The 144,179-nt window shown below is 40.7% G+C and overlaps 1 protein-coding gene across 1 annotated transcript; it reads left to right on the top strand.

The window, feature by feature from the left end:
* The first annotated feature begins 63,396 nt into the window (after window positions 1–63,396).
* Window positions 63,397–112,269, top strand: SH3GL2 (SH3 domain containing GRB2 like 2, endophilin A1). The gene is made up of 8 exons (XM_064290910.1): window positions 63,397–63,420; window positions 75,761–75,833; window positions 101,491–101,634; window positions 102,590–102,723; window positions 105,049–105,207; window positions 107,429–107,532; window positions 109,346–109,401; window positions 111,897–112,269. Exons 1-8 carry the CDS (start codon window positions 63,412–63,414, stop codon window positions 112,157–112,159), a joined length of 942 nt encoding a protein of 313 aa, XP_064146980.1. The 5' UTR covers window positions 63,397–63,411; the 3' UTR covers window positions 112,160–112,269.
* The last annotated feature ends 31,910 nt before the right edge of the window (window positions 112,270–144,179 follow it).

Genomic DNA, 144,179 nt, shown 5'->3' with positions numbered 1-144,179 from the left:
TACATGGCCAAGAAAAGGGAAAGTAACATTGACCATATGAGAGGACCCAAATATATAATTGTATAGAAAATTCCTGGTGGCATAGTGGTTAAGTGCTATGGCTGCTAACTGAAAGGTTGGCAGTTTGAAGCCACCAGGTGCTCCTTGGAAACTCTATTGGGCAGTTATACTCTGTCCTGTAGGGTTGCTATGAGCTGGAATCGACTTCATGGCAACGGGTTTGGTTTTTGGTTTTTATAGAAAATTCAGAAGTACTTTTTGGAAGGAGTCAGGAAATATTTTCCAGCCATTTCCATATGTAATCTTTCCCAGTCCTTCTTCTTTCTCCTTTAATTTCTTCAGCTGTCTAGAGAACAGTGACATTTCAGGGGATGATTCTTTGAGAACACAGGGCAAGATTTAAGAAAACCTGCTTTGCTCTATTATATTGCTTCAGTTCTATTTTAGAGAAACTGACACTTTTTTGACTTTTTATTTTGAAATGATTTCTAACTTACAAAAAGTTTCAAACATAGAATAACAAACTCCCAATTGTATGCTTTACCCAGATTGACCAAGGTTTAACTGTTTGCTTCATGGGTTTTATCATTTGTGCTTTCCCTCTTATATGTGTATTATTATGTTTTTCTGAACCATTTGACAGTTAGTTGTAGAATAAACCTTAAATATTTCAACGAGTATCTCCCAGTGACAAGGACATTTCCTTACATAATCTCAGTACACTGATAAAAATCAATTAATTTTACGTGCAGTCCACGAACTGAATTGAAATCTGTCAGTTGTCCCAATAATAGCTTTTTAAAGTGTTTTGTCTTCACTGAGTGAGTCCAGGATCTCCTTATAGGCATCATATTTAATTGTCGTGTCTCTTTAGTTTCCTTTTATCTGAGACCACTTCTCACCCTTACCTTTTCTTTTATGACTTTGCCATTTTCAAATAGTGCAGACTGATTGTTTTGCCGGCTGTACTTTAACTTAGGTTTGTCTGGTGTTTCTTCATAATTACATTTAGGATCTCTATTCTGTTTGTTTATTTACTTTTATTTTTTATGGACTCATGGATTCTTCCTCAGTAGAATTGTTCACATCAGTAGTTGTCTTGTTGCTCAGGTTGTTCCCAAATTGGCCAGCGGGAGTACCTTCAAGCAGGCTCATTACGCTTTTGAAGTACCCACATTATTCTTTAAATATTTACTTACTTCCCAGTACAACACGACACCATAATGTTCCCTGGCTCATCTTCTACTTTCTCTGCCCTAGCCATTGAATTAGCCATTTCTCCAAGGAACCCTGGTTCCTTTTAGTGGGAAATGGTATTTAGATCTTGGTGTTACATGTGCTCATTGGTACAAGGGTGTTAGAAATTTTAGGCCTCGTTGAAGGTCAACACGTAGTGTATATAATAATATATATACACAGATATGGGTTACCGTTGAGTTGATTCCAACTCCTAGGGACCATATAGGACAGGATAGAACTGCCCTGTAAGATTTCCAAGGCTATAAATCTTTGCGGAAGCAGACTGCCACATCCTTGTCCCACACAGTGGCTGGTAGGTTTGAACCGTCTGCCTTTTGTTTAGCAGCCAAGCACTTAACCACTGTGCCATCAGGGCTCCTTATAGATACGTATACATGTATAAATATTTATAAAGACATTTATCAGTGTATCCATTTGAAAACCGTGACTTCATGCTGATACCTTCAGTTTCAATCCAGTACCACAGGGTTGTCCATTCTGTCTTTCCCTCTTTTCCATATTTGTGACTCATCACCGTCAGTGAGAAACTCATGTCTCTTTTAGTACTTGTTTTTTATCTTTTCAAAATGCCTGTTAAATGGTTCCAGCAGCGTTTACTAAAAGCCCATTTTGCCTAGTCATTTAAGATGCCACCTTCATCACATATTAAATTTCCATATGTATGTGTGTCTATTTCTGGACTTTCTAGTCTATTCTACTGCTCTATTTATGTATCCAAAGCTTATATTTTTAATTAAACTTTTTTTTATCTGGGGATAATTGTGAGTTCACATGCTATTATAAGGAGCAATATAGAGAGATTTCCTGTATCATCTATTCAGTTTCCCCTAATAGTAACATCTTGCAAAATTCTAGTTCAGTATGACAGTCAAGATATTGACATTGATAGGACTCACAGATTTTACTCAGATTTCTCCAGTTTTACTTTTACGCATTTGTGTTTGTGTGTGTGTTTAGCTCAGTGCAGTTTTTCACATGTGTAGGTTTTTGTATCTGCCACCACAGTCAAGATACAGAAGAGTTCCATCACCACAAGGATCAGTTATGTTGCTCTTTTATAACCATATCTGCCTTTTCCCCCTGCCCTGTGCCTAGTCTCTGGTAACCACTAAACTTTTCTCCGTTTCTATAATTTGGTCATTTCAAGAATGTTGTAAAAGTGGATCAAACAGTATATAACATTTTGGGATTGACTTATTTTTTACTCAGCATAATTCCATGGAAATGCATCCGAGTCATTGTGTATAGCAGTAGTTTTTCCCATTTTATTGCTGAGTGATATTCCATGGTGTGGATAGAATACAGTTTGCTGAACCATTCACCTCTCAAAGGACACCAGGGTTGTTTCCAGTTTTTTGTTTACAGGTAAAGTTTCTGTGAACATTCATGTATGAGTTTTTGAGCAGACATGTTTTATTTTTTGTGCAATTGCTAGATTGTATAGTAATGCCCACCACCTATCAGTCTGTTGTAGTGTGATAGCTTGCATGTTGCTATGATGTTGGAAGTTATGCTTCCAGTTATTTCAAATACCAACAGAGTCACATGGTGGACAGATTTCAGCAGAGCTTCCAAACTAAGATAGACTAAGAAGAAGGCCTAGCCAACTAATTTCCGAAAATTAGCCAATGATAACCCTATGGATTACAACAGAATATTGTCAAACAATATCATTAATATCACATGTAAATAAAATTATGCTGAAGAAAATTGAAAAATGCTTGCAGCAGTACATTGATAGGGAACTGCCAGAAATTCAAGCCAGATTCAGAAAAGGATGTGGAATGAGAGGTATCATTGCTGATGTCAGATGGATCTTGACAGAAAGCAGAGAATACTGGAAGGATATTTACCTGTGTTTTATTGACTGTGCAAAGGCATTCAACTGTGTCGATCATAGCACATTATGGGTAACATCGCAAAGAATGAAAATTCCAGACACTTAATTGTGCTCATACGGAACCTGTATGTAGATCAAGAAGCAGTTGTTCAAACAGAACAAGGGATACTGCATGGTTTAAAATCAGGAAAGTTGTGCGTCAGGGTTGTATTCTTTCACCATACTTACTCGATCTGTATGCTGAGTAAATAATCCAAGAAGCTGGACTGTATGAAGAAGAACGTGGCATCGAAACCAGAGGATGACTCAGTAACAACCTGTAATATGCAGATGTCACAACCTTGCTTGCCAAAAGCTGAGAGGACTTGAAGCACTTACTGATGGAGACTGAAGGCTATAGCCTAAAAAAAACTAAGATCCCCGCAACTGGACCAATAAGCAACATCACGATAAACAAAGGAAAGGTTGAAGTTGTCAAGAATATCATTTTACTTGAATCCACAGCCAGTGCCCATGGAAGCAGCTGTCAGGAAATAAAACAATATATTGTATTGGGTAAATCTGCTTCAAAAGAACTCTTTAAAGTTATAAACAGCAAAGATGTCACCTTGAGGACTAAGGTGTGCCTGACCCAAGCCATGGTATTTTCCATTTTTGCATATGCATGTGAAATCTGGACAATGAAAAAGGAAGACCGAGGAATTGATGCACCTGAATTATGGTGTTGGCAAAGAAAATTGAATATACCATGGACTGCCAGAAGAACGAACAAGTCTGTCTTGGAAGAAGTACATCCAGAGTGCTCCTTGGAAGCAAGGATGGTGAAACTTCGTCTCACATACTTTGGGCATGTTATCAGGAGGGACAGCCCCTGGAGAAGGACATCATGCTTGGTAAAGTAGAGGGTCAGAGTAAAAGAGGAAGACCTTCAAGATGGGTTGACACAGTGGCTGCAGCAATGGGCTCAAACATAGGAATGATTGTGACAAAGGTGCAGTATTTTGTTCCGTTAGACATAGGGTCACTGTGTGTCCGACCTGACTTGACAGCGCCTAACAACAGAAACAAAATAGCGGGAAGGTGAGCCCCATAGGTTAGATGGCACGCAATACATAGTGACCACAATCATGAAGATGGTACAGGACCAGACAATGTTTTGTTCTCTTGAACATGAGGCCACCATGAGTCAGCGCCATCTTAACAGCAGCTAACAACAACAATAATAATTGCATGTTCAGTTTTATGAGAAACTGCCAGTTTTTCTTATAGAAGCTTTTTGTTATATTTTAATATCTGGTGGGATTAACACCCCCGGTAACTTTTGCAGCATTTTTTCTAGCTGGAATAGGGAGAAACAATTGTATGTCAATGATATGTTTTCTTTTAACCCCTAATTTACCCTACTTATTGAATTGCGAATGAGCCACCAAGTAGCATTTCCTTTGTTTTCTCAACCTCAAATTTGGCTACCTTTGGTCCAGTGTACCTAGGTAAATTGTTATTTTAGTATGTTATATTTTTTTGTATCATTTCTGAATTTCTGAATGATGATTTAAGAAAATAAAATTATACAACTAGTTTTATTCTTCTTATTTCTCTCATCTACCTGAAACAGTAGGACTCTGATACACATCAGTGATTCTCAAACTTTAGTGTGTATTAGAATTTTCTGGAAGTCTTGTTAAAAGACAGAATGCTGGACTCCATCCTCAGAGATTCTGATTCAGTAGGTCTGGGGTAGGGCCTGATAATTTACATTTCCAAGACCTCAGGTGTTGCCGAGACTGTTGGTCAGAGGACCAAGTTTTGAGAGACACTGCTGTATGTTAATGGCACAGCTTTTGGTGTATCTTAGGGAAGTTTGCTAGATCTTATGATTGACATTAAATATTAAGTGATTGTAGAGGGCAGATGTCATGATGCCTGGACTGCTGAAGAGAGCAGATAAATAATACTGATATCTAACAACTTCAAATCCTAATACTGAAAAGGAGATAAAGTCTATCCTCAAGTCATCCATTTATTGAATTGTTCATTTATTCATCAGATTTCTTGAGTTCCAGGGCGTTTATTTTATATATTGAGGGATTTTATTTAAGATATGTTCAATATATTTTCCAAAGTTGAACATTTGCAAAACGAAAGCTCTTGACTTCAGGACCTTGGCAGATCTCTACCTCTTTTCTGCATGTAATTGACTTTCACTGAAGTGGAGCTGAGAGTTAAAGCTAAAATTTGATTTCACAAACTTGATAATCGCCTTTGTAACTGATAATGGCATCTTGGTTGCCTTGACTTCACAGGTCTTTGGTTGAAACAGTATTTCTTTTTTTTTTTATAATTTTTATTGTACTTCAAGTGGAAGTTTACAAATCAAGTCAGTCTCTCACACAAAAACCTATATACACCTTGTTATACACTCCCAATTACTCTCTCCCGAATGAGACAGCCCGCTCTCTCCCTCCACTCTCTCTTTTTGTGTCCATTTCGCCAGCTTCTAACCCCCTCCACCCTCTCATCTCCCCTCCAGGCAGGAGATGCCAACATAGTCTCAAGTGTCCACCTGACCCAAGAACCTCACTCCTCAACAGCATCCCTCTCCAACCCATTGTCCAATCCAATCCATGTCTGAGGAGTTGGCTTCAGGAATGGTTCCTGTCCTGGGCCAACAGAAGGTCTGGGGGCCATGACCACTGGGGCCCTTCTAGTCTCAGTCAGACCATTAAATCTGGTCTTATGAGAATTTGGGGGTCTGCATCCCACTGCTCTCCTTGCTCCCTCAGGGGTTCTCTGTTGTGCTCCCTGTCAGGGCAGTAGTCAGGCACCATCTAGTTGTTCTGGTCTCAGGATGATGTAGTCACTGGTTCATGTGCCCCTTCCTGAAACAGTATTTCTTTAGGTATTTATCTTGCCTCGTAACAACTGTGTTACCTCATCAAAGATTGTACCCATAGCTTGACTGAAATGAAACCACTCTGATAAGTTATTCCCAGTTAAGTCAGTATGGAATTGGCCCACTGTACCCACTGACTAACTCCAGAGCCTAGGGTGTCATAAGAGACTAAACTGGAACTGACCTCAGCAACCTGATGTTTTATTTTTGACTTAAATCTACTTTAGCATGTGAACAGTTATTTAAAGATCCTGAAAATGTGCATGTTGAATTTGGTTATTTTGCTTATAAGGTGGTACATCCAGATATGAAAGTTTGTGGTTTGGCAATAGTTAAAATTGGGAGTACAGAAGGAAAATTTGAGAAATCTTGGTTTCCAAGCAACTGGAAGCATAATATCACGTGTGCACCACTTGCCTAGTGTTAAGATGCCTGAGGTGTAAATAATTAATCGAACAGAGACTAAAGCAGCCATTACTGTACAGTCAGCTGAATTCTAAGGCTCCTTGACCTGAGCCCATTATGGTCAGGTTAGTGAATTGATCGCTAATATTCTCAGAAAAGGAGCCCTGATACAGACTCTGGCATGCATATGGCCCTTAAAAATTAGTTACACTTAAATAAGCATCTTGTTTTCAAACTTTGGGTTAGTAAATGTAGGGCTCCTGACCTGTACCTGGTCAGGAAGTGAATGGGCTACAGCTGAGCCTTGGATTCTTGCCTTCCTCCTGACAGCCTCCGCCCCACTTCCCTTACAGTGATGGACTCATGATTGGGCTGGGCTCAACTGGGTGTTTCTTTTGGTTTCATCTGAGGTCACTCATGTGCCTTCAGTCATATGGAGGCTGGGTGGTCTAGAATGACCTCACTCACCTGTCTGGTGTTGGTGTCAGCTCTGCCTCTCTCTCTCATCCTTCAGAGAGCTGGCCCCAGCTGGTTTTTACATGGTGGTCTCAGGACAGCAAGAGCCTGAGAGCAGAAGTGAACAGGCCTCTGTCACACTCTCCAAGTCACAGGCCAGCACAAATTCAAGGCAGTGGAGAAACAGACTCCACCTTTTGATGGGAGAAGCAGCAAAGTCACACTGGAAGAAGGCTGCATACAGGGATGGGAGAATTTGTGACATTTTTTTGCCATCCAGCACAGTATTACTGTTAGAAGCGGATTGGTGTCTCTAGGTTTCCCCACATTGTTCTAATTACTTCTCTGGTGGTCATCTTACATGCTTTAAATTTTATATGTCTTCCTTTCTTCGTAAGTCATCTTCCTTCTTTAGTAGGTAACCTTTTTCTTGAATTCTAGAACACTGTAATAACATTAGAGTCCCTGGGTGGTGTAAACAGTTAATGCACTCAACTGCTAATGAATAGGTTGGAGGTTCGAGTCTACCCAGAGTCACCTCAGAACAAAGGCCTGGCAACCTGTTTCTGAAAAATCAGTCATTAAAAGCCCCATGGAGCACAGGGTCACCAGGAGTCAGAATTGGCTTGGTGGCAACTTTTTTTGTTATTGTTAAAATAACAGTATAATAAACAGTGTAGCAAACCATAAGGAGCCCTGGTGATGCAGTGGCAAGTGCTTGGCTGCTAATCAATAGGTTGGCGGTTTGAACCCACCAGCCACTCTGTGAGAGACAGATGTGGCTGTCTATTCCCATAAAGATTACAGCCTTGGAAACCCTATGCAATGGGTCGAAATTGACTCAACAACTTTTTTAAAAATATAAAACAGCATAATAAACATTTATTTCCCATAGCACATACCAGATTTTTTAATGGGCCAGCTTTTCATTCAGTATGGAGAGAATTGTCTTTTGTAAATTAAGAAATATTCGAAGTATACAGAAAAGAATGAAAATAATAGCCATCTACCTGCTATGCTGAACAACTCTCTTGAAACAGAAACAGTGCTGTGAACCTATAACCAAAGTAACATTACGTGTTCAGTTACATTGTGAGTTATAAGAAGCTGCTGACTTGACCTTCTAACAACCACTTATGACCTTGCTCAGTGGGAGAATGAATTCTAAATTTTTAGTACTCTGCTTTGCAAATTTAGCTGAGTCACAATTTGCGGACTGCCTTTAAACCTTCATGTGAGTATCGGAAGCATCTGGGTAGTATCAGTATCTATCTAAAAAGAATACGTTAATTACAGAATTATTTAAGTTGTATAGAGGACTTTTTTCCCCTAGAACTTCAATTTTTTTTTTTTTTTTTTGATATGAGAGAAGGGAACCTGAAATACAGATAAAGGTCCTGTAAGGATGTGGACTTGCTTTGTGTAGTTCTGTTATTTGTTACCAGTAAAACCCTGGTCTTGGAAGAAAGATGGGGCAGTCTGCTTCCGTAAAGATTTATAGCCCTAGAAACCCTATGGGGCAGTTCTACTCTGTCCTGTATGCGCGCTATGAGTCAGAATCAAGTAAGTGGTAGTGGGTTTGTTTGTTTTTGTTTTATTTTAAAACCCTGGTGAAAATCTAAAGCTTTTACTTGCATATTGGAAATTGGGTGACCAGTACCCAGCCCAGTGCCGTCGAGTTGATTCCGAGGATGACCAGTAAAACCCAGTAAAAATCCTGAAGCTTTTACTTGCGTTTAGGATTTGCTTCATGAATTACCTTTTGCAGAGTGCTTCGAAAGTGTGTGTATGCCAGAGAGGGCAGGAGAGTAAGAGAATAGTGAGCAGAAGGAAGAGAAATACATTCTGGTTTAGGAACGGTGTACATTGTTGATTTCATTTTGCTCAGTGTAGTATCTAAAAAACATAAATCTCTGCTGTTATCTTAATTACTCTTGATCTTAGTCTCTGGCATGTCTCCTTTTTTTTTTTTTTCTTCTCCCCTCCCCAACTTTATTCTAAAAACATTTAAGCATCTAGAGTGGGTAGAATCTTTTTTTGCCAAAAAATTTAAAAGTAAATCACAGGCATCCTTATATTTTCTTCCTTAATGCATAATCATGCACCTCGGAAAGTGACATTTTCTCACATAGCCTCGATACAGGTTTTACAACTTGGTTTTGTCCTTGTAACACGAGAATGATACCATTTTCATTGATGAAACAAGATGGTGGCCAAGCAAGTCTGAGACATAACAGGTCCTTCTCCATCTTGCTTCCTTAATCTTGCTCTCGTTCCCTTCTTTTTTTAAAAAATGCATTCTTTTCCTCTTTTCCAAATCTGTGCTCATTCTTTTTTATTAGTTCTCCCACTGGCATCCTAACCCTGTGTGCCAAATCTGCCTTAACTCCTCAGTCTTGGTTCCCTTCTGCTGCAGCACTGGGGCTGCTCAGAGGAGACCACAGGCCAGTCCCCAAATGGCACCATTCATAGAGGTCACCCTCCTTCCCCATGTGCTTTCTGTTGTTCCTGCGTACTTAGGAATTTCTGCAGGGAGGAGCAAGATCTTCTATCCTAAAAGAACCCACATTTGTATCTTTTGTGAAGACTTTTTTTTTCCCCCCTGAAAAGATCCAGCTGTGCCCATTGTAAAATCACTGGAATCTGTTCATTGTTTTCTCCTTCTGCTCATCCCCATGTTAACACTCACTGGAGAATCTTGTCTTTGGCTTTTATGTTTGACTTTTACAGAGTTAAAGTTAATAATCTGTCCCAGCAGGTGCCACATACATGATTTTCTGACATCAAACTTCTGTATTTTTTGTTTTCACTTTACTCTGCTAAGGGGTAGTGAATTATTTCTTAAATTTCTTAGGGAAGAGTGGCCAAATCACTGAGATGCACTTACCTCCCCTACTTTGGAATTTTTCAAGGAGCTTCTTTCCAGAGTGTCAGTAACCTTAAACACTGCGTTTTTCGTAATCTCATGACCCAGGATTTTTAGAGAGCAGTTCTTTAAGTAATTCTTTGAACTCTGTAATGAATGTAGCTCCTGTTTTACAAGAGTATTTTTATGACTGGTGTCAAGTTTGGTTCCAAGTATTTTTTGTGATTGTGAAAAGCAGCTTCAGTTGAACAAATCTGCATTTTTTCTAAGTAGGGAATTATCCTTGTGACAGGGCCCTGAAGTCTGTTCAGCTAACTCCTTACTTAGATGATTTCTTTGTTGGAATAATTACTCCCAATTTATAGCCTTAGTTCTTAATTCCCCACGGGCCAGATTCCTTATATAACATACAGAGGTGGCAAATTTTGACTTTTAAAAGAAAGTAATTTCTCCTCTGTTCACACTGTTATCAAAGAAACAAAACTCCATTTCCTTTTGTCACATCTCATATTTCCTCTATTCTCATTTAGTTAATGACTAAATTACGTTCTTCTGGCAACCTACAGTGAAATATATCTGAGGCATAAAGAAGTCTATTTATAGTCTTACCTTCTTTAAGACAAAATTGTAAGCAAGTCAGGATAGGCATTTTCTGTCCCCATACTCCCAGTGTTTTTTCCCAGGCACCTTTGGCATAATGGTTAAGTGCTACAGCTGTTAACCAAAAGGTTGGCAGTTCGAATCCACCAGGCACTCCTTGGAAACCCTGTGGGGCGGTGCTGCTCTGTCCTATAGGGTCACTATGAGTCGGAATTGACTCAACGGCAATAGGTTTTTTTTTGTTTAAGGTTTTTAAATATCAACTTTTGGATTTTCTAAGGTTTATGAATAACCTTAGGAGTCCTTGGGTGGCACAAATGGCTAAGTGCTTGGTTACTAACCCAAAGGCTGGTGGTTCAAATTCACCCAGAGGTGCCTCAGAAGAAAGGCCTGGTGATTGGCATCCAAAAAATCACAGCCATTGAAAACCCTGTGGAGCACGATTCTACCCTGGGAGGCGTGAGGTCACCATACGTTGGAATTGACTCAATGACAACTTTTTTTTTCTTAATGAATAACCTTAGTTGAATAGATAAGACTTTCAACTGCTGGTAGTCATTCACATTTTAGTGTAAATTGATCTGATTTATTGTCTGCATTGATTGGACCCTGATGAGGTGGAAGTTCTGATGAGGAAGAATACAAATGTATAATTTGGGGCTGTGGAATAATGCTGATGGAGACAGACCTGCTCGAGTGTCTGACATTCAAATGAGAGATTTAGCTACTCATTCAGCAGTTATGCCTTGAGCACCTGCTGTGTGGCAGGTACTGTTCTGGCTGCTGAGCTTATGCAGTGAACAAGACATGGAGCCTGACCTCATGGAGCTTATGTACCAGAAAAGGAGACTTTGAGAAGAAGCCGCCTGGGGCTGTGCCTTAGAATTCTTTGTAATGTGGCCTAAGACTCATACTGTTGGCCTTTCTTCTCTAGCGGTTTTGTGCTGGAATTGTTAATTGTTCTGCTGTTCATATTTGATTGAATAGAGCTATGGACTCTTAAGTTCTTTGCTGGTGGAATCATGTCGGGGTATTCTTCCTGTTGTCTTCAGTGTTCCAGTAGTTGCTCTATAGCTTTTTGCCACAGTTCTGGACCAGTCTCTTTGATGCCTTAACATCTCTTTTCAATACCTTCATAACCCTAAATCCACTATATTTTACTTAATCAATCAGAAAACACCACTACTATTGCCAATAAAAATAGTATAACGATGTCTTTTATTGGATTTTTTATTTGTTGGACAGATAATAGAAAATTGGTTAGTAATTCATTGCTTAAAAAATGTGAGTATATAGTAGAGTTTTTGCTAACCTTTATTTTTAGGGAAGTCTATAAAGGAGCCCCTATATTTGGTCAGAGTTTATAACATCTTAAACTGTCATAAACTCATATGACTCTTACATATGAGCCCAAAAATACTTAGTTTATTGAATATATGAAACATGACTGGGATTTTTTAAATCTACCAATAAACTGAATTAATTCCTCCTTAATTTGCTTCCCCTCCCTTTTATTAGATCAAAAAATTGATGAGACTTAACAGTTTTTTTCTTTTTTTTTTTAACAGTTAGAGAATTATATATCACAAACCTATTTGGTATATAATAATGTAATCTGTTGATTTTTTTGTTGTTGTTGATAGGATCTTTTTGTTATTGAACTTGTAGTGGGAATTTATGATGCTGATTAATGATGTTTTGAATTTATATGAAGACATGCCAGACTTTATTTTTCTGCTTTCTTCCATACCTACTAATATTTCTCAAGATTTTCATTGGCGGTGGTCTTCTCTTTTTGCTAGCTTGAAACTTTCATATTAAAAAGGAAAAATCAAGGTAAACAAATTGGAAACAGAAGCAGAATCTGGAATATATCAGCAGTGTGGTATTGTCTTTTTTTTTTTTTTTAATGCCAACAAGAAAATGGTAGCTGTTTTTTTTTCTAGGGGATTTCCCAAACAAGTTTTGCTTTTTTTTTAATACTATAACCACTGGGTTTGCTATTTATTAGGCATGATACGCCTTTAGCAGCTGACAGTATCGACTGTCACTTAGCCTCTAGAATTAAGTTTACAAAATGTCATTTTTCTTCCCGTCAACTGCGATTGCAGAGCGAAGCCAGGAGAGAAGAAAGCAAATATTAAGGGCGTGAGTGTTCTAAGAGAGTGACAGGTGGAAATGAAAATATCCACCTCTAGCTAAAGTGGGAGAAATGTTTATTCTTTCTAGATTTCTGTGTGCAAGGAAAATGGTGATAGTAATTTACCTAACGTGTTGCTTTGGGGGTGTTAAAAAAAAATTGGGTTAAAAACCAACCTTCATATTCATAACAACAACAACAAAAAAAACGAAACTCGTTGCTGTCGAGCCAAACTGTCCCATAGGGTTTCCAAGGAGCAGCTGATAAATTTGAACCAAAGACCTCTTGGTTAGCAGCCAAGCACTTAACAACCATCCTGCCACCAGGGCTCCACAGACTGGGCAAGTCTCCCTTATTTATTTATTTTGGTGAGGAATGGAGGGGGAGGGGGCAGCAAATACTTTCATCATATCTTGCCCAGGAATTACCACAGATAATTTTAAGGAAATCCAATAAAACTATAAAAGGCTGTAAAATGAATAAAGATGAGGAAATATTAGAAAAATAGAGACTGCTTAGAGGGGAAAGAGACACTACAGAGACGACTAGAGGGAGTATAGAGGAAGAAAATAATTAGAAAACAGAGTTCATTAGACACGTCATCCCATTCTGTCCCCTGACTGTTTTTGATGGCTTTGTTCAGCAGTGAAAATTCTGGAGTGTTTAGTAGTATCCCTTCGCTCAACATCTTACTCTGCTTTTTTTCATTTTCTCAAAAGGAAAGGCAGTCTTCCTGCCTCCTTAGGAGTCCAGGCCCGTGATGAGGGAGGGGCAGGAGCTCAGGGGCACCAGGAGCTTTCCCCTGCTTGGTAAGCAGTAGATTAGATGCAGGAGGTGTCAGCAAATATCAGAGACTCGTTTCTGTAAGGCCAGAAACTGTACCTGCTTCCTCGACTCTGCACGCAGAAAGAAGAATTGGATTATTTTCTGAGTCAGTAAGGTTTTTTGGTGTCACATAACCTCAGTGAAACAAATGCGATTGCTTAGGTCTCAAGGTACTCCTGCAGATGGAAAACTTCTGTAACCAGGAGGTATTTGAACACCCCGCGTGCTCACCTGGAGCCTTGTGACCTTCTCTATAAAAAAAGCCCTTTCTGCATTGATGCTCTCTGGCCCTCCTAGTGGGTCAAATGGCAGTTACGTAATCACAGCCCCTTTGCTGCTGGGATGGCCATTATGTAGAGAAATAGGGATGGATTTCTTCTTGGCAGGAATAAGGAAAGAAAAATCTATTCTGATTTGTTTTTTTTCAAGTGGAAACCTGAAAAAAAAAAAAAAGAAATCTCTACAGCTCTGAAATTGGGGAGTGGTATTTTATCTGAGAGAACTGGTAGGTACTGTAAGGATCATTTCTCAGACCTGACCTTAGTAAGTCATAGAGGTCTTTTGTCCTGATGCTACATCTCTAAAAGGCATCTTGACCTACTGGGGAGAAAACACTAGGCCAGAGTAGGCGGGCCTGCGTTCTAGCTGTGCTGTTGACTGAGTTTTGCAAGCTGATACAAATCACATGACTTCCCCAAACCTCTCCTTTCTAATGCTTCCAGTGAAGGCCCTCTAATCCCCATGTCCCCTCCAGTTCCCAAGCCTTGTTGTTCTCATTAGGGGCAGCTGGAGGGCTCAGGGAGCCCTGGAATACCGAAATTAAGAGGCTCTCCTTTTAAAGCTGGCTTTATAACTCAGAGCAGGATATTTTAAATACAAATTGCTTTTGCATTTGTATTTTGCGATGACGGTTTCAGGTTTATACTTTTGCCCTGAAGCTAACTAAATAAATAAAACTACAGAGAAAGTCTGTTTCATGTATAACAGCAGAGAAATCATCATTTTACTCCCAGGGTTGTGGGCCCCCCTCATTTTGTTGATCCTTCTCACCCCACATCTTTCGTGTGCATGTGAAAACTGAAATTGACCTCTGCGTGTCTTTGCTCAGTACCCCCAGGACCCTCTTACCTTCCTTCATTTTCTTGGAATTGTACCCGTTGTCGGGGGATTTTGAGAGACTGAACACACAGATGCCTCGGTGCCTCTTGCAAATTTAACAGCTGGTTTTTTGAGAAGTATGTACAAGAAGGGATGTACTGCTGGGAGGATGTACCAAGTCCATTGCCAGGAACATGATGTCTTCGCAGGCTGACTGCCTCTCCTCAGGGGTCAACTTTTTCACTTAGGTGCCAGAGAGGCCACTGGGACCTGGAAACTGGGCATTCAGGGTTAGGCAGATACATTGGTAACAGCAAAAAAGAAAAAAAAAAAAAAATTTTTTTTTTTTTTTTTTTGTAGCACCAACCTGCTCTCTTCCATGTCTACTGGCTTCACCTTTTCAGCTTGGGCTCACCTTTAAATGAATTTTTGTATAAGGTCCAGTCAGAGTGGTGACCAATCTCAGCCCTTTTATTCATAATATATAATGTTAGAAATTCAAAGCAACATTTGTAGTCATTCGACATAACCAATTCCTCTATTAGGAACTTCATTAGAAAGCCCCTAATGCGTAATTTCTGTTTGTGACATCATCACAGAAACGCCATCATCGCCTACGAAACACTCACCTAGACTGCTAGGCTTGCACTGGACCAAGGGAGCTTTTAAACTATCCTGTAGTTTTGCAGAGGCAGAAACCACTAGATTTCTTGGCCTGGGTCGTTTTTTTATTTGCTTTATTATCATGAGAATAAGGAGTAAAATCAGCTAGGTATTAACTCTCTATGATCTGTAAATAGGCTGTTAGTATTTAGAGGGCTTATTCACTCTCTGCATTGCTCGCTCTTACTCACCCCCAGTCTTGTCCCATAGCTCAACCTCTAGGCTTCTGTTGTCAGTCTTAACATATGTTTGCCCAGGCATTTCCCTAGAGGATCCCACTGCCTCTGGGAGAACTTACAGATGAATATTGTGTGCTTAATAGAAAGAACCCTGGATAGGAAGACTTGAAGTTCTGGATTCAAATCTATTTACAGCTACTCACTATGACTTTGGTCAACACCTTAACCTCTCGAGGCTTGGGTTGTCTTGCCTAAATCATGGTGACTTCTCACTCTGATTTTCTGACTTACAAGATGATCTAAGCCGTATTGGCAATAATGATTGCTCTTAACGTCAGTTTTGGAGATAGGTGGCTTTCCAGACCTTCTCTAAGTTCTGGATTATGTAAATATATGACCTTCGCTGTATCACTGGCCCCGGGAAAGTGAAATGCAGGTGGTGCCAATTTTGAACTTCGTTTAAATTAGCCTCCATATTTGGTCCACATGACTGCAATTGTTTTTCAGGCACATCAGCGTATGTTTCTGTTTCCTGATTTGTGCTTGTTATCTTGAAGATGGGCCCTTCTGTGTAAATGAGGAAGAGCAGAAGTTTGGACCTCATTATTTGGAAGGCCTGTGGTCTTCAACTATTGTCTGTACAAAAAGGAGGCTGCAGGAATGAAATGAAGTCAAGATTTGTGACACTGACATGGTGAATCCATGGCTCCTTCAATCCCATTCCATTTCATCTTTTTGACTTTGTTGATCTCAGCTAACTAAAAGCAGAATACGCCTTTACCCTTTTATGTTGAACAGAAAAATAAAGGCCTTATGGTTGTTGACCCTTAAGTTAGAACGTCTTAACAGTATTTATGAGATAATGTGAGACAATCTGTGTAGAGAAAGTAACGTAGTTGTTAAAGAACATTATGGCTTATAGTTCTAGGAAAATAATAAAAAGAGAAGTTCTCATTCTTTTAATTCTATTTTCTGAGACTGACCTTTTTTTCTAATAAATAAGAATTCTCAGGAGCATGTGTGTGTGAGAAAGACAGAGAGACAAAGAAAGAGAGAAAGAAATACATATTTGGAATGTCTTAGTGAATTTCTTCCCAGAAGAAAGTTCTTGGGAAGTTGTTTTTATTTTAATGTGTGAATATGTTTATATTGTTGTTCTTAGGTGTCAACGAGTCGATTCCGACTGATAGCATCCCTCTGTACAACAGAACGAAACACTGCCTTGTCCTGCACCATCCTCACAATTGTTGTTATGCTTGAGCCCATTGTTGCAGCCACTGTGTCATTCCATCTCGTTGAGGGTCTTCCTCTTTTTTCTGACCCTCTATATGTTTATATTACCCAGTGCCGTCAAGTCAATTTCAACTCCTATGAGATGATGTTTATATTAACAAAAACCCAGCGTTGTTGATTAGGATGGTTAAAATTCCACACTTTAGATAAGCAAATGGGGGTAAAATTTCATCAGCAAAAGTTGCTGAGTAAAAAATAACTGATACAGAAGAAAACAGAATAAAGGATTAAGCTAGGTGGATAAAATGACACTGAGAAACTCTGATTTTGAACTAAATTGTACTTTCAGCTCCTGTTCTATGTGGGTCACAAGTGTAGTGGAAGACGTTTCTGACCTCCGAGGGAAGTTAGATTTTTAGTTATGCTTTTTCCCTTTCACTGTTTGTTCTTTTCATAAAGATGTAATGTACGCAAATTGTAGAAAAGTCAAACAATAGGGAAAGGCATGCAGAAAAGAGCCAAGATTCCCTGAAATATGTTACACATAACCACCATCAATCATTTGGTGAAGATACTATTAGACTTCTTCTGTGCAGTGTGACCCACATGACTGTTTGACAACATTCAACCTGAAAGAAACAAGTGGTCACAGCTCGTATTTCTCCAAACTAAATTAAAACCAACTGAAATACTCACCTGCCAGATTGATGGGAATTTCAATATCACCCCATCCCAGGGGTATCCTCTCCCACACCCTGCTCTCTTCCTCACTCTTACTAAGTTTACAGTCAGAAAGGAATTTCACGGTGATCTGGCCTGATGCAGGAAAGAGCCTTATCATCCACCTGTCTCCTGCTGCTATCTCTGCCTCTTAGCCTTACTGCCATGTGGTACCACTGTTGAACACTGCCCCTCCTCGACTATCTAGCAGTACTTGGCTGTGTTACTGTGAAGCCTCATGAGCTTAAACTCCAGCAGAGACCAGGTGGCTCTTTGTACAAGAGAAGCTTTGCTAGCTCAGTGCCTCATTCATTTAACGTGTTGCATGGTATTGTATCAAGAGGCAGTTGTTTGGACAGAACAAGGGGATACTGATTGGTTTAAAGTCAGGAAAGGTGTGTGTTAGGGTTGTATTCTTTCACCATACCTATTTAATCTGTATGCTGAACAAATAATACTAGAAGCTGGACTATATGAAGAATGGGGCATCAGGATTGGAGGAAGACTTATTAACAACCTGCGTTATGCAGATGACACAGCTTTGCTTGCTGAAAGTGAAGAGGACTTGAAGCACTTACTAATGAAGATCAAAAGACCACAGCCTTCAGTATGGATTACACCTCAACATAAAGAAAACAAAAATCCTCACAATTGGACCAGTGAGCAACATCATGATAAACGGAGAAAAGATTGAAGTTGTCAAGGATTTCATTTTACTTGGATCCACAATCAACAGCCATGGAAGCAGCAGTCAAGAAATAAAAAAAACGCATTGCATTGGGTAAATCTGCTGCAAAGGACCTCTTCAAAGTGTTGAAGAGCAAAGATGTCACCTTGAAGACTAAGGTGCTCCTGACCCAAGCCATGGTATTTTCAATTGCCTCATATGCATGTGAAAGCTGGACAATGAATAAGGAAGACCAAAGAAGAGTTGATGCCCTTGAATTGTGGTGTTGGCGAAGAATATTGAATATACCATGGACTGCCCAAAGAACGAACAAATCTGCCTTGGAAGAAGTGCGGCCTGAATGCTCCTTAGAGGCAAGGATGGCGAGACTGCATCTTACATACTTTGGACATGTTGCCAAGAGGAATCAGTCTCTGGAGAAGGACATCATGCTTGGCAGATTACAGGGTCAGTGGAAAAGAGGAAGACCCTCAACGAGGTGGATTGACACAGTGGCTGCAACAATGAGCTCAAGCATAACAACGATTGTAAGGATGGCACAGGACCGGGCAGTGTTTCGTTCTGTTGTGTATAGGGTCGCTATGAGTCAGAACCGACTTGATGGCACCTAACAACAACAATATGATATTGCATTCATGTCATGTGATGGCATTTATTTAGCCATTCATCTAAGGTTGACTGTCTTAGTTATCTAGTGCTGCCATGACAGAAATACCACAAGTGGGTGGCTTTAACAAAGAGAAATTTATTTTCTCACAGCCTAGTAGGTTACAAGTCCAAATTCAGGATGTCGGCTCCAGGGGAATGCTTTCTCCCTCTGTCGGATCTGGAGGAAGGTCCTTGTCCTCAGTCTTCCCATGGTTGAGTACATTCTCAGGCTCAGGGACCCTGGGCCCAAAGGACACACTGCTCCTGGTGCTGCTTTCTTGGTGGTATGAGGTCCACAATTCTGCTTGCTTCTCTTTTCTTTTCTCTCTTGAGAGATAAGAGGTGGTGCAGGCCACACCCCAGGGAAACTCCCTTTACCTTGGATCAGGGAGGTGACCTGGGTAAGGATAGTGTTACAATCCCACCCTAATCCTCTCAACATAAAATTACAATCACAAAATGGAGGACAACCACACATGGCCTAACCAAGTTGATAAACACATTTTTGGGGGGACATAATTCAATCCATGATGGTGACTATTTAGGTCACATGCAGTATTTGGTGTAAATAATGTCATGATGAACATACTTGCACTTTTATCTTTGAGCGTCTTTTTCATTTGTTTCTTTAAAGTAATACCCAAGAGACATGTGGCTGAATCAAAAGGTGGTGCTTGTTAGATTTTGACTCCTATTGCCAAATGTGCATTCCAGAATAGTTGCGCCAATTTACATTCCCAGCAAAAGTGCATGGAAGTGCCCTCCATTGTCATACTTGCTGGTGATCTCTGTGGAAGAAGAAAATTGTTTAGGCTACCACGATCTCAGAAAAGGAACATATGGCCACACACAGGGGAAAATTATCTCTAGAGAACTTGAGTTCTTCCATGTATTGGATCCATCTGCCAGGGATTTATCATTTTTCTTGGTTTCTTCATGCATTTGTTTGGAATTGGTCATGTTGATCTATTTGAATTCAGTGAATGGCAATTTATTTTTTTTTCCCCCATGTACATATGATTTACCCTGTAGGATAAATTTATATTCATTTTTTTTTTTTTCCAAGCTAAAGTTTCCCAAAGTGGCATTCTAAAACCCAGTTGTGAGCTGAAGATTCAGCGGAATTCCAGAAGAGCTGGAGATCGTTCACTTGGCTCTTTTCCCTGGGTTCCTGATATCCATGGTTAGGTTAAACCCATTGCCGTTGAGTCAATTCTGACCCATAGCCACCCTATAGGGCAGGGTCGAACTGTCCCAAAGGGTTTCCAAGGCCGTAAATCTTTATGGAAGCAGACTGCCTCGTCTTTCTCTTGCACAGTGGCTGGTGGGTTTGAACTAGCAACCTTTCAGTTAGAAGTCGAGAGCTTAACCACTGTACCACCAGTGCTACATGGTTAGGTTACCCTGTGCTAATTTCTGAAAATGTCTTAGTTGTTATTCTGAGGGCAACCACTTATTGTCTACCTTTGTTCTTCAGCCAGATTCACTTGCCATTCTAAATTTTACATCTTTTCCTTGTATCTTACTCTTATTTCTCTAGAAAGTTTCCTTTAGCCTATACTTGTGATTATCCTGAAGGATGTCCTAGAAATTGCAAAGGCCACTGTTAAAATCTTGTTAGCAGTGAGGCCATATGGTTTCCTAGATGTTCTACAGAGTAAAGAAAATATGTATTCTGATATTTCGATTCAAACTCTGAGGACTCAAACATATGGCATAAAGATGCTAGGCAAATTGTTTTTAATATTAGAACCACATCAAACAGAGTGGCAGATGGTCTTGTCTCAAATGCCTGCCTTAAAGACATGGACAAAGCTTTCAGCTGCATCTCATCCTGCTAGTACGGAATATGCCAGCCCTTGGGCAAGCCATTCTCTCTGGACCTCATGGGTAATATGAGCTGTAACCTTTGGTCATCCTGTAACCCTTTAGCTTGAAGTGGGCTCATAAAAGCAGAAAGGGTGGCAGTGAAAATGGAGTCACTGATCAGCAAAGAGTATCGCTCTGGTACCTGAGTGAACATATCAGTACCCAGGGGAGATCAGTACACAGAATCTTCCTGAGGAATAAGACTAGAAACTTGAAAAACTCTTGCTACAGAACACTTAGAAATGCTACGTAAAATATAACAAATACATGTTTTAGTGCATAACAGACCAAACCAGGAAGTAAGGGGAATATCAGGGACCAAAAATGAAGAGGGAACTGAGGGCTTGAACCGTCCTGGGAGAAGTGGGCAGAGACATGGAGGGTGGATGGGGAGTGAGGGTAAAGCTAGAATGTCACCATGGATGATTTCAGGTTCCTTTGAGGGGAGAAGTTGAAAGTGAGTCACCCTCTCATAAAGTCAGGATACAGAGATAAAAAGTTTTCAAATTCTACGTGTCCAGACAATGCAAAGTAAAATAAACTAATGGTGCAAAGGATTCAAAAAGCTCAAAAAGAAAATATGATAGAATTAAGAGCAAACCTATACAGTCAATAAATGTTTCTGGATTTAATTGATTTGTTAGAAATATTTTGCTTTAGATCACAAAGCAAAAACCATTTCTACAGTGTGTGTAAGAATCATAGCCAAAATAGAGCAATGCAGAAAAGTTGAAAATAAATGGGTCAGCAGTGGTCTACCAAATAAGACACAAAGAGAAAGCAGGGTTTTGAAATTACTATCAGGCAAGATGAAAGGGAGGGTAGAAAGCATTAAATGAAGCAAAGAACGGCTTGTTTTTTTGAAGAAAAATGCCACTTTGTAAATATATAAGGAATAATAGCCTTAGAAAATAACCTTACTGGAGTCCCTAGTGGGAGGGAAAAATTGATTCTGGCCAGGACCACTAAAGGATGGTAAAGCCATTAACATATTTGCATAGTACCAACGTGTCATCCCACAAAATTCTTGCTAAATGAAAAAGGTGGGAATGTATTTTTATAATGACGAATTCTGGTGGTCACTACCTTAACCAAGTGATCAAACTGAGCATTAGTAGTGGTAGGACAATCTGACATTGCATGCCTCCTGATGGGATGTGATATGAGGTACACGTGATCACCTATGGTATAGTCTTACAAAAAAATATGTTACTTAAATCTAAACCTTTACATCCAACTTTGAGACGTACTTTAGGAACTATAGGGATAGAGGAACAAGTTAAATGATGCTATTAGGGAACAATTAGATTAATTTAAAGTGTGGAACATTCTATAAGATAGTCGACCTGGCCTCTTTAGAAAGGCAGTGGCATAGGAAAAAAACAGGAATGGGGAGGAAGGGGGTGAATTTCAGGATTGAAAAAGTTAGAAAGATGTAACAACCAAATGTCATGTGTGAACTATGAATTAGATTCTGGTTTGAAAATGAGTTTAAAAGATGGAAATTAGGCACATACTGGATGTTGGCTATTAGGAAATTATTAATTTTTAGATATGGTTTTGGTATATGGTTATTCAAGTCAGGTACTTATTCTTGGGAGATGCTTAGTGAAATGTTTGGAGTGAAGTGTCTTGAAGTCATAACTTGCTTTCAGATGGTTAAGCAAAAAGGCGTATGTGTGTCATTTGTATACACATATATAAAGCAAATATGAAAAATTGTTAATTATTGAATCAAGATGATGGGCATATGGGTAACACTTGTACTGCTCAAGATTTTTTATAACAAAATGCTGAGGGAAAAATCAGGTTGGGCTTCATCACGTTGATCTGTAATGATGGTTGAATAATACGGAAGCTGCTAAAATAATTTACAATATTAGTAGGCCTAAGGAGACATATACAGTTATTGCCATATGTGCTAAAAACATTTGACATAATTCATTGGTGATCATTTCTGATAATAATTCTTAACAGGGATAAACTGATGCTTCCTTACTCTGACTCAACCTTGCAAACTGGCATCATGTCAAAACGTTAAAATATTTTCATTAAAATCATTTAACTTTATTCTGGAGGTACTTTGTTACCAACATAGCTCAAAAAGGAGGAAAAAACTAGGAATATAGAAACTGGAAAAGAGGCAGTAAAATCCTCACTGTTACCAGATGGTATGATTATATATCTAGAAAACTTCAAAGGATCGGTTGTAAAACCGTTACAGCAATAAACAAGTACATTTTAACATGCAGGAGTAATTAACACACAGAAATAACCTACATAGATGCTAACAACCACCAGTTAGAAGATAGAGTGGAAGAAAAGCCCTCATTTACAGTAGCACTAAAGAAAAAAAGATAAAATGCCTGGTAATACAATTTCTTTCTTTTTTTTTTTTTTAGTAGAAGTAAAATTATTCCTAGAAAAAGATGTAAGAAATAAAAAGGCATACTGTGTTCTGTCTTGGATGGGAAAACTCAGTATCGTAAAGGTGTCAGTTTTTCCTGTGTTTAATTGATAAATGCAATGTGATACATGTAAAAGTAAACACGATTTTTTTTTTTTTTTTAACAACATAAGCTTCTCCTAAATTGTATGAGAGCAAGTCAACTAGAGCCAGGGAAAATATAAAGAAAGGTGACGAGGAAAAACTAATCCATGTAGATACTAAAGCATTTAAAAATTGTCAGTATTTACAACAGTGTGTTACTGCTGCATGCATAAATGGATCAATGGAATAAAATAACGAGTCCATAGACCCAAATGCGTATGGAAATTTAAGATACAGGTGGCATTTCAGATTATTGAAGACAGGATAGAAGATTCAATAAATGATATTGGGATAAATAGGTGGTCCTCTTGGAAAAAAGATTGGACTCGTAGCTCACATCTTAACACTAGGATAAATTCCAAATGAAATATCTAAGTGCTAATAAACTATAGAGGCACTAGAAGGGACTATGGAAGAATTAAAAAAATAGTTTTGGTTTGGTGAAATCCTTCCTAATTATGACTCCAAGCCTAGGAAGTATAGTCAACATATGTGTCTGTGTAAGAAGAAATCATGCTTCATGGGGAAAAAAATAAAAAACACCATGGCAGGGTTATAAGACAAGTGACTGCTGGGAAAAAGTATTTGCAACTCATACCACATACAAGTAGCAGATTTCCACAAACAACCCAAAAGGAAATACTTGGTAGAGGGTCAGAGAAAGAGAGGAAGAACCTCAGCGAGATGGATTGACACAGTGACGGCAACAGTGGGCTCAAGCGTAACAGCAATCATGGGGATGCCGCAGGACCAGGCTGCATTTCATTCTGTTGGACACAGGGTTGGTATGAGTTGGAACCGTCTCAACAGCACCTAATAACAACAACACATGAAGAGACAATTCAGAGAAAATTTTCCTTAAACACATTACTACTGAAATGAGCATCTTTTCATAAAAGAAATGCAATTTGGAACTAAGATATCGTATTTTACCAATTAGTAAAGAAAAAGGTTTGAAATTACCAGTTTGGCTAGAATGTGAGCCTGACACAAAAGTAAATTTAATTTGTCTTCTGAGATGGGAAATTTGGCCACAGTTATGAAAATTATAACTGCGTGTATCCTTTGACCCAGCAATTCCATTTCTAGAAATTGATCATACAGCCATACTTGTTATATACTAAATTATACTCCCTGAAAACCCACTGCTGTAGAATTGATTCCAACTCATAGCAACCCTGTGACCCTATGCTGAGTTGTATGTATCTATACATATATTATTTACCACAGAATTGTCTATAATAGTAAAAGGTTGGAAACAGTCTAAATGTTCTTAAGTAGGCAGCAGGTTGAATAAGTAATAGTACATTTGTATAATGGAAAAATGATACAGATAAAAAAGAAAGAAAAGTTGTGTTATATATTGATATGGAAAGATCTCCAAAATATATCAATAAATAAAAAAAGTAAGGTATGGAGCAGTATGTATGGTTTGCTATCATTTATGTAAAAAAAGGAAAATTTATATCCCTCAAGAAAACTCTACAAGGAAGAACATGTCTCAGGGAAGAGACATGATTTCCTGGAGAAAATGAGCCAATGGAAAACTTTTTACTAAATATTTGAATTTACTATTTAAGAAAAACGTGAATGTATTTCCTGTTGAAGAAAAATAAAATTTAATAAACACAAAGTCATTAAGTAAAACATGAAAAATACAGGCATTGGGCAGTTTTATTAGTTTAGAGACAGCTATAAAAGGAATGGAGCCATAGTGACATAGTGGTTAAGAGCTCAGCTGCTAACCACAAGGTTGGCAGTTCAAATTCACCAGCTACTCCTTGGAAACCCTATGGGGCAGTTATACTCTGTCCTATAGGATCATAAAAAATTATGGATAACATTGCGAAGAATGGGAGTTCCAGAACACTTAATTGTGCTCATGAGGAACCTGTACATAGATCAAGAGGCACTTGTTCGGACAGAACAAGGGGATACTGAGTGGTTTAAAGTCAGGAAAGGTATGTGTCAGGGTTGTATCCTTTCACCATACCTATTCAATCTGTATGCTGAGCAAATAATCTGAGAAACTGGACTATATGAAGAACAGGGCATCAGGATTGGCGGAAGACTCATTAACAACCTGAGTTATACAGATGACACAGTGTTGCTTGCTGACAGTGAAGAGGGCTTGAAGCACTCACTGATGAAGATCAAAGACTACAGCCTTCAGTATGGATTACACCTCAACATAAAGAAAACAGAAATCCTCACAACTGGACCAATTAGCAACATCATGATAAACAGAGAAAAGATTGAAGTTGTCAAGGATTTCATTTTACTTGAGTCCACAGTCAATACCCTTGGAAGCAGCGGTCAAGAAATGAAAATACGCGTAGCATCGGGCAAATATGCTGTAAAGGACCTCTTTAAAGTGTTGAAAAGCAAAGGTGTCACCTTGAAGACTAAGGTGCACCTGACCAAAGCCATGGTGTTTTCAGTCACATTATATGCACACAAAAGCTGGACAATGAATGAGGAAGACCGAAGAAGAGTTGATGCCTTTGAATTGTGGTGTTGGGGAAGAATATTGAATATACTGTGGAGTGCCAAAAGAACGAACAACCCGAATTCTCCTTATAAGCAAGGATGACGAGACTGTGTCTTACATACCTTGGACGTGTTGTCAAGAGGGATCAGTCCCTGGAGAAGGACATCATGCTTGGTAAAGTACAGGGTCAGTGGAAAAGAGGAAAACCCTCAACGAGACAGATTGACACAGTGGCAGCAACAATGGGCTCAAGCATAACGATTGTAAGGATGGCACAGGACCAGGCAGTATTTCCTTCTGTTGTACATAGGGTCGCTATCAGTCAACTGACTCGATGGCACCTAACAACAACAACAACGTAGGGTCACTATGAGTCGGAATCTACTTGACAGCACCAAAGAACAATATTAAAAGAGTTGGCAAATTAGAAGACAGGCCTGAGTAGAACATACAGAGATACACTATAGATAAGACATACAGAGATGGAAAATATGAAAGAGGTTAAGAAATGGGGAGAATGGGTAAGAAGGGCCTTTTTGCCATTTTGGCAAAAGAAAGGCTTATTTAATTGATCTCTACTGCCCTTTGCAGCTCTAGAATTTGATGATCTATGCCCACTCATTCACAACCACTCAAAACATTTTGAACAAAAGAAAATTTAAACCAAATGGAAAAGGAGAAAAATAGTTAACCCTCATGTGTCCATCCTCCGTTTCAACTATCATCAACTCATGGCTAATCTTTTTTATTATGAAGAAAATTCTTGCTGTCATATAATTTCATCCAAAAAATGTATCAGTTGTGTGTGTGTGTGTATGTATTCATATATATATATATATAGATATATATATATATATATATATAAAAACCCATTGCCGTCGAGTCAATCACGACGCATAGCAACCCTATAGGATAATGTAGAACTGCCCCATATGGTTTCCAGGAAGTGGCTGGTGGATTCGAATTGCCGACCTTGTGGTTAGCAGCCAAGCTCTCATCCTTTATTTTACACATTAAAATGCCATTATCACAGCTGAAAAATTAACATTGATTCCTTAATATCCATGATCATTTTTAAAGCATGTGAAAAATGAAACACTTCTGGTGAATAATATCCACATCATATATATATAAAAAAAACCAAAAACATCATATATATGTGTACACACAAACATATATATGGCCCATCCTGTGACTTTAGAAAGATTTAGTAATATAAATTGAGACACTAAATTTAGATAATCTTCCCCTTGCGGTTCTCCAAATGCTGTGAATCTGTTAATGCCTTCCTGTCAGCTGGTTACGTCACTCGACTATCCTTTTGTTAATCCTGAATCTTTCATTGACCTGAGTGAAGCCTGTTGCTTTATCCTGCCCTTAGAAATCGCTTGGGACTGCGACAGATGACAGCCTAGCAGTCTCTGATAAATCCCTCAAGGTGTGTATACACCGGACATTGGCAGGAACCTCAAGGTCTTGAAGTAAGATTCTACTCAGATGAAATGTGCAGGTAGTCTGGGTGCCTCCAGAGTGTCCCACAAGAAATGAAATGAAATCAAGTGAAAATGAGCTACATTTTATTATTTGGGAAATATTTGAAGGATTTTATGGCTCAAGGGAAAAAACAATAGAAGTTTCATTTTGTTTTCTTTTCATAACTAGCTGAAGTGATCCTATTTCCATTTGCTTTTGACACCATCTAACTGGGAGATTGATGAAGGCTGGATTTTGATACCAATATCGTAAATTTAACTTTTAAAATGAGTGCAACGGTTTATTTGGAATAGCATGTAGCAGTTTCATCCAGTGTGCTTTATTAATAATAATAAAAAGTTTTTGAGACCTAGAACTATAAAAACTATAAAGACATCAAAATAAAATAAGATCAGATTTTAAATAAAACTTCAAATTGTATCATCTGAGATTTTACCCTTTTATTCCTGAGTGGATAGAGGACTTGGCCAAGGCCATGGAGTAGGGCCCAGATCCCAGTTTTCCCAGTTTCCCATGTCTGTGCCCTTTTCATTGGAACACACTTCTTCCTTTCTTACCTCTAAATTTGCAGCCTTCATTTCCTCAGAGTAAGTGTTGAAATTTTCAGTAAGACTTGATAGGCATGAATGTTTTTATGCTTTGTTAAACTCTTTTTTTCTTCATATTGTCTGTGATGCTAGTGCCTTTTGTGAGCCTTCCTGCCCCCTAAGCTGCACCAGCCTTTTGGTCCTGCCAGATACAACAGGAGTGATTGCTGTTCCTAAAAAAAATACATAGTTCCTTTCATTTTCTCTTAATCTTTTGTTAACCCCAGTAAAATTTCATAGTCATTTATTTCTGTCATGAAAATGAATGAATGCAGTACATTTAATCTCTTCTGTGTTAAATCATAGGGGATACACTGTTTATGACTTCATTCTCTTTCCTTTTGGATAAATGGAAATTTTTGTTGATGAAGGTAGGCATGTATTTTTTTACCTGCAACTGCACACATCTCATTGGTGGTAGCTCAGGACCCTCCTTGTTTGTCCCCCTCTTTCTGATGTCTGAGGCTAAACTCACACTGTTAAAATGAATAATGATATTTAAAAAAAAATAGAATTCTGCTTTCCACATACAAAACCCAAACCAAACCCATCGCCATCAAGTTGATTCTGACTCATAGTGACCCTATAGGACGGAGCAGAACTCCCCCGTAGGGTTTCCAAGGAACACCTGGTAGGTTCGAACTCCAGACCTTTTCGTTAGCCAGCGTAGCTCTTAACCACTACGCCAGAGCCTTAATTAAGTTGAGGAAGACTAGAGGAAGCAGCTGTAGGGTTTTGCCTCAACCTAATGGTAAGTGTTAAAAGTTAAACAGTGTACTTTGGTAACAGAATAGTAGCAACTCAGGGTAAAAACGGATTTTTAGGCAACATCTGTGTACAATGTCTACTTGTGATATGAAGACCCTATGCTGCTAACCAAGGGTCAGCCAACCCTGAAGATCACCTTATGAGAGCAACTGAGAGGGACAGAAAGTACCTGCACTTTTAAGTCAGGCTTGGTCTGCACTGCATGTCCTCTGTGATCTTGGGCAGAACCTTCAACTCTCTGATTTTTTCTTTCTTGTAATCTTGTCAGGGTGTTATAAGAATTAAGTGAGCTAGCAACAGCTATTATTCTTAGCCAGTGCATCACGTAATTCAGTACTCCGAAGCTGAACTGAAGTTTTTCTTTTACATATTACATATGCCTTTTCTGAGTCTACCTCTTGGGACAATACAGAAGAACATGTTTGTAATCTCACTAGCTATTCTCTAAAAAAAAAAAAGAAAAAAAAATTCTCTAGGGGTGTTTAAATTCAGGTCTCAACTCTTTCTCTAGGGCTGTCTGTTGCTCTTTGTGTATTTGAAAGCTGTGCAATCAAAGGATAGGTGTAGATAAAACATGAGTTAGCTGGGGATGTCTTTATAGCATTCTCTGTGATCTATGTGTATTTTTACTATGTTATACTGAGTTTTATGCTATACAGTCACAATTCTGAACTTGGTCTATTTATGAACATAAGTTCAAATTAAATTAAAATGTTTTATTTCAATTATCAATAATTTAGAAAATCCTACACTTTCTGAATGAGAATATACATATATTTCACAAAGGAGAATGAGACTTGTCATTGACACCAAACATTTACTTGACATTTGTTAGAGTCTTCCTTTAATACATTACCCATAAGATACAAAGCACAGTCTGTGTATAAGCCAGTGAAGGCATCGGTGGTTCAGTGGTAGACTTCTCCCCTTCCATGCGGGAGACCCAGGTTCAATTCTCAGCCAGTGTACCTCATGCTCAGATACTACCCATCTGTTAGTGGGGACTAATGTCTTCTTGAATAAACAGATATTTCCATTTACCCAAAAGGAGCTAGAATGAAGACATATAGCCCATATGGTTTAACACAGGAGTGGTTAAATGTCTTTAGGAACAGCAGTCACTCTTACATCTGGCAGAACCAAAAGGCTGGTAGAACTTAGAAGGTAGGAAGACATGATGCTGAGCAAGTAGTAATAAAGTAGTCTATCAATATGCATATTCCATCTCTCAAGTACTCGTCACATGTGCTTACTCTTCACATTCCTCTCTAAAAAACAAGGTTAAGACCTCAAGTCTTCGTCATCTAGTGCTGCTATAACAGAAATAGTACAAGTGGATGGCTTTAACAAAGAGAAGTTTATTTCCTCATGGTAAAGTAGGCTAGAAGTCCAAATTCAGGGCATCAGCTTCAGGGGAAGGCTTGTTCTCTCTTTCAGGTCTGGAGGAAGGTCCTTCTCATCAATCACTTCACTGCACAGGAACCCCAGGTCCAAAGGACACAGTCTGCACCCAGCACTGCTTTCTTAGTGGTATGAGGGCCTCCTGTCCCTCTGGTTGCTTCTCTCTTTTATATCTCAAAAGAGATTGGCTCAAGACACAATCTGATGTTGTAGATTGAGTCCTGCCTCATTAACATAACTGCTGCCTCCCCCACTTCATTAACATGGTAGAGGTAGGATTTACAACAAATAAGACATCAAATCGGATGACAGAGTGCTGTTGGACAATCACACAACACTGGGAATTGTGGCCTAGCCAAATTGATACACATATTTTGGGGGGACACAATTCAATCCATGACACCTGGAGAGACACATTTTCACATTTGTCTTCCTTGGAAGCATGTAGCCGTTATGCATGATGTCCTTATTAAACAGAGCAAACAGAGATAGTTTAGGGACTCTATCTGTCAGGGACTCTGTTATGAATATTCTAGATTCACTGCAGCCCTCAGGGTCTCTGAGATCAGCAGGGAATGGTCTGTGTCCAGATTCTGGGCTCTTCTCTTTGACATGGCTTCTCTCTTCCCTTGGTGGGCCTCTTTGGCCTCCCCAGTTGCTGTGCCTGCTTCTTGGATTCTTATCACCACCTTCACTCGTTTTCATCTTTTGTCTGGTTTTTCTCACTTTTCTACAATTTCACTTGTACTTGAATTCAGCTCATATAGCCAGCGACGCTGATTTTTACTTCAATTCAACGGGATAGTCACATTTCATACATTTTATTTTTTGGAGTTTGACTCTTTTTGCCCCCTTTCATGTCAGATGTTTCTTTCTAAAAAAATTTACCTCGAGTAGTTAAAGGACCCTAGAGTAGAACAATTCCAGTTAAAATATTCTAACTTGAGATTTTAATACATGGAAAATTTGAGGGTGGAATTGCTTGGACTTTCTTAGGAATTTTTCAATACATGTATAGTTAGCAAATATATATGATTGTATTGCATTCTACTCATAATTTTTTTTTTGACATAAGCACACACACATCTTGCTGGTGGCCGTAATAGACCACACCACTCACCCTCATTTGGGTAAGAAAATGTCCTTGTTGTGCTTCAGAATCTGCTATGTGAAAGAGGTCCACTTCTGAGATCAGTTTAAAATGTGCTATTTTAAAGGCTTCTTGCATGGCCCCATTTAAGAAATCAGGTTATGCAAATCCAACCTGATTACGAGATTCAGGTTGCAGGAAATTTGAAGTGCTTTTGGGATTCTCTATTGCCATAGATCTTAAATTTTGCTGGAACTGAAATATGGTGTATTTTAGACTTTTTTTGGTTTAAGGTAAGAATAATTTCATTTCCAGCACTAGCATAAAAAAATAATTCTGAGTTGCTTCAGAGACCAGGCTATTATTTTTCTCCATCATCAGAAATTGATTTTGTTTATCAGTTTATTTTCAGTTGCTATGATTCGTACTCCTACCAAAATATTTTATTTGTTTCTAATGTAGATAAAGTGTTTAGCCCACGTGCTGATCTATAATTCTCCTGATTGTGCAGGTTGATATCCTTCCTAGGGCTTGCTCATTTGGGGCCCGTGAAGAATGAAATGCACTTGGCCTGCAAAAAGCCTTTTTTGTTCATTTTATTTGCAAGAGAGGTCACTCCTCTACAGTTACTTGCTGTGTTTGGGGCTCAGTATCTCATAGGTTCCCTCCCTTTTTAGTACCGTCTCATGAATAAGACAACCCAGTAGTGGGGTCTGTGGCGTATTTTATTCCTACAGCAGCACAGTTTAGAAAGCCGGAGAGCCTTTTTGGAAAACCCGACATTTTCAGTTTGGATATTTGCTTCAGAAAGATCATTACCCATAGCCTTTCATCAGGTTTGGCTGCATGTTGAGATATTCTTCCAGTATCTTCTTATTAGGCAGTAGAACCCTTCTTCGTCCATGTGTGAGTATAACACAGAAGCTTATTAAAAATTTTACTCAAGCAGTCATACCAGATTCCTAGTCCCAGATGTGAAAACCTGTTTCTTATGTGGCATGCCCATAAAACCAAAGGCCTTAAGCCAGGCATAAATTCGTGCCACTACTCAACAGAGAGACTGCCCCGGGTACAACCTGTTTCTGTTGCTGTGATTTAAGTGGGCTTCGTGTCACTGGCCTCCTTTCCTCCACTGTGCTTCGCAGGTACCCCAGACAACATCATAAAGAACCTACGACTAAAAATAGAAATGAAAATGTGAGTGATCACATGTTAACTCCTTAAATGTAAAGAAAAGGTTTTCTCAGTATGTATAGGCGTATGTGCATTGTGTGTATGTGCGGTGTTTAACCTGTATCCTGACTCCTCTGTTGCTTTGCTTACTTCGCAATATGGCAATAGTTTTCTTCTTTGGACAGCTGATCATGCATTCATTAACAAAAATGTGGTGAGTTCCTACTATGTTTTAGGCGTCGTGAAAGGGTCCTGGAATTACAAGGGTGAATAAAATGTGGTATTCTAAGGTAGCTTAGAGCACAGAGAGGGAGATAGAAATATAAATCATTAACAATAGAATGAGGGAAGTGCTGATAGAGGTACTGTATGTACAAGGAGCCTTAGAAGCTTGGAAGGAGTGAGGTACTTAGGGTGGGAGCACTTGGAGTAGGGATGGTTTTATCTGGGGAGGACCCTAAATGCTATGTTGACGTGTCTGAATTTTACCCTAACGTCAGTAGAAATCCATTAAGGAATTTTAAGCCTAGGACTGACATGGTCAGATTTGCTTTCTAGAAAATTCACTCCATAGGTACAGTTTAAGAGTGAGAGGTACCACAGTCATTGAAGACCCATAACCCATAAAGAGGCATTTGCGGTAGTCCTGGGGGATGAGAATGAGAGTTCAAATTAGAGCACAGTCAATTGTGAGAGAAGCAGATTTTTGAGAAATGCTTAAGAAAAGCTGACACCTTGACTTAGTGTTTGGTTGTTCATGATAGACCAGGAGAAGGAGGAGTCAAGAAAGAATAAAGCATATTTCCCATTGAAAGATTTCACAGGCTGTTTTTCCCAGAGTGGAAAAATGCACTAACGTGAACAGTCATTGTTACCCTATTGAGCTTTATGTAATGGGCTCCCGTACATATGTTCACTCCCATGTTTGCATACAAGTGGTGATTAATTTGAGGAAAGACTGCCTAGTAGATGGTAATCAATGGTTTGACCAGCATTCTTACTGTGCAAGAAGGTATCAGTAAATATTTTATTGGTAGCCATTCCCAGCATCGCTGATGTTTGCTAATAATATTTTCTGTTATACAACCTCGTATTTTGAGTCAAGAGGTGTTGCACAAGCATTTTGTTCTGGGTAATTGTACTTTTCTCCTCATTTCAATTCAAACCTGGAGAGTTTGGTTATAATTGCCTTTTACATTGTACAAATTTAAATTTTTACATTGTAAAATCCCTTGAGTATTAAAACTTGTTGCTGTCGAGTTGATGCTGACTCATAGCGACCCTGTAAGACAGAGTAGAATTGCCCCATAGGGTTTCCGAGGACTGGCTGGTGAATTTGAACTGCCAACCTTATGGTTAGCAGCCGAGCTCTTAACCACTGTCCCACCAGGGCTCTGTCCTTTGAGTGCTGGCAGATATTAATTAGGATATAAATAAACCTGGTGCATTAGGTTCTAACTAGTTAAGTGTGTGTATGCGTATGTACATACCGGAGTATGTGGATGTATGCTTATGAAATTTAGGACTGAAATTTAGCTGCCACAATAGAAATGATCAATAAGGAGAATAGACTGCTTTTACTCTGCCCAAGGGGTATTGATTTCTGATACAGGTTATGCCTCTGTTTATAAAATATTCGCATGGCCACTTTGGAGCCTTTGTGTAAAGGGGGGGGGAAGGGAGGGGAGGGATCCTAAACAAAACCATTAATACATATTGAAACTGGAAGAATAGTTGCCATTTTTTTAATCTCTATGCTGTCGTTGTCATGCATTTTATTTTTACATATATTATAAACCCCGTGATAAATAGTTATTATTTTTGTTTAATCAATTATCTTTTAAACAGACTTTTAAGAAAAAAAACTCATGTTGTTTACCCATGTAGCATTTTCAGTGATTTTCATTCCTTTGTGTAGATCCAGATTTCCATCTAGTATTGTTCTCCCTTTACCTAAAGGACTTCGTTTAACGTTTCTTCTAGTGTGGTTCTGATGGTGATGGGTTACTTCAGCTTCTGAATGTCTGAAAACATCTTTATTTTGCCTTTGTTTTTAAAAGTGTTTTCATTGGGTATAGAATTCTTGGGTAACAATTTTTTGCTTTGTGTACTGTAAATATGTTGCTCTACTATCTTTTCATTTTGTGCTGTTAACGAGAATTTTTGTTCCTTTATTGCTTTGTACATAACATGCCTTTTTTCCTCTGCCCTGCTTTTAAGCCTTTTTTCTTTATTGCCAGTTTTGAACAACTTGATTATGATTTGTTTTGCTAGAATTTTCCTCATGTTTCCTGTGTTTTGTTTTTTTTTTCTTTTTTTCCTTTTTCCTGTGTTTAGGGTTCATTGAGCTTAGATTTGTGGGTTTATGGTTTTTATTAAGTTGGGAAATTTCTTGCCCTCCCCTCCCCTCCCCAACTCTTCTTTCCTTCATGGATTCCAGTTACCCATATATTAGGCCACTTGAAGTTGCCCCATAGCTCACTGATGCTTTTTTTTTACCTTCATTTTTCTCTGTGTATTTAATTTTAGGTAGTTTCTGCTGATACTTTTAAAGTTCACTGATCTTTTCGCCTGCAGTGTCTTATCTGTTGTTAATGCCATCCAGCGTATTTTTCATCTCAGATATTATAGTTTTCATTTCTACAAGTCTTATTTGCATATTTAGAAGTCTTATTTGTGTATTTTTTATATCTTCCATGTCTATATTTAAATTTTTAACATTCAGACTATAATTATAATTATTTTAATATCCTTTTTCTACTAATTCTATCATCTGTGTCAGTTCTGGGTCCATTTTAATTGGTTGGTTTTTCTCATTATGAATTATATATTTTGCTCTTTGCATGCCTTGTAATTTTTGATTGGGTGCCAGACATTCTGAATTTTACCTTATTGGGTTCTGGGTATTTTTCTATTCCTATAAAAATTGTTGAACTTTGCTCTAGGACACAGTTAAATTACTTGGAAACAGTTTTATCCTTCTGGGTCTTGCTTTTAAGATGTGTTAGGTGGGACTAGACCAACATTTAGTCTGTGGCTGAAGAACTTCACTGCCAGTACTGTGGTAAGATTTTCTGAGTACTTAACGCAAAATTATAAAGTTCTCCAGTACGTCTGGTGGTAATAGGCAGTGTTCCTGGCCCTGTGTGAGCACTGGGAGATATTCCCTCTAGTCCTCTCAGATGGTTCTTTCTCAAGTCTTAGTTAGTTTCCTTACATGCATGTCCTGACCAGTACTCTGCTGAATAGTAGTCAAGGGGGGCCTCCATAGATCTCCATGGTTCTCTCTCTACACAGCTTTCTCCTCTCTGGTACTCTGTCCTGCAAATACTAGCTGTCCTGGTCTCCCCAGACTCTGATCTTAGAGGTTCCACCTGCATTCTCTCTGCCTGCAGTGTGGCATGGGAAGTCTCTCAAAGCAGTAAGCAGGGACAGTTATAGGGCACTTCTTATTTGTTTCCTGTCGGAGATCACTGTCCATCATTTCATGATTCCCACTATGAAAACTGTTGTCTGTCTTTGTCTCTCACACACTCACATACACATGCACACACACACACACACATTGTGTGTTTGTTTCTAGCAGTGGGATAAATCTGGTCCCTCTTATGACATCTTGCCTTGGGGCTGAAGTCTGATGGGATAGTTTTTGACTTGTCAGAACCTGTTAGATGAATGATCTTCAAAGGCATTCATTGTGGTTCCACGTGAAGAGTACCCTGAGACCGAGGGTCTCATTCTATTTCTAATAGCTACCAACCGTGTGATATGCTGCATGGACAGATTCTTCATCTGATGCATAAAACCATTCCTGTGCAGTCTTCCCTATACTTTCAAATGCTGGGCAACTTTCCCTTTTGAAGAACACATTTCCTATTTTAGACAGTTCTCCTAGTTAGAAATGTCTTTCTTATATGAGCTGAAATCTGTCTTCTGCTAACCTCCATTTATATTCATCTGGTGAGGTCATGTGAAATTCGTAGTCTAATCCTTTTCCACACAACAGCACCACTCATCTTTGGAGGTTTATGGCACCCTTCTCTCCCAAGTCATCTCTCCAGGGTAGATCCCTCTTAATCTCTGTGAGCCTTGGTTGTCTAATCTCTAAAATGTGGAATTTATTAAGAAAGGATTCGTGAATCTGTGAGTGCTTTCTTTAATGAGTCAGATACCATGCCAGATACTAAGGATGCAGAAGAGAATATGCTGTTTCTGTCTTCCAGAACTCGGAGGCAAATGGAGGGAAGAGAAGTTAAATGACACAGCACAGAGATAAAAGCAATAATACAAGTGGCCACAGTGCCCTGAGCACTTCACAGGATTGTTAAGAGGATCAACTTAATTAAGATATGAGAAGTGTACTCTGTACACTATAAAAGACTATGATGTGTTTGGTAGTAGTAGTCATCGTCAAAGATTTAGCAAGAGCTGAGCCATCCCCATTATTTTTCTGAAGCCTCTTATGGCTCTGACCTTATTAATTCTAAGGTTCTGTTTGAAACCTCTGAGTTCCACATAATTAATTAGTTTTGGTATGTGGTGGTGTTCCCAGGGAGTAGAAACATGCCAATAAGTTCATTTTCTCCCTACTATTGCAAGAGGCTGTGGTGGTGTAATGGTTCGGCACTCAGCTGCTAACTGAAAGGTTGGTGGTTAGAACCCATCCAGCAGCTCTGTGGGAGAAAGACCTACTGGTTTTCTGTAAAGAAAACCTTATGAACTGGTGGAACCCCTGAGACTATAGCCCTTAGACACCCTTCAGACCTGGAACTGAACCTACTCCCAGGGATCACCTTTCAGCCAAACAATAGAAAGGCCCATAAAATCAACAGTAACACCTGAGAGGAGCATGCTTTTCAGATCAATCAACCATAGGAGGCCAAAAGGACAGCATTTGCCCAAAAACAAGGTTCAGAAGACAGAAATGGTAAATCCAGGGAAGTGGGTAGAGTGCTGTCACATTGAGGGGATTGCAATTAAAGTCATGAAATAAAATTTGTATAAATTGTAGAATGGAAAACTAATTTGCTTTGTAAACTTTCACACAAACCACAATACAGTGCTCCCCCCCCAAAAAAAAAGTATGAGGCAATTCAACTCTGTCACATGGGGTCACCATGAGTCGAAATCGACTCTACAGGACCCAAAGATGATTGCAGGGTATTTGGAGCTGGCACTTGTAAAAGACAACTTGTAGCCAGTGAATTTTCAAGTGAATTCAAACTTGTAAACTAGGGCCACTGTAAATCTCAACTGATGATTTATCATTTAACACTTTACAACTCCAGATGGCAGCCATAATATTTCAGCATTTACCATATGGAGAAACAGAAAGTAACTTTCAGAAGAAAACAGTGGCAGAATTCAGATACCATCGTTTTTGTGGTGCCAGGTCAGTCTGTGCCTCCTACACTGGGCTTTAGAGCTGCTCATGGTGATTTTTCAAGCATCTGATTACACTGCCAACAACATAAAAAATGAAATTAAGAGGAAGAACTGTATATTGATGTGCAGTGTTACTGAGTTCAGGCTTCAGAAGGCCACACAATGTGGCAGTATTTCTTATACTCAGAGTTGTCATTGTTTTTAGGTGTCATTGAGTTGGTTCTGATTCACAGTGACCCTGTGTACAACAGAACAAAACACTACCCAGTCCTGCGCCATCCTCACAATCAATGCATGGTTGAGCCCATTGTTGCATCCGCTGTGTCAATCTATCTCATTGAAGGTCTTTTTTTCGCTCACCCTCTACTTTACCAAACATGATGTCCTTCTCCAAGGACTGGTCCCTCCTGATAACATGTCCAAAGTATGTGCAATGAAGTCTTGCAATTCTTGCTTCTAATGAGTTTTTTTTTTTTTTTTTAACATTCCCTTCAGTGCACCTTGTATGTCTTCCTTCAGTACCATTGGTTCTTGATCATATGCTACCTCCTGAAATGGTTAGACATCAACCAGTTCTGTTTGTTACAGTGACTCTGTGTATTTCATCTTCTTTTGATGCCTCCTGCATCATTTAATATTTTCCCTATAAAATCCTTCAGTATTGCAACTTGAGACTTGACTTTTTTCTTTAGTTCTTTCAGCTTAAGAAATTTCAAGTGTGTTCTTTCCTTTTGGTTTTCTATCTCCAGGTCTTTGCACAGTTCAGTATACTTTGTCTTTTTGAGCCACCCTTTGAAATCTTCTGTTTATTTCCTTTACTTCACCATTTCCTCCTTTTGCTTTAGCTACTCTCCATTCAAGAGCAGCTTTTAGAGTCTCTTCTGATGTCCATTTTGTCTTTTCTGTCTTTTTAATGACTTCTTGTTTTCTTCATGTATGATGTCCTTGATGTCATTCCACAAGTCATCTGGTCTTCGGTCATTAATGTTCAGTGTGTCAAATCTATTCTTGAGATGGTCTCTAAATTCAGGTGGGATATACTCGGTCATACTTTGGCTCTCGTGGACTTGTTCTAAATTTCTTTGGTTTCAACCTGAACTTACGTATGAGTAGTTGATGGTCTGTTCCTCACTCAGCCAACACAGTATGACAAACTGACAGACACATGGTGGTATACTCAGGGAGCATGTTAAAAATGCAAGGTCCCAGACTGTACCCCCAATTATTATGATTTAGTCGATCAGGGGATGGGGCTGGACTGTACTTTTATTGAGTTTCGCAGATGATTCTGGTGTAGGTAGATTTGAAAGTTTTAATGCTGTTGTGCTTATTGATTTTGAAAGCATAGTACTATGTGAAGAATCCTTTCCATACTTGATTTCGTGTTCCACCTGCATATAATAAACTATAAATTGTAGATCTCTTTTCGTAAGTGAAATTTATTTTTATTCTAAAAACTCTCATATGATTTTTTATATTTTGTAAGGTTCTAGTTGGCCAAAACATGCTGTGCTTTTGTACCATAGCCCTTTCATAGGTGAGCCTAAATTTGATCAATGTGTACAATTAATTTTTGCCACAATAGTCACTATAGTGTCTTCCAGAAGAAACATTTCAGTCAGATTGAGTGTCATATGTTTTGAGGTGGAAGACAACTTGCTGCAAATATGAGATACGAAGCCTTGTCAGAAGGTCAGGCTGGTGAGAAGAGATCATGCATAGCTAGCTCAGGCCCGTCTATTATCTCCTTTCTGAATTCTCTCACCTTTATCCATTTTTTTCTTGCTAACCTGCCTGGATTCTCAGGAGACAGAGCAGAAATGCAGAATCCAGGTTTACTCCCCTGAAATAGACAATTGGTTGGACTGCCTACCCGTAGATACAGAATCACCTAACTCCTTACCTGGCTGAGGACATTAACATTGAAATGGCCACAGTCCAGTGGCTTCCAGGGAACTGGGCCGTTTCAAGGTTTCTTTTCTGGTCACAAAAGTAATATATATTGATTATGAAAAGTATAAACAAACAAAAGAAGAAAAACTTAAATCATCATAATTCTATTACCAGAGATAGTTTTGATTTCTATATGTATATTTTTAACAGCGGGATCATACTGTTTTAAGCCTGATTTCTTTTCACTTTACAGCATATAATGGGTGTCTTTTCCATCTGTTTAACTGGTTATTGTGTGTTCTATTAAGTGAATGTACCATATTTTACTTATCAGTTGTTACTTTTTCTTAACATCTTGAGGAAGGCTAAGTTCCTCAGCACCGTTCTAGCTGAACTAAAGGCAAACGTGTGTTTTCATGTGCAGTTGCACAGCATGCACTCCAAGAAATGTTCCTCAGTATGTGTCTGTGGCCGTGACCACTAACGGGAGAATAGGACAGGCAGCAAAAAGGGATGAAGGCAATTCTGGAGAGAACCCTTCGGTGTCCTTAGTGATGCTGGGTGGAACCTCCTAACTGTGTGATTCCAGATGGCCTCTTACCAGGGAGACTTGAGCCTTGTAGGCTGAATAAAACCCGGGGTATTATCACTAAGTCTTTCTGCATTAATAAGAAAATAATAATATGATTACAATTATAAGCAGTATTCAAAGCACTCTTCAAAGCACTTTCACACACACTACCAAAAACCTGTTGCTGTTGAGTCAATTCCGACTCACAGAGACCCTAAAGGACAGAGTAGAACTTCCCTATAGGGTTTCCAAGGAGGGGCTGGTGGATTTGAACTGCCGACCTTTTGGTAAGTAGCCATAACTCTTAACCACTGTGCCACCAGGGCTCCATAGGGATAGAGGAACAAGTTAAATGACGCTGTTATGAAACAATTAGATAAATCTAAAGTGTGGAACATTCTCTAAGACAATTGACCTGGTCTCTTCAAAAAGTCAGTGTCATAGAAGAAAAACAGGTCTGTACCTGCCAAGAGAAGCCAATCTGATTATGAAAATCTGTTTGCTGAGCTTTATCAGTCTCCACTTTTAAACAAAATGACAGCTTTTCCCCATACGTGATACAAACTCACATTCTCGTAGATATCCATCTTCTATTCTCTCCATGCTAAACAAGAGCGTATAGGCAACATTCCAGAATTCAACAGAAAACGTTTTCTCCATACCATCAGGAACATTCATTTCCTTTTGAGAATAGTCTATATTTGTAACCTGTCATATATATAGTCATATTTGTAATCTGACCTTTTGGCTACTGAGTGTGCAGTAAAACGTTGGTTTACAAAACTGGTTTACAGAAATTCCTTCTCTTTACCGAATGACTCATCAGGATTTACACACCTCTGGGTCAATTCCTGTCACTGTCTAATGGAGCTGCTATCTCACCACTTACTTTCTTTGCAAATTAGCCATATTCTTCCGTCAATAGTGTATGTTTCTATCTGAGTTTAGTAATAGCTAGGATTCCAGTAGGAAGGGGTAGATGTAGGTGAGGGCTGCATAGGCAGGAGATTCTAAAGATCACTAACTGGCTCTTTGTGTTAGGTCATTTTCTCAGCTTCAGTGTTGCCCCATGCCCCTTTTCCCCTCACAGATGTCTTTTATCTAAGCCAGCAGCCTCTAATTAGTAATTTTTCTTCAGTTGTAAATGATAAACAACACAATAAAAGCACAAATAAAAGACACTCACAGAAAACACACACAAAAAAGTGTTTCCGGGGATACTGAAGCAAACTTACTGTGCTGTTGTAAATAAACACCTTTACATTACTTCTGTGCCAAAGTTCTTGTAATTTACCTCCAAATCCTCCCCTGTATATCGTATTTCTTCTTTTGTAGTGTTTATAGTCAGGGTTCAGGGGACTTTCTGTCATTTCTTTGGACTGTTCCCACTCATTTTTACCAAACCATAAAATCTTGTATTTTTTATAAAAAATTTGAATGACTAAATTATCTGGTAGTCTTAGGTCATTAGTCTCGTGTTATTTTGTCACCAGTATAACCCGGGTGGTACATTTTTTTTTTTTTATGTTTATAAGCTGTTATTAATAATTTAGTCCCTCCTTTCTGAAAATTAATGTTATTCTGAATATATTTCATACCCGTGTGGTACATGTTTATAAGCTGTTAGTAATAATTTGGTCCCTCCTTTCTGAAGATTAATTATTCTATATACCTTTCATACATCAACTTAAATACCGAATAGCTCACTGACAGGTCTGGCTGAGAAATGTATCTGGACAATCTGTGGAAAATAAAGAGCAGCTATTAACTCCTCATAAATTTGCAAGTAACATACTTGAGGATTTTTTCCTATTTAACCTTTTATGGAAAGGCAGGTCTTAGGTAAAATTGTTTGAAAAGTGAAGTCTGTTTCCTTCATCATTTTCTCTCAGTATTTATTCCCTTGCTGCCCCTTCTCTTCCCGGTCTTTTTCTCTTTTCCTGAGGATTCCTGCTATCCACCCAGCCAGAGCTTTAAACATAAAAGGGATATGAAGAATGACTACATGTGAATAAGCAGAAGACAAGCCGATAGCAAAACCAGAGCACAGCAAAAAAAAAAAAAAAAAGGGAGCGTGGTATGCATCGGCATCTCAGAGTGATGCATAGGGGCTTCAGAGTGGAAATCACGGAAGATCAATCAGCATGAAAGGATATTTAATCTTTCTAATAATCAGTGATAAGAAAGTTAAAACAATGAAGGTTTACAATTTCATAGCCATCAGATTTGCAAAAATTAAGACACCTGACAAAACCAAATATCAGGGAAGATGTGGACAAACAGGAATTTTGACATACTGCAGGGGGGTTATGTCCTGGATTGAATTTCCCCCAAAAATATCTGTTAACTTGGCTAGGTCATGATTCCCAGTATTGTTTGATTGTCTACTGTTCTGTCATCTGATGTGATTTCCCTATGTGTTCTAAATCCTATCATAATGATGTAATGAGATGGATTAGTGGCAGTCGTATTGATGAGATCTACAAGATTAGATAGTCTTAAGCCAATCTCTTTTGAGGTATAAAAGAGAGAAGTGAGCAGAGAGACACGAGAACCTCATACTACCAAGAAAGCAGTGCCGGGAGCAGAGTGCCAGGAGGAGAGCATGCCTTTGGACCTGAGGTTCCTGTGCAGAGAAGCTCCTAGGCCAAGGGAAGATTGATGAGAAGGACTTTCCTCCAGAGCCCACATAGAAAGCCTTCCCCGGGAGCTGACGCCCTGAATTTGAACTTGCAGCCTACTAGACTGTGAGAGAATAAATTTCTCTTTGTGAAAGCCATCCACTTGTGGTATTTCTGTTAGAGCAGTACTAGATGACTAAGACAGTTATAAAGTCAAAGATCCACTTCAAGGTGTATGTCCTAGAGAAAATACTCATGTTTGGCAGGAGACATAGGAATGTTTACTGCCACATTGTTTTTAATAGTGAAAAATATGAAACAATCCAAATATAAATCAATAAGAATACAGATGAACAAGTTTTAATACATTTTTATAGTAAAATAACTGTGGGTATAATCGCATTTAGGAATAGGGTTTTCTTTGTTAGTGTAGGCTGTGCCTTAAACCTAATCATTTTTGACATTAAAAACAGATTAGGCACAGAAACAAGCATGCACATATGGGGCAAAATAGAGGGAAATTGACGGGGACCTGAGGAACACCATTGTTACAGAAACTGAGACAATATCTTCCCCCAGATCCCACATAGAGAGACTAGAACTGGTGCCCTGAATTCAGCCTTCTAGCCTTCTGAACTATGAGAAAATAAATTTCTCTTCTTTAAAACCACCTACTTGTGGTGTTTCAGTTATAGCAATACTAAGAAACGAAAACAAATACTGTGTTATGTTAGTGGCCCTTGAGTTGGTTCTGACTCATTGTGACTTTATGTGTAACAGAATGAAACAGTACCCAGTCTTGTGCCATCTTTACAATCTTTGGTATGTTTGAGCCCATTGTTACAGCCATCGTGTCAGTCCATCTCATGGAGGGTCTCCCTCTTTTTCATTGTCCCTCTACTTTAGCAACCATGACATTCTGTCCTAGTGACTGATCTCTCCTTATGACTTGTCCAAAGTAAGCAAGATGAAGTCTTGCCATCCTTGCTTCTAAGAAACATTTTGGCTATATTTCTTCCAAAACTGACATGCTTGTTCTTCTGGCAGTTCATGTATTCAGCATTCTTTGCCAACACCACAGATCAAATATGTCATTTCTTCTTTGATCTTCATTTTTCATTGCCCAGACAAATACTGTACAGCACTTTAAATGAATGGTCTACTTCTACATAGAGCAACATGCATATATTTGATGTATAAAAAGTTACAGTATATACAGTATGATACCCTTAATGTAACTTAAAATATGGAAACTAAATCTTTAAATTGTGTATGGGTACTATAGCACAAGTCTAGAGCCCTGGTGGCACAGTGGTTAAGAGCTCGGCTGCTAACCAAAGGGTGGGTGGTTTGAATCCACCAGCTGTTCCTTGGAAACCATATGGGGCAGATTTGCTCTGTCCTGTAGGGTTGCTATTAGTTGGAGTCAACTTGATGGCAACGGGGTTTTGTTTTGTTTTTAGTACAAGTGTCCTTATCCTACAGCCTGTGGACCAAATCTGACCCATAGCCTGTTTTCAGCAGCCCATGAGCTAAGAATGATTTTTACATTTCTAAAGTATTGTAAAAACAAAGAATATGTGACGTGGAAGACATCTGACCCTCAAATCCTAAAATATTATTTGCCCCTTTATTAAAAATATGTGCTGACCCCTGCTATAGCAAATGCTCTGTGTGCCTAGGGCCACATTCCCACAGCCAAACTTGCATGGAGAACTTTAGTAAACCACCCCCAGCTTTTCTGCCTTGGGGATATCTTACAAACTTTGGAACTTCAGCTATTCTTAGATGCAGCCTGAAATCTCAGGAATTAAAGCACCTGGAGGTAACCTACTCCAATGGGATCATGAATCAGCTGATCAAGGAAGAGTGTGGCAGTGCATTCTGCATGGTATGTACCTCACAGGGATTCCCCTGGCCTTAATGTAGTAACCAGCTTCAGAGATTACCTTTTATTGGCCTTGCTTTTCCCTGTTGCGCTCTTCCTGCTCCTTCATTCTGCTTTCCTGGGATCACTGCCCAGATGAACGCCCTGCCCCTTAATCTGTGTCCCAGGCTCTGCTTTGGGGAACTCCAAACTAAGAGTAGTAAAAATACAAACCGGCCATTGGGAAGGGGAGTGGTTATCTCAGGGAGGGCAGGGAGCATAAAAACGGCTTTCATTATAACATTTATTTTAAAAGATCTGTGACAAATATGACAAAATGTTAGCTTTTAAAGAGCTGGATGGGTGTTTACATTCTTGAGTTCAAAATACTGCACTACTAAGCGAAACTAGTCTTCCTCTTTGACTTTTAATTTTCCTTCATAAACTGGATTCTTCTCATGGTGCTTAGAATCCAGTTTTTACCATGGCATGTTAATCATACCTACGTGAGTGAAATTAATTTATTATGAGATTAAAAGAAAGGTGCCTGTATTTAAGTAGTAAAGTAGAGAAGACGCACTGCGATCATAAGATTAAAAGAGGCACCATTTCTTCGTAACTCCCAGTCGAACTTCCTCCTCCAGCAGCAGTGGGCTGTGTAAAACCTTCTGAAGCTTTACTAAGATATCCTCCTGAGTTTTAAATGCCAAGTTATGCATGCTTTCAGCTAGAAATATTACTTAAGATAGTCACCCACTCAAGAAAAACACAATTTGCAGGAAACGATAAAATAATTATTTGGGAAAAATTCTCATTGATTCCAGAAAATTAAGTCTCACTGTGGGTTTTTATATACTGTATAGGGAGGGAAACCAAACCTAAAAGGGGAGGGGGAAGGACAATAACAACAAAAAATCGCGTTCACTAAGCTTATCCAGAGCAGTGTGTTTTCATTAGCAGATTTGGGTCGTGATGCATGCAGGACTTCTTCCGGAGATAAGCCATATGTTCTCTCGGGCACGCCAGTCTTGTGAGAGTCACGATCCTGCGTCCTATAATGAAAGCAAAAGACATAGCTGTATGACAGGGATGAAAGCTCTTCCTAACACAGAATCCTTTTTTTTTCTCTTTCTTTCTTGAAGCATATCGTGTTATCGTTCATATTTAGGACTATGATCCATCGCAGTTTTTTTTTTATTGTAGTGCAAATATACATATACGTGACCAAACATACGCTCACTCAACAATTTCTACATGTAGAGTTCCGTGACCTTGATTGCATTCTTCATGGTGTGTAACCATTGTAGCTATCCTTTTCCAAATCATTCCACCACTATTAGCATAAACTCACAGGCCCCTGAGCAAAAATCCCGCCTTTTCCTCCTCTCTGCCACCCCTAGTGACCACTAATAATCTTTGGGTTCTTTGTATTTGCTTATTTCATATAAGTGGATCATACAGTATTTGCCGTTTTTCGACAAGCAGAATCCTTTTGTGATTCTAAGCTCTGATTTGGCTGAGTTTTATGCTAAGCCTATCTCCAGTAGTGTTTTAAAATCACAGATCTATCATGTTTATCCCTTGTTACTCTTAGGATGAAGACCTTCATTTAGTCCAAAGGGCCTGCAGGGTCCAGCTCCTACAAGCATCTCCAACTTAATCTTGGGTACTCTCTCCCTCCTTCTCTGCCTTCTGTTCCCAGCATTCTTGTCTGTTAGTGCCAGGGGTGCACTAACCCAACCCAACCCAACCCAACCCAACCCAACCCAACCCAACCCAGTGCCATCGAGTCAATTCCGACTCATAACGACCCTGTAGGATGGAATAGAACTGCCCCATAGAGTTTCCAAGGAGCGCCTGGCAGATTCGAATTGCCGACCCTTTGGTTTGCAGCCTTGGCACTTAACCACTATGCCGCCAGGGTTTCCTAGGGGTGCATTAGGCACTGAGAAGTAGAGAACAAGATCAAAATCATTACCTTCAAGGAGCTCTAAAAAGTTGGAGAGGCCTTCAAATAAATGACTATGTTACAAAATGTAATCTAATGCATGCTAGATAGAGTTAGCCTCAGGACGTGTAGGAGCACAGAGATTTGGATGTCTTCACAGAGGGGGGTACAGTTGAGCTAGGGACAATATGACTCAGTAGCCATGTTGGCAAAGGAAGTAAGTTACAGGTTTACTGTGGAAGGAGAGTAAAACTTAATTTTTAATCAGTTCTTGTTAGATATCAAGAAAGTGTTTACTAACAAGTTTTAGTAATACAAACAGTTATAGAAAGCTAGTTAAAAATTTTCAAAGAGCTTTTGCATGTTAAAATATCCTCCGATGCTGCTGATTTAAATCTATCCATCACAGCCAACCCAAGTAGGACCATTACTGGACAACAGGATTGGACTGAGTATGGAATAGGGGGCCTAGGTTTCAGTCCTGTCCCTGGTACTGCCTGACTGACTATTGTCACATCTGTTCACATTGCCCCCACTTCTCAGTGGTTCCAATCCCTGTTTCTCTCCCCACTCCCCAACACACATAGATACCCTTGGGCTGGCGTATTCCCACCAAAAACAGAAGTTCCGTACTGCATGGTTCCCTTCTGGTGGGTGGCCAGACTTCCTCTTTCCCACACCCCATACCCAAATCAGAATTAGAATCTCTAACTTTGCCCCCCAAAATTAAAATCTAGACTGGATTGGCTCATAATTGTATTCTTTTTTCTCTCACATTCTCCTGCTTAACATTTACCTGCTAAGTCAGGGAATTCTGGTGACATGAATTTATTTTATTTTTTTTTAAAGTGTCTTAAGAGATCACTTGTGAAAAATGCATTCTCGATCTAGCATTGCATTCTGAAATATATAAATCCCTAATTCATTTTTAATTAGCAATGAGTGCCCACAGCCATGTCATTTCTATTTTAAATATCCTCATCTGGAATGATGCCATATAGATTAATGACAGGTATGTAAATTTAGTGTGCAAACTGTTGTATCAGTGAAGATACCTTTTGGTTGTGAGTAACAGAAAAACCAAGCAAACTGACTTGAATAGTAAAGGGAACTTACTGGCTTATAAAAAAACTCAGAATAGATTCTGTCTGTTGGCTCATACAGCTAAAAAAAATCCAAAGTAGGGGAGATGTCTTCAGTGTCAGTGGAATTAGGATTTCAGCTCCATTTCTCTGCAACTTGCTCTAATGTGCTCCCTTCTCCCCTCCTCTGTGTGCAACTCCATCCTCAGGCTGGCTTCCTCAAGGGAGCAAAATGGCTGCCCACAGCTCTAAGCCTGTATGCATCCTCCCCCAAGTTCAGAAGGAGAACAGTTGTCTGGTCTCAGCTTCTAAACAAGAGTCCTGAGATTCATTGTGATTGAACTACCTTAGGTCAAATTCCCAACCTGGAGGCATACACTTGGCCAAGGATGCCTGAATGTGCAGTATCGACTATTGATCTATGCTAATCAGGACTCAGCCTTAGATGCAGGGCGCTGGGTCAGCTTCCCCTGAAACATATATCCACATGGGGTTGGGGGCAACTCAGAAACAAAATCAGGATGCTCTCAGGGAGGAGAACATTAGTGCTGGTTAGACAGTCAACAACATATACTACATTTGTATAGAAATATATAATTGAGCATTCTTTGTTTTGTAAAGTTAGTATTCAAGAGAATGTCCACCTATAGGAAAATGGTTCAGTAGACTATTGTATACCATAATATGGATTACCATAGCACCATTGCTACGATAGCTGCTCACACCACTGCCGCCACCACCAAGCTTGTACACCATGTGGGAGTTTATAAGATGATTTCCCATACATTTTGGAGTTTGATCTTTATAGTAGTGCAGTGAACTAGGGTTTGATTTTTTAATGACTCTTATGAAATAGGGAAGGTATTACTTCCCCACTCCCTTTTTAAACAGAAATTGGATGCACGTAGTTTAAGTAGCCTTCTTTAAGGTTACTTGGTGTATAAATCTCAGAGCTGTACTTCCACACCACTCCTATCCCTACTCACCTCCACCCTCGCCTTCTGACTCTCGTTTGTTCATACAACACTCCACAAATATTGATGTAGCTCCTACATTGTGGGGGGACTTCAGATGGAACGATGGATAAGTCAGACAATTTCTCTTCTCAAGAAAGTTCAAGCAAAGGAAATAATTGCAAATTTTAGTAAGTGCTGTGTAGAAACGGGGGCTGAAAAAGAGGACAGTGAGAGGAAAAAGGACATCCCCTCTGAGATGGAGACATTTAAGCTGAGATCTAAAGGAAGGAAAAAAGTAACCTGGTAAAGTACAAAACAACAATGTTGGAGAAACCGAGAACAGCCTAAGTGAAGGCCCCATGCCTGAAGTTTCTGATTCAGTGCATCTGGGATGGGACCAGAGAATTTGCATTTCCCAAAGGTTACCAGGTGATGCTGATGATGTGGGCTGGGGACCACACTGAGAACTGCTGTGGTAGAACAAAACTTTAAAAATATCTTTTCCGAATGAATTCCATAAAGTCAACTTAGAAATATACCCTGTTGAATTTTCTTTATAACCAGTTACTTTTAAAAACTGGTTTGACGAGCAAGTCTTTCCTAATTGTACTTGCTTGCATTAACTTGTAGGAAACTTTTATCTTGCTGGTTTAATAGAATATGCTTTCCTTTCAGCTTTCTTAATCAATATAAAGTCCTGGATTTTACTGAATATAATATTTTATTGAGTATCTTGGTACCTTTGTTCAGGAGTGTTCACATTCCTTGCTTTCAGAGTTTGACTTTGGCTTTTCACTCACTTGAGAGGCCTGGACTTGCCTGCTGCTGGAGAGCTCTCTCATGGCAGCCTGAGGTGAATCTTGGCAAAGCGAAACAGTCTTCCACCACAGCTATGTGCTTAACCACTGGGTGGGCCTGACTGAAATTATGTCACCTATAATCTCTCTGGGACAAGGTGGGTTATGGAGTAGATATTCAACAAAATTCAAATATAAAGAATGAGAAAAAAGGAGACATTTAGATAGCCTATGAAAGCAATTTTTAAAATATCTTTTTACATGTCCACAGTTGATTTATTTAAACTCTAAGCTGGAAATTATTTGATTCTTCTAATGTCCTAAATTGTTGTGGTTGACTTAATGCTGAGTAGATAAAAAGTCTGAGAGTATTAAATGACGGTGTTTTAACAGCAGTTTCAACATCATTAAACAAAACATTGGGTTTTATATCAGTGTTGTTTATTTTCTTCATGGGATTTTCCCAGTCCAAAATTACCTCTGTTTTATCTTTTTCAAAGTTTCTGCTGTCTGTCTTCTTACCTTTAAAATGCAATCTCCTTGATTCGAGAATTAAAAGGATATTTTGTGCTGTATCTTTTCCATCTTTTGTTCCTTGCGTGTTTTCATCAGAGATCTACAAGGACTCTACTCATTCAAGAGCAAGTTTCCCACATGGCTTATAAAGCACAGGGCTAAAGGTTGAAAGAAAAGGAAGTACATGTTTAGAATACCAGAAAGATATTTGGGTCCTATCTCCAATTTATTGCCTGACTTCTAGCAACTTTAAGTTGGTAGGAAAGCCAAAAACCTCTTTGTTGCTTATACAATGCTATGTATAATTATATGAGTAAAATAGAACTGTTGGTATATAGTTGTCTAAGGTAGTAAAAGATGGAAAAACAAAATCAGTAGCTTCTTTCCACACACTTAAAAGGGTATTGAGAAAGAAGAAATCAAGTGAGCGCTTAGGTGGTGCAGGATGTAGTGATGTTACTCTGAATGCACACGTAAAACAGAAAACGCTGCTGCAGTAGATGGAACATGGGGCCCTGGTAGTGCAGTGGTTAAGTGTTTGGCTGCTAACTAAAAGTCTGGCAGTTCAAATCCTCCAGCCCCCCCATGGAAATGCTATGGGCAGTTCTACTCTGTCCTACAGGGTCACTATGAGTCAGAATTGCCTGGATGGCAATGGGCTTTTGTGTGTGTGTGTGAGGCAGAAGACACATAAAATTCTAATCACAGAGATCGGGAATAAAGAAGCAAACCAGGAATTTGTATGATGGGGGAGCCTCCCCAACTCCTCCTTCTCTGACTTCAGCATGAGCTGGTGAGGTGTGAGTCCCCAGATAGAGTGCTGCAGTGCAGGCAACAGCCCTGGCAGCTTAGGGGGAAGCAGAGCAGTGTGTCTGTCAGCCAGCCTTCACAGGCAGTGATGGCTGCTTAGCAGGCAAGAGTTCTGCCCAAGAGTATAAATTGAAAAATACACATATATGTGTGTATCTACAGCTCTGCCCTGTCTGTCGCTTAAGGCCTGGATGATATAATTTCTATAGATATGATAGTTACCAAATTGGCTATCTCAGACGGGGACTCATCTTCCTGAGTTTTGAGTAGTTATTACTTTGGATCTCATTTCATTCTTTTGTCAGTAAGTGATACTCTTTCCTTATGCACAGCAAGGAGAATGGTTTTCTGTATAACATACTGGGTTAGGGGTCTCTCCTATGCATGTCAACTTGTTGTCCATCCACTTGCATGGGCATCTCCAAATCTCTTCATCTCTCTTTCTTGTTGTTATTTAATATAAAGCTTATGTCGTGTTATTGGAGCTATAAGCATGGTGCTAGCTTGTTTTGGGAAGAGCATTGACCTTAGAGTAGAGCTCGGCTGCCACATTTGGTGACATAAAATGCTATCTAGAGAGCTGAGTATGTAATGTGTGAAACACTTGTAGAAAGCTTCTCAGATGTCTTGAAATACCTGTTGGCTTGTAATTTGTCCCCTATGTTTGCTTTCAGCAAAGCTAAAATACCTACTCTGAATGAATGGAGGAAGGCTGCTCAAGCCCCAGTGATGGAGGTGGAGTATGTCTTAAGCTCCTGCCCTGCAGCTGGAGCCCAACAACTGTCAGTTATCCTATGATTCATGAGCATTTTCTACAATTCTGATGATAGTTCTATAGAAAAAAAGAGAGATGGACGAGAGAAATACTACATATAAAAGTATGAGGATTGTAGTTCCTGTCGTCTGATTCCCGGTATCCTTTAAAAAAAAAAAATTGCCTTTGAGCCCATTGAACTAACCCACACCATATATACAGAAGTTTGCGTAAACACTAGGCTATCAGATCCTGGAATTCTAATGGTTTTAGGATGATTGTCCTAACCATCACCCTACCCCACCCCTTGTCTATCCTCTGAGTTTACTTATACTCATTGGAGAAAACTACTCCTTTCACTTCTGTAACCCTTCTCTTTCTAGATCTCCATTTACTTTCTGACTTCTGTTTCCCTTTCTATGTTTGAATTTTGTTTCCATATACTGTATTATATCTATAATAATTTTTTTAATAGTATTTCATGTTTTAGGTGGAAGTTTACAGAGCAAATGAGGGTCCCCTTTAACAATTTTTATGCAGATTGTTCTGTGCCATTGGTTACAGTTTTTATAATGTGTCCACATTCTCATTTGATTTCCGTTCTCTTTGTTGTTTCCATTGATAGAGCTTCCTTTCCCCTCCATGACGCCTCATCTTTGCTTCAGGGTCAGTGTTGACTGTTTGGTCTTATATAGTTAATTGTTCAAGGGAGCAAATTACTCATGGGTGATATTGTTTTATTTATAAGACAATATTTTACTTGGCTGAAAGATGACCTGCTTCAATTCCAAGTTCAAAGGTCATCTTAGGGTGATAGTCTCAGGAGTTCCTTTAATCTCTTGTCAGTCCAGTAGATCTGGCCTTTTTTTAGGAATTTGAGTTTTCTTCATTTTTCTCCCATTCTATCTGGGACCGTCTACTGTGTCTGACTGCTTTTTCTTAGCCTTTTTTGGTTTGTTCTTTTCCTGCCAAGCCCTTAATTGTTGATGACGCACTACTGCCTTCATGACACATCTTCTCCATGAGCAATCTCATCAGCTTTTATAGCTTTACAAATCAGATATATGGCGGTGACCTCACATGTCTAGTACTTGCCCTGACCTCCATAGAGCTTTGGGCTCTTATATTCAATTTCCTGCAGGACATAGTTGCTTGAACTTCAAATCTAGTGGGTCCGTACTTAAACTCTGTTTATTTGTTTTGGTTTATCCATTTGCCAAAGCCTGAAACCTAGGAATCACCCTAAAATTCCCCTGCTTCACTCTGATATCAAATCAGGTGAAAGTTCTGCTTATTTTATGTCCTAGATATTTACTAAGTCCATCTTTACTCTTAGAGTTCTTGGGTCAAGCCCTCCTCATCTTTCACCTGGGTGATTGAAGTAGCATTCTAACAGGTGTCTCTGTCTCCTCTCTTGCTTTCTCCAAGTCAGTCTTCACTCTGTAATCAAATGACTTAAAAATTAATTTAACCATGCCATTCTCCAACTTAAAACCTATTAATGGCTCCACATCAACTCTAGGATAAAATCTAAGGGCTGGTGGTATTAGTATAAATCAGTTGCCATCAAGTTAACTCTGACTCATGGTGATCCCATGTGTGTCAGAGTAGAATGTGCTCCATAGGGTTTTCAGTGGCTGATTTTCCGGAAGTAGATTGGCAGGCCTTTCTTCCAATGCACCTCTGGGTGGACTCAAACCTCCAACCTTTTGGTTAGCTGCTGAGTGTGTTAACCATTTTCCATCACCCAGGGACTCTATGTTTGCCATAAACCAAACCAAACCCATTGCCATTGAGCAGATTCTGACTCATAGTGACCCTACAGGACAGAGTGGAACTGCCCCCATAGAGTTTTCAAGGAGCGCCTGGCAGATTCGAACTGCCAACCCTTTGGTTAGCAGCCATAGATAGCACTTAGCCACTATGCCACCAGGGTTTCCATAATACCCAGCAATTTCACTTTCTAGGTTTCTACCCAAAAGAAACGAATGCATGTGCCCACACAGACTTATATGCACTTGTATGCAACAATTCATAGCAGCATTGTTCATAATTGCCACGAACTGGAAGCATTCCAAATGTCCATCAACTGGTGAATGAACAAAATGTGATAAAACATGCAATGAAAAACTAATCAGCTATAAAAAGAACTAAACTACTGATACTCATAAAAGCATAGATAACTCTCAAATGCATTATGCTAAGTGAAAGAAGCCAGATCCTGAAAACTGGATATTGTATATCATTTATATGACATTTCTAGGGTTGGTAATACTGCAGAAACAGAAAGCAGATAAGTGGTTACCTAGAGGTGGAAATTGGAATTGACAAGGGATGGAAACAAGGAAACATTTTGGGATGATGGGGTGTTCTAAAACTGGGTTGCGGTGATGGTTGCATAGCTGTATTAACTCACTAAAATTCAAAATAAATTGAAAGTCTTTAGCATGTCATATAAGGCTACCACCATTTGATCTCTCCTTGCTTCTGCAGCCTCACTTCTCATCATTCCCTGCCTATGTTCTGAGCTCTAGCAACACGGAAATATATATACTTTCCTGCATGTAAGATGTTCGTGGCATGTTTGCTTTTCATCATGTAGAGGCTTTCAGGCTTACTTATACTCATTTGGAATTAGCCCAGGCCCCAGGAAGCCTTGTCTTCTCACCCAGCTAGGGCCACATGGTCCATCCTGGGCTGTGGTGGTACTCTGTACCCTTGTTGTTGTTGTTGTTTTTTTAATTTGCCCCATTATATTGAAATGTTGTTAGATGCAATCGAGTTGGTTCCAATCCACAGCAACCCTGTGTACAACAGAACAAAACACAGCCTGGTACTGTGCCATCCTCACAGTCGTTTTCATGCTTGAGCCCACTGTGGCAGCTACTATGTCAGTCCATCTTGTTGAGAGTCTTCCTCTTTTTCGCTGACCCTCTACTTTACCAAGCATGATGTACTTCTCCAGGAACTGGTCCCTCCTGATAACATGTCCAGAATATGTAAGATGAAGTCTCGCCATCCTCACTTCTAAGGAACATTCTGGTCGTACTTCTTCCAAGACAGATTTATTCTTTCTTCTGACAGTTCATGGTATATTCAATAGTCTTTGCCAACACCATAACTGAAAGACATCAGTTCTTCAGTCTTTCCTATTCATTGTCCAGCTTTTGCATGCATGTGAGGCGATTGAAAATACGACAGCTTGGATCAGGCATGCCTCAGTCTTTAAAGTGACATCTTTGCTTTTTAACACTTTAAAGAGTTCTTTTTGCAACAGATTTGCCCGATGCAATGCGTTGTTTGATTTCTTGATGGCTGCTTCCATACTTATTGGTTGTGGATCCAAGTATTGAAATAGCTTGTTTCTATATCCCACTGTCTTAGTTATCTTTTTTTTTAGTTATCTAGTGATGTTACAACAGAAAGGTGTGCCTGAGTGGGTGCCTTTAACAAACAGAAATGTATTCTCTCACAGTCTACCAGGCTAGAAGTCTGAATTCAGGTCACCAGCCCCAAGGGAAGGCTTTCTCTCTGTCAGCTCTAGGGGAATGTCCTTGTAATCGATCTTCCCCTGGCCTAAGAGCTTCTCAGCACAGAGACCCTGGGTCCAAAGGATGTGCTTGGCTCCTGATACTTCTTTTGTGGTGGTAAGAGGTCCCTCTCCTCTCTGCTAGCTTTCTCTTTTATATCTCTAAAGAGATTGACTCAAGATACAACCTAATCCTGTAGATTGTCCTGCCTCATAATGCCTCTAATCCTGCCTCATTAACATCATAGAGGTTAGGATTTATGACACATAGGAAAATTATATCAGATCACAAAATGGAGGACAGTCACACAATCCTGGGAATCATGGCTTAGCCAAGCTGACATACAGTTTTGGGGGATACACTTCAATCCATAACAACCACCACACTGTAAATTCCCAGAAGAAATGGACCATGTCTTTGCATTTGAAACCTCCGATGCTAAAGTCCATGGTACACAGTAGACACTCAGTTTCAGCTTTGTGGTATTCTGTTTAGTGACTTTAATCCTAAACATGATCTGTTATTTATTTATTTTTTTTAAGAATGGGATTTGTATCAAAATAACTGTAATCTGGAAAACAAATAGTACCATACCATTTACTCTTCAAGCACTTTTCATGACATTTTCACTTTTCCTAATTTATAGTCTACCTATGGTACTGTATATAACACTGCAGCAGTTGGAAATAGACATCAGGTTTGAGTTGCAAGGGATCTTAGAACTCTCTTGGCTATCCAGCCTCCTACCCTACCCCAGCATGTGAATGAGGAAACCAAGGCTTGGAGAGGTTTATAGTTTACTTCAGGTCATAAAACTAGTTGACAAGAAGAGAAGAGCTTCCCAGGAAAGTCTGTCTTAACAAATGAAACCACAGGGTGGCTCCTCCTCAGCTTATCAAATGAGTGATCTGGTATTAGGTTCTAGGTCACTATTTATTAAACAGATATGAAATTTCTCATCAATTACTGACATCTACTCCCCTTTGTGGTGCAGTGGTTAAGAGCTTGGCTGCTAACCAAAAGTTTGGCAGTTTGAATCTACCAGCTACTCATTGGAAACCCTATGGGGCAGTTCTGCTCTGTCCTATAGGGTCGTTATGAGTTGGAATCAACTTGACAGCAATGGGTTTGTTTTTTTGTTGTTTTGTTTTTTCACCATCCTTTGTGAGTTCTGTTTTGTTTTCCCCTCAAGGAAATTTATGACTGAGCTTTAAATAGAATTTTAAATTATTCTAGCCCCTAGTCTGAGAGTTTATTTTTAGTAAACACGGTCTTTATAGATTTTGTTCAGTGGCTTATTGCAGTGGATTATGAAAATGTACAAAATTTGTTCCACTGCCAGGGATGGGAAACTTTATGGAAATGTTATCCCTCTCTGCTGCACTCCCCTCCCCCCCGAATTACTCTTTATCTGATGAGGAATTAGATTATTTGAGAGAGTCAAAAATAGAGGAATATTAGTGGTGGTTTTTCAGTATGTGCATTGTACTCACTTTTTTATGTTCCGAAAGACAAAAATAGGATCACTCGCAAATGAAGGTACGTTGTTAGTTGTCATCTAGTCAGTTCTGACTTATGGCAGTGTTTTTTGGTGATACATAGTTATAAACTCTTCCATCGAGGGCCTGGGAGCTCCACACAATGCTTGTATAATAAATCCTGCCAACTCCCTTTGAGGAATAGATGTAAGAAGTTAGTCACATATTCTGTGGGAAATTTTCACTTTGGAGAAATGAAGCTTCAGAAAGTTATTACTTTTAACCCCAGGGAAACATGCCAGAAACAATTAGAACATTATGCAAATATATTTCTACATTTTTTTTAATATAGTATTTGACAAATAGCAGGATAGACTGGAGACTGGGGGAATGGCCAAGTGCTTAGCTCCAGTTTGTCAAGGAAAATTGGTCTTCGTTCTGTTGAATTCTTGGGGGAAAATTTTGAGTTTTTATATTATATGAGAGGAACTTTCTCACTTTTTGTCAATGTATGAATTCCACTTGATAGTAAGAAACAGCAGAATTAGCTCAGTTTAGATTGAAGCAAGTTTTCTAAGAAAATCTTAAATTTCTGGGAGGGGGAAAGTATGTTTTGTTTGAAATCCATTTCAGAACATCCTGGCATTTAAGCCTTCCAATTTAATGACAGCTGAGAAAAACTAGTGTGAGACTTACATCCCATAACTGAATCTACACTGCCTTTCCGAGATGGGAATACCACCATCTGGAAATACAGGATCTACTTTTGTTTATCCAAGTACTAAGAAAATACGGCTGTAACTTCGACTCTCCTTTTTCCTTGGGAGCGTCTGACATGTCTTCAAGTATTGCCATTATAATTTTATTTGTAGTACCTTAACTAATGAATAATGATTAAAGAACTTTCATGATGAGTCAGAGTATGAGCTTCTTTTATTTATCATCATAGGTTGATGCCTTTCTAAAAGATTGGGGAGAAAGTACAGTGACTGAGAGGGGTAGTGATTATGACTGCTTTCTAAGGAACTTGTACATTAAGTAATGTTGTGCTTTAATAATGCATTTAAGTCAATCACAAAAGGACAAACATTATATAATATCACTTACATGAAATAAGAATAGGCAAATATATAAAGACCAAAGTTTCTTACTAGTTTGTTAGTTGCCATTGAGCATATTCTCACTCATGCAACATTGTAGGTGATAGTTATAAAAACTCCTGAAGTGTTACAGGCTTGACAGCAATGGGTTTGGTTTTTGGTTTTGTGTGTATATAAGTAAACTAATATGTGCGTGGGCGTATATATGTGTGCATATATATATATATGCACACATATATACCTGTGTGTGTGTATAAACCAGGATTAATGGAAGGACATATACCATTAATGCTAATTGAAATTATACTAAAAGTAAAATGTCAGATGAGTGTAGAATGGTTACAATTAAAAAGTTAAAATTTCTTTAACTTTGGCTATCATACGTAAAATGTTATATATAGTTTGTTGAATTTTCAAAATCTTTTGCCTGTTGCTGGTAGAGAAAAAGATACTATATTTCAGAGGAGAGAGTAAACTCTCAAAAAGGCGAGATTGAGCCAGTGTTAACTCACAGCTAAGGATCTTCCTTACATTTATGTGCATTTTGGGGGTTTTAGAATGACCATTGAGATAAAATTTCTTCAGCTGAATAGTGTCTGCACTGTAAGCATAGTTGTATGTACTGTAGTCTCAGATGTTTTGAAACAAACATACAGTATGTCTTGCTTTTAGCATCTTACAGTTCAGGTGAGCAAAGATCCTCAGCGGTTCTCCTCAGCACGTGGTTTGTTCCGAGTGGTCCAAGGTATATTGCATGTCACTAAGAGTACAAAGGAAGTCTGCTAACTTCCGTCTGGGATGGACTGCTAAGATGATGGAGAACATGAAACCTGGGCAAGCTCTGAGATAACGGGTAGGATTTGGAGAGTGTAAAAGAGTAATCAGTCTAGGTAAAAGCAGAGGGAATGAACAGCACATTTGATGGATGATAAGGAAACCTGAGGAGTTCTGGTGGCACAATGGTTAGGCACTCGACTGCTAACCAAAAGATTGGTGATTGGAACCCACTAGCAGCTCCACAGAAGAAAAGACCTGCCTGTTTGCTTCTGGGAAGTCCTATGGGGCAGTTCTAGTCTGTCACACGAGGTCACCGTGATTTGGAATGAACTTTCAGTACAGAGCAAACAAGGAGAATTTTGATGACGAAGAGTAGGAGATAAAACTGCGCAAAAACAGAGAAATTAGGAGGCAAAGAACTTCTCAGGTGTGGGAGGCAGGAGTGTATTTGGTTTAAAGTCTATTGAATTTCACTGATGAGGTGATTTTCAAGGAGACTTTTATAAAAAGGCATCTGGAGATCTGGTTGTTGTTGTTAGGTGCCATCAGGTCAGTTCCGACTCACAGCGACCCTGTGTACAACAGAGTGAAACACTACCTGGTCTTGTGCCATCCTCAACAATCATCGGTATGTTTGAGTCCGTTGTTGCAGTCACTGTGTCAATCCATCTCATAGAGGGTCTTCCTCTTTTTCACTGACCCCCTCATTTACCAAGCATGATGTCCTTCTCCAGGGACTGGTCCTTCCTGAGAACATGTCCAAAGTATGTGAGACAAAGTCTCGCCATCTTCCGTTCTAAGAAGCATTCTGGCTGCACTTCCTCCAAGGCAGCTTTGTTCATTCTTCTGGTGGTCCATGGTATATTTAAGATTCTTCGCCAACACCATAATTCAAATGCATCAGTTCTTCTTCAGTCTTCTGTTAATTGGTTAGTAAATGAAATGTAATGCTGGGAAGAATTAGAGTTGCAGCTAGAGCATGGAGCACCTTCTGCCTGGAGGTGACAGTTAAAACGGGGGAAGGATGCGCCATTGTTGGAAAGCAGTGCAGCATCCTTTGGGCTGGAAGCAGTGGACATTTATTTCAGCTGTCACTTGCCGCTGGTTCCGTGTGACGTATTTCTTATTTTGTCTGTGGAGAAAAATAGTAAGCATGAGACAACACCACTACAGACTCAAAATTAAGACTATTTTAAGTGTGAGTCAATCATATTGTTTAATATTTGAAAAGTTGTGCCATTTTAAAGACCATTCCAGAGTGGGCCGATCAGTCTTAATTCCCTTGGTGTATGCCGTCTTAACATTAATTATTCACACTTCATCTTAATATTCACAGCAATACATGGTTCAGTTTACTAAGTAGTTGCTGTGAGGAATACAAATAAGAATAATATAGGTGAAGATAATGTCTTTGGTTTGATTGGAATGCAGAGTATATGGAGGAGTCCCTGGGTTGTGCAAATGGTTAACACACTCAACTACTAACCAAAAGGCTGGAAGTTGGAGTCTATTCAGAAGCACCTTGAAGAAAGGCCCTGGTGACCTTACTTCCAAAAAATCAGTCATTGAAAATGCTAAGGAGCACAGCTCTTCTCTGACACACGTGGGGTCACCATGAGTTGGAGTCAGCAGCAACTGCTTGGAGAGTATAATGGCAGATAAGATTAGATGAATAAGTGTTCAATGTTGTGCTAAGTGGCTGCCATTGAAGGTTTTGAACAGAAGAGTATTATGTTTAGGTTTTTAGAACGTACAGTGGGTCATAGTGGGGTGTATTGGCTCACGTGTAGTGTTCTGTTTGATTCAATTTTTTTTTTTTGCAAATCTAGGCTTAAATAGATCCTAAATTTTTCAGATGGCAAGTGTATTTGTGAACGCATATTAAACTGCATCAGAAAATATTCAGTACTGTGAAACCTTAGTTTTAGGAGCCATCTCACTGGAAAATAGTAGGGCAAACAGTTCTTAAATAACCGGTCCCAGGTAAAGAAAACAAAACTCCTTGTTGGCTGATGGACTCAGAGAGTCTGTATTACTCACCTTGGTTCCTATACAGCAAACTATAGGAAGTTTTAGCAACATTATGTAAAGAAAAAGAGGAGAAAATATTTGCCACACTTCTAAGGAATGAGTCAGTTGTCACTTAGCCCACTGTTTAATGCAGTGCCTTGATATATTTAGATCTATTTTGACTTGGAAAAATAGCCCAGAGAACAATAGAGATGTCATTTTGAACATTATTTGTTTCCAGGAATCTAATTAGATAAGAAAATTTTATATCAACCAGCCAGACCATTACCAGTATCTGATTGCTAGCATCACTCATTATGTTTGTAGAGCTGTTGCCCTCAGAGCAGCTTAAGTATCAGCTTTTGTAGAGAAATCATCTCTTTCTCACATACACACATACACAGTACTTGTAAACCAAATAGTTAAAGCCAATGGACTGATGAGTTAGCCTCGGTGTGGATTACCAGAACTCGTTCTAAATTTTTAACACCTAGAGTGATCTCATTTGATAACCCATTTGATATAGTGAGCCAGCTACTGGGGTGCTAAGTTGTTGGAGGATGCAAAAAGGTGGAAAATGGAAATCACTCCCAGTTAGTTGAATAATACAGGATTGAAAATATGATAGTGGCCTTTGTCCTTTTGATGAGAGCCATGTTTTATTCCCTAAACGTGGTCAAAATGTGAGTAACCCAGTATTACCAAAATTTACTAGTGTCGCTCTAAGGATAAATGGATACATTACTCCGCTATGTGTTTTCCATGTCAGTTTGGCAAGAAAAATGTCTCATTCCAGATAATCAGAGGGCTTTATTTGTAATGATCCTTTTTTGACAGTAAGGCCTTGGGGGTATAGTGAATTCACAGAAAACTAAGACAATAGTTGATTTGAGGTTGTGTAGCAAATTTTTCTTTATTGTGTGGAAATTTGACTAGTTCCCTAGCCCAGATTTTACTGTAAACCATCTATTTCAAGGATAAGGAATAAAAATTGGGGCTACAGTACAAGCTAAATTTTCTGTTACTGAGCAAAGTTAGAGAGAATCAGTGTTACATCATAAGAATTTGTTTCACTGGTGCTCAGCTTGGTCATAGGGAGAAGCTGGTATTAAAAACTTTTAAGGCCCCTTCATCCCTGATTTTCTGTAACTTAAACCTGGACTTGCAGGGCAAGTCACTGATACTTGGAAATCCATTAGGAGGTTCTAATCAGATTTCTAACTCCTTCCTCCCTTTCTGGAATGGTAAATTTTTTGTTAGGAACACAGGCAGGGAAGCCAATTGCTGAACCAGATTGCAATTGTTACAGACTTTAAATTAGGTAGCACTGATGCCAGGTAATGCCTGGACCTGTACAAACTGCTGACGTAAGTGATGTTAGCATCACCCTGGGCACTGGTTAAGTGAGAGGGCTCATGTCAATGATCAAGAGCAGTGGATCCAGCTCCAGCCATCCGAATCTAATAGAGCTCCAGGCACACAATGTCAGCACCAAGGACAGCTCTCCAGAGCCCTGGTGCAAATGGAAAGAAGCCTAGTGCTTGGCATGTGGAACTGCATTCAGGCCCCTACCATGGACAGATAATTTATATAGTGCTCCGTTTTCTTATCTGCATCATAGCAATAATGTCTGCTGCTGCTACACATAGTTCTCGGGGTACACATATCAAATGATGAATTACAAGTAAAAATGTGTGTCTGTATAAATTAAAAATATTAATATTGTTTTTATTAACCTTTCACTTTTAATTATTGACCTTTATCTACCTAAGACTGTATTACGTTAATGAAAATTACCAGATTCTTCTGAAGGTATGAAACAGCAGTTAAATAAACTAATGGGAGAAACCAGGATACTATAAGCAAATACACAGTTTATTGGTGAGAGAGAGAACTAGGATTTATGGCATACCTTGTAGGTTCAGAAACAGGTTCTTACATTTATTATATCATTTAATATCTAACAACTCAGTGTTAGAAACCCAGCAAACAGTAGAGGGGTCAGTTCATGCCATGCTCTTTCATCACACCATATTCCTTCTGTTACTACTGATGGGATGCGATGGGTGGCATCTTGTATGCAGGGCCAAAGTGGTGACACAACACGGACTCTGGGCTTTTCCAAGAGTGGTCTCTTCTGCAGGTTTTCTCAATACCAGAAAGCAGGAGTGGTGGACAGAGAGAGAGAATGAAAGGAAAATACCTCAACTACCCTCAACAAAGGAATATCAGAGTTTCCATGGCCAGGAAATAGAGCCAGGTATCCAGTGGCCCCGTCATAGAGACGCAGCCCCTCTCAGTGGAATGACCCAGGTTGTTATGTAGATTGCTACAGGTCTGACCATGGTGGGGATCCCCTGTAAATACCCTTAACCCAGTGGCTAGGGAAGGAAATAAAAAATGATATGTTAATATCTGTGCGTGATAAGTTTATGTAATATAGTGACATCTTAGTGAAAAGCATCTATCTTTAAAATTAGGTGTTTTAAGATATATGAAGCCTTGTATGCATTAGCAGTTCATATTCCTATCTTTAATGAAACCAAAGTATCTGTCTTGTGATCCCTTCATACATTTTTATTAAACAAAATTGGAATCTTTATTTCAGAATAGAATAATATATCTGATTTTTTGATGAACATGAATTTTACATATGGAAAACAATCATTTGCCCATTTTAGCTGATAAATATAAAACATATGATAATTGGAGATGATTTTATAGCAAAGAAATGCCTTCATCACCTTTCCTTATGGTTTGTTTTATGTGTATAAGGATGTAGACAGCTAAAGGAGCTTTATAAGACTCCCGTTTGAGTCCTTTTATATGCAGATCAGCTGGGCTGATGTTTATTTTTACCAGTTTGGTAGATGGCTGTGATTATCTATCTGTTCAATAGCCCATTGAGGAGTAGGTTAAAGAAGTAGCAGTTTTCTACCTAGGTAGCATTTTAGGCCCATTATCAAGGCAAAATTAGTATTATATGATGCTACTGTCCCTCAGAGCTTTCAAAGGAAAATATTAGTTATTAGATAATTATATAGTGATTTGTATAATAGAAAACAGCACTTGAGTGGAAGTCAGAAGATACAAGTCTGAATCCTTGCTTCATCACCTCTCACCTGTACCGCCTTTGGTAAGTTGTTTAAACTCAGTCGCAGTTTCCCCCTATGAAAGTGGGACTGTCCACTAGTGTCATAGAGTGGCCGTGAGATTACTTCAGAAGATGCTTGTGAAAGTGCTTGGAACTTTTAACACACCTTTTTAAAACCAAATTTTATTTATAATAATTTTCCTATTTTTTGTTATTTTCTACAGAAAGTGAGTGAGAAGGTTGGAGGAGCTGAAGGAACCAAGCTAGATGATGACTTCAAAGAAATGGAAAGAGTAAGTCTTCACCACTTAAGAGTTCCCTTTGACGTGAAATTGTCCACCATGCTAAGAGTAAAAGAGTAGCAGGGATAAAGGGCAGGGAAAACTGTTCTCCCTTGGTTCGTAAAAATACACTTCATTATTCTTAGAAGTACTCTCCTTCTAGTGGATTATGTACACAGAAGAGGTAAGACAAATCCTGACTTCCCTTTGAGCTATCCTGAGAATAAACCCTCAGTGGGGTGAAATGTCACAATGCGCTTTTCCCTGGTGGATTTTATCTTTGCTTTTCCAAAGGGAAGCAATGTGGATCTGGTGTTTGAATTAGGGTTGGGTGGGGAGAAAAGAGGAAAAGTTGGGGAATGATGTCCCATGTGTTTTCAGGAGAGTTTGTGTGACTCCCTGGCTTTAGAGGACTTGTCTGACTGGACGTGGCCCCAGAGGCACTAGAGTACAGTGGAGAGAACACAGATTGAAGCCTACCAGCCTTGGCCCAAATTCCACTTCCACAATTGCTACACAGTTTATTTCTCTGGGCTGCCATCTTTTATAAATGTAAAGTGGGAATAATAACTCCTACTTCATGAATTTTTATTCAAGATTAAAAATAATGTAAATCATTTAGCAGTCTGCCCAAAAGACAGCAGGTTCTCAGCAAGTGAGGGTGGAGGTGGTGAACAAAATTCTTTTCATTTCTCTTGTGACATAAGCCATATTTCTTTTTCATTTTTCTTTCACATTGAGAATTTTCATAGCGAGTGATATTTAGGCTTACAATGAAGAGTATGGATTGCATTTTGTGTAGAAATCTTTCAGGTGCTGAATTGCTTGATGGGTAGAGGATCAAGGGTACAAATTCTGCACTTGCACTTATCTGAGAATTATGAGCACTTATTTTTTAAAAATAATTTTTTTTCTTTATATTTTGACTTTGGCTTTATTAGAAGCTTGCTATTGCTTTTGTTAGGTGTCATTGAGTCAATTTTTGACTCATATCAACACATGTGACAGAGTAGAACTGCTGTATAAGGTTCTCTAGGCTGTAATCTTTACAAGGGCTGGGGGCTGATTTGTCCATAGTCCATATCAGTTCCAGCAGGCTGCCTCAGCTTTGCTGTTTTTGCTATGTTTCAGTAGAGTCAAAGAAAGAAAATTCCTAGATGTTTTTTGCCTTGTATTCACTTCTTCTGCTGATATATGAATCGATGAATTCAGTGATGAATTCAACAAATATTTGGGCCAGGTATGTAAGATACAGCAGTGAGCAGTGCAGACAAGATTCCTGAGTGGAGAAGGCAACTTTGGGCAAATAATTAACAGCATGGCAAGGATGAAAAAATGGTGCTAAAGAAGCCTGGAACCAAGGTAACTCACCCAGGTAAGGTGATCATGAAAGGGCTTACTGACATTCAAATAGAGATGGGGAGAATGAGTAAGAGTTAGCAGAGCCAAGTGTGTTTCTGGTGAAGGAAAGAGCATGCAAGCAGGCAAGAGAGAATAGAAGACATTTGAGTTCCTGAAAAAAAGATGAGTTGCCAAGAGGCAGGAGTCTTGTGAAGTAAGACCACATAGTGTTTACCTAGCTGGCTTTCTCACTGGGTTCTTGAGATTGGTCTCACTGATAGGTACCCACTGGTGAGGAGATTTAATACTAGAGTCCTGAGCAGCCAGCCTTGGACCCTCTCTTACCCTACTGGACTGAATTCTGCGTTGGTCCGTATTTCTCATCTCCAGACCCAGATCAATTGCCATTAAGTTAATTTCAACTCACAGTGACCTGTGTTACAGAGTAGAAATGCTCCATAGGTTTTTCTTGGCTGCAGTCTTAATGGAAGCAGATTGCAAGGCCTTTTTTCCACAGTACCACTGGGTGGGTTCACAGCACCAACCATTAGGCTAATTGTTGCTGTTGTTAGGTGCTATCGAGTTAGTTCCTACTCACAGCGATCCTGTGTAGAATAGAACAAACTGCTGCCTGGTCTTGCACCATCCTAACAATCGTTGCTATGTTTGAGCCCATTGTTGCAGCCACTATGTCAATCCATCTCATTGCAGATCTTCCTTTTTTTCTCTGATCCTGTACTTTACCAAGCCTTATGCCCTTCTCCAGGGACTGGTGCCTCCTGAGAACATGTCCAAAGTATGTGAGATGAAGTCTTGCCATCCTCACTTTTAAGGAGCATTCTGACTGCACTTCTTCTGAGACGAACTTGTTAATTTTTCTGGAAGTCCATAGTATATACAATACTCTTCTCCATCATCATAATTCAGAGACATCAGTTCTTCTTCAGTCTTCCTTATTTGTTGTCCAGCTTTCACATGCATAAGAGGTGATTGAAAATACCATGGCTTGGGTCAGGTGTATTTTAGTCTTCAAAGTCACATCTTTGCTTTTTAATACTTTAAAGAGGTCTTTGGCAGCAGATTTGCCCAATGCACTATGTCGTTTGATTTCTTAACTTCTGCTTCCATGGGCATTGATTGTGGGTCCAGTAAAATGAAATCCTTGACAACTTTAGTCTTTTTTCCTTTTACCATGATGTTGCTTATTGGTCCAGTTGTGAGGATTTTTGTTTCTTTGTGTTGAGGTACAATTCATACTGAAGGCTGTAGTCTTTGATTTTCATCAGTAAGTGCTTTAAGCCCTCACTTTCAGCAAGCAAGGTTGTATCATCTGCCTATCGAAGGTAGTTAATTAGGTTGTTAGTTAGTCTTCTTTTAGTCCTTATGTCCCATTCTGCCTTGGAGTCTGAAGGTGAAGTTTATTTTTTCCTATTGCCTACTAAATAATGAGTTTTTGAAGATTGTATTTCAAAATTTAGATATTCCCACAATAAAGTAAACTTCTGCTGTTGTTTAAAGAACATACCTGATTCCACATCTGGGTTTTTACCTAAGTGAATTGAGAAATTCAGATTTCTGCGCAGTATGGAAATTGTCTTCTTCAATTTTATTCCACACATCTTTTGTTTTATTGGTGGCTCTATTGCATATTTTGAATTTTTTACTCATGCTGAATTTGCATTAAATGTATAAATTTCTGTGGTAGATTCTCACGTGTTTTCTCTCCTTTTAATTTGTTTATTACTCTCCAAAATGTGTTTGCTCAGTGTTCCTAAGCCTACAGTAGAATCACCTTTCCACAGTCAGTTTTCTGATCCTCAGGCATTTAGGGAAGAGTGACTTTTGCTCAGCTGTGTTTCAGAGGTGCAGTTAGACAACAGAATGAAGTAAATTAGAGGTTTGCATCAAGCAGCACTGCTGGGAGAGAAGTAGATTCTCCTAGAGGCTGCTTTCTAAATGAGCCGCCCGGGATGCTCTCCTGCCGAGATGCGGTAAAGTCACCATGTGCCTCTTAGCCCTCACTGCCTTCCCCTCTTGGAGCTCATGGCATGGAATCCCATGGCTGTGTTGTCTCTGTACCATACCAGTTTCTCTTCTCCTAAGTGCTTTGAGTAGAATTGTTACTCTTTTGTTTTAAATGTTCTATGCTGCTTATAAACATCATTAATCACAGGCTGAATGTCTCACTATGCCAGAAACACTGGGTAGATTTGTTGAAAACCTGCAGACTTTTTGTCTAGAGGAAGCTTTAGAATTTGATTTTTTTTTTTTCTGTTTCTATCAGTTGCTGCAGTGATTCTGTATTTTTCATTAATTCACTTGGGAAATCAGCAAATGCCTCTGTGTGCCAGGCATTGTGCTCAATACTAGAAATACAAAGATGATTGAGATTCAGCCCCTGCCTTCAAGGGGTTTCCAGTTCTGATGGAAGACATAGGCATGTGAATCAGTGGCTTACAGCATGTGGAACTTGGAGCCCCTGTGAGCATTCCCATGGAAGACGTTGGAGAGATGCCTGACTCAGGCTGGGTAGGTCAGTGGAGGTTTCCTGGGCAGGGGGAGGCTGAGCTAAATCCAGAGTTTTTCTGTTGTCCCTGCATATATGGAAAATGCAGAAGTCCAAGCCAAGGGGTCCAGTGTTGCTTTTTGCAGCCTAAAAAGTGGCCTGGTGAAATCTCTCCTGTAGAAACCAGAAGGGCAGGAAACTTGACTATAGGCCCCTTTGGTGAAAATGGCATCCTTTTTAGGGGGTGACCTTAAGTTTTAAGAAGACTAAGATGTACCACTCCATATGAAAAAAAAATGAGAGTAGGTAAAAAGGACTGTCAGTATAATTAGCCTTGAGGAAGAGAATGGTTCAGAGTGGGGTGTGGAGAAGGGCTGGTAGGAGAATTATCATTATCTTCATACACTTAATTAGCCATTGTGTAGACCCTTCAGTGCAACCTCAAGTGGTAGAAGTAGAGTCAATGAGTAGAAACTGTGGGGAAATGGATTCTGGCTCTATACAAGAAAAAACTGGCCATTAGATCTGTTAAAAAAAACAAACCAACCCAACCCAACTTCAGCTGAGAATTACCAATTTTCCCATCACTGCCCTGTTCAAACAGGCTAAACCCACAGCTCCCAAATGCCATGTGAAGCACACTAATCTTCACCCCTTGTGAGTTTTGTGGCAAGTAATTTGTTACTAACAAAATCACTTTTTAGTAAATTCACTCTTACTTGGATCCCAGTTAAGATCTCAAGTGGGAGAGAAAGGAGTAAAGTTTGAGTTAGCATGCACAGAGTTACATATCCCCAGGTGTACCCATATATGTCTGCCAGGATCATGTATGTCTTGAAGACATGGTGGTGAAAGAGAAGATGTGAATTACTATACTACGATACTGTAGAATTGTAAGAAGGGTGAGAGCCCCAAAAAAGATTAGCATTAAACACATCTTTCTGCCTACTCTGAAATTCAGTGAAAACAAGTTTCCTTTCAATTACTTGTTTACAAAATATTTCCTGGCTAATATTCATTAGGAAACCCTGGTAGCATAGTGGTTAAGAGCTACAGCTGCTAACCAAAAGGTTGGCAGTTCGAATCCACCAGGTGCTCCTTGGAAACCGTATGGGGTAGTTCTACTCTGTCCTATAGGGTCGCTATGAGTCGGAATTGACTCAATGGCAATGGGTTAATATTCATTAAAGTTAATGCCCAAGAAGATTAGCCAGAAAATACACTGGGAGAGTCTCACCTATTGCCTTGTTTATTTTTGTTTTTAAACACACTGTTAATTAAGCAGGCTTTCTGAGTATACAGGGAAACCCTGGTGGCATGGTAGTTCAGTGCTATGGCTGCTAACCAAAGGGCCGGCAGTTTGAATCCACCAGGTGCTCCATGGGGCAGTTCTACTCTGTCCTATAGGGTTGCGATGAGTCGGAACCAACTTGATGGCACTGGGTTTGGTTTTTGGTTTGGTTTCTGAGTATACAAGGTAACTGCTTTAAAGCAAGATAGATTAGGGGCAGGTACAATAACTGTTTTAAGTCGGTAGAGAAGTATTAAAAAACATTCTTTTGGGGACAGCCTGTATCTCACTGCCAGGCAAATTGTCCCAGGACGCTGCTTTCCTCTTGTCTATATGACTTGTTAATTTAGCTGTTCTGGTTCAGGGTTCTCAGTACTTTAAGTGGGTGTCTGCTCATTCTTAATAGTTCCATTTACTTAAGTTTGGTGGTAGAAAAATCAAGAATTTAAAGCCATTTTAGTATTTCATACGATAGTATTTCTTTCACATAACCGCTATGAGTTACACTATGTCCAGGTAAGCACTTAGTTTGTTTATTTCTTATTGATGGCTAAACTCCTAAACTAGACTACCAGAAGAACAAACAAATCAATCTAGAAGAAATATAACCATAATGCTTATTAGAAGCAAGGATGGCAAGACTTTGGCTCTCTTACTTTGAATACATCATCAGGAAAGACCAGCCGCTATAAAAAAAAATCATGGTTGGTGTCTAAGGGTCAGCGAAAACAAGAAAAACCCTCAATGAGATGGATTGACACAGTGGCCGCAACAATGGATTCCAACATATCAAGAGGATGGCCCAAGACTGGGCAACGTTTTATTCTGTTGTACATAAGGTTGCCATGAATTGGAACTGACGTGATAGCAGCTACCAACAAGAGTTTTTCTTAAACACTGCTATTGCTTCCCTGTGGTAGTAGCTGGTATAGTGCAGTGTCAGGCAGTGTATAATCATTATCTTCAGTACTTTCCTTGTCCCACGAAGAATGCCACGCTGTTCAGGTGTGCCTCCATGGAAGTTAAGGAGACGCTGAGTTATATTTACTCCAGGGGAGAAAGGTAACATTCAGATATGGGAACAATAGCCCCATTCTAGTCAATTCAGTTCCTTCCAGGTCTCTTTTATATTTTCTCTAAAGACTGAGATGGGCTGGTGAAATGATTAGCATTATCGTAGATTGAGAATGACAGACCTCAGTAAAGCTAGCAGCGTTGCGCAGGGATTGGCAAACTTTGTCTCAAGTGTTGTGGGCTTTGTGGGCCAAATGGTCTCTGGGGTTTCTGCTGTGACTAACTCTGCTGTTGAAATGTAAAAGCAATCGTGGACAGTAAGACAAATGAACGTAGCTATGTTCCAATAAAATGTTATAGAAGGATCTGAAATTTGAATTTTGTGTAATTATTATGTAAAACATTACTCTTCTTTTGAATTTTTTCAAACATTTAAAAATATAAATATAGGCAGTGGGCCAGATTTGGCTCCTAGCTGTAATTTGCTACCCCATACCTTAGCATGGTGCAAATGGTTAGCATCCTTAGCTGCCAACTGAAAGTTGGAGGTTTGAGCCCTCCAGAGGCACTTTGCAAGAAAGGCCTGCTGATCTACTTCTGAAAAACCAACCACCGAAAACGCTATGGAGCACGATTCTACTCTGACACATGTAGGATCACCATGAGTCAGAAGTGACTCAATGACAACTGTATTTTTGGCCTTAGCGTGAAGAAGAAAAATGTTACAATGAGTAAGGAAGGTTGAGAGAGCTATTTTTTCTCCCTACCCAGAGTTGTACGGCAGTGGATTTATTAGTGGAACCCAGAGCTGTAGATCGCAAGATTAAATGGTGGAGAAAGAAACTCTTGACTCTAAAGTGTTGAGAGTTGTTAAAATCTTGGTATTGGAAAAATGATAGGAAAATGACCAGAAGGGTATATGCCTACAATTTAACCTTTTGAAAAGCACTTAATTCACCCAGGGAAGTTTTTATATCCTAAAAACATGCCCATATTTGTTTGTATTTACCATTTCTCTTCCTCTAAATAGCCTTCCTAATGGCTCACTATCCCCACCCCAAGCAAGGTAAGTTAAAGAAATGGTGGGCTTATGAGCTCACAAGAACAGAAGCTGCGGCCGTGTTTACGACTTACCAAAACTTATTTTCAAGTAACGGGAGAAATTGGACATTGAAGAAATTGTGACCAAGCACGGGTTCTTGTCCTGTCTTATTAGTGGGTCGAGATAAGACAGGATGCCACACCACCAGTTGCAGGGGGAATAGAAAGTGGAAATTTATTGTTTGCACAAAAAAAGAGCAGTGTGGGGCCTAGAAGCCCTAAAGACCACATGCTCCCAGCCGCAGGGGAGCTTGAAGCTCCCATGTCCATATTTGGAGAGCCACATGCAGAGTCATTTGCAAAGGAAGGGAACTTTTGCTTTGTAAATTGGCTCAGACGCAGCTGTGCCAATGAACATCATCCTCTCCAGCAAAGTTCAGGTCCATGGTTAAGTTCAGGGCAACAGCTCTTCAGGTCTTGCACATACGCTGAGATCTTGGTTTGCCCATGTGCAGGATTTTGGCGCCAAATTCAAACTGCGGTTAGGGCCCCTGGCGTGGTTGGGCCAAACCCCAGTTACAAACTGAAGCTTGGCATGTTGGGGAGGTGGCACGGGGGAGCTGTGGCAGAGCAGGGCAGCGGGTTCAAAAGCATCAATCCCATATTTTAAATTCAAAGGTAAACTTGTGCTATTCTCAAGTGGGAATGAGCTCTTGTCTGTCATAATACGTCGTTTGTTTAACTGGAAATCTTGGTTTGTGTTGATTATATCAGGCCTCTTAGGATGAGAATATGTGCTTAGACGTTGCCAGTTAAGGTGTATAAATACTCTTCCAGCAGGTGCCTAGTAAGGCACATTCAGGGTTCTCACAGGGTTATGACGTTTAGTTTATTCACGGAGGACACATTACAGTTTAGTGAAGAGAGCCCTGGATTAGGACTGGGAAACATGTCTGGTGGAACACTGGATGTGCGATCTCATCCATTCACTTCCTTTCTCCAAGCCTCAGATTTGCATATTTAAAAAATGAAGGCTTTGGGCTAGGTGCCCTACTGGTTTCTTTCAGGTATTTGTTGATTCTATTAAAGGATGGAAACCCTGGTGGCATAGTGGTTAAGTACTATGGCTGCTAACCAAGAGGTCAGCAGTTCGAATCCACCAGATGCTACTTGGAAACTCTATGGGGCAGTTCTACTCTGTCCTACAGGGTCGCTATGAGTCAGAATCGACTGGACAGCAGTGGGGTTTATTAAAGGATTTCATTCAGAGTACAATCAAGGTCAAGGTCCTTGTGAATAAATTTGCTGGTAGCTGTTCCATGTTTGGAAACCCTGGTGGCATAGTCAAGTCCTATGGCTGCTAGCCAAATGATTGGCAGTTCGAATCCAGGTGCTTCTTGGAAACTCTATGGGGCAGTTCCACTCTGTCCTATAGGGTCGCTATGAGTCAGAGTCAACTCGAAGGCAACAGGTATGGTTTTAGGTTTTTGTTTCCTGTTTGGTGTATGTCCTGATAATGCAATACACAAATAATTATCTTGGATAAAGTTGTTTTCAGAGGTGGATTTCAAGTGAAGCCTATTTTATTCTGTGGTGATAAGAGTTTATATATAGCTTGTTCTATAATGATGTCTGTGTTAGGTAACTACAAGTGTTGAAAGCAAGGCACAAATTTCTATAAAGGTCTGGGGTTCTTTGTGCTCCTTCCTGGGAGACTTTGGTCAAGCCACAAGAGACACTGGATAGTCTTTATGCCTACTTCCCTTCTAAGATCGAATCCTACTCTTGGCACCAAACATAATGCTCGAATATTGGTTTCTCCAAGGTCACTGTTGCCTCCCCTGAGACATTAGCTTTATCCAAGTTCCGTGGCTTCTATTGAAGAGCCCAAGTAGTTGGGCTCCCTAGTTATGGAGCTCAGTGGGAGGAGGGAATTCCTTACTCCAAATGGGAACAAATTACTTGCTGACTTTCAAGATACATACTCCTGACACCGAGATTCTGTATAGATGTCTGTGGACTTGAGGGTGTTGTGGCCAATCAGCTCACCATGGGAGACTTTCCCTTTTGCAGAGTCCCAGGGTAGGATAGTTCTTGTGAATGAAACATCCGCAGCCTTTCATGACTTTTAGAACAAATACAGTGGATGGGATGGGAGGTGCTTTCCTCAAGATCCTGCTGGTGGGCCACTGTGTGGTACCCTGCCCCATCTGACGCATGGCACAAACAGCCTCCCAGCTCTGACTTGGTGTTTGCCTTTATGTTTATGTCCCTGTTGCCTGTCTTTTTATGGGGAGCTTATGTTCTCAAAAAGTATTAAAAACAAACAAACCAGTTGCTGTCAAGTCTAATTCTGACTCATGGTGACCCCATAGTGTACTGGTTAAGAACAAAGATCCTGGAGCAAGAATTGGGCAAGCTTCTTAACCTCTCTGTGTTTATTTTCTCATCTGCATCATAGAGCTTATGAGGATTGAATTTATCAATGTATTTAAAGCCCTTAGAACAGTTTCTGGTAAATAGAAAGCACTTATAATGATGGTTGTTATTATTGACGACAGAGATGGAGAAAAGTTGGAAAATGGTCAGCCTAGCAGCAGGTGACTTCAGGATAGTAAATAGTTGTTAGGCATTTCAGTTCCTCTTGCACTCTTTTTGAGAAAGCCTCTGATCTCTGACCTTTGGAATTTCTTTTTTTCTCATCATAACCAAACAGTTGACACAGAATTCCTTAATTGCTCTCCTATGCTCAGCAGGACATCTGGGTTTCGTCCTTCTATTATGTATGCACCTAGACTTTCAACACCTTTATTGTGTTGAATAACCTTTGAATTTGTTGCCCTGGCATAAGACATTCCAGAATATTGAATGCATAGTGGCTGGTTGACATTTTGTCAATAATGCCAGGGTCTCTGTGTATGGCTGCACAAATTGTGCACTGTACAACTCCAGGGGCCCTCATTTGCTTCAGAACTAGACATTACTTAGTATGTACTAAAATCTACGACGTTTTAAAAACTGAGAATATTCAAAACGGCATGATACAAGGTTCAGATGGAGGCAGGCACACCTGAAATACAGTGCTTTTTAAGGTAATTTTATACCATAATAACCTCACCAGAAAAAAACGTGCTTTTCCCTATTGATTCCAGTGATAGCAGACTTCTTACACACACACAGTAATATGACACCATGGAATGGAACATTATTTAGGTATTAAAAACTTGAGCTGAAAGATAAAATTCCCTGATTACTGAAGAGAAGAAGACTTAAACTCCATGTTAGGCTGATTGTATATGTAGGTGCAGCAGATTACAGAAAAGTTTCTTGGAGTGGAAGGAGGAGCCCTTGAACCCCAATTGGGGAAAAAAAAAAAAACAAAACTTCCTCATGGACTTAAAAATTGCTTTCGCTCATATCTACATCATGTAATACATTTGTATACCTTAGATGGGGGATATGTGTGTACTCATTAGTCATTTGCTCTGTAGAATGAATGAGTGAACCACACATGTTGATAAGAAAAGGATTTCCTAAGGGGAAAGTAGAGAGGAACTAACCATACTGAACAGCTTAAAAAGGAGTGGACTCCTTGGGTGGTGCAAACAGTTAATATGCTCAGCTGCTAACCAAAAGGTTGAAGGTTCGTGTTTACTCAGAAGCACCTTGGAAGAAAGGCCTGGCAATCTACTTGTGAGAAATCAGCCATTAAAAACCCCCGTGGAGTACAATTGTGCTCTGATACACATGAGGTTCCCATGTGTAGGCATCAACTCGACTGCAGCCAGTGCTGGTACTATGTGGGGAGAAGGATCCGACGGTGAGGTTTTGGTTAGCTGCCGAGAGCACCACCGACCATTCAGAGTTTAGCCGGGGGTAGACTCTAGCCCCAAGATATTTCTTTAGATTAGCCAAGGATTCAAGGACTGGCAAGAAGTGTTTGTTTGAGATTTTTATTTCCTTAGTTTAACTATCCTCAGAAGTTAAATAAAAACTTTCCCTCCCTGATTTGAATAAACAAAGTTGATATTGCTTTTTTTTTTTTTTTTTTCCTTTTAGCAGAAAAACCTGCCTGGCCCGCTGTAGACATCTGATAAGTGCCTTTGGGGCAAAATACAATTCACTACCTCCACCTAGTTCTCATCAGAGATAATAAAATATGTTTGGAAACAAATTTTGGGAAGTTACTATGTTCCTCTTTGGGAAAATTTTGTTTGTTGTTGTGTGCCACTGAGTCGGTTCTGACACATAGCTACCTTATATGACAGAGTAGTACTGCCACATAGGGTTTTCTAGGCTGTAATCTTTCCTGGAGCAGATTGTCAGGCCTTTCTCCTGTGGAGCCACTGGGTGGCTTCAAACCACCAACCGTTTGGTTAGCAGCCAAGCGCTTAACCGTTGCACCACCAGGGCTTCTGTCATGGATTGAATTGTCTCCCCCCAAAGTACATGTCAACATGGTAGGCCATGATTCCCAGTATTGTGTGGTTGCCCTCCATTTTGTGATTTTCCTATGTGTTATAAACTGTAATCTCTGTGGTTAAAGAGATTAGGGTGGGGGATGTAACACCCTTACTCAGGCCACATCCCTGATCCAGTGTAAGGAGAGTTTCCCTAGGGCATGACCTGTACCACCTTTTATCTTACAAGAGATAAAGGAAAAGGAAGCAAGCAGAGAATAGGGACCTCATACCACCAAGAAAGCTGTGCCAGGAGCAGAGCGTGTCCTTTGAACCCAGGGTTCCTACATGGAGAAGTTCCTAGTCCAGGGGAAGATTAAGGACAGGGACCTTCCTCCAGAGCCAACAGAGAGAGAAAGCCTTCCCGTGGAGCTGACACCCAGAATTTGGACTTGTAACCTACTAGACTGTGAGAGAATAAATTTCTGTTTGTTAAAGCCATTCACTTGTGGTATTTCTGTTATAGCAGCAATAGATGACTAAGACAGCTTTCTTCAGACAAATAGACTTTCCAGATTTGATTGAACATGGCTGACTGTAAAGCCATTATTACTCCTGTCAGCGCCTCAGCCTCCTCACTTCAACCTCAGGACCTAACACTGCTCAGTTGCACTACCAGCAGCTGTAGATACACCCAAGTGAAAATTGAGGTTCTAAAGCTAGTCATTTTTGTCAAGAATATTTATTTTCTCATTTCAGAAAGTAGATGTTACCAGCAGAGCTGTGATGGAAATCATGACTAAAACAATTGAATACCTTCAACCCAATCCAGGTAAGGGTTCATCTTATACGTTTGGGGTGCCCTTCCAAGGTAACGTTGAGTTTCTCTCTGGTAGAAATTTTAGACTGAGTGTGCTTCCCCTTCATTGTTCCACTTTCCTGGAGGTTCAGTGACTTCATGTATAGTGTGTTGACTGTTGGCGGGAGTGGGAGGATTTTAAGGCTCACACTGAAGTTACTGGAGGATTCTGTGGTTTTACCTCACTGTAGTAGTGTTTAAAAGCATTTCGTGGGCAGCTTAGGTACATAGTATCAAGGTAGCTGACACCTGAATTTTTATTTTCAAGACAATGGTAAGAAAAGAAAAAATTGGATAGCTTTAAGATGTAATGATTCCAAGAAGGTGTGAAAAAAATGGGAAGTTGAATAGTTTTTGAGAAATAGAAGATTTGTGTTCAAAGAGCATCATTGAAGTCTTTGGAGCCTTGGCTTTAGTCTCCTTCTTCTCTAACCACATCAGGGTCAGCATTTGCTCCAGCTAACCTGTTGCACTCTAAGAGAAAAGTGTTGTAATAAAGGCAGTAGAGTTCTGCCTTGAAGAGAGAGCCAGGCAGAACTGGGGTGAACTCTGTAGGCGCCAGTTTGTAGCAGAGAAAAGCAGATACATCATAGGTCTCTTCACTGTTCTACCTTTATATCAGTTCCTAACTGCGTAGTGCAGAAACTTGAAGCAAGGCTGAATGTACTTAAGTGAAATATATGGGAATTTGGTAAACTGCTTACCTTTGAGACTAGTTTTGTTGGGAGTTTTAGGTTGGGACACTTTGGTGGTCTTAGAGAAGATGGCCCAGGCAACTGCATCATCCCAAATGTGTTTGAAGTATGCTTGAGCACTGTGGGCATTTGTGGGGAAGAACTAAGAAAGTGGAAGTGTGTGAAATAAGAGGAAATTGGACGAGTGCAATAGTTAGTGCTGACTAACTCTCTGCTGCTTTCTGCAGCTGGCTGTGGCTTCCATTCAACCTTTATTCACCCAGGCTAGCATAGCTGTTGTTTTGAAGATGAACAGACTATGTGGAATAGCACTCTTTTTTTTTTTTTCCTCCTTCTTAAAATGCATTAGAGATGGGATTATGAGAGGGAATAAAATACAGAAGTAAATATGGTAAGCTATCTTTTTGTTGTTAGCTGCCAGCAAGTCTACTCCCAACTCGTGGTGACCTTAACTACAACAGGATGAAACACTGCCCAGTTCATCGTTCCACAGTTGTCAACATGTTCGTGTCCGTTGTGGTGGCTACTGTGGCAGGGTATCTCACTGACGGTTTCCCTTGCCACTGCTGGCCCTCTACTTCACCAATCGTGACGTCCTTCTCTAACCATTGATCCCTCTTGATGACATGTCCAAAGCGAGTGAGTGGGGCAGTGTTCTGTTGTGATCCATAAGGTTTTTATTGGCTAATTTTTGGAAGTAAATTGCCTAGTCTATCTTAATCTGGAAGCTCCACTGAAACCTGTCCACCATGGGTGACCCTACTGGTATTTGAAATATACTAGTGGGATAGCTTCCAGCATCACAACAACATGCAAGCCACCACAATATGACATACTGACAGGTGGATGGTAAGCTACAGGAACCAGGAATTTACCTGCAGTGTACCAGGTAAGTTTTTCAAATGGTTAGCTAATTAGGCAAAGAATAGCAAAAAATCAGACTTCTGATTTTCATGTAGAGCTGTTTTCATGATCTTTATATTCCACAGAGATCCAAGGATCCCTTAGATGCACATCTTTCCCTTGGTATTTAAACAAATGTAATAGGTCAAGTTCTGGCAAGATAGTGCCCTCCCTTACCAGAAAAAAATCATTGTGTGCGGGAAGGAAACCCTGGTGGCATAGTGGTTAAGAGCTATGGCTGCGAACCAAAAGGTCAGCAGTTCGAATCCACCAGGCGCAGTTCTGCTCTGTCCTGTAGGGTCACTATGAGTTGGAATTGACTCGACTGACCCCAGCAGGTTTCGGTTTTTGGATGTGTGAGAAATTTTTGTCTTTACCTTTGCGTACCCAAACCCAGTACCGTCGCATAGAACCTTGAAATACTCTTGTTATCTCCTGGGATTTACAAGTGAATTGTGCTAGTAACTCATTGCTGTAAGACTAAGATAAAGACAGAAAGATTTTTAAAATAAATGAAATGTTACAAATGCTATTAAAAGCCCCTTTATGCTCCCCGTCCTCCCTGAGATAACCAGTCCCCTCCTCATTGGAGCCCTGGTGGTGAAGTGATTATCTGACTGCTAACCTGGAAGCAACCCTATAGGACAGATGAAAACTACGGGGGCAGTTTTCATCTGCCCTATAGGGTTGCTTTGAGTCAGAATCAACTCGATGGCAATGGGTTTAATGCATTTTAAATACAGTGCTAGTTACACACACTGTATATGTTTTTTAAAAGTAACCTTTTTTAAAACATAAAACAATCAAACAATTCATAGTATAGAAAAGGACTAAAAATCTAATGTAACACCAATCCTCTGTGGAAGTCTCTCAGTGTCCCTGTGTAATGGAATTGTGCTCCGTAGTATAGTGTAGTGAGTTGAATAGTGCCCCCACACAAAAAAAATCATGTCCAACAGGAACCTCAGAATGTGACCTTAATTGGAAATAGGGTCTTTGTAGCTATAACTAGTTAAGGATCTCAAGATGAAATCATCCTGGATTTAGCATGGGCCCTAAATCAAATGACCAGTGCCGTTATAAAAGAGGACATATGTGCAGAGAAGAAGGCCACGTGAAGATAGAGGCAGAGATGGGAAAAGAGGACATACGGATGCACAGAGAAGGCCACGTGAAAATAGAGGCAGAGATGGGAAAAGAGGACATACAGACATGCAGAGAAGGCCACGTGAAGACAGAGGCAGAGATGGGAAAAGAGGACATACAGATGCACAGAGAAGGCCATGTGAAGATAGAGGCAGAGATGGGAGTTAGACTACTACAAGCCGAGGAACACCAGGGAGAGGCAAGGAAGAATTTTCCCTCAGAGCCTCCTCAACACCACCGACACCTTGATTTTAGACTTCTGGCTTCCTGAACTGTGAGAAAATAGATTTCTGTTGTTCTAAAGCACCCAGTTTGTGCTAATTTGGTAAGGCAGCCCCAAGAAACTAATGCACCTTGAAGTCCTCATGTTAGCGGGGAAAGACACAGGCCAAAGAACACAAGAAATTTTCTCAAAGTTATATACCTCGGAGAGGACAAAGTCAGATTTGAACCCAAAGTCCGTGCACTTTTCATTGAACCGTCCTGACTTGGAGAAGAGTGGGTTCAATTTTATTTAGGTGTATAATAAAGCCAGGAGCCCTGGTGGTACAGTGGTTAAGAACTTGGTTGCTGACCAAAAGGTCAGCAGTTCGAATCTACGAGCCACTCCTTGGAAATCCTATGGGGTAGTTCTACTGTGTCCTATAGGGTCGCTATGAGTTGGAATCAGCTCACTGGCAACGGGTTCAGCTTTAGTTATAATAAAACCAGTTGCAGTCAAGTCATTTCCAACTTATGACAACCACTAGCTGCAGTCGAGTCAATTCTGACTCATGGCAACCCCACCGAGTAGAACTGTGCTCCATTGTGCTCAGTGGCTGATTTTTCAGAAGCAGATCACCAGGCCTTTCTTCCCAGGTGCCGCTGGGTGGACTCAAACCTCCAGTCTTTCAGTTAGTAGCCAAGTGTGTTAACCATTTGTACCACCCAGGGACTCTTCCTTATCTATAAAAAGGTGAATAGTGCTTAACTTGCAGGGTTGTTGTAAGCATGTTGTTAGGTCCCAATGAGTTGATTCTGACTCATAGTGGTCCCGTTTGAGAAAGTAGGACTGCCCCATAGGGTTTTCTAGCCTATAGTCTTTATGGGAGCAGATCAACAGGTCTTCTTCCTTGGAGCCACTGGATGGGTCTGAACCACCAACCTTTAGATGAGCAGCTGAGCGCTTAACCATGGGGCTACCAGGGTTTCTGTTGTAAGTATAAACCAAAAAAAAAAAAAAACCCAACTTGTTGCCACCGAGTTGATTCCAACTCATAGCGATCCTATAGGACAGAGTAGAACTGCCTCATGGGGTTTCCAAGGGGCAGCTGATAGATTCGAACTTCCGACCTTTTGATTAGCAGCTGAACTCTTAACCACTGAGCCACCAGGGCTCCTATTGTAAGTATAAAAAAGTATAGGAGCCCCATTTTCAGTGTATACAACAGAAATTCTGAAAGGAAACAAATTGTGGGATTGAGACTTATTTTTGCTTTAATAAAAAAGATTTCTGACAGAAAGTAATTGGGGGAGGTTTTAATTTTTAGAAATGACACATTTTTAATTGAATACTGAATGTGTTAATTGTCTGCCAGTGTAATAGTTTTATGGCTATTTAAGAACTGAGTGGATATCTGCCACCAAGGACAACACTAAGGCCTTGACCGACCAATCCCCAGCAGTTACATATGGGCAGGCACACACATATACAAATAAGTGTCACCCAAAAGAGACCAGAAAAAAATTAAAGTTCACATAATCACTCCCCAGAATTTAGACAATCACCATTTAAGTGGTCTCTGATAGATATGATTTTTTTTTTCCTCCATGAATTCCTTACCCCGAGAGCAGACACTGGCTATGGAGCTGTTGAAATGTGGCTGGTCGAGCACACTTATTGTTTAAAACCTGGCGGTCCTTGAGAAGGGGATGCAGGAGCTGACAAACACCCACAGACTCAGTCCACAGGCATAAAAGAGCAGAAGGGAGTATTCCCAAACTGATGCACTTTGTGAGATACTGTGACCCGTTGGCCCCTCAGTGACCCCAGGAGCTGAGCTGACCAATGTGGACAGCTGGATACTGGTTTTGAATAAGCAAGCTCTGGCTTGGGTCAGAGCAGGGACTGGCGCCAAGCAACAAATTTACATGCACAGATCAGTAGAATTGATGGAAATGGAAATTTGAGGATACTTTGAGAGTATCTTTTATGAGAGCAATATTTTAGGGTGTTTGCTGGCTTTCAGATCGTGTTGTTGTGGAGTGTATAGATCTTTTATATTCTCAAATCTCAGTTCCTATTGAAATGATGACCAAAGAGATTCTGATTTATTTTCAGGAATTATGGGAAATGCTGTGGAATGCCCCACATCCTCTCTGGCCCACCTGCAGAGCCATGTTTTAAGAAGGCAGACCTGAGCATACCATTCTTGTGCATAAAACCCTTCCGGGGCTTTTCATTGCTTTTAGGATTAAGTCTAAAAATCTCAGCATGGCCTAAAGGGCCCTCTCTGCCCTTTTCCCTCCACCTTGCTAGGCTAATACCCACATCTCCCTCAGGTTCAGTGTAAAGGTCATTCAAGCCTTCCTGGGCCCCTGACTGCGTTTGGTTTCCCTGTAAACTTCCGTCTCATAATTCCAGGTGCTTTTCAATGTTGGCACATATCACACTCGTTGTAAGTACATAAATGTTTGGGTTTTGTTTGTTTTCCCTCCACTGTGAAGACTGGACTGCGCCTGTCTTATTTACTGCCGCATCTCTGGCACCCAGCTCAGTGCCAGGCAGTTGGTGACACTTGGATATTTGAATAAATGAATTATTAAGCTCAGTTGACAGTCAGTGACTAATGTGATAAAACTGCTGTCATACAAAGGAGAGGAGGAACAGCTCTTCTTTTACCCCTAAACCATCAGATCCACCCATGTAACCGATAGTTGTTAAACATGACTATTGTACCATTACGTAAACACCAATTCTAGATGCTGTGGGGGATAGCAATAGGACCAAGATTGGGCCCCTGCCCTCTGAGACCTCACAACCTAGCAGCATATTATGTACACTCTGAGGAGAGTGGCCCAGAGGGTTTTCCAGCCAATTCCTTCAGGGAACTTCAGCTAGCTGATGAGGTGGGGAAGGCCAAATTCAGTCACAGGCCTAAAGGTCTGCCCTGGGAAGCAGGGATTTTGAGAACATAGACCAGAGAGCTGTAAAGTGTTTCAGTTTTGACTATGAAATGATTCTAACAGGAACGGCATTAACCAGTACAAATTTTTAAGTGGCTTACATTAAAAATAATTCAAACATGAAAGAAAAAAAAAACATGAAAGAAGCGGCTCTCAAATTCCATTGTACTGGTTGTGAGCCTCCATTCTCATGGCACCTGAGAGTGAAGATTCGAGAATATAATAAATCAGCCTTCCTGTTTGAGTATTCTGATGCCTGTGGGGAAGAAAATGACACTAAATCAGGGTTGTCCAGTAGTGATAAGAGATGTAAGCCACATGAGTGACTTTGAATTTTCTAGTAGCTGTTTTTTTACATTAAAAAAGGAAAAAGAAAAGTAAAATTGATTTTTTCTTTTAATTATTTTTATTGTGAAAAGTTGATTCTAATAATATATTTTAACCTAATATAACCAAATTAGCAATCAGTATTAAAAACTGTAATGTGATGTCATATAGGGAATTGCTTTTATATGGCCTTTCTAGTCATGGTCTTCTAACTCTTTCAAAATGATTGGCTGGGCCACAGTCTTGCAGGAGATTGCTCAGTTTACTATGCAAATTGAGTGACTTGCAGACCGATGAGGGAATGGTCAGTTTACTATGCAAATTGAGTGACTTGCAGACCGATGAGGGAATGGTCAGTTCGTGGTCCTGGTGGGCCATGCGTTGAAACTAGCATGGGGTTTGCTTATATAAGGGCCAATCCCACAGAGTTTCAGGGGGATCTCACTACCATCAAAAACAGTCTGGATCAGAATGTGTCCTTTGGACCCAAGGGTCTCTGTGCTGAGAACCTCCTAGACCTGCTGAGAACCTCCTAGACCCAGAAGAGAGAGTTGTAACACTAAAGGTGGTGCGAGAGGGCAAGAGACAGTGGCTTGCCAGCCCTCAGAGCAAGGTGGCTATGGTGGGCTTGCCGGTCCGAGGAGAGAGAGCTGAGCACTTTTGGGCAGGAGACTTGCCAGGGGAACGAAAAGAGCTGTAACACTTGCTTGTGCAGAGCAGAGGTCTGAGTGTGCCCTGTGCTGGGGCCGCACTCCTCCTCCCTACCCCGCCAGGTGAACATTGTGGGCCTGGGTAGCGTGCAGGTCCCCAAAGCAGGGTGGTGGTAGCTAGAAGCAGAGGTGACGTGAGCATAGCATCTGACCTGAACCATGGTGTGTCTGACCGGCAACGTAAGAATGGACGTGGATGATTTGGGGAAGGGTAAGCATTTCCTCTTTGAGAATGTTATTGTTTACCATTTGCTTTCTATAAATAATAATAATGGCTTTCACTTTGCCAATACTGTGTGTCTCATGTTTCCAGCTCAGTCACAGATGAATGTAGCACCCATAGAATGGGTAATGCCAGTGGATATATGTGTCTCATTCCTAGCAGTCTTATGGCTGCCTGGAAGTCTGAGGCACAGCCTGTCTGCATGTGTAATGCAGACAGAGCGTACAGAGATATTTTACATTTCCTTTTTTCTCATACTAAGTCGTTGAAATTTGGTGTGTATTCTATCTTTATAGCACATTTCAATATAGACTATCCACATTTCACGTGCTCAGCAAACCAGGAAAAACCAAACCCACTGCAATCGAGTCGATTCTGACTCATAGCGACCCTATAGGATTTCCAAGGCTACAATCTTTGCGAATGCAGACTGCCACATCTTTCTCCCTCACAGTGGCTGGTGGGTTTGAACTGCCCACCTTTCAGTTAACAGCCGAGCACTTTAACCACTGTGCCACCAGGGCAGCCCCACATAGCCACATTTCCAATAGTGGACAATTTGTCATCCAACCTATTTATTATAGTTGGATAGAAGCTAGGTGTTTAGCTCCTTGGTTTATGTGTATTAGCGATTGTTTTTTCGGCAGCGAAATGGACAGTTTACTTAGGGCCAGAATGTCTTTTTTTTTTAACAGTCCTAAAATCTGTGTCATGGCACTCTAGTAGAAATTTTGCCCTTGAATGGAATAATAGATGTGGCTGGGTTGGGCTTCATTTGCTTTTTACCTTCAGTGCCCTGATTATAACAGAGCGCTGCAAACTGTTTTCAGTTTGCACTGAGATGTTATTACATTATTCTGACCCTGACTTCATGATGCAATACGAATTTCCAAGCTGCTTAGCTAAAAAGCAGTGTTAATATGAAAAATGCGGTGCACAGTAGGGGTTTGGTTCTCTGCAGAAATGTTTTTTCCTTTGAATGTCTACATGGCATAGCTTTCTCCAGCCTGCCTAAGATGGGGGTATTAAATTGGAGTCATTAGATCTCTGTTTAAATTTTTATAATAATAACTTCAAATCTCATTTGTGGAACATTGCCTGTGGAAGTAAATGATAGCTGTATTAGTTTTAAAATATCCCATTAGTCCTGCAAATATCTTACATCAAAGTTATTATACTTCTTTCCCACAAGCAGCCCTCTTAATCATGCCCTTCCCAAGATGATTAAATACAGTGATTATAAAATGCTTGGTGATGGTGGGGCTGAAAATTAATAATGCATTATTTGACATTCATGTGTTCAAATCTTAGCCTCACAACACAGTGAATTTGCTGTATTTCCAGGAGGGCAGGGATTAGGTCATATTTATCTTTGTTTCGTTCAGGACTACGACCACTTGGCCTGGCACATTGCTTGCACTTAACAAGTCTGCTGAATACAGAGGCATGGATGAATATATCCATCCTTCGGCTAAGGAATAAGGGACATGTACTGAGTCTAGTAGCCAGAGTTTTACTTTTCCAAACTCTGACACTGAAAAATATACAAATTTAATAAAGGATGGATTGGAAAAGTAATTTGAGGAAAATGTTGGCTCAGTTTCAAAGGAAAAGGGTCTTTCCAGGTAAACATTAAAGAGGAAAATGCAATAGTGATAGTAATGGTACAATTCATATACTGTGTGTATCGAAAAGGCTGGGGAGGTTCCTATTTCTACTACATCTTTAGGGAAGGTATTGAAAATTAAAAACAAAACAGACCAAAAATAAATAAATAAACCCGTTGCCATCAAGTCAATTCAGACTCATAGCCACCTTATAGGACAGAGTAGAACTGCCCCATAGAGTTTCAAGACTGTAATCTTTACAGAAGTAGACTGCCACATCTTCCTACCATGGAGCTGCTAGCAAGTTTAAACCACCAACCTTTCAATTAGCAGCCAAGTGCTTTAACCACTGCACCATCAGGGCTCCCTGTTGAAAAATAAAATCCATTGCCATCGGGTTGATTCCAACTCATGGAAACCCTATAGAACAGAGTAGAACTGCTCCATAGGGTTTACAAGGAGCACCTGGTGAATTCGAACTGCTGACCTTTTGTTTAGTAGCCGTAGCTCTTAACCATTATGCTACTAGGCTTTTCTGTTGAAAATTAGTAGGTTCCTAATACGCTTGAAACATCCTAGATAATCCAGGGTATAAATCCTTAGCGTGGCCTTGAGGTGCTTGCAGTGTCCCTGCTCTCTCTCTGTGTCATTCCTTCTCACTCTTTTTTTTGCCTCACTGGCCTTTCGTTTCTCCAGAGCATCAAGCTCTTTCCTGCACCAGGACTTTGTCCTGGCTGATTCCTCTTCTGCAGCACCCTAGATGACCCTTATTGGACACCTGTCTTACTCATCCTTCCCGTTTCAGCATAAACGTCGCCTCCTAAGAGCCATTCCCTAAGCACGCCATCACATCAGGCCCACTCCTGTTTTATTCTCTCACGGCACCTTCACATGAGTCCCCTCCCCAAATCTCTCCAGTGGGTCCCTGCTTAGAATAAAATTGAAAGTCCTTATAACGTTTACAAGGTCCCGCGTATGATCCAGCATCCAGCTCTCTCTCTGACTTCATTTCCTACAACCCTGGCAGTCTCCATCTTGCACCTTCTGCACCAGCCTCACCCGCCTTCCTGCTATTCCTCAGCACAGCAATCGCACTTACTGGTCTGGCCCTTGCCAGTCGCACTGCTGAGTCCCTGTCTCCAAATCTCAAAGTCCTCACTTGGCTCTCTGCTCAAATGTCACCTCATTTGCTAACCACCTTGTTTTTAAAACATCACTCTCTAAGCTTTTTCCCCGTTTTGTTGTTCTTCATAGCATGTTTCACTTCTTTTTTTTTTTTAATGTGTTTTCAGTAAAGGTTTACACAGCAGTTTAGGTTCTCATTCAACAATTTCTAGACAAGTTGTTCAGTGACCTCAGTTATTTTCTTCACGATGTGCAGTCTCAATGTTTCTGTTGTGGTTGTTCTGTTTCCATTAATCTAGTTTCCCTATCCCCTTACATTCTCCATCTTTGTTTTAAAGTAATTGTTGACTGTTTGATCTTACATAGCTGAGTTTTTAAAGGATCACAGTACTCATGGGTGATAATTCTTTATTTTGTGATACAATCTGTTATTTCACTAAAAGGTGACCTCAGGGGCTAGCTTTTTTGTTTGTTTTATTGAACTTTAGATGAAGGTTTACAGAACAAAGTAGTTTCTCATCAAACAGTTAGTACACACATTGCTGTATGACATTGGTTAACAACCCTACGACATGTCAACACTCTCCCTTCTCAACTCTGGGTTCCCTGTTACCAGCTTTCCTGTCCCCTCCTGCCTTCGAGTCCCTGCCCCAGGGCTGGTGTGTGTCAGGGGCTAGTTTTGCTTCCAGACTTAAAGACTATCTCAGGGTAATAGGCTCAGGGAGTCCTCCAGTCTCAATGGGTCTGGTAAGTCTGCTGCTTTTTTTTTTTTAATGAATGTGAAGTTCTGTTCTACATTTTCTCCCATTCTATCAAGGTCCGTCTCTTGTGACTCTAATCAGAAGAGTAGGTACTGGTAGTCAGGCACCATCCACTTCTCATCTCAGGTAGATGAGGCCATGGTTCATGTAGACTATTAACCCTATAGACTAGCTTCTTCTTTGAGTCTTTGGTTTCCTCTTTCTCTTTTGCTCTGGATGAATAGAGACCAGTAGTTGTATCTGTAACACTTGTCACCTTCTTAACTTTTTATTATGTATGTCCTTGTTAGAAGTATCGCTTCTCTTGGCTACCATAATGCACATGGCCTGAGTGTAGGATCACTGTTTGTATACTTCGTTCAAAGAACCCTGTTCTTTTATTGTATTCGTCTCAATATTTACTTTTGTACATTGTGCTTATTTGTTTGATATACTGCCTTCCTTATTCTTTTTCCTGGATTTTACACTCTCCCTGTAGCGGTCAGCTTGATTTATTAAAAATATAAATCATATCTTGTCATCACTCCTTTGTTTACAACTCACCAGTGGCTTCCCATTGAGCTAAGTATTCACTTCCTGGCTACGGGGCCTTGTGTGATTTGGCCATGGCTCTTTTCTGACCCCATCTTGTCTTCTGTCCAGTCTCACTGGCTTTTTTATTTTTTTTTAACTTTTATTGAGCTTCAAGTGAACGTTTACAAATCAAGTCAGTCCGTCACATATAAGTTTATATACATCTTACTCCGTACTCCCACTTGCTCTCCGCCTAATGAGTCAGCCCTTCCAGTCTCTCCTTTCGTGACAATTTTGCCAGCTTCCAACTCTCTCTATCCTCCCATCCCCCCTCCAGACAGGAGATGCCAACACAGTCTCAAGTGTCCACCTGATATAATTAGCTCACTCTTCATCAGCATCTCTCTCCTACCCACTGTCCAGTCCCTTTCATGTCTGATGAGTTGTCTTCAGGGATGGTTCCTGTCCTGTGCCAACAGAAGGTTTGGGGACCATGACCGCCGGGATTCCTCTAGTCTCAGTCAGACCATTAAGTGTGGTCTTTTTATGAGAATTTGGGGTCTGTATCCCACTGATCTCCTGCTCCCTCAGGGGTTCTCTATTGTGCTGCCTGTGAGGGCAGTCATCGATTGTGGCCGGGCACCAACTAGTTCTTCTGGTCTCAGGATGATGTAGGTCTCTGGTTCATGTGGCCCTTTCTGTCTCTTGGGCTCTTAGTTGTCATGTGACCTTGGCGTTCTTCATTCTCCTTTGCTCCAGGTGGGTTGAGACCAATTGATGCATCTTAGATGGCCGCTTGTTAGCATAAGACCTCAGACGCCACATTTCACAGTGGGATGCAGAATGTTTTCATAATAGAATTATTTTGACAATTGACTTAGAAGTCCCCTTAAACCATGGTTCCCAAACCCCCGCCCTTGTCACTGTCTTTTTTAATTTTTTTATCCTCAGCCATGTTAAGCTTGTTCCTACCCTAGGGTCTTTGCACAGGAACCTCCCGTGCCTGGAATGCTGTTCTCTTGGCCTCCATCATTCATGCTGCTTCTCATCATTCCACCTCCAATCAGATGTCATCTCCTTGGGAGGGCCTTTCCTGGCCACTCTATTTAAAATAACTTCTCTCCATACCTCTCATATAGCCTCTGTTACGGACTGAATTGTGTCCCCCCAAAGTATCTGTCAACTCGGGTAGGCCATGATTCCCAGTATTGTGTGATTGTCTACCATTTTGTCATCTGATGTGATTTTCCTATGTGTTGTAAATCCTACCTCTGTGATGTTAATGAGGCAGGGTTAGAGGCAGTTATGTTGAGGCAGGACTCAATCTACACGATTAGGTTGTATCTTGAGTCAATCTCTTTTCAGATATAAAGAAGCAAGCAGGGACCTCATATCACCAAGAAAGCAATGCTGGGAACAGAGCACATACTTTGGGCCCAAGGTTCCCGCACTGAGAAGCTCCTAGACTAGGAAAGATTGATGACAAGGACCTTCCCTCAGAGCCATCAGACAGAGAAAGCCTTCCCCTGGAGCTGGCAGCCTTGAACTTGGACTTCTAGCCTCCTAGACTTTGAGAGAATAAATTTCTCTTTGTTAAAGTCATCTACTTGTGATATTTCTGTTCCAGCAGCAATATATAACTAAGACACTCTGCTATTATCTTCTATCACCATTTGAAATTATCTTCCACTTTATCTTTTTGCTCATTGTCTGCCCATCACCCCCTTTCCCATTTAGAATACAATCTCCACCATGGTAGGGACTTTGTCTATGTCATGGATTGAATTGTGTCCCCCAGAAATATCAATCAACTGGGCTAGGTCATGATTCCCTTGTATGATTGTCCACCATTTTATCTTCTGATATGATTTCCCTGTATGTTGTAAATCTTATCGCTATGATGTAATAAGATGGATTTGCGGCAATTATACTGATGAGGTCTACAAGATTGGGTAGTGTCTTAAGCCAATCTCTTTTGAGATATAAAAGAGAGAAGCAAGCAGAAAGTCATGGGGACCTCATATCACCAAGAAAGCAGCACCAGGAGGTGCTGAGATGTTCCCAGGCCAGGGAAAGACTGATGACAAGGACCTTCCTCCAAAGCCAACAGAGAGAGAAAAAGCCTTCCCCTGGAGCCAGCGCCCTGAATTCAGACTTCTAGCCTACTGGGCTGTGAGAGAATAAACTTCTCTTTGTTAAAGCCATCCACTTGTATTTCTGTTATAGCAGCACTAGATGACCAAGACAGTCTGTTTTACTTACTATCCCTAATATCTAGAACAGTACCAGGCCCTCAATAAATACCTGTTGGGTGAATATTGCTTATCTTTCCCACTGTGTACCTTAAATTCATTGAGACAAGGGCTATATCTATTTTTCTAATTTATATATACACCTAGTGCCTAGCTCAGTGTTTGTTTCTTAGTACGCGCTTTGTTTTCTGAATGAGTCCATCAAACCATGTTAAGCATGTTTAAGTTCCTTATACAAGCAGCTAACCTTTTTAGGTAGAGTCTTGGTCTAAAGATATGTGGAGGCCAGGATCAGAGCTCTTTCTCTATATATAATATCTACTTAGTGTCATGCACAATGAATACGTTTCACAGTTGCTTTTGAAAAGTGTGCATGTGTCTGCTCTCATGTATAAGATCATGAGGCTAGAGCTATTGACAGACGATTCATATTTATAGACCTAGATAAGAATTTTCCCTATTTTCCAGTAAGAAAACTGAAGCTTTAAGTGACCCTATAGTACAGAGTAGAACTTCCTCATAGTGTCTCCATGAAGCGTCTGGTGAATTCAAACTGCCAACCTTCTGGTTAGCAGCCAAAGCCTTAACTACTGCGCCACCAGGGCTCCAGATAATTTTCCAGGGTCATGCAGCAGAAGAACCAGAGTTCATATTCAGATAAGACTACCTCCAAAGTCCATTTTGTTTTCACTATCTTATGCTTCAGAATATTACTATTCCTTTATTTCTGGTGTGTGTGGCGAATGCACTCTGGGGTAACCCTCCAGTGAATCACGCGTTTGTATAACCCTCTCCCCTCGGGTGTGGATAGGACCCATGACGTGCTTCTAACAATACAGTATGGCAAAGGGGATAGGATGCCACCCTCTTGGTTGGGTTAGGTTATATGGCAAAGGTGACGTCCCTGGGGTGTCATTGCCTGCTTTCCCAGGGCCTGCTATGAGACCTGTGCAGGCATCTTAGCACTTCCATCCTGAGATGGTGAGTATTTGGTGTCCCACCTCACAGGCTCTTAGGGCTGCTGACTGTGTGCACAGCACAGTGTCCTAAAACATCCCCCCACTGCTTCCAACCCAGAGGCATGAGAAAGCTCTGTCACCTTGGAGAGCTGTGTTATGTAAATAGCATTATTTGGGTTGAGAGTAGCGTGATCCAGTGCTAGAGTTACGTGTTTATGTAACTTAGCAGGCACATCTTCTTCCTTTTCCTCAATCCCTTCTAATATTCAGCTTCAAAAGAAACTGCAGAGGTTTGAGGAAATGTACCAAGTCCTCACTAACTTGTAAATCTTTTGTCATCTAATAACTGCTTTTGGAATCAACTCAATGGCAGTGGGTTTGGTTTTTTGGTTTAGTGTGCAAGGCAAGGGAACCCATTGCTTACTGTGCACTGAGCATTAGAAGAGCCCATTTCACAACTCTACAGACAGGGATTGGCCTGGACTATAAGATAGACAATAATGCTGGCGAAGAGTGAATTTTGTGGCTCAAGTAGACACATGAGACTATGCAGGCGACCCCTGTCTGGTGGTGAGATGAGAAGGAAGAGGGAGACAGGAGCTGGCTGAATGGACACAGGGGAATACAGGGTGGAGAGGAGGAATGTGCAGTCTCATTTAGGAGAGAGTGCACGGCGGGGTGTGTGTGGCTTCTTATATGAGAGACTGGCTTGATTTGTAAACTTTCACCTAAAGCACAATAAGTAAATAAATAAAAAAGAAGAGCCCATTTCAGGCCTGTAAATGTCCTGAGGCTTCACCTGGGAAAATCAGGCCATCATATGCCATCATCACAGGTTGCCAACACGAAATATATGCTCAAAGATTATTTATTGCATACAATTTTGTTTAAAATTATGCTTTGAATCTAATTTACTGTGATTTGAGGATTTATACTCACTCCAGTCGTAATTGCTGTACTGTGCTTTATACCTTTAACTACAATAATTCAGAATTTTTAACCTCCAGCTGAAGACATCATTGAGCCTTATTTCTATAACTTGTACTTCCAATAAAGAGGTGTTTAGCTGTTGGTAGCTATTTCAGTGAAATGACTATTGTAGTGGGTTGGACAGTATCCTTCCTCCAAAAATTCATGTCCACCTAGAGCCTCGTAATGTGACCTTTGAAGATAGGATCTTTTGCAGATATAATTAGTTAAGGATCACAAGATGAAGTGTTCCTGGGTTTACGATGAACCCTAAATCCAATGACTGGTGTCCTTCTAAGATGAGTAGAGGACACAAGGGCACAGAGAAGAATACCATGTGAAGACTGAGGCAGAGATTAGAGTTGTACTGTCACAAGCCAAGTAACACCTGGGACACCAGAAGCTGAAAGAGGCAAGGAAGACTTCTTCTCTAGAGCCTTCAGGGGGAACATGGCCTTGCTGGCACCTTCATTTCAGACTTCTAGCCTCCAGAGCTGTGAAAGAATAAATTTCCGTAGTTCTGAGCCACTGAGTTTAATTTCTTACAGCAGCCCAAGGAAACACACACAGTTTTCAACCACAGTTTTCTCTGACTAAAGTAGAGGAAAGAGGAGAAAAGAACTAATGTTCGTTTAATGCCTGTATTGATTACATTTATCATCTTATTTCACCCTCACAACAACTCTGTCACTGAGTATTATTATTTCTGAGTTATGACCAGGCAAACTGAGGCTGAGGTGGTAAGCACATCCTTACACAGCTAGTGAGTGGCAGGGCTGCACTTGGAACCCTGACTTGTCTTATTCTTTTGATACTGTGTGTCCTTGTATGAGTAAGTAGGGAATGATAATATGTTTTCTCAGCAGGAGAATGCAGTTCTGAATTTTTTTTAATCTTCAAAAGGCTGTATTTCCAAATTTAAATGTTGCTTTGGTCCTCTAAATTTTAACAATGCTTGTTCACAATGTTTATTCTATTTAGTAATTAATTAATTAGCCCTTATAAATTTGGGGAAACCCTGGTGGCGTAGTGGTTAAGTGCTACGGCTGCTAACCAAAGGGTTGGCCGTTCATATCCGCCGGGCGCTCCTTGGAAACTCTATGGGGCAGTTCTACTCTGTCCTATAGGGTCGCTATGAGTCAGAATCGACTCGACGGCACTGGGTTTTTTATGTATGAAATTGGATGATTTTTTACAAGAAGGGGAAATCAGTTGCTTTTCTATTTTCCTTGAAAGATCTATTTGATCTTTTAAAAAAGAAAACCTATTTTTCTAAAGACCAACAAGTAGAAACCATATCATTAGGAAGTATATCTTCTTGTAGAAATAAAAAGAGGAGGGATTTTTTAAATAATAATAAAGTTAAATTTTTTTTCATTGGTGTTTTAAAGTTTGGCCTTTTTTTTTTTTAATCTCAGTAGCGGTTTTGCAAAAGAATAACTTTTCTTTGGTTTTGAGAATTTACATGAAGGTTCTGTGTATATTGGGAGAGATACCATCTACTTATTTGCAGGTGACCTAGTTGATTTATCCTTGTGGATTCTAATGCATGTATCAGAAACATGTAGCTTTGAAAGGCATTATAGAAACCAGGTAAGTCAGTCATCTTAAGTTGGAGGTGAAGAAGAGGAGGAAGTCCAGAGAGGTTAGGCAGCTGGCCCAAGGTCACCCAGATAAAAAAAATCTTAAATCTCCTAACTCATGGTGCAGCGCTCATTCTGCGTCCTGAGTCACAGCATCTATCACGCTGCCTTATCTTTGCATTTTGAAACACCTCATGAGTGTAAATATAGCTAAAACTCTAAATTTTGCTACTGATAAATCCTAATTTGACCTATTTTAATAAAACAAAACAAAACAAAAAAGCCAAACCCACTGCTGTCAAGTCTGTTCTGACTCATAGCACCCCTATAGGACAGAGTTGCCCATAGGGTTTCCAACGCTGTAAATCTTTATGGAAGCAGATTGGTGCATCTGTCTCTCAAGGAGCAGCTGGTGGGTTTGACCCGCCAACATTTAGATTAGCAGCCAAGCACTTTAACCACTGTGCCACCAGGGCTCCCCCATTTTAACAAAGGTGTAATAAAATAATGAGAGCTGGTGTAGCATTCTGGGAAGAGAATAGGCTTTTGAAACACAACTAGAATTCAAATTCTGGCTCAGCCCCTTGCTGCTGTGTATCCTTGGGAAAATTACCCTAACTACTCTGTGTTTCTGTTTCCTTACCTTTATAATCAAGAAACAAAACCTGTCCTTTGTGTGACTGGGAGGGTTAAAGAGATAACGTATGTGAATTACGGAGTAGATATTTCTGAAATCAAAGCTGGTCCTGATCTTCAGTTCTTCAATGATATTTTAGGGCTTTTTCAGACCAGATGGTAGCATTTGTGAATGCTTGTATAAATCATTAAGCATTTGTCCTGCTAAAGATCTCTGCTCTTTTGGGCAACTAGGTTTGGTTTTCATAAGGTAGGTAGAGATGACAAAGGAATTAAGCCTCTAAGAGTAGTGCAAGTCTTCTGAAAAACTTGCTCCATGTCTTCAGCCTTCCTTGTACACGGATACTAGTTCACTAGGGCTCCACTGACTTTTCACGCAGCAGTCAGAACATGAAGACGTGATTTGGAATAATGTGGCCACCTTAAGTGTGTTGACTGTGTTCATCAGCACAAGCCTAGGGTGGGGATCAGGTTTTCTGTTTTCCTGTTGTCACAGACAGATGCCAGGTCAATGTTTTCTTATTTGAAATTTCACAGGTGGAGAGGGGAGGAAGCCACTCTTGCAAGCATAATACAGCAGTTTTAAGCAGGCTTGTAATAACGGTTATTTGCCAGAGGGACATTGGTCTCTCCACAAACCTTCCAATCATGGTCCTTTGCGGGGGTGGAGGGAGGGAACTGGGTGGGAAGGGCAGCTCACTGCTTCTTGCTCCCTCCAACAATGGACATGCTTTTTTACCTCCATCTGTCTCACCTTCTTTCAAAGTGAATTTTTTTCTCAGGTGACCTTAGTCAAGAAGAATAAACCCACATGGAGTCTATATAAAGATAGGAAGCTCTAGAAACTCAAGTGAAATGAGAATTATTTAAAAAATGTTTTGCTCTTAAGTGTAGAAATTCAGGTAGTTCTTAAAAGTTGGTTTGATAGAAAGTATGTGAAAATCAGATACAAAAAGACAGTTATAAAATATTTATTTCAAATTGCTCCTAAGTCCTCATAGCACTCACTTTGGGGGTCTTCGTAGTCTCAACCAGTGTTCCGAAGAGCTTGACTAGGCCTTACCTGGCACTGCCATCACTTAGAAGGACATCAAGACAGTGCAGCATGCCAGCAGGGCAATGCCATGCATTCTTTTCAGTGGGGGTCTTTCAGCAGTCCATGAAGCAGTCAAGGGTTATTGCCCTCCCCCGCCACCTCCAAAACAGCTCAGCTCTAGAGAATGAGAACACAACAGGTTGCAAGGCGAGATAGTCACCTAAACTTGGAAACCCTGTTTCCTAAATAGGAGCTCATGATCACTTATGGGCAGAGCTCCCAGGTGACAGCAGCCACTAGCTCCATTTCAGAACATAATAGCAGGTCACAGAAGTCTTTTCTAAGAATTAGAAAAAATGGTATATGTGGAAGAATTTTATTTAAAAAATTAAACTTTTTAATGAAATCATTTAGCCCACATTTAATAAGCACGTACTGTATGCTAGGCCCTGTGCTAGTATTCAGTAGGACATTACTTGTCTTAGGCTGGGTTATTTAGAGAAGCAAAACCAGTAAAGCGTTACATGCAGAGAGAGATTTATATCCAGGAAACAGCTCATGCAGCTGTAGAGGCTGGAATGTCCCAAGTCCATAGATCAGGATAGAGGTTTCTCTTGATTCACGTAGTCTCAGGGGCGGGCAAACCCAAGATCTGCAGGTCGGAGGGCAGGGCTCTTGCTCACAGTCTATGAAGATCAACAAATCCCAAATTCAGCAGATAAGCTGATAGCTCAAGTCCCAAGAACTGGAGATGAGAAAAATAGGAGACAGCTGCAGAATCCAGAGTGAGCAAAAAAGCCAGAACATCTGTTTATATTTAAATGCAGGCCACACCCCCAAGGAAACTCCCTTTCACCTGATTGGCTACTCACAGCAGATTTAATCATGGAGTGATCACATGTAAACACTGAGAATCATGGCCCAGCCAAGTTGACACACAGTCTTAACCATTACAATACTTCTCCATTTATAGCAGAAAACAAGCATGCAGGAAAGAAAAAGCATTGTGTGAGCTATGATCAATGTATGTATGGGTCATTTATCCTTGAAGGCAGAGAAGGGAGAGAAGAATTGGGAAATTTAGAAAAGGTGTGCCTGAAAGACACTGGGCAGGTAGATAGAGAGGGGGAAGGCCATTCCAAGAAGGACAACTCTGTGAACTTCTCGAACTACCAGAAATTTCCTATGGCTAGAAGCCTCAGGGCATATTTCTTTGAGAAGTCTTATATCCAAGAAGAATGACCTTAAGAAAACTTGGAAGAGTTTTAGGAATCATCCAACTTTCTCCTTTTATGGATGAAGATACCTGAGACTCAGAGGTGTATAGTATCACACAGTAAACTTGCTTATATGTCTGGCACTCATAGAAATAGCCAACATTTAGTCAGTGTTTATCATGTGCCTACGTTATGATATACATTATCTCATTTAATCCTTACATCAATCCAACCCAATGAGGTGGAGGTACCATTTTACAGATGAGGTAACTGAGGCCCATAATCACCCAGCAAGAAATACAGTCCAGATTTTAACTCAGCCTCACTCCAGTGTTAGTGTCTTAATCCCACTTTGTTATACTTAATCCATTCTAGTGTTTTTTCCACAATTAGCAGCCAACCTTCTACCTATAAGTACTTTTCTTTTGTCTATCCCGGAAGCACATATTTGTAGAATTAAAATATTTATAGTCAGTTTTATTGACTCTCAGGAGTACATCAAGGATAGATCATTTTTAGTCAGTTGAGATTGTAGACCATCACACAATATATCAGGGAAACAAAGCCACTGAATATTATGGAATAAAGGATTTATTACAGGAATTAAGCTTATATAATTGCAATATATAAGCTTATCAGGAAAGACCAATCCCTAGAAAAGGATATCATATTTGGTAGAGGATCAGCAAAAAATGAGGGAAACCCTCAATGAGATGAGACAATAGTCACAATAATGGGCTCAAACGTATCAAAGGTCATGAAGATGGCACAGGTCTGGGCAGTGTTTCATTGTGTTATACAGAAGGTCACCATGAGTCAGAGCCAATTCAGTGGCAACTAACAGCATCGATGTTTGTGGTTGGAACTGGGGAAGTACAAACCCAAAAGTAAAGTTGAAGGATCAGAGAAAGATGACAGACCAGTGCTGGCACAAGTGAACCAGCTTAGCCCTTGCAGGGGAATCTAGAATGTAGGCAAGTCCAGCTGCTGGAGCAGGACTGCAAAAGGGGGAGCTGGCGTGGAAGGCCATGGAAGGCTGTTGGCTCTTCAAGGATACTACCCCTGTAAATCTGCAGCAAACTTTCTGTGGTGGGCCTGGGGTCATGACTGGTCAGCAGAGCTGACATTGCAGGAGAGCTGGACACAGTAGGGAAGAGCAACGACAAGCTGGAACCCCTGAACACCTCCGCATCTGTCTCTCCTCTTCAGTCACTGACAGCCTACAGAGTGTTACGGTTGCTGCTTCATCTTTACCTCCCAAACCTTGCACAGTCTCATTTTGAATCAACTGTAATGCAGAAACATGCAGGGAAGGCATTCTGGGAAATATAGTTCCTGGTACAACTAAGTTGACAGAACATTCTAGCACACATACTCATAGAAAAGAGAACATGGACAAGGAAGAAGAGAATGCTTTCCTTTGTGTCCACTGCCTGTCATTTGCTATTTATCATTGAATGCTGATGACAACCTTATGAATTAGATATTTTCTTATTTTAAGCATGGGAGAACTAATGTTTGGAAAGGTTAAGGAACAGATACACAGATAGCGGGATTTGCTGCCTGGATTTTTAACTATGACTGTATGAGCTAAAAGCTAATGTCTATTTTAACGCATTATGCTGGTTTCCATGAACGACCGCTTTAATGATTTGTTTTCCTGCTTACTCAGGTGGATTAAGAAATTATAGCAAAAGCTAAGACTTAACAGAAACACAGAAGACTTCAACATTCCTAGCTAGTTGCCCTACTAGATTAGCAGTGGTAGGAGGGACTGGGCAGAGACTCACAGGGATATCATTTTGAGGTCAGAGGAAAATTGCTTGGGCAAGAAGGTGAGCAGAGCTTCTGTTTCACTCTTCAGCTTCCTTCGGCTGTTCTTAGAAAGCTCGTTGGGGACGCTACACATTATACTTTAGAGTTTAGTTCGAATTGAGCGTTGGCAGCCCCTGTTTGTCTTGCTTAAAAGATGGCATGGATTTAGAGGCCAAAAAAAGAAACTGCAATTTTTAGCAAGGACAAAACAATGGAGGAGCCATTTTGAGGCTACGTCAGTCAGCCTTTTATGGCCATCCTAATTTCACTTCCTGCTGTTTCAGCTCACCTGACAAATTTCCTTCCAGAAATCACCTTGATGTGGACTCATCAAGCCCTTTCCTTTTGATGATATTTTCTTTTGGTGACATTTTCTCATGATGCATTTCACCTGACAATCCTTTTGTTCCCTTCCCGGCCAATTCTCTTTACTCTGATGAATGAATTTTTTTAGTAGAACTTTTTGGTTGAAAGACTCCGGAAGTTAGAGCAGTGCCCAGATTGTCAAGGCATTATGAGTGTTGCTTGTCCAGCTCAGCTACTAAGTTGGGTACTATTTTAAACACCCCTTTTCCTGAGGAAGGAAGAAGTGGGAAATATTTTAAATTGAATTTTTATGTATGGGAAATAATACATACATATATTAGACAAAACCAAATCGTTTCACAAAGTTTGTTTTTTACAACAGCAGCCCCTCTCCCCCATTCCCACTGCCCAGAAGCAACACTTTTTCAAGACTCTTGGCAGTTCCTTTAGTTTTTACTTCCACATTTTGAAAGGACATGGCTTATGTTGCTTCTGCTTGATTTTTTAATTTTAGATGTTTTCTGTTTGAGTCCCACTTTGGGAAATAGGAATATTTGCTCATTTCCTATCTTCTCATTCTCCCACATACTTCTCCTTTCATTTTCCCAGTATGCTTATAGCATACGTATGTATTTTTTTTTTTAGATCACTATTCCTTATTTACTTTTATGCCCCTGTAAGCTTAGTATGGAATTCCTGGGTGGTGCAAACAATTAATATGCTCAGCTGCTAACTGAAAGGGTGGAGCTTCCAGTCCACCCAAAGGCATCTTGGAAGAAAGACTCGAAAATCTACTTCAGAAAAATCAGCCATTGAAAATGTGGTGGAGCACAATTTTACCCTGACACACACGGGGTCACCATGAGTCGGAATCCACTTGACAGTAACTGGTACTGGTGTTAGATGATTTGAAGAAATAGGTAAAATATGGTTTACTCTCCTCTCTCATGAAAATGCAGACCACGTTCAAGATGTATTTAATGTAACAGGTAAAAGAATAAAGATCTTCGTAATTGTACAGCATTCAGAATGATGCATTTGCAAATCAGCTGTGGTACATTAAACAGTTTAAAATTACTCACCAGGAGACATCTCAACAGAACAAAGCTATAAGCACATATCACTAACCAGCTTTCAAGAAAGGAATAAATCTTTAGAATGGAAAATGGTCAGAACAGGATTTGAAGGGATAAACTACCTCTTGTGGTTTCTTTACTCCATTTCTTTGATCTCCTTTTATCTCCATTCCCACAGTTCATTCTGTACTTCTGATTGTCCTGTGTTTGCTTATTTCACTTTTATTTGTGCGTTTTTCACTCCTCCTTCATGTTTCCGCAGTACTCTGTGCATATTAGCCAATAAGCATTTGTCATGTTTGTTGCCACTGTGTATCTGCTTATTCACCACACTGCGAGCACCTCGAGGACAGAGACAGTGTCTTTCCTGGATCTCAGATATGGCTTACTATAGAAGAGGCTTTGAAGATACACTCTAATAATATCGTCCCTTCAAAAATGTGTGATTATGAGGCATTTTGAATTTAAAATATATGATATACTTTTCTGTGAAAAGCAGAGTAAGGAAAATGTGAATTTTATATTTTGTTCAGTTGCCACCAGGGTTTGCATATGTTGCTGACCTAACTATCACTCAGTGTTTGATTCTCAGCTTAAAAATCCTTTCCTTCAGGAATCCTTCTTTGCAACATCCCAGTACCACAGCTTAGGGTGGTTCCATATTTCTGTGACTCTCTATAACTCCCCAGCGTGACATTCAGTATATATATTTCACTCTAATTGTTTTTTAAATAGACTCTACCCTCAGTCTGAGGAGACCTGGTGGCACAAGTAAGAGCTCAGCTGCTAACCAGAAGGTTGGCAGTTCAAACCCATTCAGTGACTCTGAGGGATAAAGACCTGGTGACTTGCTTCTATAAAGATTAGAGCCAAGAAAACCCTATGGGGCAGTTCTGCTCTGTCATATGGGTCACTATAAGTTGGGATCAACTCAACAACACCCAACACTACCACCCTCTTGGAAGAAATACAACCAGAATGTTTCTTAGAAGCAAGACTTCCACTTACTTACTTTGGACACATCATCAGGAAAGACCAGTCACTAGAAAAGGACATTGTATTTGGTAAGGCAGAGGGCCGATGAAAATGAGAGAAATGCTCAATGAGATGGATTGACACAGCAGCCACAGCAATGGACTTAAACATATCAAGTGTCATGAAGATAGCAGTGTTTCCTTCTGTTGTATATGGGGTCACCATGAGTTGAAGTAGACTCAACGACAATAACAATAACCCTCAGCTCACTCTACACTTCGTTAAGACAGGGACTATAGCTGTCTTGCTCATTGTAATATCCCTGGGGCTAGTGGGAGGGTGGAGAGGGTCCCCACCTGATACCTCTCCTTATCTCCAGTCTTAACCTTTGAGGGCCAAAGTTTAAATAATAGTCTCTTTGAAATAAATGTTCAAGATTAAATGTAGGCCATTGAATACTCAAAATGCTTTCCTGTGATTTTGTCAGGCGTTTCCATGCCGATGGGATCTTGGGCACAGTTCCAAGTTAAAGTACAAGCCAAACTTCTGTAACGAACCCGGGAAACTTACAAAAGTATCCTAAAACAAAAGTATCCTAGCATCAGTTAAATCACTCGCTTTAACTATTTGTTAATAAAACCGTTTCTTCTAGTAAAACTAGAAATGCTTTCTAGGTAGTCATCCTCTATAAAAATAAAAGCAAAAAAGAAATGGAAATTATAACTGTCCTCGTGGCACAATACTGATTTTCAGATGCAGTTAGGTGCTAGAGAAATGATTCTTTTTTAATGAACACAATATTTCTGTGCTTCATGAAGAGTATACTTCAGAATCTTGGTTGAGAAATGATTTTGAAAGTAAGTTCTGTCTTATACATGGTGTAAGTGAAATATGGCCTAAGGCCCACACTGCAAGAAGTTGCCATTAATTTCTTACTTTAATTCACAGACTTGAAGAATTGAAGTATAAAACTGGAATTCTAAAAGGTAGAGGTGGCATAATCCAGTATTGTCATAGTGTATCCCGTGAAGCCACTCACTCCCACGGAAGCACCACTGGGGCCAGCACAGTGCAGACAAGATGGGGACGATGCAGGAGGATGGGATCGGGGCCCCTTCATGCTGTACCAGGACAGCTTTGCCTTTTCTGTTCAGTTCCTCATGAGGTTTTAAGGGAGAAGGGAGAGTTTTTAAAAAACTGTCAAACTGATTCCGACTTGTAGTTGACCCTCAAATATATATGTGAAACATACATATATAGATGAGGACATTTGAAACCCAGAAGGTTTAGTAGATGAGCTGGTTTATACTAGTACCAGCTGCTGTTGAGTCAATTCCGACTCATGGAGAGCCCATGTGTGTCAGAATAGAACTGTGCTCCACAGGGTTTTCAGTTGCTTGTTTTTTTTTTTTTTTTTTTGCAAGTAGATTGTCAGGACTTTCTTCCAGAGTGCCTCCGGGTCGACTCGAACCTCTGACTTTTTGGTTAGCAGCTGAACACACTAATTATTTGCACCACCCAGGGACTCTGAGCTGGTTTATAGGCTGGCTTAAGGCCTGATTCCCCATCTGGTCCTGTTTCTACTATATCACATCGCCTTCTTTGAAAGCCTGTTATCTCTTTGCCTTCAGCTTCCAGAGCTAAACTCAGCATGATCAATACCATGTCCAAAATCCGTGGCCAGGAGAAAGGACCAGGCTACCCTCAGGCGGAAGCCCTGCTCGCGGAGGCCATGCTCAAATTTGGAAGAGAGCTTGGGGACGACTGCAACTTTGGTAAGGAGGGCCTTCTTACATTGTAATTCTTTGTTCACACCTGGGTTTTGGTGCCAATAAGAAACTCTGTAGGAAGTTACTGTAACCATTTTATATTTTGATTCTCGGTCTTAATTTATGAGTAAATGGGCCACAAATCATTTTTAGTGTGATCTGTCGTAGGAATTTTATTTTTTGCTTATTTCTTTCTTTTTTCCTGATGAGATGCTAGTCTTTACAATAAACCAGAAAAACCAAACCCGTTGCCGTTGAGTCGATTCCGACTCATGGTGACCCTATAGGACAGGGTAGAACTGCCCCATAGAGTTTCCAAGGAGCGCCTGGTGGATTTGAACTGCAGACCTTTTGGTTAGCAGCTGTAGCACTTAACCGCTACGCCGCCAGGGTTTCGTCTTTACAATGTGTAATAGCTATGGCTAATGTGTTCAGGTGCCTTGGGAGTGTCTAGTAATAAACGAATATTGGAGAACAGTACGCAGTCACAATCAGCAGGCTACATTCCACTCCCTGCCCCGTGGCTTTCTCTTGGATCTCAGCTTTTTTGTATCTTGGTACCTAATTCCATGTCCCATGAGACAGGGTTTATTTCTTCACCTCTGTTTCCTCCAACACTCAGCTACCATACTAAGTACTTCCAGTTTTCACTGCTTTGTATTATGGGGTCTCAGCAAATGGCTGTCCTTCCTCATTGCACCATCCTCTCTGTTCCAGTATTTACCTCTGCTAAATGCTTTGGCCCTAAAGTAGCTCCCCTACTGGGGAAACTGGTACCTACAAGAGAGGTTTTAGGAAAAAAAAAAAAGTAAGATTTTACCTTCTTTACAATAAGGAATAAAATCTTCTTAGGAAGCATTTAGTCTGTTGCTCAGTATGAACTGCTGTAAAGGGTCCTCTCATTGCAATTGCATTTCATCTTTGTTCTTTAACATAAAAGAGTTTCATTCTCCCCTTCCAGGCCCAGCGCTGGGTGACGTGGGGGAGGCCATGCGGGAACTCTCAGAGGTCAAAGACTCTTTGGACATGGAAGTGAAACAGAACTTCATTGACCCCCTTCAGAATCTTCATGACAAAGATCTGAGGGAAATTCAGGTATCTGGAACTAGTACTCTGAGAGATGAGTGCAAGTGCTCTTTTTTTAAAACCGGTTTGTAACTTCCCGTGTGTGCTGTCAGCTCTGGGCACTTGATTACAAAACAGTCCAGTGAGACAACCTGAGGGAAGGCACAAAGGCAGCACCTCTTGCCAACCCGCCACTCATGCACATTACATTTCACTTCTCTGACTTCAGTGTTCACAGCGAATAGGTTTTTCAAACTTTCTTTCTTCCAGGAAGCTAATTATCCTTTCCCTGAGAATATGCACTTTTATTAGTTTCCTGGGCTGATTCCATCCCCTAAAATGCTGAGTGTGCCAGTTTTTAGCTAAATAAAGAGTTATTCTATCACTCTACAGCTGTATATTTTTATATTTTCATAATAATTGTTAGGCTTGAGGAGGAATACCCAGCTATTCTCTTTCTAAAAACACATAGAATAGTTGAGCTATTTCTAATAAAGTTCAACTACCTTTTCGTCTAACTGGGTATATAGTGTTTGCTCATTCATTCATTCATCATTTATTTGTTGAACCTGTCTGAAGCTTAATTTTCTTGACTGTAAAATGGACTTCCATAACTTGGAATAAGGTCTCCTTCATCTCCTTATTCCTGCCTTAGTTCTCTGTCTTAGTTATCTAGTGTTGCCATGACAGAAATACCACAAGCAAACGGCTTTAACAAAGAGAAATTTATTTTCTCACAGTCTAGTAGGTTACAAGTCCAAATTCAGGGTGTCGGCTCCAGGGGAAGGCTTTCTCTCTCTGTTGGCTCTGGAGGAAGGTCCTTGCCCTCAATCTTCCTGTGGTCGAGGAGCTTCTCAGACACAGGAACCCCGTGTCCAAAGGACGCGCTCTGCTCTTGGTCCTGCTTTCTTGTTGGAATGAGGTCCCCAACTCTCTGCTTTCTTCCCTTGTGTCTCTTGAGAGATAAAAAGTGGTGCAGGCCACGCCCCAGGGAAACTCCCTTTACCTTGGATCAGGGAGGTGACCTGAGTGATGGTGGTTTTGCAATCTGACCCTAATCTTCTCAGCATAAAATTAGAATCACAAAATGGAGGATGGCCACACAGCTCTGGGAATCACGTCCTGACCAAGTTGATACACACATTTTTGGGGGGACATAATTTAATCCATGACAGTCTCCTTCAGTCCTACTACTTGTTCAGTGTCACATAGCTAATAGGTCATAGACTCACTCTAAATCCAAAGTATAACTCTAACTCCAGTGTTCTTCTATCCTGCAGTGACAATTAGTTCAAATGTCTTAAAAGAATATTCCTTCAAAAGGAACATACATTTAGTTTGAATCAGGGCATGAATTGGGGGCAGGAGATATGGTGGAAGGAGAGGTCTTAGATATTACTCTCCCTTCTTATTTCTTCGCCACTCTCAACTATGTTTCTGTCTCCTTCCCGTCCACTCCATACACACCCAGGAGCAAAGGAAAATCCAGCATTTTCTCCTACCCATTCATAGTAGAAGACTGCAGCCCTCAGGAAAAACACAGTACTCTGTAGCTTTGGGAAACTGCTTTCCCACCTGGTTACTAGAGATGTAAGACAGAGGCTGGGCTGAATGAGGGTTGAAGCTCCTTAGGTGAAATCCCTCCAAAGGTCCCTTCCAACTTAGATTTTGTGGTTGAGTTTATTATCTATCAAGTAAGAGACTTAAACCCAGGGTTCCCAAAAGCTACATCATCATTGACCTGGGGCATGTGTTTAAAATGTAGATTCGTAGGCCCCAGCCCTAGATATTCTGATTCAGGTGATCAGGAATCCATATTTTTAATAAATAACATAGGTGATTCTGACAGACTAGATTGCCTCAAAGAGAGGTCCTTTTCAATACTCACATTCTATGATTCTAAAAGTAAAAATGCCATTCTTTCTTAACGGTATTTCACAGAAAGTGCTTTTCACCTGCCTTCTTACGAACTTCCTTCTCGTGAGATAGCATTTCTTTTGAAAATGGAGCCTATAGGACCTGTGCACCTGTCCTTTCTACATGTGTATGGTGTGTGTACACTTCCCAGCTTCTGTCATGGGATGGGAGCTATCCAAGCTTGGGTTTGACCCAGCAGGGCCAGAGAATGAAAGGTGCTGGTATTTCACACAGTTTCATTCTCATTCCTTAAGTATTTTTAGCCTCTGCAAGTGTTTACCCTACTAATGCATGTGTCCTTATTTCTCCGGTAACATTATATCTTAAACATAGGCCATCTTATTTTGGAAACTAATGGGCACAATGAGGAAGCCAGCTGAAAAAGGCCTTCTTTCCATAAGTCCTTTCAAAGTGTATTCCTGCCCTTGACTTTTTCAGCATCATCTGAAGAAGTTGGAGGGTCGACGCCTGGACTTTGATTATAAGAAGAAACGACAAGGCAAGATTCCAGATGAAGAGCTCCGTCAAGCTCTGGAGAAATTTGATGAGTCTAAAGAGATTGCCGAGTCAAGCATGTTCAATCTCCTGGAAATGGATGTGAGTGACTCTCCTATGGTCTTTAATTTAATCTTGCCATTTGAGAGGCAAAATTAATGTGTTAAGGGGGTGATATTTAAAATGTTAATATCTGATTACACTGTACAATGAGAACTTCAGTAGGTGGTTATTTCTTTTAAATAATTTGAGGTTATAAAGTAGACTGAGAAATGCTAAAGTCTTTTCTGCATTCCTGTAGATTGATTGAACTAGATTTTTGTCCACTGATGGATCTTAAAGAATTACCAGTAGTGGGAAGTTAAAGAATGTTTCTGATGGTTCAGATAAAAGCCTAATAACCTGAATAAGTACTCTGTGTCAGATTGACTTCAGATTGTAAGAGAATATTGACTGAAATACCTCCAAAATTGAGCGCTCAACATAAGATGTTCTGTAGTTTGAAGTAAAGTTGACATTATCTTTCAAGAGGTGATTTCTGTTGAGATTAATGATTATAGCATAGAAACTGCATTTGTGCATAGATAGTTCAAAAGATGCTATCACATTGCCAGAGTACTAAATTGAGTTCTTTAAGCTTAAAGCCGTAAGGACGATTTCTCCTTCATATGGAGCCCCTGGGTGGTATAAATGGTTAATGTGATTGGCTGCTAACCAAAAGGTTGGAGGTTCGAGTCCACCCAAAAGTGCCTTGGAAGAAAAGCCTGGTGATCTAATTCTGAAAAATCAGCCTTTGAAAACCCCGTGGAGCACAGTTCTACTCTGACACCCATGGATCACCGTGAGTTGGAGTCAACTGCACGGCAACTTTTTTTGTTTTAAACCCTGAAGTAATAAGAAGACCTGCTAACCAGCTTTTCCATCCTTGCTCATCCCCACCTCCTTGCCCTCACAACAGTTGCTGACCGGCTTCAGCCAAGATGTTTATATAGCCTTTATGTGTTCATTGCTTAACTACCTTGACCCTGACTAGTGGCGTGGAAGGAATATTGCACACATCAGGACTTTCCCACCACCTGAGACATGGTTGGGGTTGTGGATGTGTGAGTGTAGGTGTGTGTTTATGAAACAACTTGTTTTCACCTAACTCCTCAAAAGAAGTGCTATAGGCATGAGGAGTGACCTGAATCACAGTCATCCTTCCCTACATCCAGGGCCTCGCCACCCCCAAACTCACGGGACAGCATTGCCTCTGTTGACCTTGAAGGTACTACTCAGCTAGATCACAACATGAGACACAAAATGAAGAGTAACCAGTGATACTTACATATTAGAGCTGCAGAGAACCCAAGATGTTACCTGATCCAGGCCCCTTACATTGCAGGTGAGGCTCAGAGAGGACAAAATTTTCCATCATATCACCCTGCCTCCCATGGTATGAGAAATCAATATTCACTTTTTTATTAACGGCACTAATATTATCTTAAAAGGAGTTGGTGGTTCATTGGTATAATTCTCCCCTTCCATGCAGGAGACCTGGGTTTGATTCCAATCCCGTGCAGCTGCCACCCATTTGTCAGTGCTGGTGGTTGCTGTGTTGCTGAACAGGTTTCAGCTGAGCCTCCAGACTAAGATAGACTAGGAAGAAAGAACTGGTGATCTGCTTCTGAAAATTAGCCAGTGAAAACCCTATGGATTCCTCCCCCGCAAATCCACCTAGTTATCTTCCACCATCTATTCTGCTGTAAAGCTCCAGTAACAGTGCAAGATAATAAAAACCTGGACTTGCACCAAAAAAAAAAAAAAATCCCAATGATCACAACAATCCTGAGGATGGTGCAGGACTGGGTAACATTTTATTCCATTGTACATGAGGTTGCCATGAGCTGGGGACCGACTCACTGACAGTTAACAACAACATTAACTTCACATGAGAAAAATAGGGAGCAAAGAATCAAGCCTTTTTGTCAGTGCATCTTCTTCCTACATAAAATCAATAAAAGAAGCCAAAGCCTAGTCAAAAAGTGGTCGGTAGACATGAAGTTGTTTAATGGGAGTTCTGTACTCGTCATGAGGATTCTTACCGATGTTTCTCCTCATGGTACTGGAGTTTCCACACGTAAGGATGCTTCAGGCTCTCTTATGCTTACTCAGTTTGGGACCTGCGGAACTCTGTCTCAGCCTGGCTCACCACACAGTCATTGATGTCATCGGGCAGTGGACTATATGTCGGGGGCAGCTCTCTCCTATGTACTGGGCAGTAGTAGTTGTGTAAGGGCAGGGACCTGGTCACTGAGGCATGGTTTCCCCCATTGATCTGCAGATTGAACAAGTGAGCCAGCTCTCTGCGCTCGTACAAGCCCAGCTGGAGTACCACAAGCAGGCGGTCCAGATTCTGCAGCAAGTCACCGTCAGGCTGGAAGAAAGGTATTTTGCAGTTCCCTGCATTTTAAATTTTCCTTTTCTTGCTGTACAATGATGATGTGTAAAGAAGTGGAAACAATGGACCCTATTTGGAGACAAACTTCTGCCAAAATTTCTGCTGATCCTAGACAGGCACCTTGTGTGTTGTCAGTCTTGTTTTTATTTTTTCTTGTGTTTTGTTCTGTTGAGTCTTGGGTTTATAAGAGTTTGGTATTTGGATTATATTTGCCTGCAACAGTTGGAACACCAGAATGCTAATGATGATGGACACAATTTGCTGATCAGATATTCTTCAAGGGTACTGAATATATATCATCATCAACCCTCCTAACATCCCTGTGAGCTAAGTATCCTTGGCCTGACCTAACAAACGAGCAAACCGCGGCTCAGGGAGGTTGAGTAACTAGCCCAGCGTGACACAGTGGTGGAACTGGGATTCGTAGTCAAACATACCTGATTTGAAAGCGTGAATCTTTTCACAACTGTGTTTCTCTGACTGGTGGTGAATCCTCCACCATCAGGGCTACTGTCCCTCCTCCTCGGAAGCAGCCCTCCATGGGGCTGTAGTCGTTCACTGTGTGAATGGGGCTCTCTGGAGTTGTATGGGCTCAGCCTGCACAGCCATAGCAACATATGCGGTGGCCTTGCCCTCTAACTCATGTTTTTTTGTTTTTTTAATTGAGCCAAATTAAGCAGGATGATGTTGCTAAACATATATCCATCAAAGATCACCTGAGCAGCCTTTATTCTCAGATCAGGACCACATCAGACCTTCACAGCTGATGAGATGGCTACATGCATAGTGAAGGCTGCAATCCTGTTATGCCGGGCCATTGGGAACCCCCTCTCCTGCTTTCATCTAGCCGTCCTCTCCCTCTCCTCACCATCGTCCCTAACTAGTGCGTCGACTGTGAATCTTCATTCAGTGCACCATTGTGGAATCATGTGTAGCTCTCTGAAGCCTCTAGAAAGGTTTACCACCACCCACTTCAGTGACATCTATTGAGCATGAAGGAGCCATTTTCCTTCTTATCCTCTGAAGTCTGTTCAGAGCCAATATCATTCTACAGTCACCATCCCTCAGCTCTCCCCGTCCTTGCAAATCTGTTGCGTACTTGGCTTAATGAATACCTCCAACTGTGGCATGTACTTAGGAGGTGTGCAGAAGACATTTCTTGGTTATACCTTTCCACCTTCCCCCGCCTTCCCTCAGTCCATGCCCCCTTCCAGGATCTCAGACTTTCCACAGTGGCTCCTTCTCCTTCCCGACCTTCTCCTCATGCTGTCCAAGGAATGGCTTTCTTCCACATGTTCATCCAGAAACTACTCTTACATAGCTTTTACCCGCTTCTTTGTTCCCTTCTTCAGCTCCCCGTGCAGGGGTGGTCCTCCCCTCACCCTCCATTTCCATGCTCCTGTAGCACTTTGTACATGTCTTTGTAACAACACTTACTACAATTTACCATAATCAGTGTATGTTCTGTCTCCCCTGCAGACCATAAGCCGCTTAAGGGCAAGAACTGTGTCTTACTCATCTTTGCATACCTGGCACAGTACGGTACATTTGTGTAGTGAGCACTGAATAAATGAAGTGAGAGGTGGAGAGAAAGAATGAAGACAATGAGGGTGCGATCATAAAGGGACATCACCAGAAGCACAGACATGCACACATATAAGACAATTAAGGGTCCTTTTCAGATTCTTCAAACTCTGTAATGGTAGACTGGTGGGTAACTCAAGAATTTCCTGGATTTGATTGCTTTTTTTTAACTTAATTGGCTACATAATCTTTTTTTTTTTTTTTTTTTTAACACAGAATAAGGCAAGCTTCATCTCAGCCTAGAAGGGAATATCAGCCTAAACCTCGAATGAGCCTGGAGTTCCCACCTGGGGACAGTGCTCAGCCCAATGGGGGCCTCTCCCACATAGGCACTCCCAAACCTGCAGGTAAGGTGCTTAAGCCTGCAAGCTCCATGACTTGAGCCTTGAGTAGGCCCTGTTGATCCTTTTCCAGCAGTTCTAGGATAAATTCCATCTGGCCGCATAAGAACTATATGGCAATATATTTCTTAGAGGATAATTTTGTCAGGTAGAAATTCTTTTAACGAGATCCTTTCTCTTTTTCTCATTAATGTTTTCTTTCCCTCCTTTTTCCCTCTTCTCTCTATTAGTCTCTATTTGTGTCAATCATCAGCACACACTAACCTAACACATTTGATTTTGACCCTCTTTTTTTGGTTGTGAATCACCTTAATGTGTCAGTTTGGTGCTAGATGGCTATCTTATGTTTTCTTCTCTTTTTCTGTGAATCCCACCTGCAGGAAGGTGAATGCCCTGGACACCTCTGTGCCCGCACACACTCACATACGACCCACACACCAACTCCAGGAACATGTCAAACCTGATTTTTTGAGTCACAGGAATATAAGCGTTTGCAGATGAATGTATCTTGAATCTCTCAACACCTGCTAGGTTTCTCCCCACCCCCAGTCCCCAGTTCACTGTCCTATGAGACTAAGTTTGATACAGTAAAAGCTAAAAATTACTTTCTATCATCAGGAAGATTGATACATACACAATCCTGTGTTCTTTCGGTAGGCACCATCCCTCTCCACCACCTGCATGTCAGTTAGACTAAAGCCTGCGTTCAAGGCATTTTAAATCTTAGCGTTTGCTTGATTGAAGAAGTGGAAACAGGTTTACATTGGTTATAGCTTGCACAGATATGCAGCTTTCTCCTATTTCCCTGTAACCCAGTGCTTGCTGTTCTTTTCCATAAACAAGTTTTAAAGATGCTCTCAGGAGACTTGAAAGAGGTGAAGTGAGGTCTGTGAGCAGTGGGGGCTCTCTGCCCTGAGTGCTCACCTGGGCTGCCCAGAGTGCCCAGCCTGGTGGTGTGCATAGCAGTGGCTCTTTGAAGTCAGCTGGCTACAAACACTAGTCATATCAATTATGTATAGCTGTGCCTCTCCCTGCCCAGAAATCAGCACGTATTTACTTTTCACTTGGAGTCTTGTTAATGTTCTGCCTTCTACAAGTCCAACAAATAAATTACACTGTTTCTTTTCAAAGCCGCCTAGATAGCCTGGGAGCTGTGTGCACTCGTCTAAGTCTGTATATGAGTGTGCATGAGTGCTATGTTAACAGGATGGTCATTTTAAATAATCAACCAGTAGTCGTCAAGTTGATTTCCAACTCACGGTGACCCCATGTGTGTCAGAGGAGAACTGTGCTTCATAGGGTTTTCAGGGGCTGATTTTTTAGAAGTAAATCACCCGTACTTTCTTCTGAGGTGCCTGTGGTAGGCTCCACTCTCCGATCTTTTGGTTAACAGCTCATCATGTTAACCGTTTGTACCACCCAGGGACTCCTCATTATAAATAGATCCCTTTTAAGACATGATTTTCATCCTTCATTGTTTTACTTAAGGTAGAATAAATTATTTTTTATACCATAGCTCCAATACACTCCTCATATTTATATATGCATCATTTTACCAAGTGTAAATTACATAATTTTTACATAATCTCATTTAATAGTGTCAAGTCCTGTGAAGTAAATTCTATTGTTACTGCCAATTTTAGACAAAGAACCTGAGACTGCAAATGTGCCTTGTCCAAGGTTACATACAGTAAAAACTTGAACCCAATATTTATATTGTTTTATTTCCACCACTTTATAGCTATTTCCCAGAGCCTGGAATGATCATTTCTTTAAAAAGTGAGAACTGAAATATTATTCTTGGATTGCAAAGCATTGTCCATGTAATTAGCTGTATTATTTCAAATGTGCAGATTATTTTAAAGGGGTGACTTGAAAGAATTGTGACCAAGCAGAATCACTAACCTAAATCTCATTGTAAACTCCTGAAACCACTGGGGCTCCCGCCTCTGGGCATCATCAGGGAGGCAGAACTTACTGAACTCTCGTACATAGCACAAGGATAGATGTGGTTATTTTTCATACTGAAAATGGAAACAAGAATACCCAACAACTTCCAGCAATCTGAGAAAGTTTCTGAAGACTGATAGAGGGTAGGCTGGTCATGTGACAGATATTGGGACCTAGTAGCAAGAGGAAAGGAGCCCTGGTGGCACAAGGTTAAGTGCTCATCTGCTGAGCAAAAGGTCAGTAGTTCAAACCTACCACCCGCTCTGTGGGAGAAAGAAGTGGCAGTCTGCTCCTATAAAGATTACAGCCTTGGAAACCCTATGGGGCAGTTCTGCTCTGTCCTATAGGATCGCTATGAGTCAGCGTTGGATTCCACAGCAATAGGTTTTGGCATGGGAACAAGAGGAAGCTGCAACAGGAAGAGGAGTGAGGGAGGGAAGAAGAGGAACAGCCAAGCCAGGTGGTGTAGCAGGTAGTAGCTTCTGTGGAGTTAAATACCCCTGTCCTTTTGTGTTCTTCTCTCCCCCTCTTACACTCAGGTGTCCCAATGGATCAGCCCTGCTGCCGAGCTCTGTACGACTTTGAACCTGAAAATGAAGGGGAGTTGGGTTTCAAAGAGGGAGATATCATCACACTCACCAACCAAATTGATGAGAACTGGTATGAGGGAATGCTTCACGGCCAGTCAGGCTTCTTCCCCATCAATTACGTGGAAATTCTGGTTGCCCTGCCCCATTAGGCCGTTGTGCTGGCTGGCTCACCTCCTGTTGGCCCAGATAGCTAAGTCGAACCACTGCTTTGGTAATGCTGCTTATGACACATCCCAAGTGCAGGCCGCAGTGGTCCAAGTCATCAAGCCCCATTGAGTATCTTTGGTTGACTTGTGCAGTCCCACAAGGGTCATGGTGATGGATGGTATCTTCTTAGCCCAGTGGGTATGGCATGTGCTTTTTAAACACCATCCGAGACCAGCCAGTAGTCACAGAACTGCTGTTTACCCAGTTCTCAGGAGGCAGTGGCTTCTTAGAAAATGACGATGAGCCACATCACAGAAAACCCATTCTCTCAAAGATATTGTCTGTCACCCAGGGGCCATCTCGAGGTCTCAGGTTCTCCACTTAAAAAGGAGAAAGTCCTTGCTTTCTTTCACATTGCCCCCTCCCAAACATGTGAGTCACAGCATTGTCAAAGAAAACCTCACTCACCAGCAAATTGTCTTCTGATTCGAGTGAGTTAATAACTTGATGTATCAGTATAAAAGTGTTGAGTGTGGGCTCAAAACCTTCTTGGAAGACAGTCACCTGTGCTCCCCCCCGCCCCGTGCCTCCACCCCCCCCCCGCCATATACCTGTTTCTGAGGTGAAGCTAGTTTTCTTGCATTCCTTCTGTTGATGGGGTGGGAAGTCCCGTTTTATTTCTAAGTAAAAGTATTAGCAATCAGCGTACTGTGGGAGGAGCTAAAAAGAAAAAATTCTTCCTTATGAGGACTTGGGAAGAGACCTGGTTTCGAAGCTTGAATTTCTTTCTCTACAGAAACATTTCTGAAGGTTACAGGGAGGGGGGGACAAATATCTTCACCTCAGTTTTATTAATTGTATGTTTCATGAATCCAGTTGGCACAAAGACGCAAGGAAAAAAACAAAATACTAGAAACCATTTTCACAGTAGTTCATAGACCAAGAAACAGTAAATATTTTCCTTTCCACTTTTACCTTGTGTTCTTTGAACATTGTTTGTGCATATTCTGCCCTCAATGAGGACCAAATAAAGATAATTTTGTGCTTAGCAGTTTAAGACGTGTGGCTGCGGATGCAAAACTTCCCCAACTCTGCCATTACTTTTACTTCTGTCCCTTCTACCCCATCTGCATTCATTCTGTGTGTACAGTGCTGTGTGTACACGTATTAGTGTTTTCTTTCGTATCAGTCATTCAAGTCCTGTTAGTTACCCAGAGCTCTATTTATCTGACTGTGTACAGATTCTCTCAGAGGTTTAACGTGCCGCTTTGGATGTGCCACCCGCGGTAGTGGATCAGGTGGAGTGAAAGGCAAATCTTACTGCTTAATGTATAAACTCTTACCATGGGAAGCATTGCTGTTTCCAATAAATATTGCTGAAGACAGAACCAAAGGCTCTGCTCTTTTATTTTGTGTCAGCTCTTTGGATTAGAGAATGGGTGGATTAGGGCCCGTTCCAGTCTCTCTTGCTTCTGATGCAGCCACGCCAGTCCTGGGTTCCCACCCCAGATCTACTTCCCAGTAAGCGGTGAATGTTTTGTCATTAAGGAGTGAGCTAGCCTGGACACTGGTAACTTCTTGGTAACCCCCAGAAGGAGGAGGATTTGAGAGCAAGAGTAAGAAAGTGGGAAGAGAAAGTCTTCTAGGAGAAGTTGAATGAGATATCGTCAGAATATATATAATATTCAGAGGAGCAAATAAAACTTATCAGTTCAACTGGTCTTTTGTTTTCTTTCATGCTTGAAAAGAGAAATAGACATGGAAATATAGTTTGGCCAAAAGCCAGTGTTCTTTTCTCTCTCTGTGTATATGGAGGGTGGGGGAGAAGGGGTGTAAAATAGGTATTTCCTGAGCTGGAAAATAAACATGGTCTTTATGTATTGGGTGTCCTTTGTGTTGTAATCTAACATGAACAGTTGTAATCTAATACACTAAGTTATATGTGAATTGATAAAGGAACAATAATCCCTTTGCTGGCTACAGGAGTTTTAGAGTATTACAGATCAATTATTAAAACCAATTTAAAAAAAGAAATTACCAATGACATTATTGTGAATACAGAAAATGCAAAAGAATCTGCAGATAAGCTATTAGAGTCAATAAGTGAATTTAATGGGATTATTGGATATAAGCTCAATATTCAAAAATTCTATTTTATTTCTGTATACCAATAAGTCAATTAGAAAAATGTAATTAACAAATACCATTTACAAAGGCATCAAAAAAATCAACACGTAGAAATACATCTAACAATAATTATTTAAGATCTCCACATAGAAAATTATGAAACAGGTCTGCGAGAAAGTGAAAATGGAATAGTCTATGTTCATGGATTGGAAAACTCAATGTTGTAAAAATGTCATTTCTTCCCAAATTTCTCTATAGGTTCAGTTCAATTTCAGCCAAAATCTGAGGAAGTGGGTGTGTGTATGAGAAAGTCGAGGGACCTATTGTAAATTTCATATGGAAATACAAAGAGATACTCTTCTTGAAGAACAAGGTTAGAGTTCTTACTCTTCCTAGACAGAAAACATTATGAAGTTATAGTAATTAAGATAGTGATATTGATGTGATAGAATGTATCAGTACCATCAATAGTATTGATGTGATAGAAAAATCAATGATCTCTACCGAATAGAGAGCCCAGAAACAGAATACATGTGTTCAGCCATACTTGGACCAATAAAGCACTGTATTTTTTTTTCGTGTTGCACATTCAGCCATGGCCCCAATGGGAAGATAACACTACCTTGCACCAGATAAGAGTATCTCAACGTCAAAAGGAGCAAAAGTGCCATGACCACAGACTCCAGGAAGAACTTAAGAATATTTAAAGGAGTATTTTGAAGACCGTATATAATAAACTTATCAGACTCAGCACTGTCAGAGTTCCTTATTTTTTACTGAGTTATAATAAATTTGTTTTTACAAAACTTTAAATGTAGAAAAGAGCAGTTAACTCTGTGGACTGCCACTGGGGAAGTTGAACTTATTCCAAAACACTTGTCTTTTAATCTAATCACAGAAAAATAACTGAACTAGAAATGGAAACAGAACTAACTAAACCAAACTAGAATGTAAAACAAGTTCAGTGTGGCAGTTGTGTCATTTATTTTTCTAATATGTCTTAAAGAGAAAACTTTGTGAAAGTTATTATTTTTTCCTTAGTTTCTCTTTGCCATAAATCGGTAAACAATAGGAATAATAGGACCAAGAAATGAAATTTCCCTGGGACTGCGTATAGTACGAACATATATCCAGGTATGTGCCAAATCCTATTCTGCATTACATTGCTTAGGAATTCAGAAGTAGCCCAAGCAGGGGCGGATTAACCAGTAAGCAATGTATGCACGAGTTTATTTGTGCTTACTTACTAATCTGTAGTGAACAATTTTGTGAAGTCCGTGTGAAATTCTTCAGATTTGCTTATTGGGTAGTCTGTCCCTGAATGGTGCTGTCTTCGAGACTGCTTCTAGTGTTTTGGATGTTGTAACCATGTGGACCCCATGTTTCAAGACCCTCTTATCAACCAGATTAAGAACTACTGCTCAAGATGTAAACTGCCTTTTATTCTATGGGGATGGTGATATTTCTGTAGGAAAGATTTAATGCTGAAGGAGGAGGCAGCCTGAACCTCCCTTCACAACTCTGGGTGATGGTTGGTAGAGAAGACTTAGAGTGCTGCGCAGAAGATTAACCACAGGACCAATTTCCAGGCCCAGCTATTGGGAACATATTATGAATCACTGGATTAAAGGAGCATCAAGGGAAAGAACAAAGGTATTTTTTTGAGGACCCAATAAATGCTAACCACTTAAGGGCTGGACCATTGAATGTCCATCAGAGCTATTGTGTGCTTAAGATATGGCAGCCGGCCTTCCACCTGGGGCAGGAAGAGCTGTGATTCTTGAGCAGCATGGATGGACAGCTTTGAATGCAAAAGAATGGAGAGCTGCATCTCAATGCCATTCTCTCAAAAAGGAACTCCAGACTTGTTTGTACCGTCCTGTGATTAGGTGCTGGTATCCACCCATACGTACCAAGGCTAAGACCTTGGGAAGTTCCTTTGGAGAAGAAAAAACTAAAGTACCCACACAGTAGGGGCACGGAGGATACAGTTTGAATATCAGTAAAATTAGAAATTTGGAGGCTCATCTGTAACCTGGTGTAATGGTTAAGGTTGTGTGTCAACTTGGCTGGGCCATGATTCTCAGTGGTTTGGTAGTTATGTAATGATGTAGCTTTCCTCCATTATGTGATAGAGTTTGATGACTTCCATGATGTGATCTGATATGATCAGCCAATACGTTGTAAGGGGAATTTCCTCAGGGATGTGGCCTACATCCAATATATATGGATGTTCTTGCAAAGTTCACGGGCTTTTATTCACTCTGGATCCTGTATCTGCATCTGGCTTGTCATCATCTGCCCTCTGGTTCTTAGGACTTGATCCAGTGGCCTGCTGTATTTCCTACTGATCTTGAATTTGTCAGTCTGTAGCCTGTGAGCCAGCAGCCTGCCATCTGACCTGCTGATCTTGGGTTCATGAGCCCCTGCAGCTACAAGAGTCAGGAGAAGCCTCCAGCCTGACACCTGGCCCACAGACATGGGACTTGCCAGCCTCTACAACTACGTGAGCCATTTTCTTGAGATAAATCTCCCTCCCTCCATATATATACATATATATGTTATATATGTATATACACACATACGTACATATATTTATGTGTGTATATATGTATGTGTATATATATGTATGTGTGTGTGTGTATATATATATATATATATATTATATAAACCCTGGTTGGCAGCTCAAATCCACCAGATGCTCCTTGGAAGCCGTATGGGGCAGGTCCTATAGGGTCACTAAGAGTTGGATTCAACTCAAAGGCAACAGGTTATATATATATAAGCATAAGGTTGCAATAGAAATATGCAGAACATTACCACCAATAGATCAAGTATTGGTGAGAGCCAAGGCTTGGCGTAATCACATGTGTGATACTTTTCTACAATTTTTTTAGAATGAGAAGTATAAAGAAGCTGGTTAGTTTGTCCTGCTTCACTAGAAAAAAGTGGCGAAAGAAAGATGAGCTCAGGGCTTCAGACTCATAGCTCAGGCACCACATAAACAACCTCAAAGTTGCTGCTTATTTCCTGAAATAAAGCCTAATTTCTTATAGTAGCAGAAAACGAAACCCTGAGTGTTACAAGAGTGGCTGCTTTACAACATCAATTGAGTTCCAAACCACAGATGGTGTCTGGAGTTAAAGTTGAGGGCACTGATTGGGAAGAAATGAGATCCTGAAACTTGGGAAGGGCACATATGGGCAGATAATCAGGAAGCTGGAGACACTGAGCCCCTGATTCTGTTGAATCATTCCTGCCTTCAAAACCAACCCTCTCACTCTATCTGAAGAGATTACTCCATCTTTGCCTCCTAAGCCACCCTCCCCAATAAAACCGTTAGCCTTTCTACCCCCATATGATGAGATTAACCCAACTGTGACTGAAGAGTCTTTGTCTGACATCCGGGTCTGCATCTGAGTCATTGCGTGAGGAGGCATCTGAGTCATTGCCTGGGGCATCACCTGAGGCAGATGCCTTACAAGACATTGCTGAATGTTCTCAGAACACATCCTCACCACCCATTTTTGTTTCTAGACCTATAACTAGACTTAAGTTCCAGCGAGTCCCAGAAGGTGAAATACAAAGTGTAAACCAGGAAGAGGTATGCCACACTCCAAAAGAACTGCTTGACTTTTTTAATATGTACAAATAGAAACCTGAGGAGTAAGCATGGGAATGGTTATTAAGGATGTGGGATAATTTTTCAAGGAACATAAAGTTGGGTAAGTCAGTTTATTGATATGGGCCCACTAAGCACAGATTCTTCATTCACTGTTTCAGTTTGAGAAGTTAGGAAATGATCTAATAGTTTATTTGGTTGGTTTGCTGAACCATGGATTATGCTGTCACTGAAGTTGAAGTACCAGACCTGCCTTGGTATGCTGTAGAAGAAGGCATCCAAAGGCTTAGGGAAATGGGCATGTTAGAGTGGGTTTATCAGGTTAGTCCCACAGAACCACACATGGAGTGCCCAGAGGACACACCTTTTACCACAACAGCGAGGAACAAATTTGTGAAGGAAACCCCAGTATTCTTGAAGACTCCTGTGACTGCTATTTTATGAAAGTTAGATTTGACAGTGGCAACTGCCCTAACTGAAGTAAGACACCTAACAAGAATGAGGCTGATAGAGCCCTGTGGTGGGTAGGGGCCAAGTGGCAGCACTCAACTGACAAAGACAAGGTGGGCATGGTTACTGTAATGGATAGTGGAGTCAAAGTGGTAATCAGAATAGTCTGACTCATATGGACTTATGTCATCAGTGTCCCTAGGAGTGAAATAGATGGGAAATGAGAAATCTACTAAATATTTACTTGACATATACAAGCGAAAGAATTCTAGTTCAAGCAAACTGCACTCTAATTTGAATTGCCAGAACAGAGAGTGTGGCCCCTCAAATGATCCCCAGACTTGAGCCAGTTTACAGACCCACAACCCCTTGAATGAAGGGGAGGCCTGATCCCCTTGTGGGAGGACCCCACTACACTGCCAAAGAGTTATACTGTTAATCTTTTTCCCAGGCTTCCCCAAACAGATCTACAGCCTTTTACCAGAGTGACTATTCATTGGGGAAAAGGGGATTAATCACACTTTTGGGGGATTACTGGATACTGGCTCTGAACTGACACTAATTCCAGGAGACCCAAAAAGTCACTGTGGCCCAGCAGTCAGAGTGGGTGCATATGGAGGTCAGTTTATTAATGGAGTCTTAGTTCAAGTTTGTTTCACAGTGGGCAAAAGAGGGTCCCTGAACCCAGCCTGTAGTGATTTCCTCAGTTCCAGAATGCATAATTGGAATAGATACACTCAGCCACTGGTAGAACACCCACATTGGATACCTGACAAGTGGAATAAGGGCTATTATGGTAGTGAAAGCCCTTAGAACTGCCCCTACCTAGGAAAATAGTAAACCAAAAGCAATACTGCATTCCTGGAGAGATTGCTGAGATTACTGCCACCATCAAGGGCTTGAACAACACACGGGTGTTGATTCCCACCACATCCCCTATTCAGCTCACCTATTTGGCCTGTGCAAAAAACAGATGGATCTTGGAGAATGACAGTGGATTATTGTAAACTTAACCAGGTGATGACTCCAATTGCAGCTGCTCTTCTGATGTGATTTCATTGCTTGAGCAAATTAATACATCTCCCACTAACTGATATGCGGCTATTGATCTGGCCAATCCCTTTTTCTTGATTCTAGTTTAGAAGAACACCAGAAGCAGTTTGCCTTCACCTGGCAAGGCTAGCAATACACCTTCACTGTCCTACCTCAGAGCTATACCAACTTTCCAGCCCTATGTCATAATTTAGTCCACAGGGACCTTGATCATCTTTCCCTTCCACAAGACATCAAACTGATCCGTTACATAGATGACATTATGCTGATTGGGTCTAGTAAGAGAGAAGTGTCAATGACTCTGGACTTCCTGGTGAAACATTTGTGTGCTAAACAAACAAACGAACAACAACAAAAAAAAACCCAAACCTCTTCCTGCGGAGCTGATTCAGACCATAGCAACCCTATAGGACAGGGTGGAACTGCTCTATAGGGTTTCCAAGAAGTGGCTGATGGACTTGACCTGCCAACCTTTTGGTTAGCAGCTGAGCTCTTAACCACTGCACCATGAAGGCTCTATTTGCAAGCTTGTTGTTAGGTGCCATCGAATTGGTTCCGACTCATACCCACCGTATGCACAACAGAACGAAACACTGCCCGGTCCTGCACCATCCTTACAATCGTTCTCATGCTTGAGCTCATTGTTGCAGCCACTGTGTCAATCACCTCGTTGAGGGTCTTCCTCTTTTCTGCTGACCCTGTAGTCTGCCAGCCATGATGTCCTTCTCCAGGGACTGATCCCTCCTGACAACATGTGCAAAGTATGTAAGACACAGTCTTGCCATCCTTGCTTCTAAGGAGCAGTCTGGTTGTACTTTTTCTAAGACAGATTTGTTCATTCTTTTGGCAGTCCATGGTATATTCAATATTCTTCGCCAACACCACAATTCAAAGGCATCAGCTCTTCTTCGGTCTTCCTTATTCATTGGCCAGCTTTCACATGCATATGATGCAATTGAAAATACATGGTTTGGGTCAGGTGCACCTTAGTCTTCAGGGTGACATCTTTGCTATTCAACGCTTTGAAGAGGTCCTTTGCAGCAGATTTGCCCAAGGCAATGCATCTTTTAATTTCTTGACTGCTGCTTCCATGGCTGTTGACTGTGGATCCCAGTAAAATGAAATCCTTGACAACTTCAATCTTTTCTCCGTTTATCATGATGTTGCTCATTGGTCCAGTTGTGAGAGTTTTTGTTTTCTTTATGTTGAGGTGTAATCCATACTGAAGGTTGTGGTCTTTGATCTTCATTAGTAAGTGCTTCAAGTCCTCTTCAGTTTCAGCAAGCAAGGTTGTGTCATCTGCATAACGCAGGTTGTTAATGAGTCTTCCTCCAATCCTGATGCCCCGTTCTTCTTCATATAGTCCAGATTCTCGTATTATTTGCTCAGCATACAGATTAAATAGATATGGTGAAAGAATACAACCCTGACACACACCTTTCCTGACTTTAAACCAATCAGTATCCCCTTGTTCTGTCTGAACAACTGCCTCTTGATCTATGTAAAGGTTCCTCATGAGCACAATTAAGTGTTCCGGAATTCCCATTCCTTGCAGTGTTATCCATAGTTTGTTATGATCCACACAGTCAAATGCCTTTGCATAGTCAATAAAACACAGGTAAACATCCTTCTGGTATTCTCTGCTTTCAGCCAGGATCCATCTGACATCAGCAATCGTATCCCTGGTTCCACGTCCTCTTCTGAAACCGGCCTGAATTTCTGGAAGTTCCCTGTTGATATACTGCTGCACCAGTTTTCGAATGATCTTCAGCAGGATTTTGCTTGCGTGTAATATTAATGATACTGTTCTATAATTTCCACATTCGGTTGGATCACCTTTCTTGGGAATAGGCATAAATATGGATCTCTTCCAGTCAGTTGGCCAGGAAGCTGTCTTCCATATTTCTTGGCATAGACGAGTGAGCACCTCCAGCGCTACATCCATTTGTTGAAACATCTCAATTGATATTCCATCAATTCCTGAAGTCTTGTTTTTTGCCAGTGCCTTCAGAGCAGCTTGGACTTCTTCCTTCAGTACCATCGGTTCCTGATCATATGTCACCTCTTAAAATGGTTGAATATCGACTAATTCTTTTTGGTATAATGACTCTGTGTATTCCTTCCATCTTCTTTTGATGCTTCCTGCATCATTTAATATTTTCTCCATGGAAACCTTCACTGCTGCAACTCGAGGCTTGAATTTTTTCTTCAGTTCTTTCAGCTTGAGAAACGCAAAGCGTGTTCTTGCCTTTTGGTTGTCCATCTCCAGCTCTTTGCACATGTCATTATACTACTTTATTTTGTCTTCTCGAGAGGCCCTTTGAAATCTTCAGTTCTTTTACTTCATCAATTCTTCCTTTTGCTGTAGCTGCTCGACGTTCAAGAGCAAGTTTCAGAGTCTCCTCTGACATCCACTTTGGTCTTTTCTTTCTTTCCTGTCTTTTCAATGACTTCTTGCTTTCTTTATGGATGATGTCCTTGATGTCATTCCACAACTCGTCTGATCTTTGGTCACTAGTGCTCAATGCGTCAAATCTATTCTTGAGATGGTCTCTAAATTCAGGTGGGATATACTCAAGGTCATATTTTGGCTCTTGTGGACTTGCTCTGATTTTCTTCAGTTTCAGCTTGAACTTGCATGTGAGCAATTGATGGTCTATTCCACAGTTGGTCCCTGGCCTTGTTCTGACTGATGATATTGAGCTTTTCCATTGTCTTTTTCCACAGATGTAGTCAATTTTATTTCTGAGTGTTCCACCTGGTGAGGTCTATGTGTATAGTCACTATTTATGTTGGTGAAAGAAGGTATTTGCAATGAAGAAGTCGTTGGTCTTGCAAAATTCTATCATTCCATGTCCGGCATTGTTTCTATCACCAATGCCATATTTTCCCACTACTGATCCTTCTTCTTTGTTTCCAACTTTTGCATTCTAATCACCAGTCATTACGAATGCATCTTGAGTGCATGTTCGATCAATTTCAGACTGCAGCAGCTTATAAAAATCTTCTGGAGGTGGAGCCAAGATGGCGGACTAGGCAGACGCTACCTCGGATCCCTCTTACAACAAAGACTCGGAGAAACAAGTGAATCGATCACATACATAACAATCTACGAACCCTGAACAACAAACACAGATTTAGAGACGGAGAACGAACTAATACAGGGAAGCAGCAATTGTTTCCAGAGCCTGGAGCCAGCGTACCAGTCAGGTACGGCACAAGCACAGAGAGCTGCTCCACCCCCCTGAACTAACCCCGGGAGGGGGACCAGCCGGTTCCATGGGCGGCGTGGGGCGCAGCCGGTAGGAGAAGTCCCCGGGAGGCAGTGACTGGTCTTGGAGCAGAAAGAGCAGCATCCGAGCCAGGGAACCGTCCTGCAGGGATTTGGACTGGACGCAGGTACGGCATAAACACGGAGAGTTGCTCCACCCCCCTGAACTAACCCCGGGAAGGGGCCCAGCCGGGTTGCGCGGGCGGCATGGGACGCAGCCGGTAGGAGAAGTCCCCGGGAGGCAGCGACTGGTATTGGAGCGGGGAGAACAGCGTCCCAGCCGGGACACTCGGTCACGGCACAAGCACGGGGAGCTGCTCCACCCATCTGAACTAACCCCGGGAGGAGGCCCAACTGGTTCTCGGGGGCGGAACGGCCACGTGGCTGGAGGGACGAGAAGTCCCCGGGAGGCAGCGACTGATTTTGGAGTCGAGAGTGCACCGTCCCAGTAGGGGAGCCTTGACGCTGGGCGTGGGGCTGGAAGCAGAGGATCTGACCGTGACTCCAGCGGGCCAGACCCCCCAGGGGCAATCTCCACACAGCCAGCACACATAGGCGAGGTGCCCGCGGGAATCTCAGATATAATAGTCATTCCAAGCAAGACAAGCAACTCTGGCTATGTTCTGAGGTGCTACTCTCCTATCTCTCTGTTCCCTCCCCCACCCTCCCCAGGCGGCTTCATTAACATCTGAATAGCCTGAGCCAGAGGGAGAACTCTGATAGGGATCTGACTGCATTTTTTTTTTAGCGGATTTTCTGGAAAAACTAGTTTCCCAGTGATGGCTCGGAGACAACAATCCATATCAAACCACTTAAAGAAGCAGACCATGACAGCTTCTCCAACCCCCCAAACAAAAGAATCAAAATCTTTCCAAAATGAAGATACAATCTTGGAATTATCAGATACAGAATATAAAAAACTAATTTACAGAATGCTTAATGATATCACAAATGAAATTAGGATAACTGCAGAAAAAGCCAAGGAACACACTGATAAAACTGTTGAAGAACTCAAAAAGATTATTCAAGAACATAGTGGAAAAATTAATAAGTTGCAAGAATCCATAGAGAGACAACATGTAGAAATCCAAAAGATTAACAATAAAATAACAGAATTAGACACCGCACTAGGAAGTCAGAGGAGCAGACTCGAGCAATTAGAATGTAGACTGGGACATCTGGAGGACCAGGGAATCAACACCAACATAGCTGAAAAAAAATCAGATAAAAGAATTAAAAAAAAATGAAGAAACCCTAAGAATTATGTGGGACTCTATCAAGAAGGATAACCTGCGGGTGATTGGAGTCCCAGAACAGGGAGGGGGGACAGAAAACACAGAGAAAATAGTTGAAGAACTCCTGACACAAAACTTCCCTGACATCATGAAAGACGAAAGGATATCTATCCAAGATGCTCATCGAACCCCATTTAAGATTGATCCAAAAAGAAAAACACCAAGACATATTATCATCAAACTCACCAAAACCAAAGATAAACAGAAAATTTTAAAAGCAGCCAGGGAGAAAAGAAAGGTTTCCTTCAAGGGAGAATCAATAAGAATATGTTCTGACTACTCAGCAGAAACCATGCAGGCAAGAAGGGAATGGGACGACATATACAGAACACTGAAGGAGAAAAACTGCCAGCCAAGGATCATATATCCAGCAAAACTCTCTCTGAAATATGAAGGCGAAATTAAGATATTTACAGACAAACACAAGTTTAGAGAATTTGCAAAAACCAAACCAAACCTACAAGAAATACTAAAGGATATTGTTTGGTCAGAGAACCAATAATATCAGATAGTAGCACAACACAAGGTCACAAAACAGAACGTCCTGATATCAACTCAAATAGGGAAATCACAAAAACAAACAAATTAAGATTAATTAAAAAAAATAATAAATACACATAACAGGGAATCATGGAAGTCAATAGGTAAAAGATCACAATAATCAAAAAGAGGGACTAAATACAGGAGGCATTGAACTGCCATATGGAGAGTGATACAAGGCGATATAGAACAATACAAGTTAGGTTTTTACTTAGAAAAATAGGGGTAAATAATAAGGTAACCACAAAAAGGTATAACAACTCTATAACTCAAGATAAAAACCAAGAAAAACGTAACGACAACTAACATAAAGTCAAGCACTATGAAAATGAGGATCTCACAATTTACTAAGAAAAACACCTCAGCACAAAAAAGTATGTGGAAAAATGAAATTGTCAACAACACACATAAAAAGGCATCAAAATGACAGCACTAAAAACTTATTTATCTATAATTACCCTGAATGTAAATGGACTAAATGCGCCAATAAAGAGACAGAGAGTCACGGACTGCATAAAGAAACACGATCCATCTATATGCTGCCTACAAGAGACACACCTTAGACTTAGAGACACAAATAAACTAAAACTCAAAGGATGGAAAAAAGTATATCAAGCAAACAATAAGCAAAAAAGAAGAGGAGTAGCAATATTAATTTCTGACAAAATAGACTTTAGACTTAAATCCACCACAAAGGATAAAGAAGGACACTATATAATGATAAAAGGGACAATTGATCAGGAAGACATAACCATATTAAATATTTATGCACCCAATGACAGGGCTGCAAGATACATAAATCAAATTTTAACAGAATTGAAAAGCGAGATAGATACCTCCACAATTATAGTAGGAGACTTCAACACACCACTTTCGGAGAAGGACAGGACATCCAGTAAGAAGCTCAACAGAGACACGGAAGATCTAATTACAACAATCAACCAACTTGACCTCATTGACTTATACAGAACTCTCCACCCAACTGCTGCAAAATATACTTTTTTTTCTAGCGCACATGGAACATTCTCTAGAATAGACCACATATTAGGTCATAAAACAAACCTTTGCAGAGTCCAAAACATCGAAATATTACAAAGCATCTTCTCAGACCACAAGGCAATAAAACTAGAGATCAATAACAGAAAAACTAGGGAAAAGAAATCAAATACTTGGAAAATGAACAATACCCTCCTGAAAAAAGACTGGGTTATGGAAGACATCAAGGAGGGAATAAGGAAATTCTTAGAAAGCAACGAGAATGAAAATACTTCCTATCAAAACCTCTGGGACACAGCAAAAGCAGTGCTCAGAGGCCAATTTATATCAATAAATGCACACATACAAAAAGAAGAAAGAGCCAAAATCAGAGAACTGTCCCTACAACTTGAACAAATAGAAAGTGAGCAACAAAAGAATCCATCAGGCACCAGAAGAAAACAAATAATAAAAATTAGAGCTGAACTAAATGAATTAGAGAATAGAAAAACAATTGAAAGAATTAACAAAGCCCAAAGCTGGTTCTTTGAAAAAATTAAGAAAATTGATAAACCATTGGCTAGACTGACTAAAGAAATACAGGAAAGGAAACAAATAACCCGAATAAGAAATGAGAAGGACCACATCACAACAGAACCAAATGAAATTAAAAGAATCATTTCAGATTATTATGAAAAATTGTACTCTAACAAATTTGCAAACCTAGAAGAAATGGATGAATTCCTGGAAAAACACTACCTACCTAAACTAACACATTCAGAAGTAGAACAACTAAATAGACCCATAACAAAAAAAGAGATTGAAACGGTAATCAAAAAACTCCCAACAAAAAAAAGCCCTGGCCCGGACGGCTTCACTGCAGAGTTCTACCAAACTTTCAGAGAAGAGTTAACACCACTACTACTAAAGGTATTCCAAAGCATAGAAAATGACGGAATACTACCCAACTCATTCTATGAAGCCACCATTTCCCTGATACCAAAACCAGGTAAAGACATTACAAAAAAAGAAAATTATAGACCTATATCCCTCATGAACATTGATGCAAAAATCCTCAACAAAATTCTAGCCAATAGAATCCAACAACACATCAAAAAAATAATTCACCCTGATCAAGTGGGATTTATACCAGGTATGCAAGGCTGGTTTAATATCAGAAAAACCATTAATGTAATCCATCACACAAATAAAACAAAAGACAAAAACCACATGATCTTATCAATTGATGCAGAAAAGGCATTTGACAAAGTCCAACACCCATTCATGATAAAAACTCTTACCAAAATAGGAATTGAAGGTAAATTCCTCAACATAATAAAGGGCATCTATGCAAAGCCAACAGCCAATATCACTCTAAATGGAGAGAACCTGAAAGCATTTCCCTTGAGAACGGGAACCAGACAAGGATGCCCTTTATCACCGCTCTTATTCAACATTGTGCTAGAAGTCCTAGCCAGGGCAATTAGGCTAGACAAAGAAATAAACGGTATCCGGATTGGCAAGGAAGAAGTAAAGTTATCACTATTTGCAGATGACATGATTATATACACAGAAAACCCTAAGGAATCCTCCAGAAAACTACTGAAACTAATAGAAGAGTTTGGCAGAGCCTCAGGTTATAAAATAAGCATACAAAAATCACTTGGATTCCTCTACATCAACAAAAAGAACACCGAAGAGGAAATAACCAAATCAATACCATTCACAGTAGTCCCCAAGAAGATAAGATACTTAGGAATAAATCTTACCAAGGATGTAAAAGACCTATACAAAGAAAACTACAAAGCTCTACTACAAGAAATTCAAAAGGACATACTTAAGTGGAAAAACATACCCTGCTCATGGATAGGAAGACTTAACATAGTAAAAATGTCTATTCTACCAAAAGCCATCTATACATTTAACGCACTTCCGATCCAAATTCCAATGTCATATTTTAAGGGGATAGAGAAACAGATCACCAATTTCATATGGAAGGGAAAGAAGCCCCGGATAAGCAAAGCACTACTGAAAAAGAAGAAGAAAGTGGGAGGCCTCACCTTACCTGACTTCAGAACCTATTATACAGCCACAGTAGTCAAAACAGCCTGGTATTGGTACAACAACAGACACATAGACCAATGGAACAGAATTGAGAACCCAGACATAGATCCATCCACGTATGAGCAGCTGATATTTGACAAAGGACCAGTGTCAATTAACTGGGGAAAAGATAGCCTTTTTAACAAATGGTGCTGGCGTAACTGGATATCCATTTGCAAAAAAATGAAACAGGACCCATACCTCACTCCATGCACAAAAACTAACTCCAAGTGGATCAAAGACCTAAACATAAAGACTAAAACGATAAAGATCATGGAAGAAAAAAATTGGGACAACCCTAGGAGCCCTAATACAAGGTATAAACAGAATACAAAACATTACCAAAAATGATGAAGAGAAACCCGATAACTGGGAGCTCCTAAAAATCAAACACCTACGCTCATCTAGAGACTTCTCCAAAAGAGTAAAAAGACCACCTACAGACTGGGAAAGAATTTTCAGCTATGACATCTCCGACCAGCGCCTGATCTCCAAAATCTACATGATTCTGTCAAAACTCAACCACAAAAAGACAAACAACCCAATCAAGAAGTGGGCAAAGGATATGAACGCACATTTCACTAAAGAAGATATTCAGGCAGCCAACAGATACATGAGAAAATGCTCTCGATCATTAGCCATTAGAGAAATGCAAATTAAAACTACGATGAGATTCCATCTCACACCAGCAAGGCTGGCATTAATCCAAAAAACACAAAATAATAAATGTTGGAGAGGCTGCGGAGAGATTGGAACTCTCATACACTGCTGGTGGGAATGTAAAGTGGTACAACCACTTTGGAAATCCATCTGGCGTTATCTTAAACAGTTAGAAATAGAACTACCATACAACCCAGAAATCCCACTCCTAGGAATATACCCTAGAGATACAAGAGCCTTCATACAAACAGATATATGCACACCCATGTTTATTGCAGCTCTGTTTACAATAGCAAAAAGTTGGAAGCAACCAAGGTGTCGATCAACGGATGAATGGGTAAATAAATTGTGGTATATTCACACAATGGAATACTACGCATATAAAGAACAGTGACGAATCTCTGAAACATTTCATAACATGGAGGAACCTGGAAGGCATTATGCTGAGCGAAATTAGTCAGAGGCAAAAGGACAAATATTGTATAAGACCACTATTATAAGATCGTGAGAAATAGTAAACCTGAGAAGAACACATACTTTTGTGGTTACGAGGAGGGGAGGGAGGGAGGGTGGGAGAGGGTTTTTTATTGATTAATCAGTAGATAAGAACTGCTTTAGGTGAAGGGAAAGACAACACTCAATACATGGAAGGTCAGCTCAATTGGACTGGACCAAAAGAAAAGAAGTTTCCGGGATAAAATGAATGCTTCAAAGGTCAGCGGAGCAAGTGCGGGGGTCTGGGGAACATGGTTTGCGGGGACTTCTAAGTCAATTGGCAAAATAATTCTATTATGAAATCATTCTGCATCCCACTTTGAAATGTGGCGTCTGGGGTCTTAAATGCTAACAAGCGGCCATCTAAGATGCATCAATTGGTCTCAACCCACCTGGAGCAAAGGAAAAGGAAGAACACCAAGGCCACACGACAACTAAGAGCCCAAGAGACAGAAAGGGCCACATGAACCAGAGACCTACATCATTCTGAGACCAGAAGAACTAGTTGGTGCCCGGCCACAATCGATGACTGCCCTGACAGGGAGCACAGCAGAGGACCCCTGAGGGAGCAGGAGATCAGTGGGATACAGACCCCAAATTCTCATAAAAAGACCAAACTTAATGGTCTGACTGAGACTGGAGGAATCCCGGCGGCCATGCTCCCCAGACCTTCAGTTGACACAGGACAGGAACCATCCCCGAAGACAACTCATCAGAAATGAAAGGGACTGGTTAGCGGGTGGGAGAGAGACGCTGATGAAGAGTGAGCTAATGATATCAGGTGGACACTCGAGATTGTGTTGGCAACTCTTGTCTGGAGGGGGGATGGGAGGATAGAGAGAGAGGGAAGCCGGCAAAATTGTCAAGAAAGGAGAGACTGAAAGGGCTGACTCAAGAGGGGGAGAGTAAGTGGGAGTAGGGAGTGAGATGTATGTAAACTTATATGTGACAGACTGATTGGATTTGTAAACGTTCACTTGAAGCTTAATAAAAGTTATTAAAAAAAACAAAACAAAACAAAAATCTTCTATCTCTTCATCTTTGGCCCTAGTGGTTGGTGCATATATTTGAATAATAGTCTATTAACTGGTCTTCCTTGTAGGCACATAGATACTATCCTATCACTGACAGCTTTGTACTTCAGGATAGATCTTGAAACATTCTTTTTGACGATGAATGCCACACCATTCCTCTTCGAGTTGTCATTCCCAGCGTAGTAGACTATGTGATTGTCTGATTCAGAATGGCCAATACCAGTTCATTTCAGCTCACTAATGCCTAGGATATCTATGTTTATGCATTCCATTTCATCTTTGATGATTTCCAATTTTCCTTGATTCATACTTTGTACATTCCAGGTTCCGATCATTAATGGATGTTTGCAGCTGTTTCTTCTCATTTTGAGTCGTTCCACATCAGCAAATGAAGGTCCTGAAAGCTTTACTCCATCCGCGTCATTAAGGTCGACTCTGAGGAGGCAGCTCTTCCGCAGTCATCTTTTGAGTGCCTTCCAACCTGGGGGGCTCATCTTCCGGCACTATATCAGACAATGTTCTGCTGCTATTCATAAGATTTTCACTGGCTAATGCTTTTCAGAAGTAGACTGCCAGGTCCTTCTTCCTAGTCTGTCTTAGTCTGGAAGCTCAGATGAAACCTCTCCTCCATGGTGACCCTGCTGGTATCTGAATACCAGTGGCATAGCTTCCAGCATCAAGCCCCCACAGTATGACAAAGTGACAGACACGTGGGGGATTTGCATGCTAGAGAGTGATAAATTAATTCAACAAAAATTTAGGTACCTTTCACCTCAGTGAAATTTCTAGGGGCCCAGTGGTGTTTAACATGTGGAGATATTCATACTAAAGTGAAGGATAAGTTATTGAATCTGGCGTCTTCCACAACTAAAAAATAGGCATAATGCTTGATGAGCCTCTTTAGGTTTTGGAGGCAGCACATTCCTCATTTAGGTATGCTGCTTTGGCCTATTTGTCAAGTGGCTTGAAAAGCTGCTAGTTTTGAGTTGGGCGCAAAATAAGAGAAGCTCTCCAACAGATTCAGGCTGATGTAAAGCCCTTCTGCCCCTTGGGCCATATGATCCAGCTGATCCAGTGGTGCTTAAATTGTCAGTGGCAGATAGAGATGCTGTTTGGAGTCTTTGGCTGGCCCCTATTGGTGAATCACAGCACAGACCCTTAGGATTTAGGAGCAAAGCCATGCCATCCTCAGCAGATAACTACTCACCTTTTGAGAAAAAGCTTTTGGCTTGTTACTGGGCCTTAATAGCAACTGAATGCTTAACCATGAGCCACTAAGTCACCATGCAACCTGAGTTGCTCGTCATGAACTGGGTGTTGCTTGACTCAGCCATAAAATTGTATGTGCACAGCAGCACTCCACATTAAATCCAAGTGGTATGTACGAGATCAGGCCTGAGCAAGACCTGAAGGCACAGGTATGTGACATGAGAAAGTGGCTCTAATGCCCATGGCCTCCACTCCCATCACATCACTTGCCCTCTCCCAATCTGCACGTGTGGCCTCATGGAGAGCTTCTTATGATCAGTTGACTAAGGAAGAGAAAACTTGTGCCTGGTTTACAGATGATTCTGTGTGATACACAGGCATCACCTAAAGTGTACAGCGGCACACTACAGCCCCTTTCTGGGACCTTCCTAAAGAACAGTGATGAAGGGAAATCCTCCCAATGGGCAGAACTCTAAGCAGTGTACCGATTGTTCACTTTTCTTGGAAGGAGAAATGGCCAGATGTACGATTGTATACTGATTCATGGGCTGTGGCCAGTGGTTTCACTGGATGGTCAGGGACTTGGAAGGAATACAATTGAAAAATTGGAGGCAAGGATGTATGGGGAAGAGGTATGTGGATAGGCCTCTCTGAATGGACCAAGGAAGTGAAGATATTTGTGTCTTGTGTGAATGCTCACCAAAAGGGTGACTCCAGCAGAGGAGGATTTTAACAATCAGGTGAATAGGATGACACGTTCTGTGGTAACTGGTCATCCTCTTTCCCCAGCCACTCCTGTAATTGCCTAGTGGGCTCATGTACAAAGTGGCCATGATGGCAGGGATGGAGGTTATGTGTGGGCTCAACAACATGAACTTCCACTCACACCAAGGCCAACTTGGCTATGGCCACTGCTGAGTGCCCAGTCTGCCAGCAGCAGAGACCAACACTGAGTCTCCAGTATGGCACCATTCCCTGAGGTGATCAGCCAGCAACCTGGTGGCTGGTTGATTACATTGGACTGCTTCCATCATGGAAAGGGCAGCATTTTGTTCTTACTGGAATAGACACACTGGATATGGATTTGCCTTCCCTGCACACAATGCTTCTGCTAAAACTACCATCTGTGGACTTACAGAACACTTTATCCACCATCATAATATCCCACACAGCATTGCCTCTGTTCAAGAGACTCACTTCACAGCAAATGAAGTGTGGGATTGGGCCCATGCTCATGGAGTTCATTGGTCTTACCATGTTCACCTTCATCCTGAAGCAGCTGGCTTGATAGAATGATGGAATGGCCTTCTAAAGATATAAAAATGAGGCTGCATATGCTTTAAATTACATGTATGTGTATACATATATATATATGTATATATGTGTATGCTTCACTGGTTTTGCTTCTCTAGAGAACCCAGTGTAAAACACCTGGGATTTTTTTTTCTCCATGGCAAATATGGTCTTATATCAGAGTTCTCCAGAGAAACAGAGCCACCAGTAAGATGGATATGTGTGTGACTTATTTTTAAGGAATTGGTTCACGTGCTATTGGGGGCTGGCAAGTCCACAGTATGTAGGTTAGGCTGGCAGGCTGGAATCTTAGGCAGGAATTGATATTGCCTTCTTGAGTCCAAAATCCACGGGACAGGCCAGCAGGCTGCAAATCCACAGGATAGGCAAGGAGGCTGCAAACTCAGGCAGGATTTGTATGTTACAGTCTTGAGGCTTCTCTGGGAAGCCCAAGTTTTTACTTTCAAGGCCTTCAGATGATTGGACCAGGTCCACCTGCATTATCAAGGGTAATTTCCTTTCATTAAAGTCAAGTGATTATAAATATTAATCACATCTACAAAATATCTTCACAGCAACCCAGTTCCCCTAGAGTTGACTCCAACTCATGGCAACCCCTGTGTGTCAGAGTAGAACTGTGGTCCATGGGGTTTTCAATGACTGATTTTTCAGAAGTAGATCACCATGCCTTTCTTATGAGATGCCTCTGAGTGGACTTGAACCGCTAAACTTTCGGTTAGCAGCCAAGTGTCTTGTTTGCACCACCCAGAGATTCCCCTACACAGCATCACCTAGTGTTGGATTAAATAACTAGACAAATTGAGACACAATCTCTTTGTATCATCTGAAAAATGTTAGCAACATACCTAACTCAGGAATTTTTTTCTTTGTATGTCAGGCAGGTGAAGTATAGTTTTGTTCAACTGGCAGGCTCTATCCTGATTCTAGGCTTTTGGTGGTTTTTAAGTAATAAAAATAGATTTGTATTTACAGCTGTGATTTAATTTTCCATATCTTTGTTTTCACACCAGGGAATCAAATTCATTCAACACCTTTATAAGAAAGATACTTGTAATTGAAGGGGGAAGAAATAGAAACCACCATTTATTGACTATCTGCCCTGTGTCAAGCACATTAGAAGCTTTGTGTAAGTTACTTTGAAGACTGAAGTGTTAAACCTGAAGCACTCAGCTTCTAGGAGTTGATACACTAAAGGAAGAAGAGAGCTTGTAAATGGGTTGATAGCTTGTCCAAGTGTAGAGTCTGTTATTTATTGGCAGTTAGGGCTTAAAAAAAGGAATCTCTGTGTGGTGTAAATGGTTAAGCACTTGACGACTAGCCAAAAGGCTTGGTGATTCCAAAAGATCACAGCCCTGAAACCTTATGAAACGGTTCTACTCTGCACACGTGTGGTCACCCTGAGTCAAATCAACTTAACAGCAATAACAGGAAGAGGGAACTTATTATGAAAGATCATAGTAGCAAAACAAAATATGAACTACTTGATGGTAAAATAAAAGGACTATAAGATCTTATAAAAGGACAACTTTTTTAGAGTTTCAGATGTAGGAGATAAAGCAAAGGGTAAAGTGAGAAAAGTTTTTAAAGCAACATTTTTCACATTTTGTGTATTTCTCTGCTTATGTTTCAGTTTTTTAAAATCTTTCCATGTGTGAAACATTACATTGCGTTATTTTTCTAAACAGAATTAAATATGGCTGCTGTCCTCCTCCCATCAGAATTGGCAGGCAGTACTATCTCAGAGGGAAACCCTGGTGGCCTAGTAAAGTGCTACGGCTGCTAACCAAAATGTCAGCAGTTCGAATCCACCAGGCACTCCTTGGAAACTCCATGGGGCAGTTCTACTCTGTCCTATACAGTTGCTATGAGTCAGAATGGACTCGACAGCAATGGGTTTGGCTTTTTTTTTTTTTTTTAACTATCTCAGAGGGCAGTGGTGGTTCAGTGGTAGAATTTTCACTTTCCATGTGGGAGACCTGGGTTCAATCCCCAACCTCATTTGCACCCCTGTTAGTCGGGGTTTGGGTGTTGCTATGATGCTGAACAGATTTCAGCAATTTCCAGGAAGAAAGTCTTGGCAATCTGCTTCCAAAATCAGCCAATGCTGTGTATCACAATGGTCCAATCCTGTTGCGCACGGGGTCACCACAAGTCAGGGCCAACTTGGCAGCAGCTAACAATGACATTATCTCAGTTATGCCTGTGCAGAAGGGCCTCTGGTCCCCAGTCCTAGTGGTGCTGCTGCCAGGTGTTCCTGCCCCAAGCCCTTGAGGTCTACTTGAAAGGCTTCGGATCTTTGCTGAGGACCCCTAGCTGCAGCACCCCCCAGGATCCCTAGGCACAGGGCCATCCCCATTGAAAATGAGCCTTTCTTTCATTTAAGTGATTTAGTGCAGGAGAACAAGACAAATCATTCTACCACCTCTCCAAAATGCGATGGTCACTAAGGTTTGGGGAAAGGCCAGAGAATTTGTATTTAAAAAAAAAACAAAAAACTCCACCAGCGACTCAAGTGCATCGTCATCAGAGCCCCTTTCTGCATCAGGACTCACGGAGATGAAGACATCAGGGAGGCATGTGAACGAGAGTTTCCAGAACTTACCTGATGGTAAGAGTTCCCTGGGTACTTGTACAAATCAGATTTCCAGGTCCTCATTCAGGCTGCTGGGAATCAGAATTGCCAGCTGAGGGGCCAAGGAAGCTGTATTTGCCACAAAAGTTTTAGAAAACGATCTACTACAGTGCTCGTAAAACCCTAGCATGCACAGAATCTCCTGGACGACTTGTTAAAACGCAGAGATTCTGGTTCAGTAGGTCTAGGGTTCGGCTGCTCATCTGCATATCCAACAAGCTGATCCCTGAACTGCACACGGACTCCTACCACTCTACTAGGTAAACGTTAGGAAGAGCTAGCAGCTTCCTGACCTCCAGTGTTGAAAGCAGTGAGAAAACAGGCACGCGAATCAGTTATTTTCTTCTGAACTGGCTGACAACATACCCAATTACCAAAATTTTGGATTATTGTGTATTACCTTTTTTATTCTTTTCCCCGACAGTAATTTTATGGGATCTAGATTGCCCTCTACTGGCCTAATGGAAAAAAAAAATTCATTATTTACAGATCTCACAGATGTCCCTGATTTGTTTACACTGGTTTTATTTTCAAGCAGCTCTTCATTCTTTTGTAATCGTGCATAAGCAGAGATTAAGATCTCCTTTCTAAGAGCCTGATGCTTAAGCTGTTGTTCCCTTTATCTTAGTTATATGTAGCATTTCCGGTGCCAAACCGATACCCAGTGAAATCACGTGTGAGCTGCGGAAAGAACGGGGCTCCTGCGCTCCAAACCAGACCATGAAGCCTAGTTACCCCGTCAGAGGCCAGTGGTTGGCAGTTTACAATGACTGAGTGTTTGTGGCACAGGAATCACCGCCTCAGGCTTTCAGAGTGCCCCAGGACTGCTGGCTCACCTCAGCTTTCTGAAGCTAATGTGGGAAGGAAGTTCTAGGTCAGAATTTCACCTTGAACAGAAGCCTGACTTGGTTCCTTCATAAAATACCATCTGAGACAAAAATAAAAGTTACCAAGTATAAATAATATTCTTAGAGGAAGCCGTTTTTAAAGCAGTTTTATTGAGGTAAAATTTATATGCCATCACATGTGCCCCTTTAAAACATAGTTTGAAATTATTATTAGTCAATTTATAGAGTTGTGCAACCATCACTGAAATCCAGTTTTAGAACGTTTCCATCACCCCCCAAAAATCCCTTGTCTCCACTTCCATTCTCAGAGCCAGACAGCCACTTTATGTTAAAAAAAAAAAAAAAAATCAAGGCATTTCAGCTCAGTGGAAAAGGGAGTGGTTTAAATGGTAAATGGTACTAGTATAATTGGCTACTCATCTGAAAAAATCCCATTGAACATCCTCACCCCCAAGAGTCTTCTCACCTCTTCCTTAACACTGTGCAAGGCAGTTCCAGCATCTCCACCTCATTTGCTGTAGGGCCAGTATTGTAGTCAAGCTTCAAGGAGCTATCCCAACAGCATCTTAGGACTGGCTCTAGATGTTGAAGGCTATCCCAGGAGAGTGCACCCATGTCAATAAATCTTCAGTCAGACTTATAGTGCTCACACCCATCCCCAGGTCAACACCCTTGAGATCCACTCTACACCTCTTGCCTTAATCCCAGCGTATTCTTCCATCTGTACAAACTGCTTCTCCCAGAGCAGGACTGTACTTCTCTGCTCTGGGTGTACTGAGATATGATCCTGGTCATCAGCCTACTGGTAGTGAGAAGCAGCAGGGGCAGATCTTGTGAAGCACCAGCGCTAGGTGAAGCCTTTGCAGGGTTTCCAAGCCTGGGGAAGCTACTCTCCTCTAGCAAAGTGGAGGGATTTGCCTCTATTAGATGGGAAGACTCAGGAGAACCTGGGAGTTTGTGATTCTGAGCCTCGTCCACCTGGATAGCCCCATCCCAGATAATTGAAGTTGTCACCCCATTTTGGCAACTAGTGCTAGATCCCACTAGGACTTACCAAGGAGAAATATTTGCTTGGGAAAGAATTTATCCATTGGCTCCTATCCCTTACATTTCTGCCTTTCACAGGGCTAAATGCTACAGTGGGTTCCCAGGGAACAAGAGGGAGGCAGCCCTAACCTAAGACAAGGCACTGTCCAACTGTGTCTGTGCAAAGCCAGGCGAAGTTTGCCCACAGCTAGATGCTTTCTCACTTGGCTGGAGGAAGAAGTGAGGCCAGGAGGATTTTGAAGTGGTGCATACTATATACTCCCTTCCCACGCAGCTTCTGCTTGATCCATTTCTGCCCTTCTCGTCCCAGATTTTCCACCTCTTGTTATATTCAAGGAATGCTTATTACTTCAGGGTAATAAGCCCCTTACCTAGAGGAAGTATATACTTTTGGGTCTCTTCTGAGCTGCTGGACCAGCTCACTAAGCATTCCCTTGTGCACCTGCTGCACACTGTCCTATGTGGCTTCTGCACCTGCCTTGGCTAATCTGGACAGCCTTTGGTTTTTTGTTTTTTTTTTTTTTTTTGAGCCTGAGGATCTCATCTCTGTCCCAATTTTGCTAAAATGGCATGACCCCCACTTTGTTTCTATTCATCTTGTATGATGTCTAGGAGGAAAAGTGGGAAATTTCTGTCTTCCACTGCCTTGCTGATGCTGGAATTCCTACTCTAGTATAGTCACAGGGAGATGGAAGTGTCAGGTCCCCAAATGAGAGACAAGTCAGAGGGCTGCGTGCTCTCTCTCTCTCTCACTACCATCCATGCAAGACCAAACCCTATTCAGATGCTAACCTTGTTGACTTTAGGCCCTGTTGGACGCAGGATTTTTCAATTGTCTTCACAGTCTTGACTCAAGATCCCATGCAGCTCCCTTGGTGATGTTCCTGGACACAGAAGGGCTTTGGCTGCACACCAGGCCAAGCCTCTGTGGTGGCCAGCAGGTGAGTATTCCCTGGGGCAGTGGCAGAGTACATGTTCTGGCACACTGTGTTATTTTTCCTCAGGGCAGAATATAGGCCATGGAGTCAGTTCCTACTCATATCAAACCTATAAGACAGAGTAGAACTGCCCCATAGGATGTCCAAGGAGCGGCTGGTGGATTTGAACTGCTGACCTTTTGGTTAGCAACCATAGCTCTTGATGAGTGCGTGACTAGGGGTCCAATAGGCCCATGGTGATATCTAATTGCAACTCTCTTACCTCATTTGTGGCAAGCTTTTATAGAGACACAAAAATCAAGCAAGCATAATTTCTCACCAAAGAGGGACTTTTTACATTTTTTCTTCCATTGCTGCATGAGTGGCCTATTTCTTAAGGAAGGACTCAAAACTTCAAAAACCTTGTTTAAAAATCTATATGAAGTTGTCTGTTAATCTCCTTTGTTTCACATAAAGAGAGGTTTCCCCAAAGTGTTTCCATTGTTGTTAGGTGCCATCAAGTCAGTTCTGACTCATAGTGACCCTGTACAACAGAATGAAATACTGCTTGGTCCTGCGCCATCCTCTCAATCGTTGTTATGCTTGAGCCAACTGTTGAAGCCACTGTGTCAATCCATTTGTTGAGGTCTTCCTCTTTATCTCTGACCCTCTACTTTACCAAGCATGATGTTCTTCCCCAGGCACTGCTCCCTCTTGATAACATGTCCAAAGTAGGTGAGACGAAGTCTTGCCATCCTTACTTCTAAGGAGCATTCTGACTGTACTTCTTCCAAGACAGAATTGTTCGTTCTTCTGACCAAACCCATTGCCATCATGTCAGTTAAGACTCATAGCAACCCTATAGGACAGAGTAGAACTGTGCCGTAGGGTTTCCAAGGAGTATCTGGTGGGTTTGAACTGCTGACCTTTTGGTCAGCAGCTGATCTCCTAACCACTGAGGCTCCAGGGTTCCTCAATTCCTCTTCACTCTTCCTTATTCATTGTCCAGCTTTCACATGCGTATATGAGGTGATTGCAAATACCATGGCTTGGGTCAGGTGCACCTTAGTCCTTAAAGTGACATCTTTGCTTTTTAAAACTTTAAAGAGATCTTTAGCAGCACATATGCTTAATGCAATGTGTCATTTGATTTCTTGACTGCTGCTTCCCTGGATGGAAGGAATATACAAAGTCATTACACCAAAAAGAATTGGTTGACATTCAACCATTTTAAGAGGTAGCATATGATCAGGAACCAAAGGTACTAAAGGAAGAAGTCCAAGCTACCCTGAAGGCACTGGTGAAAAACAAGGCTCCAGTAATTGATGGAATATCAATTGAGATGTTTCAACAAACAGATGCAGTGCCGGAAGTGCTCACTTGTCTATGCCAAAAAATATGGAAGACAGCTGCCTGGACAACTGACTGGAAGAGATCCATATTTATGCCTATACCCAGGAAGGATCAGTCCCTGGAGAAGGACATCATGCTTGGCAGAGTACAGGGTCAGCGGAAAAGAGGAAGACCCTCAATGAGGTGGATTGACACAGTGGCTGCAACAAGGAGCTCAAGCATGACAACGATTGTAAGGATGGCTCAGGACCGGGCAGTGTTTCTTTCTGTTGTGCATAGGGTCGCTATGAGTCGGAACCAACTCGATGGCACCTAACAACAACCCAAGACAACCGAATGTGGAAATTATCAAAAAACAGCATTAATATCACATGCAAGCAAAATTTTGCTGAAGATCATTCAAAAGTGGCTGCAGCCGTAAATTGACAGAGAGCTGCCAGAAATTCAGGCCGGATTCAGAAGAGGACATGGAATGAGGGATATCATTGCTGATGTTAGATGGATCCTGGCTGAAAGCAGAGAATACCAGAGGGTTGTTTACCTGTGTTTTATTGACTATGCAAAGGCATTCAGCTCTGTGGATGGTAGCAAATTCTGGAGAACATTGCGAAGAATGGGAATTCCAGAATACTTAATTGTGTTCATGAGGAACCTGTATATAGATCAAGAGGCAGTTGTTCAGACAGAACAAGGGGGTACTGCATGGTTTAAAGTCAGGAAAGGTATGCGTCACGCTTGTATTCTTTCACCATACCTATTCAATCTGTATGCTGAGCAAATAATACGAGAAGCTGGGCTCAGTGAAGAAGAACAGGCATCAGGATTGGAGGAAGACTTATTAACAACCTGCATTATGCAGATGACACAACCTTGCTTGCTGAAAGTGAAGAAGCGTTGAAGCACTTACTGATGAAAATCAAAGACTATAGCCTTCAGTATGGATTACACTCCAACAAAAAGAAAATAAAAATCCTCACAACTAGACCAATTAAGCCACATAATGATAAACGGAGAAAAGATTGAAGTTGTCAAGGATTTCATGTTACTTGGATCCACAATCAACAGCCATGGAGGCAGCAGTCAAGAAATCAAAAGAGGCATTGCATTGGGCAAATCTGCTGCAGAGGACCCCTTTAAAGTGTTGAAAAGCAAAGATGTCACCTTGAAGACTAAGGTGCGCCTGACCCAAGCCATGTTATTTCCAATCACATCATAGGCATGTGAAAGCTGGACAATGAATAAGGAAGACTGAAGAAGAATTGATGCCTTTGAATTGTGGTGTTGGCAAAGAATATTGAACATACAATGGACTGCCAAAAGAACAAACAAATCTGTCTTAGAAGAAGTACAACCAGAATGCTCCTTAGAAGAAAGGATGGCGAGACTGCATCTTAGATACTTTGGACATGTTGTCAGAAGGGATCAGTTCTTGGAGAAGCACATCATGCTTGGTAAAGTAGAGGGTACAGTGCCAGCAACAATGGGCTCAAGTATAACAATGATTGTGAGCCTGGCACAGGACCCAGCAGTGTTTCATTCTGTGGTACTTAGGGTCACTATGAGTCAAACCAACTCAACAGCACCTAACCACAACAAGCTTCCATGGGCACTGATTGTGGATCTAAATAAAATGAAATCCCTGACAACTTCAATCTTTTCTCCATTTATCATGATGTTTCTTATCAGTCCAGTTGTGAGGATTTTTGTTTTCTGTATGTTGAAATGTAATCTATAGTGAAAGCTGTAGTCTTTGATCTTCATCAGTAAGTCCTTCAAGTACCTTTCACTTTCAGAGAGCAAGTTTGTGATATCTGCATATCACAGGTTCTTAATAAGTATTCCTCCAATCATGACAGCTGTTCTTCTTCATATACTCCAGCTTCTCAGATTATTTGCTCTAAATACAGATTAAACAAGTATGGTGAAAGACTATAACCCTGCCACACACCTTTTCTGACTTTAAACCATGCAGGGTTTCCATAGCTATTTGAAATATATCGTGAAACCCAAACAACAAACCCAAGAGAAAGATGTTACTAGTCAAATGTACATATGAAGAAACTGAGACTTAGAGTTTGAATCCAAGTTTTTCTGACTCCAAAGCCAATGCTTTCCTTGCACCATACCACACAGCACTTCAAATAAGTTGTATTTTCTGAATGAGGAACAGAAGTCCTGAAATTTAAAACACATTAATGCCCCCCATTTACTAGCTCTGTTATGTGGGTAAATCACTTAAACTCTCAGTGCCTCTGTTCCTTTATTTGTAAAATGGGGATAACAACCTTATTGTTGTGGTGGGTTGTTGAGGATTTAATGAGATAATATATGTGAAGTGTTTAGAATAGTGCATGACACAGAATAGGTATGCCATATGGTTTAATAAAATAAAGCAAATGTTCATAGATTCTAGACCCAAAATCAAGTCATCTGACCCCTGTTCCACACTCTCCCTCTAAGAAACATTTTGTTGTTATTGTTGTTGTTAGGTGCTGTCCAGTTGGTTCTGATTCATAGTGACCCTGTGTACAACAGAATGGAACATTGCCCGGTCCTGTGCAGTCCTCACAATTGTTACGCTTGAGCCCAGTGTTGCAGCCACTGTGTCAATCCATCTTGTTAAGGGTCTTCCTCTCTTTTGCTGACCCTCTACCTTACCAAGCGTAAAGTTCTTCTCCAGGGATTGAATCCTCCTGATAACATGTCCAAAGTAGGTGAGACCAAGTCTTGCCATTCTTCTTCTAAAGATATATTCTGACTCTACTTCTTCCAAGACAGACTTTTCCTTCTTTTGGCAGTCCATTGTATATTCAATATTCTTCACCAACACTGCAATTCAAAGGTGTTAATTCTTCTTCAGTCTTCTTTATTCATTGTCCAGCTTTTACATGCATATGAGGTCATTGAAAGCACCATGACTTGGGTCAGGCACACTTTAGTCTTCAAGGTGACACCTTTGCTTTTTAACACTACAAAGAGGTCTTTTGCAGCAGATTTGCCGAATGCAATGTGTCGTTTGATTTCTTGACTGCTAGTGCCATGGGTGTTGATCGTGGATCCAAGTAAAATGAAATCCTTGGCAATTCAGTCTTTTGCATATTGGTCCTGTTGTGAGGATTTTTGTTTTCTTTATGTTGAGTTGTAATCATTACTGAAGGCTGTAGTCTTTGTTCTTCAAAGAAGCTCTTCAGGAATGATAATTTAAGTCAACGGGAGAATGAGCTGTATTTTTCAAAATGCTCTATATACGAATCTTTTCAGCAAACAATTATAACACTGAACAGGGACAATTTGTGGCTTTGGTTATTCGGTGATTGCATCTAGTAAGGAATAATTCAAATTCATTCACTAAGAGAACATTTATTGTTCATGCCAAGGAGAGAACAAGAGGTCATAAGTATGGCACCAATGGGTCTTTAAACAATGGAGGCAGCAAAATGGGGAGACTAGGTAAATGGAGGCTGAGCAGGCAGAGCAAGCCATACACACGCTACACATTATAGTCAAGCACATCTTGGTTGCGAGTGACAGTAATCTAACACATGCTAAAACAAACAAGAAAGGAATGACTTTGGTACGTGTAATTGGGAAGTAATTTCAAGGGTGGCACTCACTTTGGCCAAGACTAGATCTAGGTGCTCAAGCAACATTGTCTTGGGCTCGGTTCTCTATAGAAGCAAAACCAGTAAAGCAAATAAACATATATAGAGAGAGACAGAGACAGAGACGGAGAGATTTGAATCAAGGAAATGGCTCACAGGGTTGTAGAGGTTGGAACGTATCAAGTCTGAGGGTCAGGATAGAGGCATCTCCTAATTCACATAGCAGCTGGGGCTGATGAACCCAAGATTGGAAGATCAGAGAGCAGGGCTCTTGCTCACAGGCTGTGAAGATTGATGATTCCCAAGATTGGCAGGCAAGACCACAGGTAAGCTGCTAGCTCAAGTCCCAAGAACTGGAGGTCAGACGAACAGGAGCCAGCTGCAGGAGCCAGCATGAGCAAAAAGCTCCCAAGCCTTGCCAGAATGCTGCTTATATTCAATGCAGGCCACATGCGCAAGAAAACTCCCTGTCAACTGATCGGCTACTCACAGCAGATCCCATCATGGGGGTAATCACATATCAAATTTCAACACGAAAGTGATCACATTATACAACTGCCAAAACCCTGAGAATCATGGCCCAGCCATGCTGACACACACTCTTGCCCATCACAAACATCATTAGGGCTTAGTTCATTTTCTCTACATTTCTTCACCTGCGTTTGTTTTCACTCTTCTTAATGTGTTGGCTTCATAATATGTTCTACTGCCACAGACAACTCTTTGCCCATGAAGGCAAAAATGATTGCTGACTGTTCTAATTATCCATCCTTACAAGAAGAGGGGCCCTTCCTCTCCAATACCTAGATAGAAAAATCTCATGGAAGAATTACAATTGGCCCTGCTTGGACCTGTGCACTTTCACTCTGGTCAGGTAGACAAGGTCTCGTGATAACCCCAAAATTGGTCATTTCCCTTCCTGTGGAGTAGGAGGGGCAAGGCTTTGGGTTAGAGAAGGAGTAGTTCCCCAGCTGAAATGGGTATGCTAGACAAACAAAAATAAGTTGATGTTCTCTTTGCTCCTTGTATCCTATCACAGAGTCTCTCACTTGTTCTCTTCCTTTTTCACCTCCAGTCTGGTTCCTAACTAGTTGCTGACTCTTAGTTTTATTTACCTTTTTAATCTCACCTGCCCTTGGAATTAATGTTTATGTCTGATCACCCTGACTCTTGACTCTTGGTTGCACCTCAAGGATTTTGCCCAGACAAGCTCTACTACTCTTTCTGCATTGAAAAACTACCTTACGTGAGATTTCTCCTAGATAAACTCAGCTTCCCTACCTACAAACCCTTTAAAGCCCAGCTTCTGGCACCAGTTTCATCTTTAAAATCCTCTTGAGTTTTTCAGAACCTGAGATTTCATGCGACATCAGGGTTGTAGCAAATTTAGAGTTCATGTGGGTAATAGTTTGTAGTAAGACTTCAGTTTACATAAAGGAACGGAAGGGTGGGATCTCAATAACACTGGGTAGGAG

The sequence above is a fragment of the Loxodonta africana genome, chromosome 9, assembly GCF_030014295.1.
Source record: "Loxodonta africana isolate mLoxAfr1 chromosome 9, mLoxAfr1.hap2, whole genome shotgun sequence".
In the NCBI taxonomy this organism is placed as follows: domain Eukaryota; kingdom Metazoa; phylum Chordata; class Mammalia; order Proboscidea; family Elephantidae; genus Loxodonta; species Loxodonta africana.
The sequence above is the reverse complement of the archived record's forward strand: the minus strand, read 5'-3'. Positions and strand labels throughout refer to the sequence as shown.

Excerpts from the sequence above, each read along its gene's own strand:
- SH3GL2 (XM_064290910.1), top strand. Across the intron at positions 105,208-107,428 it reads TCAATCTCCTGGAAATGGAT|ATTGAACAAGTGAGCCAGCT; the intron begins GTGAGTGACTCT and ends ATTGATCTGCAG. Across the intron at positions 107,533-109,345 it reads ACCGTCAGGCTGGAAGAAAG|AATAAGGCAAGCTTCATCTC; the intron begins GTATTTTGCAGT and ends TTTTTAACACAG.